The sequence below is a fragment of the Manis pentadactyla genome, chromosome 15, assembly GCF_030020395.1.
Source record: "Manis pentadactyla isolate mManPen7 chromosome 15, mManPen7.hap1, whole genome shotgun sequence".
Taxonomy (NCBI): Eukaryota; Metazoa; Chordata; class Mammalia; order Pholidota; family Manidae; genus Manis; species Manis pentadactyla.
The window spans coordinates 1,306,741-1,412,523 of record NC_080033.1 but is presented as its reverse complement, the minus strand read 5'-3'; the positions used below and the strand labels follow the sequence as shown (position 1 = coordinate 1,412,523).

Genomic DNA, 105,783 nt, shown 5'->3' with positions numbered 1-105,783 from the left:
ATTCAACAAAATTCAACATCCATTCATGATAAAAACTCTCAACAAAATGGGTATAGAGGGCAGTATCTCAACATAATAAAGGCCATATATGACAAACCCACAGCCAGCATCATACTTAACAGCAAGAAGCTAAAAGCTTTTCCTTTAAGATTGGGAACAAGACAAGGATGCCCACTCTCCCAACTTTAAAAAAAAATTTTTTTAATATCCATATCATTATTGTACAATTACATGAGCAACATTACGGTTAAAAGACTCCCCCTATTGTCAAGTACCCACCACACACCCCATTACAGTCACTGTCCATCAGTGTAGTAAGATGCTGTAGAATCACTACTTGTCTTCTCTGTGCTATATAGCCCTCCCCATGCCCCCCACCTACATTATGTGTGCTAATCGGAATACCCCTTTTTCCCTCTTATCCCTCCCTCCCACCCATCCTCCCCAGTCCCTTTCCCTTTGGTAACTGTTAGTACATTCTTGGGTTCTGTGAGTCTGCTGCTGTTTTGTTCCTTCAGTTTTTGCTTTGTTCTTGTACTCCACAGATGACTGAAATCATTTGATTTGTGTCTTTCTCCATCTGGCTTATTTCACTGAGCATAATACCCTCTAGCTCCATCACTCTCCCCACTTTTATTCAACATAGTACTAGAGGTCCTAGCCATAGCAATCAGACAACAGAAATAAATAAAACTCTTCCAGATTGGCAAGGAAGAAATCAAACTGTCCCTGTTTGCAGATGATATGATATTGTACATAAAAAACCCTAAAGAATCCACTCCAAAACTACTAGATCTAATATATGAATTCAGCAAAGTTGCAGGATACAAAATTAATACACAGAAATCTGTTGCATTCCTCTATACTAACGATGAACTGGCAGAAACAGAAATCAGGAAAACAACACCATTCACAATTGCATCAAAAAGAATAAACCTAACCAAGGAAGTGAAAGACCTATACTCTGAAAACTACAAGACACTCATGAGAGAAATTAAAGAAGATACCAATAAATGGAAACACATCCCGTGCTCATGGATAGGAAGAATTAATATTGTCAAAATGGCCATCTGCCTAAAGCAATCTACAAATTCAACGCAATCCCTATCAAAATACCAACAGCATTCTTCAATGAACTAGAGCAAATAGTTCTAAAATTCATATGGAACCACAAAATACCCTGAGTAGCCAAAGCAATCCTGAGAAGGAAGAATAAAGCAGGGGGGATCTCGCTTCCCAACTTCAAGCTCTACTACAAAGCCACAGTAATCAAGACGATTTGGTACTGGCACAAGAACAGACCCATAGACCAGTGGAACAGACTAGAGACTCCAGATATAAACCCAAGTGTATATGGTCAATTAACATATGATAAAGGAGCCATGGATATACAATGGGGAAATGACAGTCTCTTCAACAGATGGTGCTGGCAAAACTGGACAGCTACATGTAAGAGAATGAAACTGGATTATTGTCTAACCCTATACGCAATAGTAAACTCAAAATGGATCAAAGACCTGAATGTAAGTCATGAAACCATAAAACTTTCAGAAGAAAACAGAGGCAAAAAACTCTTAAATATAAACATGAACAACTTTTTCCTGAATGCATCTCCTCAGGCAAGGGAAACATAATAAAAAATGAACAAATGGGACTATATCATGCTAAAAAGCTTCTGTACAGGAATGGACACCATCAGCAGAACAAAAAGGCATCCTACAGTATGGGAGAATTTATCTGTAAATGACATATCTGACAAGGGGTTAACATCCAAAATATATAAAGAACTCACACACCTCAACACCCAAAAAGCAAATAACTGCATTAAAAAATGAGCGGACAAAATGAACAGACACTTCTCCAAAGAAGAAATTCAGATGGCCAAAAGGCACATGAAAAGATGCTCCACATCACTAATTATCAGGGAAATGAGAATTAAAACCATAATGAGGTATCACCTCACACCAGTTAGGATGGCCAACATAGAAAAGACTAGGAACAGCAAATGCTGGCGAGGATGCAGAGAAAGGGGAACCCTCCTACACTGCTGGTGATAATATAAAATAGTTCAACCATTGTGGAAAGCAGTATGGAGGTTCCTCAAAAAACTCAAAATAAAAATACCAGTTGAACCAGGAATTCCACTCCTAGGGATTTACCCTAAGAATGCAGGAGCTCAGTTTCAAAAGGACATATGCACCCCTCTATTTATCGCAGCACTATTTACAATAGCCAAGAAATGGAAGCAACCTAAGTGTCCATCAGTAGATGAGTGGATAAAGAAGAGGTGGTACATATACACAATGGAATATCATTCAGCCATAAGAAGAAAATAAATGCTACCATTTGCAACAACATGGATGGAGCTAGAGGGTATTATGCTCAGTGAAATAAGCCAGGCGGAGAAAGACAAGTATCAAATGATTTTACTCATCTGTGGAGTATAAGAACAAAGCAAAACTGAAGGAACAAAGCAGCAGCAGACTCACAGAACCCAAGAATGGACTAACAGTTACCAAAGGGAAAGGGACTGGGGAGGATGGTGGGAAGGGAGTGATAAGGGGAAAAAGGGGCATTACAATGAGCACACATAATGTAGTGGGGGGGACACAGGAAAGGCGGTATAGCACAGAGAAGACAAGTAGTGACTCTATAGAATCTTACTATGGTGATGGACAGTGACTGTAATGGGGGTATGTGGGGGGGACTTGATAATGGGGGGAATCTAGTAACCCCAATGTTACCCATATTATTTTATATTAATGATAACAAAAAAAATAATGCTCATATTTAAAAAAAATATGGAGTCCCTCCTGCTCTTACTATACTGTGTATATCTTGGCATTTTTCATTATAGGCAGGGAAAAGTAGTCATGATGCTTGTCCCGTGTCCCTGCCCCACGTCAGAGGGAGGGATCTCATCTGCTCTGGTCAGGATGGAGGCTACCTTAAGAGTTTAAAAAGATTATTCTTTAAGAACATTTTCAAACATACAGAAAAATAGAGAGGATAGGATCAAGAATGAACACATTTACACCTCCATCTGGAATTAATCATCATGAACCTTTTACCTGTTGCCTTCACTGATTTGTTTTTAAGTAAACTTTTCATTTTAGAATAATCTTAAAGGTACAGAAAAGGTCCACAGACAGTACAGAGTCCCTGTGTCCCTGGCACCCAGTTTTCCCATTGTAAATATCTTACATAACTATGGCACATTTTTCACAACGGAGAAATGAACAGGGATGCAGTACAGGTGTCATTTATTTTTATTGTTTTCTTTTCTCAAGGTTCTTTATCTTGGTTTGTTCAGAATCCTATACTAAAGTGTGACATCCATACATACCCCCTCCCCAGGCACTACCAGCTCCCCTAATTTAACCACCAACCTGACTCCAAGACCACTGCGAAGTTTTACTCCTTCTAGAACTTTCCATAAACAGAATCGCATGGTACATGTGTGCTCTCTTCCATCTGGATCTTTCCACTCAGCATTATTTGTGAAATTAATGCATATTGTTGTCTGATTGCTGAAGTGTTTTAAAGCAGATCCCAGACAATTCAATGTTTTAACCTCTGTAAGTCTGGGGAGAGCAAATCCCAGGGCAAAATACCTGAAGTTTCATCAAAAAAAAGAAATCAATTTGTGGGTAACCTTGTAATATTTCCAGAATGTCTTGCCTGGCTTTAGTACATCTGCATATCAATAGGCTTCAGAGGTGGAAAGAAGTATGGCTTTAGTGCATTTGCATCATTTCTCAGGGGTGGAGAAAAGTTCATCTCCATATCAATGGGTAATTACCTGGGCAATGGAGGGCTTATCTGTACCTGAGAGGTTTTGCTTCTGCTGGAGCAGGAAAGAGAGATGGCCTGGGACTGCAGTTTTTGAACAATAAACCTTAACTGATTTCGGTTTTTAGAGATATTTTGCCCTGGGATTTCCTCTCCCCAGACTTACACAGTCAAAGGGAGAAAGTGGGTACCTTGATCATTCTCAGTCACCAGCAAAGGTTATTCACTAGAATAACTTAAAAACAAATCAGTGAAGCCAATAGGTAAAAGGTTCATGATTAATTCCAGGTGGAGGTGTCAATGTGTTCATTCTTGTATCCTATCCTTTCTATTTTTCTGTATGTTTGAAAATGTTCTTAACCAACCAGCAACGTGGGCACCTTGAACATTCTCAATCATCAGCAGCTGGCCATAGGCTGCAAAGAGATGCTCTAGGACCCTTGTAAGTTGGGGGAGAGGAAATCCCAGGGCAAAATACCACTAAAAAACGAAATCAGTCACAGGGAGAAATAAAGTTTAAAACCCGTTTATTGCTTAGAAACTGCAGTCCAGGGCCGTCTTTCTCTTCTGCTCCAGAAGAAGCAAGCCAGCAAGCAAGCCAGCCCCCTCCCCTTAACCTCTCAGGTTCAGACATGCCCTCGGTTGCCTAGGTAATTACCCATTGATACGGAGATGAACTTCTCTCCACCCCTGAGGAATGAGGCAAATATCCTAAAGCCATACTTCTCTCCACACTTGAGCACCTGTTGATATGAAGATGTGCTAAAGCCAGGCGAGATATTCTGGAAATATTACAATTTTACCCACAGGCCACTGCTCCAGAAATCTCACCTTACAATTTACTTGTTCCCCCTCTTCTGACCAAACTAATGACATACAATAGCAACAGCAATAAAATCATGATAATCCTCAAACCAGAGGATTCAGCCTATGCAGATTAAGTAAATGTACTTTACAGCACAATCTCTCACTAAGCACAGAATGTGTTTCTACATTTGTTTACTCATTCCTAACAACCGTGCTATATTGCTTACAAAACTTTTACCAAACATTAGACAAAGTCAAGTCTCTCTCTAAGCACTTTTTTTTTGACAACAGCAGCACAATCATGATCATTCTCAAGCCAGAGGATTCAGCTAGGTTCAAAGTCCCACGCTGATTAAGTCCGAAGCTCATCCATTCCAGCCATCACGTGGCAGCTGCAGCCAGGGGGCTCATCCAGGACACAAGGAATGTAGAAGCAAATAACCGTGATTACGGGGGGTCACTTTGCTATTATTCCAGGAATACAAAGGAGGCTAGCTTCCAGGCCTTTTCCCCAACGTGCCAGAAAAGCCAGCATTGGCAGTCCATGTGTCGAAATGTCCAGGGCCATGTCCATTTTATTCTTAATTGCTGCACCCATCCTTGCAACGCATGTCCAATTAAATGGGTGCCTTGATTGCTCTCAATCACTGGCAACCAGCCATAGGCTGCAAAGATGTTCTATGCCCCACTTGGTGGTTTGCTGATCTGCACAACATGCAGGGCACTCCTTCTGGGATCAGCTGACTTCTTCAAAGGTCAATGGCAAGCCCCACCAATGGGCTACAGCCCACATTGTCATTTGCCTCACGTGCAACAAATGCTGATGTAGCCGTTGGGCCACATCAGAGGCAAGCTTTCCTTCTAGCCAGTGCACCTGGGCCAATGTGTCTACCTCACCATTCCCTGGGGATGCCAAAGGCAAATGGCCAGTCACATGATATACGGTAGGTGTCTGTGCCACACCATTCCATGGCCTTTGGGTCCAGACTCTCACCCACTCCATGATGGAATAGGTGGTTATTACCTTGGTCGGAGCTGTTCTGGTGATGGGCTCCATAGCCAGCGAGGCGTGGTACACAGCAGCCAGTTGCTTTTCTATCAAGGTGAACCGGACCTCTGCTCCTTTCCGTAGTTGTGACCAGGCTCCGGCTGGCAGTAGTGGCGGCGGCAGCAGCCTTCAGCTCAGGCCACAGGCCAGGTTCAGTGTGGCCAGGAGTGGTGGTGGCGCCTCCATGACCACAGGAGTGTAGACACATGTCTCTTGGTGCGAATGCCACTTCTCCCCATCATCTCTAGGGGTGGCCTTCCCAAAGGTCTCACCCATTATGACAGATTTCAGGTTGAGATCCTGTTGACTACTGCCAGATGTAAGTCCCGGGAGAGCAAATTCCAGGGCAAAATTCCTCTAAAACTAAAGTCAGTCAAAGAGAAAAATAAAGTTTAAAACCCATTTATTGCTTACAAACTGCAGTCTGGGCCGTTTCTCTCTCCTGTTGCAGCAGAAGCCAACCAGCACTCTGGCTCACCTTTCAGGTTCAGCCCTCTGTTGGCCAGGTAATTACCCATTGATCCTGGAGATGAACTGCTCTCCACCTCTGAGGAATGCCTATTGATATGCAGATGCACCAAAGCCATACTTCTCTCTACCCCTGAGGATGCAGATGCACTAAGGTCAGGTGAGATATTCTGGAAATATTACAATTTTACCCACACCCTTCCACCCCACAAATATCTGTATGTCCCTAAAAAATAAGAACAGCCCCACATAATACCACAATACAGGACAATAATTCCTAAAACATGGAATCCCAGCTTCATATTCAAATGTCCCCCTTTGTCTCCCAGAGCTTGTTTGCTTGAATCAGGATCCCAACAAGAGTAACATTTGGTTGTTAACATCCCTTGATATTGACTGTGATATTGACATATAATAACAAATATGTGTTTGGTCTTCACCCATTTCTTGGCACAGAACTTCTAAGACCCTTGGAATTTCTGGAGTGATGGGGTCATAGGCGCATCTTTAGTTATTCATTACAAGCCCTTTTCAACCTCACCTGGCTTTATGCTGACGAGGTGACTTCTAGCGAGTTAAGGGTTGGTGGCTGGTTGCCTGAGGCACCAACCATGTGATTAGACGATGGAACTTTCAGTCCCACCCACTGATTTACTGAAAGGGGGTGGGGTGTCTGGAAATTAAGTTAATACCAATGGCTAATGATTTAACCAACTGTTGGGGGAGCGCTATGTATTTCCTCTGTCCTTGTCCCCGCCACAGCAAAGAATTGAAGGGCAGACACAGTAGTGAAACAGAGTAAAAATTTTATTTGAAGTTACTTAAACAGAGAAAAAGTGCAGCAGGAAACCTCAGGGAGGAGAGATGCCCTGAAAGGTTGAAAAGAAAGAGTTTAAAGTTAAAAGGTTACGCACTTTGAAAGTGTGGGCAACCTCAGAGAGAGGAACGCCCGAAAGGTTGGGGCTTCCCCCTTTTAAGGATTCTTCAGGATTGTGACTAAGGGCTTGGGGGTGCAGACTTGTTAAATGGTCTTCGAATACTTAGAATTAACTTAACACAAGGAAATTCCTGCTCTGATTTCTCCCTGGGATACCAACGTCTGGGTCTGGGAGAGATAAAAGAAGACTGCCTGCCCAGCCCCCAAGGTGGGCTGTGTTATTGTCTGTTTGCTAAAGAGTAAATTAAGAACCTCACTTCTTAACTTCCTGCCTTTTACTATGTTGTTTACAGCTGGGCTTGCATGCTAAATTAGTTGCCTAGGTTGCAAACTACTTGATTAGGAGAAAAAAAATAGCATATATGTCAAGTTAATAAATAAGCTGAGCCTGCGTGATTAACGCAGTAAAGACATGCTATGCTGAGGTACCCTTCTTTATCTGGGGAATATTCAAACATTCCAGGCCAAGTTGCTCCTGGCTTTTTGAGCTTTAACTGATTAACTCCGGGTCTTTTTTGTGGGCTTTCCTGGTCTTATTGTCTTTCCAATCTGCTCGTATCTATTTTCCTGCCTAACACAATCATGTCCAGACCTTACCCCAAGTACCTCTTCATCTTGTTCATCTGTATCCTTTATAATATAAGCTGATAAACATAAAGTGTTTCCTGGGTTCTGTAAACTGCCATAGTAATTATCAAACCTGAGGAAGAGGTCCTAGGAGCCCCTGATTTAAAGCTGGTTGGTTAGTAGTACAGGCGACAACCTGGAACTTGTGATTAGCATCTAAAGTGGGGACAGTCTTGTGGGACTGAGCGCTTAACCTGTGGGGTCTGCACTGACTCCAGGGAGTGTCAGAACTGAATTGAATATTGGACATCCAGTTGGTGTCCAGAGAGATGGAGAATTACTGTTGCAGGGGGATAAAGCCTCACACATTTGGTGTTAAAATCGTGAGTAGAGAAAGTCCTCCTTTACCTCTTTTACCCACATTTTAATATAAAACATTTCAAATCTACAGAAGAATCAAAAGGATGAGACAGTGAATACCCTAAACCCACCCCTTAGATTCACTGTAGAATATTTAACTTTGTTTGCTTTATGGCCTATCTATCGTCCATTTTTAAAGTTGGGACATAATTGGCAATATAACACTGTGTTTAAAGTCTACAAGGTGCTGACATTTATATGTTGCACTATGATTACCACCACAGTGTTTACTAACACTTAGCTAACACCTCTAACCAGTCACATCATTACCATTTCTTTTTTGTGGTGTGAACAACAAAGATCTAGTCTCTTAGCAACCTTGAAGCTTATAATACAAAATCCTCACCTATAATCATTATGTTGTGCCTTAGATCTCCAGCACTTATTTATCTACTGGTTGCAAGTTTGTATCCACCTTATTTTTACAAGTCATGTTTATTGAGGTATAATTTACATGTAATCATACAATTCCATACAATAAAACTCATCATCTCAAAGTACATGGTTCAACTTTTAAAGTATACAGTTCAATGAGTTTTTTTTCATGTATTTATTTACACTTTATTGAGGTTATCATTAACATGCAATAAATTGTGTCTGAAAGTACGCAGCTGGGTAAGTTTGACATGTGTACCCCTGTGAAGCTGTTAGGCAAGAAAATAGATACGAGTGGGGTGGAAAGAGAATAAGGCCATAAAGCCCACTAGAAGGGACTCAAAAAGTTAACCAGTTAAAACTAGAAACCCAGAAAGGACTCAGAGTTAATGAGTTAATCAGTTAAAGCTCAAAAGGCCAGGAGCAACTTGGCCTGAAATGCTTGAATATTTCTCAGTATCTAGCACAGCCCATGTCTTCATGTACCAATTAGATCATGCCTTTGTAAGATTTACTTTGGCCTGCTTAAAAGGCCCAGCTATTAACTGCATATAAAAGACTGGAAAGATTCCACCTTAAAGCTAAAATTGCATTTTAAAACTCAGCCCATCTTGGAGGCAGGGCAGATGGTCTTGTTTGATATGCTCCCGGACCAAGACGCCAGTATCTCAGGGAGAAATCAGAGCAGTACATTTCTTGTGTTAATTTTAAATATTCAGAGACCACTTAACAAGTCTGCACCCCCAGCCCTTGGTCACATTCCTGAAAAATCCTTAAAAGGGGGAACCCCCAACCTTTCGGTGAGCTCCTCTCTCTGAGGTTGCCCGCACTTTCTAAGTGCGTAACTAATTTTTCCCCAATCTTTCAGTGCATCTCTCTCTCTCTGAAGTAGCCCACACTCCCCTTTCTCTGAGTGTGCACTTTCTCTCTTTAAATGAAACTTAAGCCTTTCAAGACGCCTCTCCTCCCTGAGGTCACCTGCACATTTTCTCTCTTTAAGTAACTTTAAATTAAACTTTTACTCTGCTTCACTACTGTGTCTCTGCCCTTCAATTCTTTGTTGTGGCGGGGACAAGGACAGAGTAAAACACACAATGACCTCCCCACGACAAAGCCATTACGACAGTCAAGATAGTGAAAACACATCCATTGCCCCAGAAGTTTCCTGTGCTCTTTTATAATTCCTCTTCCCTACCTCACTCCACCTCCATCCCCAGGCACCTGTCACCGTAGGTTAGTCTGCCTTTTCCAGACTTTGACAGAAATGGAATCAGATGGAGCATTCTATTTTTTTGTATGGCTTCTTTCAGTCAGCAGCATTATTGTGAGGCTTGTCCACATTATTGCAAGTATTGGTAGTTCACGCCTTCTTATTGCCAAGCAGTATTCCATGGTACCACAGCCCGCTGTGCCATTCTCCTGCTGATGGGCATTTGGGTTGCTTCCAGCTTTGGGTATAGCAAATAAGGCTGCTGGGAACGTTTGTGTCCAAATCTTGATGTGGACACGTGTTTCCATTTCTTTTGGCTAAGAACCCAGCTGGGTCATATAAGTGTATGTTTAACCTGATAAGGACTGACAAACTGCCTTCTGGTGTGGCTGGATCATTTTGTATTGCATCCAGCAAGCACAGTAGAGCTCCAATTGCTCAACATCCCTGCCAGCGCTTGGGTTTTTACATTTTAGACATTCTAGTGGGTATGTGATATTCTTACACCAATTCCAATTCCAGTGTGTGGGTTTTTTCCCCCACACCAAGCACCATGCAATTCTCTGACAGCAGTTGCGTGTCCTTCAGTTCAACTCAATTCCAAAGCTATCTCCCCAAGGATAACATCAGATCCCATAGTTTAAAGGCTCAGTCCTGTAAGACCATCCCACCCCCTTCAGACGCCAATCAAAAGTCTAGATTGTTCCCCTTGCTTCTAAGTGAGAGGAGCTTCCAATGACCCCTTCCTTGGGTTCAATTAATTTGCTAGAGCTGCTCACAGAACTCAGAGAAACATTTCAGTTACTAGATTACCGGTTTATCATAAAAGGTTGTACCTCAGGAACAGCCCGATGAAAGAGATGCATAGGGCCAATGAGTGGGAAAAAGCCCGGAACGTCCACACTCTCTGAGTGTACCAGTCTCCACAAATCTCCACGTCCATCGACTGGGAAGCTCTCTGAACCCCGTCCTGAGTTTTTATGGATGCTTCCTTACATAGACATAAATGATTGGTCACTGTGATGGAGTCAACCTCATCCCCGCCGCCCCTACCCTACCTGAGATCAGGTGTGGGATGGAAGGTCCAACACTCCCATCACACGGTTGGTTCCCCTGGCAACCAGCTCCCATTCTTAGGCATAATATCCAAACCTTATCCCAATAACATAAACTGGACTTGTGGTTGAAAGGGGTTTGAGATAGGTATCAAGACACCTTTATCACTCTTCTCACCTAGGAAATTCCAAAGGTTTTAAGAGCTCTGTGTCAGGAACAAGACCCAAATACGTATTTTGTAGTATAAATCACAGCATCACAATATGCACCTATTATTTTGATGCATTTCAAAGTGAGCTACAGAAACCAGAATGTGGCAACCCAACCTTTCAACAAGCTTATCATTAACTAGGGTTCAGGGTTTTGTTTGCAGTTGTAGTTTTTAAATGGGTGAAATTTACATAATGTAAAACGCACAGATCTTCATGCAATGTGTTCTAAGAAATATTTGACTTGTGTAGACCTTCCCTTTTGCTGGTCCCAGTCTGAGGAGCTAAAGGGCCTGGTATATTGTCCTGTATGGAATGTCCCACCTTTCGGATTCACATTTTTTCCTCAAAGATTCTGTTAACCTTAAAAATAAAACAGTTATTTTACCAGCAAAAACGGGTTTATTCAGGAAGAGCAGAGTTGCAATCCAGAACATGCAAGTTCCGGGAGTACCACGCGCCTGTCCAGAGAAGAAAGCAGACCAAAACCCTTTTATAGAGGAAGGGGCCAGTTAGGAGGCTGTTTCTAAGCAAAAAGTCCATTGGAGGAAACTGGAAGTACCACGTATCGTGGCTTCTCATTGGCTGAGTTGCGACAGTCTGACTGGTTGGGCCGATGCGGGAGGCAGAAGGTGGAAACCTTCTCCCTGCTGGGTGGGAAGGTGGCTAAAACTGTATGGCATCTGCTTCTTGGGATGGAATGTGGGATTTATGAGGAGTGATGGGCATGAGAGCTGCTCCTGCAGGCTCTGTGACACCATGTCAGTGAGGTTTTCCTTGATTAATTTTCACGATTCTCAGTTTCTTCATCTGTAAAATGGGGATGATAATGGTGCCCACCCCATGCTGTCATCATGAGGATTAAAGGAGAAGCCGTGCAGCTGTGTTGGCACTGTGCCAGGCACTGAGTTAATGCTATGCTAAGTGTCTGACAAATACAATAAAACTATGACTGTGCACCTTGGTATGACAGCGGTGTCCCTGGTTGTGTCGTGCACTGGCAAGGCTCTCTGGGTTCCCTGAGCTGGGAGAACGTGCCTCATCACAGGACGCACAGAACGAGGGCAGGCCAGGTCACAGAGGGAAACTGGGATTGGGCCCATTCTGCCTGCTGGAAGGCACGGTCCCACCCCCAAACCTTCGCCCTTGTTGTCCCTTCTGCCCTTCCTTTGCTCACCTCCAAGTGCTTGCTCAGATGTCATCTTCTCTGTTTAAAATTTAAAATTACAATTTGACACAAAGCCTGCCCTGTTTCCTAGTCCTCCATGCTGCCTCAGTTTCCTCCATGGCACTATATTGACATGTTTATTCTGTCTTTTTCTAATTGATGCAAAGATGCTAAATGGGCCACCAGCTTCCCCCTTGCACCCTCTGCTCCATCCACACTGGCCTCCTCCATGTCCCTTCATCACACCAGGCGCACTCCTGCCACAGGGCCTTTGCACTGGCCGTTGTTTCGGCAATGCTCTTCCCCCACATATCCACCCAGCTTGCTTGCTCACTTCCTTCAGGCCTCTGCAAAATCTTCTCCAAGAGGCCCACCCTGACCACCCATCTGAAACAGGCCCTAGTTCATGTTCCAGCCCCTTCACCTGACTTAAGTTTTCTCCTAATACACACCACTCCTTGTCATTTATGTAAGGCTTACCGGTTTGTCATCTTTCTCCTTCACTACCGCACTCGTCTCCTGTTGCTGCTGTAACAAATTACTGCAGATTTAGTGGTTTAAAACACAAATTTCCTGTCTTACAGATCTGGAGGTCAGAACCAGTCCAAAGCGGTTCTTCTTACTAAGCTGAAATCAGGGTGTCTGTGGGGCTGAGTATCCCCTGGAGGCTCCAGAGGAGAATCTGTTTCTTCCATTCCCAGCTTCTGGAAGCCCCCTGAATTCTTTGGCTTGTGCCACCTTCCAAAGCCAGCCAAATGGCACCTTCAGCGGCTATCTGACTAAGGCCCTCCTGGCTTCCTCTTTCACTTAAAAGGACCCTTGTGATTACCGTGAGACCCTCTTCCCTGCAAATAACCAAAGTAGTCTCCCCATCTCAAGATCCATAACTCGATTGCATTTGCAAAGTCCCCTTTGCCATGTGAGGTGCTATTTGTTCTGGGACTAGGACATGGGGTTGTTGCTCAGCCCACCACAATACAGGCCCATTTGTTGTTCACTGCTGTACCCACAGTGCCTGGCACACAACAGGTGCCTGTGGGAGCTGCTGAATGAAGGGAACACCAGGAGCAAGAAGGGCAGGATGAATGTTTGGTGCAGCAGGTTTGCGGGGAGCAAGGGTCAAAGCGGAAGTGCCAATCCCAGGAGGAAGTAGGGACTGTGCCCCTGGCTAAGGGGGAGGAAGAAAGAAGGAGCAGGGATAAGCAGACAGGTCGGGCAGGCAGGAGGCGGAAAGATGAGGCAGCAGTTGGGGCATCCAGTTCTCCAACCTGAGCATGCTTTCCACCCACCTACTCACCGCCCTCGCCCTCGGGCTGGGCCCGGCCTCCCTGGAGCCGCTGCAAGGAAGGGGGAGAATGGTGGTGGTGGTGTAGGGGGGAGGGTTCGGGGATGCCCAACTGGCACTGCTGGTTTGGCTGGTCCTGGCATCTTGGCAGAGAAGAGCCCTGGGGACAGGGGAAGATGTTGCTGGGAGTGCCCGGGAGGACGGAGAGATGAGGCTCCATTGTCCATGGGGTCCAACCGCCCACCCAAGAGTCTCCCCCGAACCAGGAACCTTCCCATCAGCAGGGCCCTCCCGCCTCAGACCCAGGGCCCAGGTTCCCTCCCAAGTCACCACCAGGACTGACCTCAAGGAAATCCTGCTCTCTGTACACCTGTGTCCCTCCGCACCCCTTTTTTTTTGTGACTGGGCAGCTGGTAAGGAGCCAGGTTCTCAGCGCCCCCTCCCCAGCGTGTCTCCCAGTCTCTGCGCGCCTCCAGGGCTGTGAGTCAGGGTCTGCAGCCCGCTATCCGCCAAAGGAGACCGGGAGCGGCCGGCGGGCCCCCAACAGGCTGACAGCCGCGCAGCCCAGGTCCGGGAGCAGGTGGGCGGGGCGCCCGGTGAGTGTGCGGGTGGGGCTGGGCTACGGTATCGGCCGGGACAGGCTCATCCCCGGGGATGGAGTAATCGGGGTGGAGAGGCGGGAAGGAGGTTTCTGCCACGCGGAACATGCCACATGCCGAGATAGACCCGTTGATTAGAGGGGCGCTGGGGGGAGGGAGCCCCGCGGCCTGGAGGTGTCAGCCGCCCTCCGCCCGCCCCACCCGGCGTGATGTCCTCGTTTCCTTCTCAGAGGGACCCTCCAACGCCTTGGGGACGTGGGCCTCCCCCGCCCATGACCCATCCCTTCGCCAGGCCCGGGTGCCTGGGTGTCCCAGTTTCGTCTCTGTCTAGGTTACACGAAGCCCACCCCCTCTTCTCCCAGCCCCTCCCCACCCACACGCGGGAGCCCTGCCCCCGGCCCCGGTATTGTCCCGCCTCCCCCACCCCTTTCAGAGTCCGTGCACCTGACTGCAGGATTAGGAGCCTCGTCCCAGCCTCTGCCCTCCTGGGAACCCAGCCTCTACGCAACCAGAGCTGGGGCGTCCTCAGCTCTCCCAGAACTGCCGGCAATTACTAGCTTTTAATGGAAAGGTCGGCCTCCGGAGGTGACAATGGCCCTGATTCTGTGGAAACATGACCTCGTGACCCAGTGACCTCCCTTTGCCCATGTCAGAGCCCCAAGAGCAAAATGGTGCATCCTGGGGCCTCCTGGGGCCTAGGTGGGGGCCTTGGCAGAGGCCAGGGAGTTGAGAAAGGGGGTCAGGACTCTGCCTGTAGCAGGAGCGCCCCCACCTCCTGCCCCTTGCTGTCTGCCTTCAGCCCGGCTGGAGGGACCCCGCCTGCTCCCCGTTCCTATTCAGCCCCTGAGGTCTAGGACCAGAGAGGCCCCACTAGGGGCCAGTGGCCCACAGGGGGACAGTGACATTTTCATCTTCCTGGGAGCTCACTGGGGCAGAGGGCATGTCCTGAATGGCCCAACCCATTCACACCCTGCTACCCATAAGCCCCCAGGGTAATGCCCACCCCAGAGCCCGAGAATGCCTCTCTGCCCCCAGATGCCCCTCTTTGGACTGGAGGAAATACCTCCCAGCCATCTCTCCAGGCTGTCAGCTTTTGCCTGACCAGGACCTCTACCTAGATGTGCTTCCCACTCAGGTCGTTTCCCCCACTGGGGCATCCTTGCCCCGGGAAGCCACCCCTGACCTCCCAAAGACGCCCTGGGTCTCCAGGCAGGACACCAAGCAGACTGAATTTGTCCCAAGTCAGCAGTCGATTCTTATAATATGCCAGCCATGCGTGTCATTTTGAATTTTCAAGTACCCACATTTTTTTAAAAAGACAAACAGATGAGATTAATTTTAGGAGTGTTTTATTTAATTCAATCTATCCAAAATAGTCATCATTTCAACCTCTGATCAATGTGAGAATTATTCGTGAGAGCTTGTGCCTGATTTACCGCAATTATAATTAAATGCAATTGGAAATGTTCACTTCCTGGGTCACATGGGCCACATTCTAGTACTTAGCACCCACGTGAGGCCTGTGGCCCCCGGTTGGCCAGCCTAGCCACCCTGTTGGCCCACTTGCCTCCTTTATGGATGCAATGCCACGTCCTGCGCCAGAGGAGGCCTCCCCAGATATTAGTTGGAGGGATGGATGGTTGGAAAATGGATGGATGCATGCATGCATAAAGGGATGGATGGAGGGATGGAGGGATGGATGGAGGGATGGAGAGATAGAGGGATGGATGGATGGATGGAGGGAGGGATGGAGGGATGGAGGGATGGAGGGATGGAGGGATGGATGGAGGGATGGAGGGATGGATGGAGGGATGGAGGGATGGATGGAGGGATGGAGGGATGGATGGAAGGATGGAGGGATGGAGGGATGGAGGGATGGATGGAGGGATGGAGGGATGGATGGAGAGATGGAGGGATGGAGGGATGGAGGGATGGAGGGATGAAGGGAGGGTTGGAGGGATGGAGGAATGGATGGAGGGATGGAGGGACATACAATCCTTACTCCTCCTCTTGCTATCCAGCTGGCACTGTGTTTCCCACTTTCATCTTCCTACCCCCACTCCAAGTCTCTCCCCAGTCCTCAAATGCCCAGGACCCCCAGATCCACTTCTGTGGGGTCAGTGGTCTCCATTGCTGTCCCTCCCTTCCTGTCATTGGATAAGATGCTACTCTGGTGTCTTCTAGTTCCTTTTGTCACCTCCTATAAGAGTCTGGGCCTCTTGCCCTCTACAGTCAGGCCTTTTATCTCTTCCTCCCTGTCCCCATTTGCTGAAGAGACTCACCCAGCCCCTCTGTGCACCACTGCCACCCAGTCACTTGCACCTCGTCACCCTGGGATGACTCATTCACTCCTTCCACAGCAGTTATTGGGAATCTTCTGCATCTCAGGAGCTCTTCCTGGCCCTTCCCTTGGGATGCACAGGGACTGACAGATAACAAGCCCATCTTCATGAGAAGACAATCAACAAGACAGAGAAGTAAAACATTTAGGATGTGATGTAAAGTAAAACATTTAAGGTGGTGATCAGCATTATAGAAAAAACTAAAACAGGAAAGGGGGATGGAGGCATTTGCGGGAGAGGCTGGAGGAGGTGAGACTGGGCCAATGTGGATGAAGGGAGGTGTCAAAGTTCCCAGGTGTGTGGGGAGAGCATGCCAGACTGGGGTCAGCAAGTGCAAAGGCCCTGAGGCAGGAGCATTCCTGTGTCTCTGGGCCCCTTTGTTTGGCTGGTCCCTTGCCTACTCAGCCACAGCCTCCAGGCCTCCCTTCTCCCTTCAACAACTCCCACCAAACTCTCAATGGGTCTTCTTATATCTCCTTGTCTCCCAGGGCTACCCTCCAAATTTCCCTCAGGTCTCTCTCAAGGATCTGGGCATTCCATTCCCCCTAGATTCTCCCTCTCCTCTGGAACTTGAGGCTTCTGGCTGGCACAGGGGCCCATCCCCTCCGGTTCCGACAGTGCTGTGGGGGCCTGGTGACTGGGTTTAGGAGAAGTTCCCATGGGAGGAACAGGGCAGGGTTGTCATCTCCTCAGAACCAGGAACAAAAGGTCATTGAAGGAGAACAAAGGCAAGGAGGCCCAGGCCTGAGGGCCGGGCTGGTGTCTCAGCTCAGCCCCCCACAGGGTAGTCCATGTAGCCCTAGATAAAGAGGGCCAGCCCTCTAGGTTTTGTCCCCTTCTCTGTGCAGGGCCCTTTTCATAGATGGGAATATCAAGGCTAATAACAAATAGCCGAGGCAGGATTTGAACTCAGTCGTGGTAGGGCGGGCTGGAAGCGTAGCATCCTAGAGATGAGCCTTTGGGCAGATGCACTGAGGGGCATGATGGGGACAATTGTCTTCTGCCTGCCCTGAGAGTGAGGGTGGGCGATGCTGTGTGACTGTGGGCTACTCACCCCACCTCTCTGATCCACCATTCTGCATGGTACGTGACTCAGATGTTCCCATCCACACAACACATAGCCAAATGTAATTGGTCAATAAATAGTATTTTAAATGGTGATAATTTCATAGTTACTCATCCCACCAAAATTCCTCTGGCACATACTAGAAAAACAGAAATTTCAAGAAAGATTCCACCAAAGTGTTAATGTTGGTTGTCTCTGTGGGTAGACAGAGAGTCACAGGGATCCTTTTGTTATTTCTGGATTTATCTGCTCAGACATTATTTTTAAAATAATGTACACACACACTCCTCTTGCCCTGTATAATCATTTCTGGTGAGGAGATGGAGCATCATGGCCAGACTCCGAGACTCTGAGATGTCAGAAGACCAGCAGTGGGGAGGGACAGAATTTGGGGTTCAGAGAACAGAGAGGCATGGCCAGGGACTCTGAAGTGATGAGGTGGATGGAATGCGGGTGAGGGAGGAGACTGACCTGGAGAGGCCAGAGTGCCAGGCCTGGAGGGCCTCGGGACAGAGAGCAGGAGGGGGCCACTCCAGGAAGGACTGGAGGCAGGGAGGCTGGGGCAAGGCTCTAGGGGCAAAGATCAGGCCTCTATGAGGCCATGGGAATGGGGAGATGGTGGCAGGAGTGCAGCCCTGGGGAGCCGCAAGCTGTGAGAGGGGGCAAGGACAGTGCCTGGGGGTCCCACCCACTGATGGAGGGGGCTACCCCGAGGTGGCGGCCCGCAGGGAGGAGCGCTTCTGGGGGCCCCTGAGGTCCCACACGACACCGGCACATGCTGTGTCTGAGGGCCTGGGAGGGGCCCCAGAAGGGATGTTAAGGGCGCTCAGGAGAGGCATCTCTCCAGGGATCCCAGAAGCTCAAGGAGAAGAAAGTTTGGGGTCCCGAGGGCACCTCCCAGGCCCGCAGATGCGCAGGTCTAGGGGTGCCCCCCAGGCACACATTTTTCAAATAAGGAAACTGAGGCTGGGCACGGACACCCGCTGAGCGAGGGCTGGGATTTTTATGGCCCACTGGCTGTGTGGGAGCAGAGAGCAGGGAGGTGCCCAGCTGTCTGGGCTGGGGGGAGGCCTTCCTGGAGGCGGGAGCCCAGGGGCACAGCAGGACCCTCCTCAGGCAGAGCCGAGCCCAGCCTGGGGGCCACCCTCACCCCGGAGGCCCAGACTCACTGGAGGCTTGTCTGCGCCCCAGGGCAACCAGCATTCAGCTGCTGAGGTCTCTGGAGTCCAGGCTGCTCTGGGAGGGAGGGTGAGAGGGGCTGACGCAGCACAGCCCAGACAACCGCTGGAGCGCGTGCCCAGAGGCTGACCAGAGACCCGCCTGGCACAGTGTGAGACCTGGGGGGGAGGTCATCGGAGCAGCTTGCTGTGTGACCTTGGACAGGCTGCCCGCCCTCTCTGAGCCTCTGATTGCCCGTCTGGAACACAGAGCTGAGCCCCTGTGGGGTGGCATCACCAAGGTTACTGAGGGGAGGAGAAACCAGACTCAGATCAGACCCATCGGGTTCAAAGTTGCTTCCGGCTCTGTGATCCTGGTCTCGTCACTTTCCCTCTCAGCCTCAGTTTGCCCACCTGGAAAGTGGGTTCTCTAAAGCGTCTGACTCATCCCCGGGACAAAGGAGTCACACTTCAGAGGTGTGGAGTGCTGGGTCCCAGCATCTCCTGTGGGGGCTGAGGAGTCGGGGCCATCCTCCCGGCCCTGAGCCCCCCGGGCCTTGGCCCCTGGTTCTGGGGACTCAGCTGCACCAAACCCAGCCCACGTCTGCTCCCCAGCCGCCCCCAAACGGAGCAGGTGTTCCCAGCACTTAGAACAGTGCCTTACAGACATGAGGCGCTCAATAGAATTTTCTTAAATGAGTAAGGGAATGAATGAACCCTCTGAGCTGTGACTGGCTGTTTTGTCACAGGAGTGAGCCAGGCTCTAGGTGAGCACAGCATGCCACCTGCCTGGAACCTTCTGGTGCGCGACTGGCACTAATCCTCTGGACTCTGCCCCCAGCCACTCACATGACGTCCAGGACGTGCCCATCATCCCCCCATCCCCACCCTCGGAGAAGGGTGTCTCCTCCCCGGCCTCTCCCACAGTTGGAGGCGTGGGTAGCAGCTGGGAAAACCGGCTGGGTGCTGCCCCGCCCCTTGGGCGTGGAGGTAGGCACCTGGCGGGCTCCCCGGGTGGCAGACGCTGCCACTGCACATACCTGGTCCCCGTGCCGCCTGCTCCCTGCGCGTCTTCCCCTCCCCATCCTCCCCGCCTGCCATGGACAGGCTGCTCGAGAGCCGGGCCCACTGGGACAAGGACGAGGAAAACATCTCCGAAATCAGGTGAGGCCCAGGACATGAGCCAGGACCCCCCCTGGAGGAGGTGGCCTTGGGGGATGAGCCAGGGGCCTCTGCACGGGGCCTCCGGCCGCCGGCAGCCTCAGACCTGGCCGGGACCTGCTGGCGGGGCTGGCCTGGCTCGTCCACCCGGGGCTGCTGCCGCCTTTTGGAAGAGAATGGGTTGTGCTGAGTTACCGCCGGGGTGCCTGGGGAGTCCCTCTCCCCACTGGAGCTTCGGTTTTTCTGTCTGTCAGAGTGGTCTCCCCGGTACGGGACTGGAGAGGGCAGGGGGCTTGGCACGCAGTACTTGCTCAGAAACACGAGCGCCTCTTGTCACTGTTCCCTCCTGGACACCCAGAAGCCTTCAGATGAGGGTGCTTCCCCTTATGGGGCTCAGAATGTGCCACCTGCTCTGTTTGGGGGCGGCTGGGGAGCAGACGTGGGCTGGGTTCGGTGCAGCTGAGTCCCCAGAACCAGGGGCCAAGGCCCGGGGGGCTCAGGGCCGGGAGGATGGCCCCGACTCCTCAGCCCCCACAGGAGACGCTGGGACCCAGCACTCCACACCTCTGAAGTGTGACTCCTTTGTCCCGGGGATGAGTCAGACGCTTTAGAGAACCCGCTTTCCAGGTGGGCAAACTGAGGCTGAGAGAGAAAGTGACAAGACCAGGATTACACAGCCGGAAGCAACTTTGAACCCGATGGGTCTGATCCGAGTCTGGTTTCTCCTCCCCTCAGTAACCTTGGTGATGCCACCCCACAGGGGCTCAGCTCTGTGTTCCAGACGGGCAATCAGAGGCTCAGAGAGGGCGGGCAGCCTGTCCAAGGTCACACAGCAAGCTGCTCCGATGACCTCCCCCCAGGTCTCACACTGTGCCAGGCGGGTCTCTGGCCAGCCTCTGGGCACGCGCTCCAGCGGCCGTCTGGGCTGTGCTGCATCAGCCCCTCCTCACCCTCCCTCCCAGAGCAGCCTGGACTCCAGAGACCTCAGCAGCTGAATGCTGGTTGCCCTGGGGCGCAGACAAGCCTCCAGTGAGTCTGGGCCTCCGGGGTGAGGGTGGCCCCCAGGCTGGGCTCGGCTCTGCCTGAGGAGGGTCCTGCTGCGCCCCTGGGCTCCCGCCTCCAGGAAGGCCTCCCCCCAGACCAGGCAGCTGGGCACCTCCCTGCTCTCTGCTCCCACACAGCCAGTGGGCCATAAAATCCCAGCCCTCGCTCAGCAGGTGTCCGTGCCCAGCCTCAGTTTCCTCATCTGAAAAATGTGTGCCTGTGGCGCACCCCTAGACCTGCATGTCTGTGGGCCTGGGCAGTGCCCTCAGGACCCCAAACTTTCTTCTCCTTGAGCTTCTGGGATCCTTGGAGGGATGCCTCTCCCGAGGGTCCTTAACATCCCTTCTGGGGCCCCTCCCAGGCCCTCAGACACAGCATGTGCCGGTGTCGTGTGGGACCTCAGGGGCCCCCAGAAGCGCTCCTCCCTGCGGGCCGCCACCTCGGGGTAGCCCCCTCCATCAGTGGGTGGGACCCCCAGGCACTGTCCTTGCCCCCTCTCACAGCTTGCGGCTCCCCAGGGCTGCTCTCCTGCCGCCATCTCCCCATTCCCATGGCCTCACAGAGGCCTGATCTTTGTCCCTGGAGCCTTGCCCCGGCCTCCCTGCCTCCAGTCCTTCCTGGAGTGGCCCCCTCCTGCTCTCCGTCCCGAGGCCCTCCAGGCCTGGCACTCTGGCCTCTCCAGGTCAGTCTCCTCCCTCACCCGCATTCCATCCACCTCATCACTTCAGAGTCCCTGGCCACGCCTCTCTGTTCCCTGCCCCAGTGCCTTTGCACATCTGCAGAAATGCCAAAAGTCTGTTCTAATCTTCAAATCTACCCCTGGTCATCCCAGTTCAAGTACCTTCCATGACTCCCCAGGGCCTGTGGTGATGTTTCCAAAACCTTTTTAAGACACAGATTCCTTTGTCCAAGAGAAATCTTACTCCCAAGCAGAAATACATAATAGAGATCATGAGAGAGCTGTGGTTTAAAATGCGGTGTGAGGCTGGGGTCCCACTGCTGGCCCTGCTTCTTCTGTGGGGGCTCCTTTCGGCTATACACATCTCCACCCCACCTGGCTGCTTCCATACTCCCTCCAGCCTGGATCTCACACCTTTGGACCTTTGCACCTGAGGCCTCCTTTGTGGGCGATGACCTCTCTCCTTCCTCTGTCAGGTTCCTTCCCACACAATTTCTTGGCCACCGTAGGTAGGTCCCTCATCAGGCTTCTAGCTTTAAACCTGTCCCATGGCACCAGTACGGGGACAGATCATACAGGGATGGAGTGGGGAAGCTCTGCGCCGGCCTCAGCTGGGGGGCCCAGGACAGGTCTGAGAGTGAAGTTAAGGAATGAATGGAGGTGAGATTAGGCAAGCTTGGAGCTGGGGATTTCAGGATGAGTCAGGTTCAAAGACAGGTGAGGCAGGCAGGGCAGGGCACTCAGGGAGAGGAGAGAGGAAGGAAATGGGCAGCTGCCATGTGAGGGCATCGGGAGGCAGCCAGGAGCAGAGGGGACCGGCGGGACAGTGCCGGATCCCCATGGGGGGGCCATCTTCACGCAGCAGGGACATGCGTGGCTCTTCCTGTGCGGCGGCAGAAGCAATTCCCAGGATGCTGTCTGGTAGCCTGATTCCATTTTTTAAGTGCGCCCCAGACAAGAAAAGCTGAGCGAAATATTGTTTTGGGAATACGGGCATATGTGGGAAAGCTATCTTTAATAAAAACAAGTGACTGACGAGGGTTTAAGTAGGGGTTAGGGTTGTGGGGAGGGGGCCGATGGGACAAGGAGGAGCCCGGGATACCAGCAAGACACAGAACTTGGACTATTATAGGTCTCAGGGCTCGTTGTAAATTATGCTTTTATAAATGTTTTCCATGTAGCCTGGTATGTAGCCAATGTACTGAAAAAAGATGATAGGGCAAAATAAACATTTTAAGAGGAAAAAGTTAGAATCAGGAGGTAGGCAGGACACAGGCATGCTCAGTTTACAGGCAGTGGGGAGAAAAAGAGGAGACAAGCTCAGACCGTGCGAATCCCCACAGCATGGTTTTACCCACAGTGCTGAGCACCTTCCACGTAGTACCTCATTTAATCCTCACAACAACCGTCTGAGATTAACCCAGGTGAATGATGAACTATTTATTCTCTTCCCATTTATGATGGAGGCAACAGCGACCCAGAGAGGTTGAGTGACTTGCCCAAGCTCACACAGCTGCCCAGTGAGATGTAGCCAGGATTTGAACCGAGGCAGCCTGAGTCTTTCACAGCTTGGATGCGTTGGGCAGGTGTGAAAGGAGTTTGAGAATGAGCAAGATGTGGGAAGGAGGTCCTGCCCAGATGGGAGGCTTCTGGGCACCAGGTGCTCTGCTGCATATTCTGGAATATGCTGCACACTGGGCTGCACCAGGACCAGCCCTTCTGGAGGGGGTCAAGGCCAGGCATTTCGTCCCTGCAGTTGTCACTCCTCTCCTCGCACCGATCTTGGAGCGACGAGGCCCTGTCAGGCCCTTTCTGATCCTGTGCTATTTGTGTCTGAGGTCGCCTGCCCTGGTTTTACAATCCTGGCCCCTCATTCTTCGGGGATGGCGGAGCCGCTCAGAGGATTTTATGGCTACAGCCCTGCCAGTCACAGAGATGCTTTTTCCAAGGGGAGGGGGCCTGCTAACAAAAAGATTTTAAACAAAAACACAAATAATAAGACGTTGGCCTTCATCGCCTGGGTAGAATCTGGGCTGGCAGAGAGGAGTGGCTTCTGGGCCGCCACTAAGAAGTCAGGAGTCAGGACAAAAATTAGGAAGAGATGCTCCCCTCGCCCCCTCCTTCCTGTCCCCCTACCACCCCGCCGGTGCTGGGCTTGGGGAGTGAGGGGCGGGATGTGTCCCAGTGCTGCTTGCCCTCTTGGGACTGGGGATGTGGAAGTGGCATGCGTGCCTCGGGGTCCTGCCTAGGAGCCGGGAAGCGGGAACACCCAGTTTGCTGACGGAAAGCTCTCTGGAGGGAGCGTAGGAGCCGGGGACCATCAGTAGCATCGAATGCCAGGGCAAGGAGGGTCTTGAGAGCCTTAACCTGGGGGGAGGCCTGGATCAGAGGCCCCAGGAGAGCTGAGCCCAGGGACTTTGCCACTGCTAGCAAGAATGCCTGGGTCACGAGGCCCTGAGTTCAAGTCCTGCCCATGTTCCTCTCCAGCTGAGACCTGCTGGGGACACAGGGGAGCTCTCAGAGCTGCTCATCTGTGCAGTGGGCAGTGGGTGAAGCCTGGGCAAGGGCCAGACCCGCGGCTCTCTGCTGAGTCAGGTTCGCGTGATTTTCCTTCTTCCTTCCCTAATTCTCATGACCCCTCCTGAGCCAGGAACTCAGGTGCCAGGAAGGGTGGGGCAAAAGGCAGAGTAATGATTGCAAGCTTCTTGAGTGTTCACCGTGCAGGCACGAGGCCGTACTGAGGCTTTGTGTGGATTAGCTTCCTCAGCCCTCACACCGGCGGCCCTATGAGTAGCCAGTGTTATGATCCCCATTTCACAGATGGGAAAACCGATGCCCAGAGAAGCCTCAGACATCTGGGATTTGCTCTAGAGTCCTTGCTCTTAAGCCCCATGCTAGAGAAAGGGATCAGACACGGGACCCAAACTTCGGGAAGTGGCCATACTCTTCACGGAGGGGGACGTGTCACCTCAGATGGGATTAATGACTCTGTGGTCCGTCTGCCCCCCAGCCCAGTGCCATCCTGTAGACACAGCCTGTGAGCCCCCTAGACAAACATTTTCTAGTAGCCACGTGAAAACCAACAGTTAAAGAAACAGGTGAAATTAACTTTAACTATATATTTTGTATAACCTGATATACCCCAGATATATATAATTGATAGAAAAAAAATGATCAATGAGATCTTTCACATTGTTTCTTTTCATACCAAGCCTCTGAAATGAGTGGGCATTTTCTCGAATCAGACACTAACCTCCCATCAGGGAGACGGGATCCACATTCACATCTCATCACTGTTATAGCTGAAAAAGCTGATCCCCGGGGCCTGACTTGCTCCAAATCTGCATAAAAAGTTTTCCAGTAATTGCATTGAGTCTCAGCGTTTCTGCTGAAATTAACAATTAAAAAAAAATTAAAAGTTGAGTTTCCCTGTTACACCAGCCATGTTTCAAGGGCTCAGCAACCGCAGGTCACCCGCCATAGTGGACGGAGCAGAATGGAATGTCTCCACCTTCATAGAAAGTTCTGTTGGATGGGATGGCTCTCGGTGGTGGTGCCCCAAGGGCGGGCAGCCACAGAGTAGGAGCTTAATAAATGTTTGTTGGAAAGGAGAGAGAGAAAGGAAAGAGACAGAAAAGTTATGAAAAGCCTTCAGGCTAAAGGCACAGCACGTGCAGATATCAACAGTGTGATAGAGCGTGGAGTATGTAGGGAACAAGGAAAACTTGATGGTGGTAATGGACTGACTCTGGTTGTGCTGGCGTGGGGACCTTGGGGCAGTGCGACAGTGTGGGCCTTTGGGGGCACAATGAATCTGCTGGGCTTTGAGGGTGGGAGCCAGGGATGCAGTTAAATTCCAAAGAATTTAAGGAGAGTGATTAATTTCTTTAGCTAGATTTTTCTGTTATTATTATTATAAAAGTATTGCTTCAAGGTGACATAGCTCAACTGTTTTTTACAATAATTTACAAGTTTGTATAAATTTTAAATGTGCAAGAAAGAATGAGGAGGCGAATTTACCCCATCAGAACTTAAACTCTCCATAAAGTTACTATAATCCTAACAATCTGACCTCCACCCTATGACCCAACAGTTCCAATCCTAGTTCTTTGCCCGAGAGGAATGAGAACCTAGGTCTACACAAATATAAGGACGGTCACAGTGACTTTATGCATAAAACAGCCCAACCTGGAAACAGCTGTGAACAGGGCAATGGATAAACACACTGTGATTTATTCATATAGTGGAATTCCACTCAGTCATAAAAAGGAACAAACTCTTATACAAACACAGATAAATGTCAAGAACGTTATGCTGAGCAAAAGAAGCCAGTTGCCAGAGTACATTCTATAAGATGACAGTTCTAGAATGCCCAGCACCAGCTGCCTCAGTTTATGATGGGAAACCTCAGGACAGTGGGGGCGTCTGGGGGCAGGGGCAGGGCCAATTGGGAAGAGGCCCCAGGGCACTTTCTGGGAGGATGGACCCTTCTGTATCTTGATAGGCCTTTGGATTGCACAGGGATATGCATTTATCAAAATTCACTTAAGATTAGTATATTTCTTCAAAGGAAAGTAATTTTAAAAGGATGGAAGGAAGGAGTATCTGAGTGCCCCACTTTGACTTTTACGCATGTGCTTCTGTGAGCAAAGTCAGGTTGTGCCAAACTGGTAGTACTGGGATCCCCCGAGGCCGGCGTGGCAGTGTTGGGGGACACCATTACCGTTCCCTTAACAAACTCATATGAGAATAAACATACATAACTTGTTAAAAAACCCAGGTGATCAATAGAAATAGATAAAGGAGCCAAGAATTTCTTTTCCTAATAAGATTACCTCAAATGAAAAGGAAAATACACATGGGCCGTATTAAGGCAGTCCAGGAGACGTAACAAACATCCCCCTACCTCAGGGGCTTAACACAGTAGAAGTTCACTGTGGGCTCCCAGCTCAGCCCCAGGTGGGCTCTCTTGGTCCCCTGCTTTGGGGCTCAGGCTCTGCCACCTTCCACCTGTAACTCCCAAGTCCCCCAAGACATCTGTGGTCTCACCAGCCAAGGAGAAGGGGGCGAGCACGTGGCAGTCAGTGTTCACAATTCAGAACCCAGGATGTATAGAAAGGCATGAAGTGGAAAGTTCTAGTTCCTACAGCCATCCCAGACCTATCTGCCAGGTAACCACTTGTAACACTTGCCTACCAGGACATTTTCCTGTATGTGTGCATCTTGTCTTTACTTATTTATTTTAAACAGAATTAAGACACTACTTTATATCTGGCTCTGCCCCTTGCCTGTCCACTTTTTGTGAATGAATCTTGCCGAATTCATGCCACGTCCTTACCCCTCCAACCTTTTATTATGAAAATATCAAAACATATAAAAACATGGGAAGAACTGTCCAGTGAACACCCCATACCCGCCACCACTAAAATCGTATTAATCTTGTTGTGTCACGCCTCTGGGCACCCATCGGTCTTTCTCAGCTGTGGTGTATTTCCAGGTACGTCCTAGACATCAGAACATGTCATCTGAAACATTCCAGGCTGCATCCTTAAGCAGACTTTGGTATTTGTTTATGGGCTTTTCTTTTAATATATGATGTGTGCAGACAGTCTGCTGCACAAACTTGAAGTGCGTCGGTTTTGAGACGTACACGTGCAGCCCAAACCCCTTTCAGAAGGTAAACGCCTCCTCCAAATGGCTGGATTCCAGTATTTGCAGAGCCCTGTTTTATTTTTCCAGTTCTGTAGGTTTCGGGTCCTCTTAGAAATAATACTGTCATAAGCATCCTGGTGTATATTTCACTGGGCGCATCCTCAAGGGCACTTATCTCTTCCATACATTTCTGGGGGTCGTGTTCATTTGTGCAATCAGCAGATAGCCACGGAGTGGTTCTGGAGGTGGGATTTGGTAGAGGGAGACCCCATTCTAGCTCCCCTGGCTCCTGGGGACGTTAATAGAAGCTAAAGAAGTTAATAGACAAAGAAAATAGGTACTAAGGATTAAAAAGGCTGTGGAAGAAGCAAACAGGAGGCTGAGATGGGTACTAATGCACGTGGAGGCAGGGCCCTCCCCAAGAGGTTATGCCAATCACTCGCCCTCAGAGAGCAGGCCAGCAGTTGCTCTGCACCCGGGCCAAGGTGTGAGTCATTCACTGAGGTGGGGGTGCCCAGAGGAAATGGGGACGCCTGCCCGGCTGGGCTCCGAGCGGAATTTCAGGAGGTGACGAAGGACACTCCTGTCAGAGAGAACAGCCCAGGCACAGGCAGGCTGGCTGGACGCTGCACAGCGTGTTCTGGGACTGAGTTGCAGTGAGCCCAGCTCAGGCTGGGAAGTCTTGGCCACGCACCCCAGAGAAAGGCGAGCTGTCCACAGGCACTGCTGTGAGTCAGCCAGAGGGCGGCTGAGAAATTCATCCCGCGGCCCCACTGCGTTCTGGAAGGGCGGGGCCGCTGACAGGAGGCGCAGCAACAGCATGGGACCCCAGAATGCCCGCAGGCTCCCCCCTATCTCCTCTGGGGCCCCACCGGCACCTTCCCTGCCCTCCTTCAGGCCTCACCAGATGTCACCTGTTAGGAGGGCCCTCCCCTGACTCTACTGAGCAACCCTCCCCCAGGCCCTCTGTCCCCCATCTGCTTCATTTTGTCCTCCTGCCATCTGACGCGCTACATTTAAAACATTTTGTGTTAATTTTGTTGTTCATTCAAACCTGAACTGCAGTAGGGTTTTTTGTCACTTGCACTCACTGTTGTAGCCGCCAGTGCCTGGCACGTAGTAGGTGCTCGATAAATACTTGCGGGCTGAAAAAATGAACTTGCCCCATCTCAGGCAAAAAGGCCTAAAGCGCCCCAGGATGAGGAGCTCTCTTGGGAAGTCCACCTGGGAGGTCCCCGGGGAAGAAACCCCAGGTCCCCTTGCCACTGCTCATTCTTCTGAGACCAGAGAGGGCTTGAGAGTGACCTCATGTCACACAGCAAATTCAAGGCAGGCCTGTAACGGAGGCAAGATGCTTCTCTGTGCATCCCTTGGTAGCCAAGATGGACACTGGCCAACTGGATATTTTGTTATAATCATGGCTAATGGACAGTAAGCACTTATGGGAATGAGGCTCTTTTTAAAACATCATACAGCAAAACTGATTTGTGTATGCGAGGCAGTATGTAGTTTTGTGAATTTTAACACGTGAATAGATTTGTGTGACCATCTCCACAGTCAGAATACAGACCCGGTGCATCACTCCTGCATGGTCACACCTGCCGATCGCTACCTTCCCGCCCCCACCCCAGTCCTGTGACTATGATCTTGTCTCTGTCCATATAGTTTTGTCCTTTCGAACATGTTAATTTCATATGAGTTTCCTATTGCTGCTGCAAAAAGTGACCACAAACTGAGTGGCCTGAAGCACTTTAAATGTGTGCTTCTACACTTCGGGAGGCAAGAAGTCTGCAATCAGGGTCACAGGGATAAAATCAAAGTGTCTGCCAGGCTGCGTGCCTCCTGGAGGCTGGCGGGGAGAATCAGTTTCCTTCTGTGCCCTTCCCAACTTCTAGAGGCCGCCTGCCTTCCTTGGCTGGAGGCCCCTTCCTCCATCTTCAAAGCCAGCCAAGGAGCATCTTCCAAATCCCTCTCCTCTCCGACCGCTGCTCTCATTATTACATTTTCTCTCTGATTCTGACCCTCCTGCCTCCCTCTTATAAGGACCCGTTTGACTCTCCCACTGGGATCATCTCCCCATCTCGTGTCATGCACGTGCCACAGCTGCAAAATCCCTGTTACCATGTAAGGTGACATACCCCCAGGTTCCAGGACTGGGGTGTGGACACCTCTGGGGGCCCCGATTCAGCCCAGCATAGTCACATACATGGAATGACACCCGGGCCTGCTTTCACTCCGCACCACACCCCTGAGGCTACTCCGGTGGCTGCAGACCAGTGCTTGGATTCTTGTTGCCAAGGGCTCTGCGTGTGGATGTCCACAATTGATCCACTTGCCTGTTGAAGGACATCTGGGTTGTTCTCCATTTGGGGTGCTTATGAATAGCGCTGCTATAAATATCTGAGTACAGATGTTTGTATGGATGTAAGTTTTCATTTCTCTTGGGTGAATACGCAGGAAGGGGAGAGACTCTGTTTTAAAATCTGACTTATATTAAGGTATTTCATGGAGGTATGTTAATATACCACACATGATATAATACGACAATTAATAATATACCCCTAGGAGTGAAATAGTCCTGTGACCAAGGCGAGGGAGGTAGAAACAGGTTCTGGGAGTTACTTCAAGTCAACCCTGTGTTTTGTGACCACCCCCACCCCCCAACCTCCCACAGCCCCTGCTGGGAGTGAACGCGCCTGGGGAGAACTGTATCAAGGGGTGGGAGGCTCTACCCCATGGCCCAGGGTGGTTAGGGGTGCAAACTGTGAGACATACTACCCGGGTTCAAATCCCAGCTGTGTGCCCTCTGCAGCTGAGTGATATTAGCTAAGTGACTTTGCCTGTGCCTCCATTTCCTCACCTGTTACACGGGGATATTAATAACTGCCACCTCCCTGGGAATAAACGAATTGAGGCACATAACATAGTGAGGAGTGCTATGCCAGGGAGCTCTCTTAGCATTGTTTGTATTTCTTTAACAAATATTAATTGAGGGACTCCTCTGTGTATACCAGTGTTTGGGATACATTGGCAATCAAAACAGACCAAAAAAAATATCCCTGGTCGCATACAGCTTACATGCAAGTGGAGAAAAAGGCAATAAGCAATCAACATAATATGTAAACCATAAAAGCAGCTGGGAAGGTGACACATGCAAAGGGAAACAAGGTGCGGGAATGGGGTGGGCTCGATTGTAAGCAGCTGTCAGGGGGAGGCTTCGTTGACAAGTGATGATGCAGGGGCTGAGGGTGTAGTCACAGGTCTGAATGGAAGACAGCAAACAGCCTGTGCAAAGGCCCTGAGGCAGGTCTCAGCCTGAAATGTTGGAGGAGCAGCAGGGATCCATGTGGCTGGAGCTGGGTAAGTTAGGGGAGAGGGTGACAATGAGGCACAGGATCCAGGGCAGATCTTGCAGGGCCCTGTAGGCATGATGAGGACGGTCTTGAGTGAGGAGGGGGGGTTGTAGCAGAGGAGGACGGGAGACGATTCAGGCACTGACTGCATCCCTCCTGATGGTAGGGTGGGATGGAAGCAGGGACAGCAGTAGGGGGACAACTGCAAAGTCCAGGCGAGGGGCGACAGTGGCTTTTATTTCTTACCAAGTTCTCTCAAGGGAGGCTTTCCTCCCCTCATCCTCCAGAGAAGACTGAGGCCCAGAGAGATTAAGCCATGTAATTCAAGGTCACACAGCCAGCTGATGGCAGAGCCTGGGTTCAAATGCAATTCCGTCCAACTTCAGCTTGTCTTCCTTCCCCACTGTGTGGACTGGGCTGCCTCCGAAGGTGGCGACTGAGTTCCACCACTAGGGAATCTGAAGCAGGGATGGGTTTGTTTATTGCACACCTGTTGTGTGCCAGGCACTGGGGAGAAAACACTCAATGAATGAGAAAGATACAGTGTATCCTAGTGGCAGAGAGAGGGGTGGAGGCTCATTGGCAGGTATTTATTGGGGCCTCCTATGCAGACTGCTGTGTAAGCTTGGGGAAATATATTAACCTCTCTTGGCCTCCACTTCTGGCAGGAAGTGGTGCTCTCAGTGTCTCCTGCCTCGCACAGGGTTCTGGGAGAAGTTTGTGATAATGCATGTCCTTGGCATAAATTTCCATAAGCGTGGTTCCTCTGCCTCTCCTCCCTGGCTGGGGTCAGAGGGAAGTCAGACATGGTCGTCCAGGCCTGAGGCATAGGCAGGCCCAGGCCGTGTAGGGCTTTGAATTCCAGGCTGAGGGACTGCAGCCATTTGGGGGCTGGACAGGAGGGAGAGACAGGAGGCCACGAGCTGGGTTGAGAGTGCAGGGGGCTGAGGGGGTGACCTGAGCAGGGCAGTGGGGACAGAGAAGGAGGGCCAAGGCCTGGGGACTGTGGGGTGCGAAGCAAGAGGGCCGGTGACGTGGGCCATTCTCAGGGCGTTGCATCCTGAGTGCTCCCACGCAGCGCGTGCCAGGCCAGGCACCTTCCTGCAGGCTGACAGCCCCTGGCCATCTGCCCAGCCCGCTGGCCGCAGCCGGCCTGCCAGCCCTCCTCCTGCTGCTGGTCTCTCACCGACTCAATGGCCGTCTGCCTTCTCTGCTCCAGCTGAGTGAGTGAGAGCCACAGGCCAGGCCCTGGGTGTGAGGGGGGAACAAAATGGGCTGCTGGCCCAGGGAGAGGAAAAGTCACTCTGGGGCCAGATTCCATTTACAAGGTGGGGAGGGAAGGCATGCGGCACCTGTCTGAGGATTCACGGTGAGAGTCAGCCAAGCGGGAGTCTCCTCGGCCTCCTGGGCGTCCATGCTCAAGACAGGGAAGGGCTGGGGCTGGTATTCCTGGCAGAGGAACAGCAGATGCAAAAGCCTGGAGGTGCATCTGGGAGCTTTGACTAGAGTGTGGGTTCCGTGGGGAAGGAAGGGCTAGGACAGGGCTTCAGGGCTGAGGTTCAAATCCCAGCTCCGCTTGTATTCGCTGGGTGGCCTTGCCAGATTGCATCTGCTCCCTGAGCCACCACATTCTCATCTGGAGAGTTATGACAAGCAGCGGACCCCAGATCTCCCGCGTTCGTGCCTCTGATTATTGAACCTCGATGTTGAGTTACTTGCAGAGCAGCCGGCTGTCTGGGCTCCTAGGGCGCCTTGGTTTAAGGTTTGGACGCTGTTGGTCTGGAAAGAGGCCAGGCCTTGGGAGTCTCTGTAGGCCCTGCAGGGGATTCTAAAGTGCCCTGGGGTTAAGGGCCCCTGAGGCCGGTGAAAGATCAAGGCAAGTGTTCTCTGACGTTGCTTAGCTCTTTGCCTGGTAAGCCCATTGTTCATTCGGTGCACATTCACCGATTCACCCAGGTACTGGTTGAGCACCGACTGTGTCCCAGCACTGCTTCGGTCTCGGCCTCCTAGGGCAGGGCTAGGACCCTGGACTTAGAGATTGTAAGTGCTAGGGGGGCCGGGGGTACATCCTCAGGGACCCCTGAAGGGCACGGGATCTTCCCCTTGTTGGCATCTCCGTTTTCCTCTCCTGTAAACTGGGCAGGAAATTTCTCCCTCAAGGAGCTGGGGGTGGGATGACAGACTGAAATAAAGCTGAATGCTAATGGCAGCTGCAGTTTCCGGAGCGTTTATCAGGAGCCATACACTTAACATATATCATCCTTTTAATCCTCAGGTAGGATTACCGTTATCCTCATGTGACAGATGAGGAAATTGAGGCTCAAAGAGGTGAGATCCACCACCCTAGGTACAGAGAGCACGAAGGCCCAGGCACGTAGCTGTTGATCTGCCTGGTAACTGATGACCTCACAGCTCCCACCCACTGGGCTAAATCTGCCTGGTAACCAGTGACATCACTAATTCCACTGCCAATGCTCGACCTATGGGGTAACTGTAACTGAATAATGTCACTGAATGGTGATGATGTCACCATTACATGGTGCAGAGGCCTCACTGTGAGCCAAACACTGCTAAGCGGCCCCTCCTCTGGGCTCACGAACACCCAGTGTTTCCTCTATTACTGTGTATAATAACAGGACAATTTTAACCCAGACTGACTGAATGCAAACTATGAGCCAGGCTTTATTTTAATCGTTTTATGTCTATTGACACAATATATGCTCCCACTATCCCTATTTTTTAAAAATCTAGGAAGCATTTATGCACAGCTCTAAGCACTTTTTATATGCTCACAACAACCCTATGAGGTAGAGATTATTATTATCCCCATATTATGGATGAAAAAACGGAAGCACAGAGAGGTTGCATGACCTGCCTAAAGCCTCACAGCCGGTGGAATGAAGACCTCAAACCCACGTACTCGGGCTCCAGGGTTCATACCATTAACCACAACACCATGCTACTTCTCCTTTCCCCCCTTTTGCCATTGAGGAAATTGAGGCATGGAGAGATTAAGCCCTGGGCCTCAGCTTGGCTACAAAGTGCCAAAGCTAGACACTGAGCAGGCCGTGTCCAGCTCCAAGCCTGCACCACTCAGGTACCCAGGAGCTGGGCCTGCAAAGAAGCAAGGCCACTCCCACCCCTATAAGGTGACCAGGCCTCCCTCCCTGTCCCCTGGGGAACAGCTCCAAGCCAAAGACAGAGGGGGCCTTCACAAGCAGGCCACAGCCCAGATGCCAACTTCCCCCACTGCCCACCTCCCAGCCAGCCTCAGCAATCTGCCCTTCCTTGGGAAGCCCTCGCTGGCTTGGCTGAGACCCACCTGGCTCCACAGAGCCTGTCCACCACCCCAGGCAGAGTACCCAGTTCTCCAACTTTTGTCCTTTGGCTCCAAGCCTGCCTCCCCATCCCTCAAATCCCTGAAGCTGGTAGAGGCCTTCAGGAAAGACCCTGGAGTCCCCTGGGCAAGTCAGCCCTCAGTGGGCCTCAGTTGCCTCATCTGTCAACTGGGCAGACGAGGAAGAACTAACAGAAAAGACCTCTGCATGCCAGCTGGGTTTCCAACTTCACTGGGCCCAACACCTCACCTCCTTTTTATTAAAAACAGTCATTTTAGTGGAAAGAGTGGGGTTTTTTTCCCTTTAATGTTTTATTCATTCATTCATTGAATTAAAGTAAAATTCACATGAGTGCTGTCCAAAGAGGTTTGGTCTGTAGCTCAACAAGTTTTGCAAAGTGGGCACAGCGTATAACCAGCCCCATGTGCCCCCACCCCCAGGTGCCCATGCCCCCAGGGATGACCACCCTCTGCCTTCTGGCACCATCGCTCATTTCTTCCTGTGCTAGAACTTCCCACTACCAGGAACCTTAGGGCTCTTGTCTTCTGAATCCTTCCCTCACACATGATGTTTCTGACTTGAGTTCTACATGGTCAGGCCCCAACTGTCTTTGCTTAACAGAATATGTAACATCCTCTTCATAGCCTTAAATGAAATTTGCAACAATATAACTAACCTATTTATACACATACTTTTCTCCCCTTCAGTGTATTGTCCACATTGTACTATGAAGAGACACAAATGGAAGGTCACTCAATGCGGTGGCTAAGCCTGGGTGGATCCGAGGTTTGGGGGGCCTGAAGCTGACACCCTTCTGACTGGGTTCTCCTTAAGAAAAAGAATCAATACGTGTGACTGCAACCGTAGGTCGGGGGAATGTTTATTTAGAATGAGAAAAGAAATTACAGTAACTTGTTTGATTTTAGGAAGCGGACGAATATTCCAAACATTCCCAAAAAAACAGCACAGACTAGCTTCTGGCTTCACACACTTGAGGCCTGAGTCTCCCCCCCACCACATACTTTCCGTGCCAGGCCCCATCGCGGTCCGACTTGTGTCAGGGAGCCCTCTGCCTTCATGTCTTTAATTCCAGTAAGTACTCCTGGAAGTGACTCCCGCTCCCAGCCGGCTCCGGGTTAACGTAACTCCAAGCCAAGTAAAACGAATCCCCAATTCAACTTCACCTTAGCCAGGTTCCCCAAATTCCCGTCCCCCTCTCAGGCCACAGACAGGAGTCCCCAGGGGAGGCTGTGATGGAAAGAGCGGCTTAAATGGCTTGCTCTTAAAATATCTCACTTTGGAAAATTTTACTTCTGTACATATGGCTATGGGAGAACGTGGCGAAGCTCGTGGGAAAGTGGCTGGAGTGAGGGGCTTAGCTCCCTGGGGTTTTCGGGGCCATGTAGGAGGGGCGGGGTACTTGACTTCTCTGCTCAGTTTCCTCTTTCTGTGAACTGGGGTGGTGACTTGGCGTCTTCTTCGACTGTTGAGAGTAAATATAGGGAAAGTGCTTGGCCCCATTTTGCAGATGTCACGTGCTCCGTGTCCTGCTAGCTGTGTGGCTTTGGGCAAGTCACTCAACCTCTCTGTGCCATGCTTTCTTCATTCATAAACTGAGGATAGTAATCATGGTTACCTTATAGGATTGTGGTGGGGTTTTAGTAAACCAGCCACACCTTGCCGAGGAGGAATGAGGCTCAGAGAAAGTTCCCTGCCAGGGTTCCACTAGTGAGTGGGTACCCCTCACTGACCTCCTTGCTCGCCCTCCCTGCTGCCCTGAGAATCCTCGGCCACTTCCCACCGTGTGTCCTGGAGGCCTCAGCTAGAAAGCCGGCCCGCTGCAGGCTCTGGGACCTGGGAGGATGCTGGGATGCAGCCTCCCGGGGTGGGGGGACCTCTGTCCCCACCTCCTGCCCGGTTCTCATGGTATCTTCCCCCTGCAGCGAGAATGTGTCGGGCGAGTACTTCAGGTACAAGGGCATCCCCTTCCCAGTCGGCATCTACTCACCCGAGAGCATCAGCATCGCCGAGAACGCTGACGTGGAAGACGACGACATCTTCATCATCACCTACCCCAAGTCAGGTGCCTGCTGGGCTGGGCAAGGTGCCTGGGGAGCCGGGTGGGGACAGAGGATGGGAAGGGCACTGCAAGGAGGATGGGAGGAGGGCAGGGCTGAGGCCCGGGTCTGCTCAGAACGGGGGTGAGCTTGGCCTTTGCCCTGGCGGATCTGCTGCCAGGAGCACCTGTCCTGGCTCCAACGCCCACCCGCCCCACCTTTCCTGACCTCCCTGGCTAAAATAGCCTGTCCACTTTTCCTCATAGCATTTATCACTCCCAACCACTGTGCTGTATTTTTCTTTGTTGATTTGTGCTCCAGTTGCCCCACCAGAACATGAAGCTCAATGAGGGCAGATAGTTTAGCTGGTCTAGGTCACTGTTGTGTTCTTTGAGCCTAAAATAGTGCCTGGCACATAACAAGCATTCAATAAATATTCATGGAAAGAAGGAAGGACAGAGGGATGATCATTTTCTCCATTCCGTCTTTGAAATGTGACTTACTGATTGTCTGCCAGGTGTGGGGACACAGATGCGAACAAGAGAGACGCCTGTCAGTTGGGAGAAACAGGCTTCATTTAAAGGTGCAATCATTGGTGTGTCCCTACGATTAGGATTGGGATGTATCCCCAGGGAAAGGTGTGGACAGCACTGAATGTAGTTAACAAGAGAGAGCCTGACGGAAGAGGGCAGGCTTCCAGGGCAGAAGGTGTTCATGTGGAGACTGGGAAACTGCAGAGGGGTTTGAATGGGGAAGGGTGTCCCAGACAGCAGAACAGCCCGTGCAAAGGCCCTGAGGTAGGGGAGCTCTCTGAGTTTGAGGGTTCAAGAGAAGGTCGGCGAGGCTGGAGTAGAGGGCGCACTGGGAGGCTGGGGCACACAGGCCGATAAGGCCTCTCTCTGGAGCCAAGGTGATTTTATTCAAAGTCCTTCAGGGATGTTTCAGTGAGAGAAGGAATGGACTTAAACTTTTTCTTCTCTAAAATGATGGGTTGACTTTTCTTTTTCATGTTATTTTTGAAATTTTCCAAAACATAGTCACTCTTTTCAGCACAGAGTTCTCTGAAGCATTTTGGGGGCGGGGGGCGGTAACAGTTTTGAGGTATTATACGTCTTAGAGCATACAATTCCCCCATTTAAAAATGTGCAATTCTACAGCTGTGGGATATTCACCGAGCTGTATAACTATCACATGGACAGTTTTCATGGACCCAAAAGAAACTCTGCACCCATTGGCCGCCGCCTCCGCCCCACATCCCCACCCCCCAGTCTTAGGCAACCATTTAACTGCTTTCTGACTACAGATTTGCCTCTTCCGGGCATTTCATATAAATGGGATCCTACCATACACGGTCTTTTGTGTCAGGCTTTTTTCACTGAACATGTTTTCGAGGTTCATCCATCTTGGAGCCCGTGTCAGGGCTTCATTCCTTTTTTATGGCTGAGTAGCATTCCGGGGCACGGGCAGAGCATCTTTTGCTTATTTGCCTATCAGTTGATGATTGTTTCCGCTCCTTGAGTATTATGACTAACACTTCTAGAACATTGGCATACATGCCTTTCTCTCAGAGTTTTGACAGACATATAGAATCCTAGAACCAGCACCAGAGTCACGATATAGAATGCTCCCACCGTCCCCCCAATCCCTTCACACGGGTCATTGTCAGCCCTGCCTCCCTGCCAGCCCCTCACCACCATTCCTCTGTTGGCGGCCCCTACTGGGGCAAACGCTTGGCTTTTTTCCAGAAAGGCGTATGAATGGACCCGCGCCACGTGTAGCTTTTGAGTCTGACTTCTTTCACTCAGCCTGATGCATGTTAGGTTCACTTAAGCTGCATTTTTTACTGCTGAGGAGTACTCCACTCTAGATGGAGCGCAGCTGGCTTAACCGTGCATCTGTTGAAAGGCATTTGGGATGTTCCCAGTTTGGGGTAAGTATGACCACAGCTGCTGCGAAGCTTTGTGTGCATGTCTATGCATGGAAATACGTTTTCGTTTTTCTTGGGTAAGTGCTTAGAAGCGGGAGGGCTGAGCCTGTGGGAAGGACGTGTGCTTAATTTTATAAGAAAACTACCAAACTGTTTTCCAAAGTGGCTTTACCATTCTGTGTTCTCACCAGCTACATAGGTGAGGTCCAGTTGTTGCTTGTCATCACTTGGTATTGTCAGGTGTGGGGTTTTTTTAAGCCACTTTTTTTTTTTAAAGCCATACTGGCATCTCACTGTGGTTTTAACTTGCATAACTTGCATTTTCTTAATGGCCAATGATGTTGAGAATCTCTTCCTGGGCTCGTTAGTTATTGTGTATCTTCTCTGGTGAAGGGTTCAAATCTCCTCCCCCCTTTTTAGTTGAGTTGTTTTGTTTTCTTTTTATTGAGCTTTGAGAGTTGTTTGTATAATCTGATTACAAACCCTCCATCAGATATGCTTTTTGCAGATATTTCTTCCCAGTCTGTAGCTAATTTTTCCATTCCCTTATCAGTGTCTTCAGAGCACAAGTTATTAATTCTCATGACATCCAGTTTATCAATTTGTTCTTTAATGCGTCAGACTTTTGATGTCACAACTAAGAAATCTTTGCCTAACCCACAGTCATTAAGTCTTCTTTTATGTTTTCTTCAAGAAGTTTTACAGTTTTAGATTTTTCCCTTAAAACTCTGACCCATTTCAAAGATAATTTTTATATATGGTATGAAGTTCAATTACTCTAGCTTCTTTTTAGAACTTAAAATGCATTAATTTCTTTCTTAAAAAGTAATGCAGTGATAATTCAAAATTTAAGTGGTACAAAGGTTTGCTCTGAAGGATCTTCCTCTTCCTGTGGTCACCATTAGCCCCTGTGTATCCCTCCAGAATTTGCATGTACAAACAGAAATGTACATCAGTATATTTTTATTTTTTTCCCACCAAAGTTAACACGCTCCACACACCATTCTGCATGACGGTTTTGCTTGCTTTTTCCTTGTATTTTAACATCATCCCATCTTAGAACTGTAGATAAAGAGCTTCCTTGTTTTCTTTTTGACAGTTTCAAGTATTCTATAACATTGGATGTACAAAAGTTCTTGTTTAAAGTTCCTTACTGATCAGTATTTACTAACTTCTAATCTTCTGCCTCTGTGTACAATGTAAACTTTATACACATTGCCACATCTCAGACATCTAATCATTTGTACACATATGCATTTATCTGTAGAATAAACTCTGAGATATGGAATTGTTTGGCCAAAGGTCTGTGCGTATGTGATTTTGAAGGATATGCCCAAATTTCCCTCCCTCAGGGTTGGAGAACTCTGTTTCCCAAACACCAGGCTTTTTGTTTGAAACATTTGGAAATGGATGGTTGTTGATGGGCGCACAACATTGTGAATGTCCTTAATGCCACAGAACTGCACACTTAACGAGGGTTAAATTAATAAATTTCATAGTATGTATATTTTACCACACACCCTCAAAAAAGAACTAGGAACTAGTAACAGGATTAAATAACCAAGTTAAGTATTGGAACCATAGCAGGACAGGAAACGCTGATCCAGGGAGCAGCCACCCCCTCCCCCCAGGCTGAGCAGAGCACGCAGGGAAGTTGGCTTGGGGTTGGGGGTCAGGGAGTGTCACTGGGTGTCCATTGCACAGCTGGTCATTGCCCATCATGAATGATGGATGTCATAAATGATGTCATAAATGACAACAGCTGAGACAGACACAGGAGACCCGGGAAGAGAACCCCAACTTCCTGCAGGGCTCCTCAAGCGCCCTCTATTGACAGAGCTTAACATTGAGCCAACTGACATAGGAGAAATGTTTTGCAGGGTCCTGCTCCAGCATCACAAAACAGGCAAGAAAGGGTGGATTTGGAGCTTAGAGGCCATACCCTGAGAACTGGCCCAGGGTGGTTGTTAGGACCCAAGGCAATGTAATACTAATAATAGGTGATTGTTAACATTATTATTATTATTATTATTATTATTATTATTTCTCATCTGACTTGACTGTAGTCCCCTGGAATCTGGACCTGTGAATGGGATCATTGATGATGTCCCTTCCAGTACATGACATTTGTGGCTTGCCACAGAAATCAAGGGGTGACTCCCAAGAAGGAGCAGTAAAAGGAGCTAAGATTTTAAGTCTGGACACCTGGGGTCAAGTCCAGCTTCCTCTATGCTCTAAGGGAATGCTCCTGCCCTAATACATAAGCCTCAGAATCTCAGAAGCTGAACCCAGTGGAAGTTTATTTCTCATCCCTGTACACTCCAGTCAGAGCAGGATGGGTGGAGGAACATGGGGGGAATCCATGCAGTCTCAGGCAACCCAGGTCCTCCCATCTTACTGCTCTGACACCCCCAGGAGCTCCAGTTTCCACTAGTGTCTCTGCCTCCAGCCAGCAGAGAGGAGGGTGAGGGCGTGGGGTCACATGGGAGGTATTTCCCGGCCATGCCTGGGAATGGCTGCCACCTGCACTTATGTGGCTGGAACTCAGTCACATGGCCTCACGTGGGGCTCTGGGGGAGGCTAGAAAAGTGGAGTCTCATCCTAGTCCTGGTAGGAAAATGAAATGCGGTTGGGTGGTCTGTCTCTGCCACGTGCCACTGCCTGGTTTTGCTGTCTTGGCCAGCGACTTTGTTTCTTTGAGCCTCAGTTGCCTGCTTAGAAAATAAAGATCACCCACCCTGCCTTCTCTGCTGGTTGTGAAGGAGCCGTGCAAAAAGTATGTGGCAAATCATACAATAAATGTAGCCATTATGAATCTGATTCTGTCCCCCTCCTCACCCCTCCCTACCTCTGATTCATTATCCCGGTATCTTCTTGCAGGCACCAACTGGATGATCGAGATCCTCAGCTTGATCCTAAGGGACGGGGACCCCTCCTGGACCCGCTCAGTGCCCATCTGGAGGCGGGCGCCCTGGTGTGAGACCATCTTGAGCGCCTTCAGCCTCTCAGACCTGTCCAGCCCCCGCCTCATGAGTTCCCACCTCCCCATCCAGCTCTTCACCAAGGCTTTCTTCAACTCCAAGGCCAAGGTGCCAGGAGGGTGGGGTGTGCATGAGGGCAGGTGATAACTGATGAATACAGCACAGATTTACTGAGCACCTACTATGTGCCTGGCCCTGATGTGGAACAATAGTAAATAAAATACCCAGAAATGCCTGCCCTGGGGGCTCACATTTTAAAGGGGAACAGGCCGAGAGTAGACAGAATAAATAAGAAAAGTATTGCGTCCAAGGTGATAAATCCAAATCAGGAAGAAGGAGAGGGTGGGGGCTGCAGTTATAACTAGGGTGGTCAAGGGAGGCCCCAGTGAGAAGATGCTGCTTGAGTAAAGACCTGGGAGGTGAAGGAAGGAGCTATGGGGGGGTGGGGGTGGGAAGCAAGAACAGTCCAGGCAGAGGGACAGGCAGGTGCAAAGGCCCTGGGGCAGGTGTGGTGCATCTGAGGACCAGCAAGGAGGCTTGTGTGTCTGGAGCCAAGTGAGCGAGGGGCAGAGATGTGGGGATGAGGTCAGGGAGGTGACAGCCATTCTTGAACTCAGCCAGATGGGAGCCAGGGCAGGGCTCTGAGCAGGGACAGGGCCCGACTTAGGTTCTCTCAGGTGCCCTCTGGCTGCAAAGTGGGGAACAGACTGTCGGGGTGACGGCAGGTAGTCCAGGTGGGAGGTGAGTCCCGGGGGGGCCCAGGGTGGTGGCTGTGGAGGTGCAGAAAAAGGGGTGGGTTTGCAGTTTATTTTGAAGGTGGGACCGGGAGGATTTGCTGACAGACTGGATGTGGGTGTGAGAGAAACCAGTGAGTCAAGGGGGCCTCCTGGATGTTTGGCTTAAGCAACCGGGAGGAAGGTCCACCATCGCCTGAGGAGAGGACGGGAGGGGAGGGCCAGGGGGAGGAGGTGTCTCCGGTGTGGCCCATGGACTTCAGCTGGAGGCTGCCACTGGGCTATGGGATAAACGAACCTGCGTTTGGCAGGAGATCTGGGCTGGACGCTTACATTTGCAATGTGTTGATATATACACAGGGAGAGGACCAGAGGGACTAAAGCAGGAGACTGGTGGGATCACAGCAAGTGAGTGTAGACAGATGGGGACTGCTGGGAGGTCCCATGGCTACCTTCCGGCTCAGTGATCTGGAGGCCTCACAGAACTCACAGAGCTGCTGAGCTCATGGTTACGGTTTATGTCAGCAAAAGGAAAGAGATTAAAGTCAGCAAAGGGAAGAGGCGCGTGGGGCGGCGTCCAGGAAAGACCAAAAGCCAGCTTCTAGGATAACGCTTAATCCTCCCCGACAATAGCGTGTGACGTCACACACAGAGTGTCGCCCACCCGGGAGGCTCACCTGAACCTCAGCGTCAAGGAGTGGGCCACACAGACGTGGCTGACCCGCTGTGTGGCGGACCTTAGTCTTGGGGAAGGAGACAGTTGTCAGGAGAGGACAGCAAAGGAAAGGGGGGTTTTGCTGAATGGGGCTGAAGTGGGGTTGGTGTGGAACATGAATCTGGAAGCAGATTAGAGCCAGGGAATCGGGGCTGGGACCAACTCTATCCTGGGGTGCTGGAGAGCAATGGAAGGCAGAAAGACCTGGAGTAGAAAGACCCTCTGGGATTGTCTAGAGGTTAGGAGGCTGGTGAGGAGGGCGAGGGTCCAGGCAGGAAAGGATGAGGCTGGGGCCTTGGCTATAGGAATAGGAAGCAGGCGTGGCTTCTCTTCTCTGCTGTCAGCACCATTCACCCTGATCTCCCCCATCCTGAACCCCATGCCTTCCTTCTCCACTCTTCATTCCCTGAAGCCAAACTGTCCTTCCACCCTGCCCAGAAGCATTCCCTCCCTCCTCCTCGGATGTGGTTGGAGGGAGCTCTCCACATCCTCTGGAATGAGGTGAACTGATCTGAGTTACTGTTAGCTGGGAAGTCCCTTGAGAAGTCTACCCTGAGTCCTTCCTGCTGCAGGGTCAGAAGAGAAGGGGCTCAAGGACACAGCCTCGGGGGCTGGGGTCCTGTCCATGTCTGACACCTTCTCCCCAACATCCACACACAGGTGATCTACATGAGCCGGGACCCCCGGGACGTGGTAGTCTCTCTCTATCATTACTCCAAGATTGCTGGGCAGTTGAAGGACCCTGGCACACCTGACCAGTTTCTGCAGAACTTCCTCCAGGGCGAAGGTGAGAACTGGGGCAAAGTGAGGTGGGGGAGCCCCCAATGGACCCAGATAGGAAGAGGGACAGAGGGACGTGGGAGCCAAATGTGGGGGGCTTGGGGGAAAGGACTCAGCTCAGAGGGACCAGGCCTGTGGCCAGGTGGGGCTCGTTAGGCCACTCTGAGCCCCAGAGGAGATGACTTTGAGTCGTGCCTCACCCCGCCTGCCCCTCCACCCGCAGTGCAGTTCGGCTCCTGGTTCGACCATATTAAGGGCTGGATTCGGATGCAGGGCAAAGAGAACTTCCTGTTTATCACCTACGAGGAGCTGCAGCAGGTGATTCCCCCTCAACCTCGGCCCAGCGTCCCCCAACTCCTCCCCTCCGCACACTGCTTCCCTCCCAGTAAGGCCTGGCCCGCTGCACAGCACACCAGGTACCGGGGATGTGTGGTTAACTGAACAGAGTCCCTGAGCCTGTGAGCAGGGGACAGATCATGGACAAGTAAATAAAACAGATCGAAACTGGTGAGAAGAGTTAAAAGGAAAAGGTGAGCAGGACAGGAGGATAAAGAACGTGTGTGGGTGCCATGTTAACAGGGTGGTCAGGGGAGGCCTCCAGGAGAAGGCAACCCTTAAGATCTGAAGGAGCAGAGGGAGCCTTGGAGGTGTTAGAAACCTTCCCAGGCAGAGGGAGCAGCCGGTGCAAAGGCCCTGAGGTGAGAGGGTGCATGATGTGTTCTAGGGAGAGCAAAGAGGCCGGCGCGGCCAGAGCCAGCGGAGTGGGGGTGGGTGGGGGAGACAAGGCCAGAGAGGCCACAGGGGCCACAGCAGGGACTCTGGCTTTTCTCTGAGTAGGGGGGAGCCATTCCATGAACCAAACGTGAGCCACACTGAGCAATGGAGGTGATAGGATAAAGGTCGTGAGAAACCATGGCCCATGGGAAGGGAGCTTCAGTGACGGTTATGACCTGAAAGGCAGAGGAAAGCAGTGCAAGGAAGCAGTCTTTGAGTTGGACTGGGATCCCGCCTGGACCCCATCAAACGTCCCTGGGGCAGGCACCTGGGAGAGAGATGCTGTCAGGCTCGGGCAATCAGGGAGGGCGCCCTGGAAGAAAGGGCCATGTGCAATTCCTACAGCTTTGCCCAGCTTTTAAGAAAGATGCTGGGCTTGTAGGTGGAACAGTCCACAGTGAACGTGCCCAACCATTCTAGCTTTTTAACAAAGCTCTGTTCCCAGCGGCTGGGAGCTAGATATGCCTTTTCACCAGAGTTCTCAACATGTTCTCCTCTCGTGTGTGCAGTTCATGTATTCTCCTTACTGTCTGTACTTTTTGCAGTGGAAAGAGCCTGGATTTTTGTGCCCCAGAAAGCAGTTAAAATCCTCTTAAAATTCTCAGAGCCTCAGAAGTCTCATACTTAAAATGGGTAAAAATATGTCAGCTCAGGGAGTTGTGAGGACCACGATGCCTGGCCCTGGCACATTGTAACCATCTGAAAAGGTGCCCCAAGTGTTAGTCTAGTGTGTAAAGTAAGAGTGATTAGGTTGCGAGCAAAGGCCTATCTAAATAGTAATAACCTAATAGCGAATGCTCCTGAGGGCTGACAAATGCCGTACGCCAAAGCAGACATGAACTATCTCATTTAATCATCACGAACTGCGGACAGCTGAGGTGTATATTAGAGTGAACCATCTGGGATTGCCAGTATTTGACCCATTTTGATGTGTAAAAAATGGTAATTTTATATGGCTCACCCTGATACTGTTATTGGTCCCTCTTTATAGAGGAGGAAACCTAGGGAGGGTTGATAACTGAGGCTCAGAGCTCTTCCCTGCACCCCATGGGGTTTCTCTCTCCCCATTGGTAAATCTCTCTTAATGGAAATATCCAGAAAAGATTTTGGCATTACCCCTCCCCCCTCTTTTCCATCAAGCTTTATTCTCCAAACCAAAAACTGGGACATACAGCCTGACAGAGTTTCTGGGCTGCCCCTGGGTGTGAGAAACTGCCAACATGTTAGAATTTCTGGGACACATCAATGGTTCAAGAGGATAAAGGGATGGAGGGTTATGAAATCAGTAATGACCTGGAAAATGGGGGATGTGGCGTTGGGCGATATGACCGCAAGGCTGATCACCGCATATCAGGGAAGGCAGAAAGGTGGAGGGGGGATTGTGGGTTTTGGGGGTCCAGCTTTGAGCTCCTCTCTGGCTGTGTGACCCTGGACAAGTGTATTCCTCTCTCTGGGCCTCTGTTACTGACTGGGTTAAGGACATCTGTCTGCAAGGCTATTGGCAGGATCGGCACAAATACACATGAGGGGCGTGGACCAGAGCTTGGTACACAGTAGGCGCTCAGGCCAGTGCCTTGAGCCACCATTGTCCTGTGGGGCTGATATTTAGGCTGCATCTGGATAGGGAAGCTTGCCAGGTCGGGGAGGGAGGTGCAGGGTATTCCTGGCAGCCCTGTGTCATGGCAGAGAGGGTCGCGGGCAGGCATGAGGGAGACAGGGAGGGAGGGGTGGGCCTGTGACTAGGCAAATGATGGGGCTGTTCCAGGATGGGGACCTGGGCGAGCAGCAGGTTTGGGACACAGACCAGCTGACCCCTGTTTCTAACCTGAATGAGGTTATTCTGCATAAGGTACTGGACTGACCTCTGTCCCCTCTGACCCAGCCCAGCCCTTCCCCCGCACCCACAGAACCCTCCAAAGCCCAAAACTGCAAAAACCCTCACAGGCCATAGCCCAGCCCTCAGCTTGGAGGTGGGGAAACTGAGGCAAAAAGGCGGAGGCACCCAGATAGTCTGGGCGGGTACTCAGACATCCCAGCTCTGGGCCTGGTGCTCCTTCCTCACCCGGAGGCCACTCCCTTCGCCTGACTCCCCGACCCCTGTCCCCTGCCCCCAGGATCTCCATGGCTCCGTGCAGCGCATCTGCCAGTTCCTGGGCCGGCCGCTGGACAGTGAGGCTCTGAGCTCCGTCGTGGTGCACTCGGCCTTCAGTGCCATGAAGGCCAATGCGATGTCCAACTTCACACTGCTGCCCCCCAGCCTGCTGGACCAGCGCCGCGGTGCCTTCCTCCGGAAAGGTGCGGGGGCGTAGGGGCCCCAGGCCCCACTGGGCCATTGCCTGGCTGTGTGGCTGTGGCGAGTGACTAACCTCTTGGGCCTTAGGCTCCGCAGCTGTAACGCGGGAGTATTCCGAACAGAACCACCTTCACAGAACTAGACCCAGGATTGCCTCCACACACAGGGCTTACCACAGGGCCTGGCACATGCCAGGCTCTCCACCCCCACCAGGAGCTCCACGCGGGAACAGGATGCCCACGTGCACTGCCACAGCCAGCTCCAAACCGCCCCACCGGGAAGCTAGCTATTCAGGGTCTTCCTGAATCCTTCTTAGCATTATTGTTCACCGGAGAAATAGTCAGGTCTCAGATTACGGGGTAGGAGTGGGAGTGTGTTCCTTCCCTATGGCTGCTGCAACGAAACACCACAAACCCGGTGGCTTAAACCATCACACATGTATTCTCTTACAGTTCTGGAGGTCCAACGTCCCAAATTAGTCTCACTGGGTTGAAACCTAAGAGTCAGCAGGGCTGTGTTCGTTCTGAAGGCTGCCGGGGAGAATCTGTTCCCTGCCCTTTCGGATTGCAGATCCACCTGCCTTCCTTGGCTCGTGGCCTCTTCCTCCATTTTCAAAGGCAGCAAGGCGGTGCATAATCTTTCATTCTGACTCCCCCGCCTCCTCTTATAAGGACCCTTCCAATTAAATTGGGTCCACCTGGATTATCCAGGATCAGCTCCCCATCTCAAGATCTTTAACTTAATCACAGCTGCAAAGTCCCTTTTGCCATATAAAGTCACATATTCATAGGGTCCAAGGATTGGGGCATGGACATGGTAGGGGGGTCACTATTCACCCACCACAAGGAGCCCCCCAGACCTCACTATGTATCACAGCCCATCATATGACACATAGAATGTGCACTTGCTAGAATTCAAAATACTGTGATCCAAATGACGTCAACCCTAGGATTCCAGGTAAGGGGTGGCACCCCAGGTCATCACCCTGTGATGAGATAAGACATCAGGGGTCGGAGGGATTCCCGCGCTTGCCCAGGGCACAAGGAACTGGCAGGGTTCCTGCCCTGTGCCTGCTGGGTCACTGTGAGGGGAAATGAGTGAATCCAAGCAAATCGTGGCAGACTGGCAGCAACATGCCTGGCCCAACGGGCGCGCAGGGGAAGCATTTATTCCAGCCAGGGAGGTCAGGGACAGGTCGTAGAGGTGATACGGGGGCTGTGAGGGTGTGCAGGGGTGCCAGATGGGGAGGCAGATGGATGTTCCCCACAGAGAGATTTAAAGGATGATGAGTAAAGCGGAGGAAGGTCTACTGGAGAGATGAGCAGGGCAGGGAAAGGGTAAGAACAGTGCCCAGGGCTCTGGCCAGGGGACGGGCGCCATGTGAAAGCCAGCCTTCAAGTTGGTAAAGGGACAAAATGGGGATGGGGCAGGGACAGGCTCCAGGCAAAGGGACCACCACGGGCAAAGGCCCGCGGGTGGGCAAGTGAGCGGGCGTTGGGGACGCGGGACGATGCTCCGATGCTCCCGATGCTCCCGATGCTCCCGATGCCCCTCACCTCGGCCATCAATCCCTCCCCTCCAGGGGTGTGCGGTGACTGGAAGAACCACTTCACGGTGGCGCAGAGCGAAGCCTTCGACCGTGTCTACCGGGAGCAGATGCGGGGGCTGCCGACCTTCCCCTGGGACGTGGCCCCCGAGGACTCCAGCCCCGACTCCGACCCCAGCCCCAGCCCCAGCCCCAGCCCAGGCCAGGCCTCCGAGCCCCCCAACCCGTGACCCTGGCAATAAACACGTCACTCCTGCCCCGACTTCCCGATGCGCTAGGGAGGTGGCGTGCCGCGGGCGGGCGGCAGGGGGCGTGCGAGGGCGGCTGGGCGCCGCTGCGGGCCTCGGAGGCTGGGGTGGAGACCGGGCGCGGCGCCCAGGGCCCCGGGAGGACGCGGTCCTCTTCCCCACCCGGCACAGTGGGGTCGGTGACTCAGAAGCCCCGCCCGGAGGCAAAGGTGCTACAGGGAGGCCCCGCTGGGCAATGCCTCCCCGGGGCGAGGGGGCTGCAGCCCCTACTCTGGGTGCTTGGTAGGAGGGCGCTGGACGCCCGGACACGGCGCTAGGCTGTGGAAATGCAAGTTTCTGAAATGAAGCAGCTTTATTCTGAGCGAAGGTAAAAGGGAGACCCACCAACTCACCCCTTAGCACCCACGAAACAATCCCAGCGCCTGCCCAGTCCCTCTCCATTGCCCAGGAGGTGCATCCCCACCGATTTGCAGTCCCTAGTTATTCAGCTCCACCCCGCAGACTGGTTCTCTCCTCTCCTTGGCCAAGCTCGGTTTACCCACAGCTCCTGAGCACAGTGGGTGCAGAAAGCTTATCCTTTTGTCCCAAGCAATCCCCATCTGCAACCCACGCAATTCTAGCCCCGGGTCCACTCGGCCAGGCCTGCCCTCGGAGAAGTTCTGACCCGGCTGGAACTGGATGTGCACTGTTCCAGGCTCCCAGGTAGTCAAGACTATGTGTCCACTTTCTAGACTGTAGCACTGAGGTCTAGAGTGGGCCCTGAGCTTGCCCCAGTTCTAGTACAAATGAAAAATAATCCCTTCTTCTACTTGCCAGACACTGAGGCCAGAAGCCGTGTCCAAGGCACATCAGGGCAGGGGGCTTTGAGCTGTGATTGTCCAACTCTCCTGGCTGGGCCAGCCCAGTCGGCTTTGGTTCCTGTCAGGGTTGCCCCCTGGGTTCTGCCTGGGCAGCCCCATGTGGCTGCTGGGTGCCTCTAGGTTCTGGGAGTTTAGATGTCGCATCTTCACCAAACCTCCTCCGGGTGGGGGACAGATAGTGGAGGCGGGGGGCAGAGGTGAGGGGCAGGGGGCCGCCCCAGGGCTGGCACCAGGCCAGGGGTCGGGAGTCCACCTCACCGCGGGGCAGTCCTCCAGTGCCCCGCTGCCTCATCAGGGCCCTGGCTGGGGTGTCTTTGTTGCCCCAGGACTTCTTGAGCTGTGGAGGGAAAGAGAGGGAGGTGAGAGGAGGTTTCCGGGGTCCCAGAGCCCAAGGAGGGAGAGGAGAGGAAAGGCAGATGGAGATGGGGGTAGGAGAAGGAAGGGCAGGAGTGGGGTGTGAAGCCCCGAGGCGAGGAGAGAAGGCCTCTGAGCTCCAGGGGCAAGTGAGCAGCAGGCCTGGGACCCCTGGCCCACAGAGGGGGCAAAGCAGCAAGGGGAGAGCAGGAAGCAGCTGGCAGGTGCCTCTGGGAAGCAAATATTTGCCAAGGGAGGTGATGCCGGGTGAGGGTGGCTCAGGAGCAGGTGGAGACGAGGACCTTGGCCCTGCCCTGCCCATGTCCTGTCCTCCTGAGAGGGACTAAAGAGGATGTTCCTGGGACATGTCTCCCTTACCCTCAGGACAGGCCTCTAGCTCCCACTTAGCAGATGGGGAAACTGAGGCTGGGTGGAGGAGCAGCTCACAGAGGAGCCATAGCCAGAGTCCACCTGTTCCTCCCACATGGCTCTCCTCTCACCATCTCAACAGCCCACCGTACAGCTGAGGACACGGAGGCCCTTCTGGGGGCCCCCCAGAGAACTGGGGCAGGCTCTGTTGGAGTCCCAGTGTCTAAGCAGCTGGTGGGAGTAACAGAGACCCCTCTGAGCTCTGCTAATCCTCTCCCAACACCCCCTCAAGTCCTAGAAGCCAACGAGCAGGGCATTTAAAAGCATAGCCTGGAGGCAACCAGGGCTGAGTTCCAGCCTGTCCCTGGTGCCTCAGTTTCCCCACCTGGGAATGGGTGGGTGGTGAGATGTAATAACATCCACCTCATACGATTGTGGCAAAGGTTAACTTTAACCACCTCTGGGAAAGCACTTGGCCTGGGGCCTGGCACATGGCACGGGGCCCACAAAAGATTGTTGTTTTGACCTTGGGCAAGTCACCTGACCATTCTGAGCCTCAGCTTCCCTGTCTGTAAAAATAGGTAAGACTTGGGGTGTGGGTGTCATGAAACAGATGAAAATAAATTCCACTTTGGGAGTTCACTGTAATGACGATGATGATTCTATTTTGTTCTGTCCTCACTGACTCCTCCTTCCAACCAAACTGGGAACGGGGACAACGCTCAGCCCATTTCCTAGATGAGAACACTGAGACAGCAAATCCCCACCTCCCGCTCTGCCCCGGCTCTCACAGGTGGGGTACCCTGCCAGGGTTCACACCCACGGTGGCTCTCGGGGTCTCTGCCCCCAAGGGTTCCAGGGGTATAGATGGACGATGTGATTACAAATCCCAGTGAGTGGCTTTGTGCACAGTAGGCCCTCAGCTGCCTCCAGCCTCCCAGCTATTCTCATTCTAAGGCCAGCCACCAGCTCTCACCTCGTTGTCACGGTCACTGGAGTCTGACAGCTGGGACAGGCGGCTCAGGTCCCACAGGGAGCGGCTGGGCCTGGCTGGTGGGCCACTGGGGGTCCGGGAGCGTTGTACACTCCTCAGGATGTCGCTGAGTGCCGGCCCCGGGGCTGCGGGGGTCTCCTGCCTGTCCCCCTGGAAGACTTGGCAGGCCACCAGGCGTTGGGCCAGAGGGCCATTGGGTGGTGGCGGTGACATGGGGGCCACAGAGCGACGGCAGGCCACGCGGTGCGGGCTGTGGGTCAGTTTCAGCACCCCCAGGGCACTGACCAAGGGGCCCGGAGTGGGTGCGGGCGGGAGCGGCCAGGAAGCTGCGTACAGTGTCCGGAATTCGCGACCAAAGGCATCGGCGATCTCACCGGTCAGCAGGGTCACCAGGCCTCGGTGCAGGCGTGAGTCACTCCATGTGAAGCTGGGGGCATGGAGTTGAGGGGTTGGGATCTCTGCGCAGCCCCAGAGGCCTGGCTCCCACCGCCAGTCTGCAGCCTGGCCCCAGGACAGGCTGCGTGACCTCAGGCAAGTCCTGCGACCTCCCCAGCCTCAACATCCCCTTCTATAGAATGCAAACAACCAAAGTTTCTACCCCAGACGGTTGCAGTGAGGATAAGCGTTCAGATACTTAAAGGAACATCTGCAATCAGACTTGACTTTAAACCTGGGCTCTGCCCTGTCCCACCCAGGGATGCTTCAGTGCCTCAGTTTCCCTTTCTGGAAAGAGACAGGGTTGTTTTCTGACACCCACAGGACTTTTTTAAGACTCCAGTGCTTTCTATAATGACTGCTACTTCTTTATCACTTGCTGGGTGGCAGGCTCTGGGTGTGCCTACTAAGTACCTCGCTTTGCTCGCCTGTAATATGGAGCTAGAATGCAGGAGGGTTAGCATGAGAGAAGATGGGCTGAGCTCCCTGAAAGGTGCCTGGCCCCTGCTTAGCACTACAGGCCAGCGAGCTGAGGCGAGCGGTACCTAATATGCCTGTTACCAGTGTTGTTACTGAAAGCGTCTAGCACAGGTCTTGGCACACAGCAGGTGCTCGGTAAATATCCCCTTTGGAGTTAAATGAACCTGGGCTCCAATCCTGCCTTGGGGGCCCTCAGATCCATCACTTTCTTTTCTGGAGCTTCAGTTTGCCCGCCTGAGAAATAGGCTCACCAGGGACTGTGTACTTGCACCTCAGCAGACATGGCACCTGGCACCCAGTGAGTGGCCAGGGTGGCAAGTGGTGGTCTGAGTGTCCTTACCTTGGCAGGGTGGCAGTGTCCTCATGCCCTGGCAGGTCAGTGAGCCCGCCAGGCCCTCAGATTGTGACACCCCTCCCCCACCTATGACCTCACACCCGGAGCAGCCAGTGAGGAACCCTGAGGGGTCTGTGAGGTCACCCCATTCTGTTCCACAAAGACTCCCCTCGGGCATCAGCCTCTGGCTTGTCTTTGTCCTGGGGAAGCTTCTGAGACCCAAGGACTCAAGCGCTGTGGTCACAACGGAGCTCAAGGCCACTCAAGTGCTGACCCTGCGAGACCAGAGCCAAGGGCGTGCGGAGAGCCACTCAGTGGTTCCAGGAGGCCCAGGAAGCCCACGGTCTGGCTCAGGCACCATCACCGCCAGGCCACCATGGTCCTCGGCTCGCTGCTGCTTCTGGTGATGGCTCTGCCGCTGCGGGTGCCAGGCTCCAAGGACTGCATCTTCTGTGAGCTGACCGACTCCAAGTACTGCCCCGGCATCCGCATGCACTGTGGCGACGACGAGAACTGCTACACGGGACGGGGGGTGGCCCCGGGCCTCGGCCCCATCACCACCAAAGGCTGTATGCAGTCCACTTCCTGCGGCCGTGAGGAGCCTGTCACCTACAAGGGAGTCACCTACACCCTCACCGCCACCTGCTGCCACGGCCACCTGTGCAATGGGGTCCCCAGCCCCACAGGCAGCTGGTCGCTGGCCCCGGCCACATGCCTGGGTGTGCTGCTCCTCCCATATTTGCTGTGACTGTCTCCCAGCTCTGCTGCTCCCCTGCCCCCCGCCTCCCCCCCTCCCCCATTAAACGGCCAGAGGCCCTGGACAACCTCTCGTGGCCCTGGCTCCCTGCGTCCTGGAGTTGTCCGGCAGGAGCCTGCCCTCGGCGAAGCACCTTGGGCCTGGTTTTGAGGTGGGGACCTGTGCTCAGCGGGTTTGACTGCACTACTGTATTTCATCGGTTCTAAGACACATACTTGTTTCACTTTGATCAGGATGTCTCTTTTCATTGGTGGCACTTAGAGTTGACAAAATATGGTAAAATAATAATAATAATAATAATAATAATAAATGACTGATGTTTACGGAGCACTTCCTATGTTCCATGCCAGGCATTGTTATTTCACTGTGTCCCCAAGTGAAGCTGGGGAGGTAGATCCTCTTTAAAACATCCCAGTCTCTATGGTGGCAGTTCTCAAAGTGTGAGCCCCAGGCCAACCGCATGGGTATGAACCAGGAACTTGCTAGAAATACCGGTTCTCAGGCCCCATGCCAGGCCAGCTGCATGGAAGGTGGGGCCCAGAAATCTGGATGTTAAAAGGTCCTCCAAGTGCCTCTGAAGCCAGGGTCGGGCAGACTCCAAAGACGAGAGGAGGCACAGGAGCCAGTGTGGACAGGCCGAGCGCTTGTCTTCTTCACAGGTGCTCAGAGAGGCAGAACAACTCACTCCAGAGCTAGGACTCCAACCCAGGTCCTCCTGGTTTTGAAACTCCCACACAAACTGTAGGTCCCATTTCCCAGAGGCGGGAACACCAGCTCAGAGACATGCAGACTCATGCTGAGGCCACTAAACAGGCTGGCAGCCGGGCCCAGGCTCTGACCCGACGCCGCTCTGCATGGCCATACCTCCTCCCTGGACAGGGTATTGAGACCCATTTCACAGACGAGGAAAGAGAGGCTGGGGAAGAGAATGCCAGCTCCTCCCCGAGCACACTGAGAGGGGGTTGGGCAGGATCCCGGGCGATGGGCGAGGGGGCAGCCGCACCTGTAGGATCCCGAGATGACCCTATTGCCGTCCAGGAGCACAAACTTCTCTCGCACGTTGCCGCTCACCTGCCGTCGCCAGCGGCTCTGGAAGCTGCAGCCCCGCACGACACGGACATCCAGGTTCTGGGGTGGAGGGGCCACACCCTTGCTCAGGCCCACCCCACATACCTCCACTCTGCCAAGGGCTCAGGGGGGGCCTCACATGTCATGAGACCCTCTTAGCTAGCATCAGCCTTGATGAGCCAGGACTCCGTGGAAGGGTCTGCCCCCCCTGCCCCCAGTGCCAGGGAAACGGAGATCCGGAGGTCCCTCAGGCCAGGCCCCTACCTCAGTGGCCCAGGGGTTCATCCCCAGCTGCTGGGCCAGCATCAAGAAGGCAGGCAGCTGCTGGCGGTCCAGAAGCAGGTAGACGGGCACGCAGCGGCGTGTGGCAGCATTCACCAGGTCCAAAAGCAGGTCCGGGTCAGTGAAGATGTCCATGACCACAGCTACCAGCTGTCGGGTGGGGAGAGGGACTGTGGATGGGGCCTGGGACTCAGAGGGTGGGGCCCTGGGGGTGAGGTGCTCTGGGAGCTGGGAGTTTAAGGGCTGGCCTTGGTGGGATGTTCAGGGGGGCTGAGGGGGAAGCCCCCAGACATGCTGCTGCTCAAACAGTGCCCATATGAATGAGATAAAGGCATTCCTTCCTGGGACCCCCGGCCTCTAAATGCTGGAAAGCTGTCGTCATAGCCGCATGCCTGCGATGGTGAATGGTGTCCCCTGAGCTGCGACACTACAGGGTGGGTCAGTGGGCTGGAAGTCTTTACAGATGCAACTGCACACCTGGGCCCTCCTCCCACCAAGGAGCATGGATGCCAGGGGTGGGAGGGTTGACCTGCTAGGCCACCAAGGTGAGCTCTTTGGACTGAAGGGTGCTGAGGGTCTGGATCTTGCAGGGAGGAAAAGGTGGTGATGATGAACCCTGACTTACCAGCCAGACAGCCTTGGTTCAAATCCCCGCTCGGCCACTTACAGGCAAGAGACTTAACATCCCATGCCTCAGTTTCCCCATCTCCTCAATGGGCACAGTAAGTCTCAACCTCACAGGGCCCTCCCGAGGATTACACACAAACCCAAGCACCTAGTGTGGGAGCAGCAGACACAAAAACTGTTAAAGAACAGGCTGGCCAGGAGGCTGCTGAGAGACCTCTAGGCCCTTCCTGGCAGGAGGTGGAGACATCTGCCCTGGGGGTGAGTGGGGTGGAGCAGACTGAGACTTGGGGGTGGGGGTCAGGTCAGAATTAGGACCAAGGAGCACGGATGCCTAAGAACACTCAGGTCCTGGGGAAAGAAGGGAACCCCCATATCTAAGGAAGTGAGGATGAGGTCTGGGGCATGTGGATGCCTGGGTTCCAGGGTGTGGACTAAAAAGTCCTAGGAGGGCACGGGTGAGAATCCCTGGGGCCCAGGGGATGTGCTCCCGCAGGTCTGGGAGCTGAGGACATCCGGGTGTGGGAAATGGACGCCAGGCCCCCAAGGTCCCCACCTTTTGGGCAGCCTGGATTTCCTGGCGCACCAGCTCCTTGAGGGGTGGGTGGCCCTCGTCAGGCGGCTGGGTGTACAGCTGTGCCCGGGTGATACCCTTCCAGGCTGAGTCCTTGGGCCAGCCCAGCCGTAGCATGGGCGCCTCATCCTCCGACCGTCCAGGCCAGTAGGTCAGGCTGCTGGAGTCCGCACCGGCGGCGGTGGCTCCCTCTGCCGCCCTGCAGGGCTCCTGACTGGCTGCTGTCCAGTCCTCAGCAGCCGCTACCAGGCCCCGGAGCTCATCTCCACTCAGGAAAGGCCGCAGCCCCTCGCGCTGCACACAGGCCTTGAATGCCTCTGCGCCTTTGCTCAGCAGAGCCTCAAGCGCCAGACGCTGGCTCTCGGAATATAGGAAGCGGGGGCTGGCCTCGGTCAGGGGCAGCACCCCAGACCCCCACTCTGCTTCTTCCAGCGCCGCCAGCTGAGAGGCCGCCATCAGGCTGCTCAGGTGGTCCGACACGGGTGAAGTGTGGTGTCAGAGTGTTTGGCTGTCTCTGGGGGACTGATCCTCTGGGGGTCTCCTGTTCTCTCTAGGTTGCCATTCAAGACTTTCAGGGCAGACCTGTGAAAGTCTAAACAGCTCCCTGGCTTACCCCTAGCTCACTTCCTGACAATCAGACTGCCCGAATAACCGCCCGCCTGAAGTGTGGGCAGTTCAGCCCAATTGCCCACCTGCCTCCAGCCAGCACCAGGACTGGCTGGCCATCTGACCTTCCCACCAGCTGTCTGTGAGTGCCTGGCCGACCCTACCACTCGCCCTGCCTGTTGGTCAGGTTGACCACCTGACACTGTCTCCAGCTGTGTAACCCATCAGCTTCCCATCTCTGCTCCACTGCACAACCTCTAGCCCACTGCCTACACAATGCCCCGGCTGACCCTTCAGTTCAGGCTTGGTCAGGATGACCACCCACCTGTACCCGTCAAAGGTCTGGCTGACTGCCCAACCATCTCCAGGCAACAGGCTGTCTGTCTGTCTCCAAACCACCCTAACTAGAGAACACAGGCTGCCGGTCTCCCTCTGGCCAGGAGCTCGTCTAACTGACCCTCTCCTGTCGCCTCTTCAACATCTATTGCTTCCAGCTGACAATCTCAATGTTCGACCACCCAGTTATACACCCAGCTGTGTCTGGAGGAATCTTTCTCCCCACAACAGCCAACCAGCGGCTCACCAGCCCTCCCTGGCTGATCAGGTTGGGTGCCTCCCCTTCGGACCTGCCTTCTCAGCTTCAGAATGCGCTGTAGCTCTGTCTTGGCATCACCCGTGCCCAGCCAGGGATCTAGGTCGGCCTCCTGTGGACTGGGGACCCTGTTCCTGGGCCTCACACCCACTGTGGTTACACTCTGTGGTGGGTTTCCTTCCTATGGAACCGGCCTATGATCTTGACAATCCAGTTAGGTTGAGGGTCCAAGTAGCCATCCTTCCTCGAACAGGCTGCCCCACCTGGGCCACAGAGTTGTCTGGACGTGCTCCCCGATCTATGCTGATCCCTGGCCAAGCTGACCCCAGGTTGCGTTTCTGCCTGAGTCCCACTGTCTCCAGCTTGCTGACCATTCACTTATTCCTGGGTAAGAACCACTCTATATCCTGTCTTGTCTCCCTTCCAAGCGTCCTCTTGACCCAACCTCTGGACTGAGGACCCCTGATCCCTGCAAACCGGCAGCCCCTGCTTCCAATCCCAGCACCCAGATGGCTCCCTTCCTCCAGACCACAGCGAGCCCTGCAAAGAGAAGGAAGCGGAATAAAGCCAGGCCTCCCTCTCCCCGTCCTGCCCCATCTGGCACCCCCAGGGGGTTCAGGTCTCCATCCCCTTGCCCTCTTCTTGCCTTTCCAGAGGACGGTGAGAGAGGGGGCTGGAGACCTCCTGATTTTATTTCTGCGGTTCTTCCGTCTCTCACCTCACTCATCAGACTTCAGCTTGGGATCCGGCCAGCCCAGCCCCTTGTATAAACACAGCGGGAGGGCAGTCGCAGGTCCCTGGGACATGGGAAAGTCCGAGCCCCGGGAGCACACACGCCGGTTTGCTGGGCCAGGGGACAGCAGCCCTCCAGACCCAGGTATCGGGGAAAGGATGGGCCTCACTGGTTCCCACGCACCCCACAGCGGCCCCGCCCTCCACTCCCAGGATAAGGGTGATCCGGGAAAGGAGCTCTTTTAAGAGGGGCGGGTGTGGCTAATCCGAGGAAGCAGGTGCGGAGATACCGGACACCTGGCGCTTGGGGAGGCGGGACTTCCGTCTCAGCGGGGGCTGAGGGTCCAAAGCCAGTGAGCTTCAGGGGCCCTGGTGCACGCGCGGCATGGCCACCAGGGGGCGCCGGTCAGCAAACCCGAACCCCACCCCGGCAGGGGGAGGGGCTATCCCAGTGGCTGGTCTCCATGGAGGCGAGCAGAGCATCCAGCTACCCAAACCAAACGCATTCTCTCTCACAGGCGCCCCCCAATAACACACAGAGGGCAGTCAGCATCCAAAAATCTTTTAATAGCAAGAAAGGATCTGGGGTTAGTTTTTGTAGCCCCGGCTGGCCCGACGGCCTCTGGCGCGCTCGAACTTCCGGCCCTTGGAGCGCACATAGGGTCTGAAAGAAAGGAGGGAAAGTGGGCAGGCCACGTTACCAGCCTGCTTGCATGTTGAGCAAGTGCAGGGAAGAGCAACGCTCCCAGAGCACCACGGGGACAACTAAGGTCTGGGGGTGACACCAAATTGTCTGCCAGAAAAGCCTGGCCGCCACAGGAAGCCAAGATGCTAAGAGTGGCTGCTGAAGCACCAACACCCGGCCTGGAAGGGGTGGGGTAACATGCAGGCTCCCGGAGAGATGTGGACTCAGGCCTGAGGCCAAGCCCTGATGAGCCTGCATTTTAACGCTGGCTGCCCTGGGAGCTCAACACCCAGAAGACAGCTTTAAGGCAGGTCTTGGGAGAAGTGAGCAAGACGACGGAGGTCTGACAACCTCAGCATGAAAAAGGAGCAGCCAGCTGTTGAGAAACAACCTACCAACATGAGAAACCAACCCCTCACAGAGCGGGGTGGGTAAGGGGAGTCACAGCTGGACATACTCACTTGGTGTGGCTGTGAGGGGTTCCTGGGGCCTTGCCGAAATGCCTGTACACCTCTCGGCCCTTTCGAGGACCTGGGAAGGGAAGAAGTGCGGGTACATCAGGCAGGGACCCAGCACCCAGACATCCTGCAAGGAACCTCTCTCCAGGGCTGAGGCTGATTAAGGGGGTTAGGGAACTCCTGATCTTCCAGACCCGGCAAAGTAAAGGCTGCCGCCACTACTCAATACAGCTCATACCAGAGTCCACACCACCCTCCTGCAATGGGAGATGCAGTGAACATTACTCACCAGAGAGCAGGACAGTGCCACAGCCCTTGGGGGAGTCCAAGGCCAGCTGGTCGAAGGTGAGGATCTTGCCTCCTGCCTTGAGGATACGGCTCCGAGCACGGCTGCTCACACGTAGTGCGCACACCTGGGGAACAGAGGACAACTGCCTTTATAGCCCCCCTGCACGACCACCCAGGGGCTGCTGGGACTTACTACCTGGCCCAGCAGAGGTCCTAGCTGCTCGCTCAGCCTGATAACCAATTATCACAGGTGGCTTCCCAAGTTGACTACAGCTGTCCTTACCACTTTATTTCTAGAAATTCCATTAAGGCCACAATAATCTCAAGTTATTACTTGTAAGGAAACTGAGGCTTATTAGAGATCTATGACTTTGTCCAGAGGTTACAAAGTGGCAGAAAAATTCAGATCTAAAGCTGCCTCAAGAGCTAGCACTGTCAACAGGTCCCCACAAGCGGCCCGCTCAGAAACACCCACCATCAATAATGCCAACGATAATGCCCCTCCAACCCTAAAAGCCACCTGGATAGGTGTGATGCCAGCCTCACACACAAAGGTGGGGCTAAGGATGCCCAAGCCTGACGGCACCACAGCAAAGCAAGGGTGAACCAAATCTGTAGGACTCCACACTGAGCTCCTCCCCACCTCACCTTCAGCTTGGGCACCTCCTGGATGCGCACATCATCGGTTATTGTCCCTACAACCACAGCTGTTTTGCCTTCCCGGCCAGGGAGCTTCATCTTCCGGATCTTTAAGGGGAAGGAGAGATGTACATTAAGAAGTCCTTTCTGGATTAACATCTAATCCCAGTGCTTGCAGGCATCCCAAAGACCAAGATAGTTGTGCCCTGACTGGGTTGAACCCATCCACGCCACACCCTCAAAGTAACATAGGCCTAATCTCAGGTCTTGCCGAGGAAAACCAAAGAAAATGCAGGCAGACTGTTTAACAAATCTCTCCCACAGAGGGCTTCTGATGCCAAGACTCCTGCATCGCATCTGGAAGCCCCAGGAAGAGCTCACAAGGCCACTACAACCAACCCCCATCACAATGAGAAGTTGAAGCTGGGAGAACAAACCAGTCAAATACCCCCTACTATTTAGCTACAACCAGAGGGTCCAGGCTGTGCACCCACCACTGGGTGCGGTGAACCAGCTGATGGCCAGGCTCCAAACCTGCCCTCCCTCCTGGAGCCCAGCTCCAGATACAATCCAGTTGCTCCCAGGTGGGCTATGCTTCCCCCATCAGCCCCTCACCATCCGGGAAAGGGACAGAGGTGGCCTGTTGGTGCGACTCATGAACAACCTCTTCAGCACAACTTGGTTGAAGGTGGAGTTGGTTCGTCTGGCCAGAAACCTGTATAGCTAGAAGGAACCAGAAAAGGAAGCATGAGAACCCCAGGCAACACACTCCCCCTCCCTCCCAACTTTCCAATGAACAACAAAGAAATGACTGGGTTAGGAGGGTTTTCATGGCTTTTCCCGATCCCACTGAGCTCCAGGAAGATCACTGGCCCCACTCCCTCCTGGCAGGGACCCAGAAAATCCCTTCCTGACCCCCTGGCTGTATGCAGCCCAGAAGATAAAAAGGGTGCCCTCAGAAGCTCTGGGGCAACCAGAGACCTGAGCCTGAACCCCTGGGAGAAGCCCAGGACCGGTGCTAGAATGCAGGCTTGGGAAGCTACAGCTCTGGGGTGGCCCTGGCTCAGGGTCTCAGGCCCCAGCCTTACCTTGACCAACAGCCTTAGGTAGATGTCCTGGCTCTTGGGCTCCTTGCGTCGAACCTTTCGGTCCTTGTTGTGGCGGATGTCAACTCCCTATGGGATACAGGGGAGACGACTGACCCAACTCTGATCTGGCAGATGGCTCACACCATAAACATTCTCAATTATTACTTACCCAAGAGAGGTAGGGCCCCACTCTCTGAAGAGACAACAAATCCCAGATCCCAGGTCCACCCCTGGGAGACCTCTGGGTAAGTTACTTACGGGTCTCAAATAACCTCTCTGTAAAAAGGGGCTAATTATACAAGCAAAGCATTCAGCACATGGCACACAGCACCTTAAAAAGCTTTAACACGATAGCCAAATTAACTTGATTAAAATTTTTAAATCTTTGTAAGTACTTTTCAACATTAAGTTCCCAATACTAGCTCCCACACATGAAGAGTGACCAAAAACATTTAAACAAAGGCAAACACTGAGTATTCAAAATGGCAATAAACCTTTATTATTTACTCTGTACAGAACCAAAATTAGAATAAACTTTGATGCAAAGTCCTCCTTGAATGCAACGAATAAGAGGTCGTTTCCCACTTTAGCGTTAGGAAAAGTGAGAGAAGCCCACGATTTCCACTACACCTCACCCGATTTTCCGGGATTTTCTCAGGCTATACTATGTTAGACTACTTACTAACAATTCCAATTTTATTCAACAATTAAGTGTCTGCAAGAAACGGTAGTGAACGCTTCCTGTTACTTACTTCTTCCCAAATTCAAATCTGTGACAGTTTTTGTGTTCCCAATGAATAGATGAAGACAGTGGGGCCCAGACCGGGTAAGGAATATCATAGGGCGTGCAGGGAGCTGAGATTCAAACAGGGGCCTGAACGGTCGACACCCGGAGAACCCAACGCTACAGACAGAACCGATAAAGGCAGCAAACACTCTATGTTAAGAGTGGCTGTGGGACAGGCGCCTGGGTCCAAATCCCGACTCCACTTCCTGGCACTGTGACTGTTCCTATCACTTCACTTCCTTGTACCTCAATTCGGTCATCTACTCATGGAGAGCTCGAACAGAAAGGTACGGGAGGGGTCGGAGCTGATAGGAATGACACATCCCTGGTCTTCGGGGCCCCAGATAATCCCCCCACTGCGCGAGTAGCCTCATTTGGGTACCCCCAGCTCCTCTGGCACGCCCCCAGCCCAAGACCGCGGCGGATGGAGGCGGATGGTGGCGCCGCTGACGCCTCAAAGCGCTCTCACCATGATGGCGACTCCTGATCAAGCAGCTCCGGAAAGAAAGAACATAGATGGGGTGGGCGGGGAAAGCCTTCAGCGAATGGCGCTTATGTGACGTCTAGGGGCGCGACGCGACGCTCTATCGCGACCCGAGACTCTCTATGGTGAATCGATGACCGGCTAGATGGGCAATTCCGGAATAGGAGGAGGAGCCACCAAAGGGAAACAAGCGCTACGTCAAGGAGGGAAGGGCCAGCACGTCGGGCGCCTCTCTGGCCTTACCCCGTCCCTGTTTTCGATAGTCATCCAGAAGAAAAAGATACGGGAAAAAGAGAGACGTAGCGCGGAGGTAGAAGGACGCTTTGCTCGGTGACGCTCTAGCCTGACACCGTTAGCCTCTCTGTGGCTCCCGGAGGGCCCGACCGGCTCAGTGCTAGAGGTGAGGAGGCGGGGCTGGCGCGGCTAGTCTGGACGTCGGGAAACCTTTGACCCTACGCTTCAGGTATTTCCTTATCGCTCTCACCTCTGCGTATCTCGGGCTGCACTTACCAGGGTAGCCGCAGCTCGGGAAGTCCTACTTAAGGTCTAACCCGAGATCTTCTTGCTGCAGCCCAGTCCGTAGCATCCTGTACTTTCTCCTAGGTTCCGTTTCTCCTCCTTCCCTGACTCCTTCTCAGCCAATGCCACTTGGGGGCTGCTTTTCTCAGCCAGAGAGATTCAAGTGGCCCAGCGGGTTCGGTGTGAGGGATGTACACCTTACTGAAGCGCAGAGGAGGTACACTGAGGCCCTGGACTTGGGTCGTAGGGTGGAAAGAGGGAATGGGTAAAAAGTTCCTTGAAAGAGGGGCAAGAAGAGATTTAGAGAGGAGCAGAGATTCATAGGGGAGGAGGACTGGAGACCCAGATAGAGAGTAGACAGAAACCTTAGGGGGAATGGAGACTTAGGGGATAAGAAAAATACCTGTAAGGAGGGAGAGGAAGAAGATGTAGAAAGATGGTGGGGTGGGGCCTTGCCAGCTGTAACCAAATTCAGATCCTGTCTCTGCTAATTACTAATAGAGTGACCTTGGGCAAGTCGTTTAACCTCTCTGTGCCTTATCTGTAAAAAGGAGATGATAATAGGGCTGGGACAATTTATTTTCCAGCATTATATAAGTTCGTGAAATAACTTATATAATGCTTTGCACGTATATGCTCAGTAAAAATTAGCCCACTCTCACTCTTATTACTGGCCTTATTGGGTGGGACCAGATGAACTGACTGGGCCAGTGACAAAGCCGAAACTCCTTTTTTCTCCTTCCTGAGGGAGGCCTTAACCCGTGCGCCTCCAGCACTTACAGCCTGGCCTCCTGGAGTCTGTCTCTGATGCTCCGACTTACTTACCTCTTCTCCACAGAGCCAAAGGCCAGGCCTGGACTGTGAGGCCTGACTCCTTGTCCATACCACCCTCCCATGGCCTCTGACCCAGGGCCAGCATCTTGCTGATATGGTAACACAGTAGAAAGGCAGCAAATGAATGGACATCTTGAAGCAGAGAATCAGCAGGACCAGGTAAGGATCCATTTTAAGTCAACTCACCAGACCACGGGACACAGTGTCCCCCTCCTCCTCATTATCCTTGATCCCTCATCTCTGTGACTTGGCCTTTGTCTTTGAATTCCAGCCTCTGGTCTGTTCTGTCTGCCTTTCTTTCTGCGGGGACCCCAAGCTCAGGTGCTATGTTTCACTCTCTCTCCACTTTACTGGCTTTCTGTCCCTCCCTCTTTCTGGATCATTCTTTGGTACATATTATCTGGTGCTGTTGCTACTCTGGGTTGAACACAAGGTACATTGTTTAGCAATAAATAAACTTGTTCCTCCATTTATCTCTTTCTAGCCAGTTCTGTCCCTGTCTCCTTCTGCATGTGTCTTTCTATAATTCTGTTTCTAGTTATCCTGGTATTATTCTTGCCTTGCTTTCTTTTAATTTCACCAGGTCTTTACCTGTCTATGTCTGTCAGGATCTTTGCTTCTGTCTCTTGGTCTCAGTTCCTCTCAGCGTCCAACATTCTCTCCCCACCTTATTTGGCCCTAGAGGTCTCTCTTACATACTATCTATCCCCATCTCTCTCCGTGTCTGTCTTGCCACATAACTGGGTTATTCACTGGGTAAATGTCCATGTCATGCTTCCTCCACTCTGGTTTGGGCCCAAAGTAAAAAATGTGTAATGCTCCGAATTAATTAATTCAATTAATTGAATTACTCCTCCCTGGTTTTCATTCCAAAAATGTCTGTCCCCATCTCTCTTTATGTGTCCATCATTTTCTGGGTTTTCAGTGTCTTTACCTTGTGCATTTTCAATTTCACTCTCTTTGTCTCTTTGTTTTTATCTCTGCTTTTCTCTATAACTAACTATCTGAAAAAGAGGCAACACTGTCCCCAAGTCCCTTATTGCCTCTGTGCTTCTCTGGTCTCTTTTACTAATTCCTTTTACATATCTCTGGGTCTTTTACCTGTGTTAGGGTCAGTCTATCTGCAGCCTCCCCCATGACCCTTAAACTAAGTAGATGGGACGGGCCCGCTTGCCCTCAAGAAAGATGGCAACAGAGGCGCTCGCTGTAGGGCCGTGACGCCGCCTCTGCTGCGCGTGTGCCATTACCTACAATGGCGGCTGCCCTCACAAAACAATGCTCCGCCCAGTTATCCGGATCTCCCAAAACTGGCCCCTGCGCAGAGCTCGCGAGTCTGCGCGCCCCGCCTCCCGCGTGCCCGCACTGGTGCGGCTGAGGCAGGCTGTGCAGCCATTGGCTGAGCGGATGGCACACCCTCCCCCCCACTCCGAGTCTGATGGGGGCGCTTGGTGCTGGCTTGAGGGGCCGCTTGGAAGATCGGCGTGTGAGGAGGGTGCGGGAGTCGGGTCTGGGACTCGAGTCTGGGGACCGAGGGACCAAGAGGATCGGAGACGCAGGCCCGGGAATAGGGTACCGGGGGTGTGGGATGGAGGTGGAGAACCAAAACCGGGACTGAGGGAGCTAAGAATGGAAACCCAGGTCTGGGACTGGGTTCAGGAAATGGAGTAGGAATGGAGTCCCGGGACTGGAGGAACCGGAGGCGGAGACCCACGCTGACGGACTGGGGAGAACCTATGGATGGAGTCCCCGACCCAGGTCTGGGGTACCTAGGGAGGAGAGAATGGAAACCAGGCCGGGACCTGGGGACCTACGTACAGAGACTCAGGTCCAGGAGTGGGGGAGATTGAGAGCTCTGTGCCTAAGCCTGATTTGAGGTAAAGGGTGAGGCCTGAGGGCGCTGCCCCGGGCAGGGAATAGAGGTGACTCCTAAGGGTGAGTCCACAGTTGGGGGTGTGTCGGGGGCAGTTCTGGGCCCCGGTGAAGTGAGGGGCAGGACTGGCACGTGGCTGAGTGGGTGGGGCAGTGGAGAACAAAGGTGAGCAGGAAGGAGGAGTCAGAAGCTGGGCAGAGGGCAGGGGGCAGGCCTTTGGGGATGGGACCTCAGGCCCGGCTCTCACCCCTCCCTGGAGAGCGGCTAGACGCCCAGGTCAGTGCTTGGGTCCGGCTCATGGTCACCACTGCCCCTCGCAGGTGCCTGCATATGCTTCCTCTAGCTCTCTGACCCCTTGGTCTGTCCATGTCACCTCTCTCCCTCAGTCTCCCCAGCTATCTAGTGCCCCTACCTCCTGCCTCTCCTATCTGCTCTTTCCCTCCCTTTCTGACCTTCAGAAGGCTCCCTGGCGTCCCTAAAATTTCCTAAGTATCTTTTATCATCTTAGGTTTCATCTCCTTGAAGCTCTCTCCTTTTCTCAGTGTTTCTCTGGCTCTCAGACCTTATCACTCTTTTTCTTTGTATCCAAGTATCTCTCCCTTGTTACTTTCTCCATCTGGAGATGTGAGTGAGTGAGTGAGTGAGAGAGAGAGAGAGTGAGTGAGTGATTTCCCTGTCTTTAATGTCTGTTTCTTCATATCTACACAGTCCTGATGTCCTCTGCCTTATTTTTCCCCCAAAGTTCTTGTCATCCGATGCACTATATATTTTACTTCTTTGTCTTGTTTTTACCTCTGCTGTCTAGAATATAAACTCCCAGAAGGCAGTTTTTGTCTGTATTGTTCCCTACTTTGTCTGCTAGGCCTGGCACTGTGGCACATAGAGGATATGGAATAATTATTTGGGGAATAAATGAATGTTTGCAAGTGAGTGTGGATCCTCCAGGCTTCTGGCCTTATTGTCTCGCTGACCTCTGCCCTGCCTTCAGGGTCTCCCCCCATCACTTATTTGAGCCTACCTGTCTCTGATGCTCCCATCCCACCTGTCTCCGCCCCTTATTGTCTCCCCCTGTCCACAGGCCCTGCCCTCGCTTCCTTCCACTTGATATGGGGTCTTGGACACTGACTTCTGCCCTCCTCCCTTCCCACAGAGGCCAGACCAGGAGCTGACCAGGAGCTGGGGCCACAGGTCTGAGAGCGCCCTGGATAGGGCCAAGGCCATGGCCCTGCCGCTGCCACTGGCTGCCAGCACCCCACTCCTGCATGGCGAGTTTGGCTCCTACCCAGTCCGTGGGCCACGCTTTGCCCTCACGCTTACACCACAGGCTCTGCACATACAGCGGCTGCGCCCAAAACCTGAAGCCCGACCCCGGGGTGGCTTGGTCCCACTGTCTGAGGTCTCAGGCTGTTGCACCCTTCGGAGCCACAGCTCCTCAGACTCAGCGGCCTACTTCTGTATCTACACCTACCCACGGGGCCGGCGTGGGAGCCGGCGTAGAGCCACTCGTACATTCTGTGCCGATGGGGCAGCCACCTATGAAGAGAACCGCACTGAGGCCCAGCGCTGGGCCACTGCCCTCACATGTCTGCTCCGTGGACAGCTGCTACCCACAGATGGGGGTGAGGCACCGGGCTGCTACTCTGTCCTAGAGCCACCTTGGTGTCTCTTCAGATCTCCCTCTGGGCATCTCTGTCTCTGCTTTTCTGTGTGTCTATGTGATGTGTCTCCCTGGGTCTGTATGGAAACAGACAGGGATGGGCTATAGAAAGAACAGTCACAGGCAGAGAAAAGTGATTTGTGTCTTCTGCTCCCTCACTAGGTTTCTGTCTTTGTTCTCCCTTCCTTGGGTCCTGACCACAGATGAGTCAGAGGTTCCTGGCTGGCGAGAGCAGCAGACTGAGACATCAGTCACCACCCAGGGTGATGGGCTCACAGAGGTCTCCAAGGGCATCTCAGAAGCCCAGAGGGGCATCTGATCCAGCCTATGGGGAAGGCGGGGGGTGGTCAGAAAAGGCTTTCAGGCAGAGGCTCCCACCTAGGGACCTCAGTTGGCACAGGAAGGTATGGTTCGAGGATCCCCACTGGTGGGACTTCTTTGTGCACCACGGTCCTGCAGGGATGGTGACAGTGAGGGAGCCCCACACAGTGGAGTGGCCTGATCCTGGGTTTCAGGTGTTTAGGGATGAGGAAACCACAGCCCTCCTTCCACACGTGGTTCCAAAGGGCACTGGGATTAGACACCTGAGCTGTTCTATCTTTGTCTCAGCACCTGTGCCCCAACCCTGGGCAGGTGAGGCCTGGGAGAAAAGTTTTAACTTCCAGTAGGCTCCAGTGCCGACCTCCTCCAGTTCCACTGGGACCCGTTTACAGTTCCTGTTTCTGAGGTGAGAGGGCCTCTGTCTCTAGCCTCTGTAGAATGCTTCCCCTCTTTCTGCAGAAATCACCCCTGAGCTTCTGCCAAGGCCACCCCGACTGCTCCTATTGGTCAATCCCTTTGGGGGGCGGGGCCTGGCCTGGCAGTGGTGTAAGAACCACGTGCTGCCTATGATCTCTGAAGCTGGGCTGTCCTTCAACCTCATCCAGACAGGTAAGGGTGGTGTCAGCGTGGAGGTCGGGGTGCTAGGAGGCTAGACCTTCTGAGTCCTAGGGAGTGGGGGTAGAATAGCCTGCCTCACCTCCTGGTTCCCCACATTAGAGCGACACAACCATGCCCGGGAGCTGGTCCAGGGGCTGAGCCTGAGCGAGTGGGATAGCATCATCACGGTGTCAGGCGATGGGCTGCTCTATGAGGTAGGGCAGGAGCATCCTACTGGGGGGGGACTTTGGGTCTGGGACCAGGCTCCAAGTGTTTGATCTCCTGCCCTCCAGGTGCTGAATGGACTCCTAGAGCGCCCTGACTGGGAGGAGGCTGTGAAGATGCCCGTGGGCATCCTCCCCTGTGGCTCAGGCAACGCGCTTGCTGGAGCTGTGAACCAGCATGGGGGGTAGGTGGGGCATGCCTGAGGATACTCTGAGTAGGAGAGGGATGAGCCCTCCTGGGATAACAGGGACCTGGCATATCTGCCCCCAGATGTATCCCCTCAGCCCGCAGTCCAGTCTATCAATCTGGCTGTAGGATGTTCCCCATACACTCCTCAACAGGTTTGCCTGTCCCTAGCTGTATTCCTAGTGCCCACAGCTGTGCCTCAGAGGTGGCACTCAACAAATGCTTATGGGATGGAAGAACTGTCTGGAGGCAGCCACATGGCTGCACGTGAGCCCAGGACAGGGCCTGCCTGGTCTCCCTGCCGTCTTTTTCCCCACCTGTATTGTCTTTCTCCTCACTGCCTTGTGCTGTGTGTCTCTCACCCAACCCTGTTTACTTTTCCCACTGTGTCTATCCACCTCTGGCCATGAAGGTTTGAGCCAGCCCTCGGTGTCGACCTGCTGCTCAACTGCTCGCTGCTGCTCTGCCGGGGTGGCAGCCGCCCACTGGACCTGCTATCTGTGACGCTGGCTTCAGGCTCCCGCTGTTTCTCCTTCCTGTCAGTGGCCTGGGGCTTTGTGTCAGATGTGGACATCCAGAGTGAGCGTTTCAGGGCCCTGGGCAGTGCCCGATTCACACTGGGCACGGTGCTCGGCCTCGCCACATTGCACACCTACCGTGGACGCCTCTCTTACCTCCCTGCCACCATGGAAGCTTCCTCACCCACCCCTGCCCATGGCCTGCCGCGTGCCAAGTCAGAGCTGACCCTGGCTCCAGCCCCAGCCCCAGCCCCTGCTGTGGCCCACTCACCCCTGCATCGCTCAGTGTCTGACCTGCCCCTGCCGCTGCCCCAGTCTGCCCTGACCTCCCCTGGCTCCCCTGAACTGCCCAACCTGTTGCTCAATGGTGGGGGCCCAGAGCTGGCAGGAGACTGGGGTGGAGCTGGGGATACTCCATTGTCCCCAGACCCACTGCTGCCCTCACCCCCCGGCTCCCCCAAGGCAGCTATACTCTCACCCATCTCCAAGGGAGCCCCAGAAATGCCATCATCCTCTGGGCTCCCATCTTCCAAACCTAATGCCACAGTTGCCGTCTCTACCAGGGGCCCAGCAGACCATCTGCTCCCTCCTCTGGGCACCGCACTACCCCCAGGCTGGGTGACAATGGAGGGGGACTTTGTGCTCATTTTGGCTATCTCACCCAGTCACCTGGGGGCTGACCTCGTGGCAGCTCCCCATGCGCGCTTTGACGACGGCCTGGTGCACCTGTGTTGGGTGCGCGGCGGCATTTCGCGGGCTGCGCTGCTGCGCCTTTTCTTGGCCATGGAGCACGGTAGCCACTTAAGCCTGGACTGTCCACAGTTGGGATATACCGCAGCCCGTGCCTTCCGCCTCGAGCCGCTTACGTCTCGTGGTGTGCTCACCGTGGACGGGGAGCAGGTGGAGTATGGGCCGCTGCAGGCCCAGATGCACCCAGGCCTCGGTACACTACTCACCGGGCCTCCCGGATGGCCTGGACAGGATCCCTGAACCTAACAAAGCCTGGAGCCCCCCCAAGGGGGGGGCCCTACATTCCAAGGGGCGGGGCTTGGCCTCGTCTCCGGGTTGCGCCCGTCCGCGGGGAACCGGAGGTGGTGCTACAGGGTAGCCCGAATTCCAGAGGGTGGGCGTCGGCACGGTCACGTAAATTGGACCCTCGCCGTGGGCAGTCCCTAACTAGGCGGAACGGGGCTTAGTTCAGATGCTTGCTACCAGCTCTTAAAAGGCAGGTCGGCTGAGGGCGGAACCTGCTCTATGCGTCGTCCAATGACAGGACCAAGAATGTACGGGCTGTAGGAGGCTTTAGTTGATTGGCTAGTCAGCGCCCGGATTTTTCCCAATCTACTACGGTTCCTCCACGCAACTGGCCAATCAGCCCTGAAGGGGCAGGTTTCTCCCGGCGGACGCTCGGATTTGCACTACTGTCCCTCCCCCGCGGGACGGAGCGGGGAAGTCCCTTTCCCCAGTCTGTTGTGCGTCTCCCGGCCGCGATCCACAAAGCAATTGAAAAAGTCTATGCAATAAAGGCAGTCGCTTCATTCCTCTTAAGACTGTCGCCCCTCCATCCTGCATCCCGAGGGAGGAATCAGACTGGGCCTTTCCTGCCTCGTATGGATCGGAGCCCAGACCTACCCACAGACTGCGGCCAGTGTGACCCGCTGGCCTTGAACTGGAGCCAGACAGCTGCCTCCTCCCCCACGACAGCTGGCTCTGGGGTTCTCAAGATTTATTCAGGGTCGTGTTAACGGAGGCGGTGGGAGGATAGGGCCCCCGACGTGCCAGGGGCACACACAGAGGACCCTCCCCGCCCCCGCAAGGGAGGGGGGAGGCTCGCTTTTTCTTAAAAATATAAATGTATTTATCTGCATCATCACATCCCTGGGGCACCCAGCTGGCCGGCCCATGGGCCACAGGTAAGGAAGGAAAGAGGACATCAGGGCACAAGTCTGAGCGAGGCGGAGGAGAGCCCTGCCCGGTGGGGGTGAGGGGCGACATCACAGGGCTCCGTGCTGGGCCTGGTAACGGGACAGCACGGCGCGGTAGTGGGACAGCTCCTGGCGCACGGCCACCACCTCCTGCCGCAGCAGGGCGTTCTCCTTCTCCAGGAAGGCCGCCCGCACTGATATCTGATTCTCCTTGAGCCGCCGGGCGTCGCGGGACCGCTTGGCTGCCTCGTTATTCTTGTACCGCCGGCTCCAGTACTTCTCGTCCTGGGGGTGGGGAAAGGAAGACACTGAAGTACAGAAGGGCTGGGAGAAGCAGCTTTGCTTGTTCCCTCAAACACCAGAGGGCATCTGAAAGACCCCCAGGGCTGCTGCTTGCTCAGCAGTGGGGTCTAAAGGATACCAGTCTGGAACAGGTACCCAAGGGTCTACCCTTCAAGGTCTCTGGTTGCTAAGGAGAGCAGACTCCTAGCAACAGCTAAGGCATGAGATAATCTGCCCACCCCCAAGCAACTGGGCTTCAAGTCTCTACTGCACAAAGCAGACCCCAGCCCAGCACACTTGACAACTTAGCAAAGCTCCTGCTTGCTAATGATGCTTGTTCCCCAGCAACAGGGCCGTCAGGGTCTGAGGGCTTCTCCCAGTAAAAAGCACGGCTTTATGCATCACCTTCCCAGATCCTGGTTGCTAAGGAAAGTATAGGATTCCTAGTGATGGGGTTTGGTGTCCCCAAAAAAACCTGAGTGGGGCCCTTTTGACTTGGTTGCCAAGGCAACTGCAACTCTCCTCAGCAAACAAAAGATCTAAGTGGTCCCAATGACCGCAGCCAGTTTCTGAGCCAGGGGCCCTGAATAGAGGCCAGGGAGCAGCTTCATCTCCAACAGGTTCTGGTTGCTAGAAGAGTTGTCCCATCGCAAAGGGGCCTATCCTGAAACACTTGCAAACCACTATGTTTAGGGTTCTCCAGTCCTGGAATTTGGTTATGGAGGAGGACCACTCCTTAGTAACAAGGACTACCCAGAGTTCCAAAAGATGCCCTGCCACCCCCATTTCATTAAAGCCTAGTCCCTCTTGCTAGGGTAAATCCAGTCCCTTTGCTAAGGCCCCATGGCAGGAGAAACCACTGGTCTAGATTTCGCTTAGGCCACTCCTTGCTGCTTCAAGTAGTTGTATATCATGCAAGGTATGGCAAAGTCTTGTGAGAGAAGCCTGGGCACCTCTTGCTAGAGAAGACCCTAGAACTGGCAAAGATGGAATATGCTAGAATGATGCAGTCACTGCCTAAAGCAACCCAAAGCAGAATGTGGCCCCGGCTGCTAATGGGAACCTGAGGCCTCTGACCAATGAACAGTCCAGGCCCAAGAAATAAGGCCTAGAGGAGCTGGCAAAGTCTGCATCCTAGGCAGATGCAATCACTCCAAAGGATACCCCAAATAAAAGATCAAAGGACCAGCCCCAGTTGGCTGGCTGCCCAGAAAAAAAAGGCTGATACCCTGTTGCTAAGGGATGCTGTGCTTAGCAACTGGGCCTGATAGAGACTGAAGCCTGCCCCAGTGAGAGTTTTGAGTCCACTAATTGGAGAAGTTCCAAGCCTATACAAGCAGGCCCAGCAGGGCCAGCTGAGTCTGTGTCCCCCAATAATACCACCTTCATAAATCTCAAATCCAATCCTCTTCCGTTTTGCATCCCATGGCCAAGGAGGGCTGACCCTTGGCTGTAGGTTAAGAGCTAATCCAGTGACAAGCCCAGGCCTGACTGTGAGGAAGGGGCCATCCTGGCTGTGGGGCCTGTGCCCTACATCAGGAAGGGCTCACCTTCTGCTCCTCTGGCACTTGGATCTTCCGCGCCTTCTTCATGATAGGCTGGGGCTTAAGTTCCTCCTCTGAGAAACGATGTCTCCGAGGGTCAAAGGTCTCATGGCCAGGAATGCTTGACAGGGCTAAATCGGCTGGATCAGGTTCAAAGGTCATCAGCACCTCCACGGTGTCTGGGTCCACAGGGCTGGGTGTGTCCCGAGAGGTCAAGCCTTGGAGAAATAGAATGGGTTACCAGAGTGCGCATTTATTTGGGGAGGGGGTTCTCAGAGGCTATCCCCTGCTCCGGTATCATATTCACCACAAGGGAGGCCCTTATGAGGTCTAACATAAAGCCCACTGGGAATGAACCTCCCTAATACAAAATATGAAGGTTTCCTAAGCCACAAAGATGCTTAGAAATCATGGAACCAACTCCACTTCTGCACACAGAGAAACAAGCCCAATCATACCTGACTTGCCCTAAAGTAACACATGAGTCTGTGCTATTTCTTCTAAAACGTCATGGTCTTCAAATTCACATTCACGTATGTCTTTCCCATAGTCTAGCGGGAATCCTTACTGAATCCCTGACCAAAGCCTAGACCCCGGTTGCTCAGGCAAAAGGACTCCAATGCACTGAAAAGACGTCAAAGTAGTCTCTTAGGCTACTAGCTCCGAAGTGTCAGGGAAGAGAAGCTAACCGGCTCAGGTTCCAGGACATTGTTTAAAGAGGAGGGGCGGCCTGTGCCTTTAAGAGCGGGCAAGCCCAGGTCAGCTGAGGACACGGGTTCAGAGCCGAGTCACGTGCAGGCGCCTGCTTTCCCGCCCCGCCCCCACAGCCGGCAGGGGCGCCCTCAAGTTCCCTAGTCCCCGCCCCCTCCGCGTGATCGCGCGTGCGCAAAGCGCGAAGTACAGAGGGAGAGAGGTTAGGACTCACGTGGCGCAGGAATGTGCGCCTGGGAAGGGGAGGGCCTGGGTTCTGCGGAGAGGCTGGGCTAGGGACAGGTGTGTCAGGAACCCCAGATTTGCAGTGCGCCCCGGAGACCTCAAAAGTGCCCAGGAAGCACACCTTCCTGTTTGATTCCTTTGTGTCTTTCAGCTAGAAACTATCAACCTCCAAGAATCCAGGCCCCCCAGCTCTCTAACGTACACAAAAGAACCAATCGACACCCTCAACTTTCTCCCCCTGGTCCTTTTCCCCACTGGGACACACAAGAATCTGGGATCCCAGGCTCCTCCTCTCCCAGGAATATAGGAAATTCGGTCCTCGCCACAAAGACCTAGGATGAAGATCCCTGACTTTCTCCCCTCTGGAGGATTCCGGGACCAGGGGCGTCAGCCCCTCTCCATTGGGGTACCGAGCAACCAGTCCCTCACGTCCTAGGGACACAAGTCTGCTCAGCAGTCGCCTTCTCCCCTGTAGAGAGCCTAGGAGTTGTGGTCCTACCCCAAGTTCCACAGATTCTGCGCCCAGATTCTGGAGTGCAGTTCTCTCCCCAGTAAATAACTCCGGTGTTTTAGGATCCCAGTCCTGGCTCCTCGAGTATCTGGACCCTTTGGCCCCACGTCCCACAGAAAAGTCTACACTACCTCCCCACTGGGCAGGCTTCTTGGAATTCGGGGTTCCACGTCCCTCATCTCCTATGGATCCAGGAGACACAGTTCCCGATCCATTAGGGAACACAGAATCCGGACTTCTCTCCCGACATCTCTCTACTAGCGGACCCCGAATTCGGGCAAGCTGCCCCAGTCCCACCGTCCCAGTCCCGTGTTTCACAGCCCTGCCTACTGGAGTCCAAGCCCTGCCCCCGCCGTAGCACCTGAGCGGTGGCCGCCGGCGGCCCCAAGGGCAGCCCGGGCGGGGGCGTGCCCGGGCGAGGAGCGAGGGGAAGCCGAGCCGCAGGAGCCGGGTCCCGGGGAGGGTGCAGGAGTGCGCACGGGCGAGGGCGCCGGTGACGGGCCGCCGGGGGGTGGCGGGCTGGGCGGGAGCCCGTGCTCTAGCAGGAAGGCGTCCAGGTCCACGTACTCCACGTCGCCGAACGGCAGTGTCCGCTCCCACAGCAGCGGCGCCAACAGACCGGCAGGCGCGGCCCCGGGGCGCCCCCGCGGGGACCCGCCGCCCACCACCGCCCCAGCTGGGGCATCCGCCGGGCCCGCCGTCTCCAGGCCTGGCCCGGGGGCTGTGGCTGCCGGCGGACCTGCCTTGCGCTCCTTTTCCTTCAGGAGACCTGTGGGCCAGGGAAAGACCAGGCAGAGTGGGAGGGAAAGGAAGATAGAGATGGAGAAGAGATTTCGAGTCAGACAGACATGAGGAAAGCGGGGACAGAGACCCACATGGCGGAGATCCAGGGTAAGAGGGACAGACGGGAAAAGGGCAGAGATTGGAGAAGGAGGGCAAGGACCCAGAGAGAAGGGAATGAGACCCAGAGATCCACAGGGAGGGGGACAGACACCGAGAGAAGAATAAAGACTCAGAGGAGAGGACAAGGACCCGGGGTGGGGGGGTGGGCACAGAGATCCGGGAAGGGATGGAGACACGGGAGGTGGACGGAAGTTCAGGCAGAGGTAGGTGGAGGATTGGACAGGTGAGAGGAAAAAATGATAGCTCTGTAATTCCTCTGTAACCTACCCATCATTTCCTGCGCATTGTACCCCCTTTCCCCGCCCCCACACTCTGTAAGGGGCAGGAAGGGGCTCCGTTCCTGGGGCACATTCCTCATCCCTAGACTCCATGTGACCCCAGTCGGCCCCGCCCAAGCCCGTGTCACTACCGTGTGAGCATCCGACACACCCCCTCTCTCCGCCCTGGACCCCAGGGGTCCAGACGCCTGGAACCAATCGGAAGAGGGGCCTGGGGGCTAGACTCTTGGGTCCTCAGAGAGGAGGAGACTTGAGGCCTGGATTCCCGGGTCCTCCAGGTGGATGGGCTTGAGAACTGGTACTTTTGGATCCTGGGTGCTGAGGGATCAGGGGGCCTAAACACCTTAGTACTTGGGTAAAGGTTGGGAGGAGGGACTACTGGCACGAAGGAGGTAGCTGTGGACCCCCTCACCTCCCCGCACTTGAGTCCCTAAGGGAGTGGGGTGTTGAGTTGGGCGAGATGGGGGTAGAACTCACAGCTGGCTGGCTCTTTGGGCTTGCTGGTCCCCTGCAGAAGGCTTCGCAGCCCAAGCAGCGCTCCCCCGCCAGGGGGTGCCCCAGCCGGGCCGCCCAGCAGCAGGGGGGCCGGGGTCCTGTCGCTCACGGGCCGCGCCATTGCCGGGCACCTGCCCGAAGGCTCACGGGCTCATGGAGAGGCGAAAAGCTGGCCCGCCAGTCAGCGGCACACTCCTGTGGTTCGGGCGAGTGTCTACCCAGGGCTGGGCGAGCGTAGCTTGCAAGCCTCCAATATCCAGAACACTGCAAATCCTAGGAGCGATGGGGATTTGCAGTCCTTGGTGCAGAAACGTGCAACTCAAGAGGGTCCCAGGAGATCATGCAGTCTGGGTGAGGGGGTGATCAAATCAGGCGGCCGGCTCTTTGCAACCGAGAGTTCAAGGGGACACAAGGCGTTCCTTCTACAAGGTGGGCGAGCCTGGCTCTTGCAAAATCTGCAGCCCTCTCAACCAAAGGCGCTTTGCAATCTGCACCAAGAGGTGTGTGCGGAGGGGCGGGGGAAGGGGCAGGAGGAGGCGGCCGCCTTGAGGCGTGGCCAAAGCAAACTTCTTTCCCAAAAAAAAAAAAAAACACAAACCAAAACACCCGACGCCCGAACGCGCACCCCTCCTGTCAGCCCCCACCCGCGCCTGCCCTGCCCCGCCCGCCTCTTGGGCCAGGCACCCCAACCGCGTGCCTCCCTCCGGCTTAAAGCGCGGGCCAATCGCGTCTCGAACCCTCAAGACACACAAGCCAATAGGACCCCTGGATCCGCTAAGGCCCGGGAGGGCGTGTGAGGTGCTCAGCGAGCGAAGTTGCCTTGCCTTTTGGTGGGAGGCGGGATCCTGACCTACATTTGCCCAATAGGAGTCAGCGCCGGGGGCGGGACCGTGACCCAGTTCAGGCCAATGAGGCTGACGAGAGGGTGAAGCACATGGCTGTGCGCGTGCTGCCTGACCGGGAGGGGGTGGGGGACAGAGGAGCCGCTTAAAGGAGCCGCATACCCAAAACGAGGGCTTGCGAAACAGGACACCAAAAAAAACCCGGTAGTGGGATATGGAAAGGGGAGATTGGTTTCTAGAAGAAAGCTGCTATTCTTTATTAGTAATCAAATGTTTCCCCGCCGCACCTAAAATCACACCACTGAGAAACAGGAAGTATTCTGTCCCTTTAATAGCTTTGTTTTGGGGGTGACTCCCTTTGTGAGGAGGCTTGAGAAGGGCGGGCGCAATCCTCGATGGGGTTTCAGCGACCATGGGGGGCACCATCCACTGTAAGACAAACGACACCGGTCGAGGAGGGTGGGCTTAGTTTAAGGAACGATTGGTCGGACCCTGCAGTAGGCGTGCAGGGGCGGGGCTGGACCGCGCAGAGCTCTACCACAGGGAGGCTGCGAAGGGGGAACCGGAATGTACCAGGTTGAGAAGCCGGGGGAAATGATCAGATACTGGACTGTACTGGGCTGAACCATTGAGAGGCAGCGGTTGGGTGGAATAAGGACGTCCAGTTTCAGCATTAGGCTCAACTACGTGAAGTTATTCATGGGGAGATCTGGACTGTACCATGTTGTGAAGCCAGAGAGGTGGCCCGTGATATCATTGGGCTGAACCACAAGGAGGCAGTAGAAAGGGCAGGGGATTGTACCATGTTGATTCTTAGTAAGGGTGCGTGTGTGTGTCAGATTATGGAAAAGAGGATAGGGTTGTACCACTTGGAAACAGGGAAAGGATCCAGGCTGTACCCATTCTGGAAAGCCATAGTGATAGATTAAGACCAGTCAGGACTTAATAGTACCACAAGGAAGCCAGGGGTCTTGGGTTATATACCAACTTGCAAATTACAAGCAGTGAAAAGGAAAGATCACGGACCAGCAATGGTCTATGGCGGGGAGGTGGACTGTACCACGTTGACACGTAAGGATAAGGTAGAAAGAGTGAATGAGAGGTCAGGAGGCTGGACCATACAGAAGCAGCAAAGTGGGGGTAGGGAACAACACACAGGAAGGTAAGAACAAGATGTGGAGGGGGTGCAGACTGGACCATACCATGCAGGCGGTAGTTGGGGCCTCGGCATCGCCTCTCGGGGTGCCGGGGGTCCCTGTTGCCCCTCAGGGCCCTGTGGGCCAAGGGCTGCAGGGGCCGGCCATTACCGCTGAGGCTCTGGAAGATCTGGGATGGAGGATTCTGGCTCAGGAGTCTCAGGGAGTGCATCTGCCATGGGAGGGGGAAAACAGTGAATAATGCATTACAAGGAAGACCCAACCCTGGGGCACCCCACCTCCAAGAGTTGTCTGACCGTCTAAGCCTCCTGAGTTCCCAGTCTGTGGGAGGAAGGTGAGGCAACCCAGGCCAGGGAGTGGGTTGGGGGAGGGCAGAGGGTCACCTGGAGGGAGGTGATATTGAGGGCCCGGTCAATGAGGATCCAGGTGACAGTCTCCGAGCAGGGCGGGGTGCTGAGAGAGCCCTGATAGGTGATAAACCCAAAGGACTCAGGGAATAGGAGCTCCAGGCTCAGGTCTTGAAGAAAGTAGGCATCATCTGTGGAAATATCAGGCCAGAGTGAAGAGGGCTGCACCCCTTGATCTCACATGTGTACCTCCCCCAATGCAGTGGGGACTTACTCTTGTAGGAGATGCGGGTGATGGTGTCCCGGTTAAGGAGACGACTGAGGAATGTGTTTGAGCTGCCAGCCACCTGTGTAGGGGTACAGGGAGAGGAGGTAGGAGCCCAGAAGTCCAAGCCCCCAAACCCTTCCTCCCACAGGACCCAGGAGTCTGGGCCTCCCAGACTCCCTCTCCTCAGACCCCAGATTCCAGGCCTCAGCCCCTCCCTCCCTCAGAATCTTGCCTGGGCTCACATTGACAAAGAGGCTGAGAATGGCTAAGCCATTGGGGCCCCGGGAGGCGGCACTGAGGTTCCCGTAGAGTTCTTGGTTGAAGTGGATGAGCTGCACCTGGGAAGGGAGCACAGAAAGTGGGAGTCCCCAAGCAGAAGAGGGAGAAACAAGGGCAGCCCTGGGCATTTGGGGTCTCAAGTCAGGTTGAGGCCTAGTGCCCAGGGTGGAGGGGGGGCAGGTTCTGCGGAGGAGGATGGAGTGAGGCATTAAGAGAAGGGTGAGGCAGGAGAAACAGGGTCAATGCAGCAGGGTAAAGGTCAAGGATCAGAAGCCAGTGGGCACCACCTCCGCAGAGAAGCCCTGGTGGTTGATCTGGTGTTCAGAGCCAGCTCCGTCACGCGCTCCAAAGAGCAGCCGCAGTTCGCTGAGTCGGTGGCTATAAAGGAGGGGCCCTCCAGACACATTGACCACAGGCCGTGGTGCAGGCAGGAAGGAGACATGGCGGCCGGTGTTGTACAGGGTTCCCCGGAGCTGCGGGAGAGGTAGAAGCTGTCACAGGGACACAGAGAGACCTCCCTCCCGCTTTCAGTTCCTACTGGCTACAGTGCCTAGCTCCCAACAATCATTTAATCATTCCGTGTAGTTTGAACACCAGCAACTTTCAAGGCTCTGTGCTGGCTCATGATAGGTGCTCTACATTCTTGAATTTATTTAACTGACAAATATTTATTGAGCTGCTACTATGTGCCATGGATGCCAGGAAGAGAGCAGCGAGCAAGTAGACATAAATCCTGGCCCTCATGGAGCTTATGTTCCAGTGGAGGAGAGACAGACAATAAACAGTGAACCACATAAGTAACTGATTAATTAATTACTTCCTATGCTCAGGCTGGGACCAACTGGGAGCTCTGAGAAGATCTAATGGGAAACTCAGGATAGACTGGGAAAGGAGGGGGTGTCAGGAAAGACATCGATGAGGAAGTGGCATTTGAATGGAGCCCTGAAGAATAAGTAGGGGTTACTTGCAAAGAACAGAGAGAAGGGCATTCCAGAAAGAGGAAACAGCAAGTGCAAAGGCCCTGAGGTGGCCTGTTTCAGTGATGGTGAAAAGGCTAGTGGGACTGGAGCCCAAGTGAGTGAAGGAGAGAGTGGAGATGGGAGCCAGATGGTGTGGGGCCTTGTAGGATAAAATGGGGCATTTTGTATTTTAATTTAAATAATCAAATATATATAACACACTTGGCACAGTGCCAGGCACCTGGTAAGTGCTGTATAAATGTTTGCTATTATTATTTATCCTAATAGAAGGATTTTGAGCAGGAGAGTGGTATAATGTGGTTTGTGTTTTTAAACACTCTCTAGCTGTGGGTCAAAGAATGGATTGCAGGACACAGAGATGCAGACCAGCAAGGATGCTATGGCACCAGTCCAGGTTAAGATGGTGGTGGGGTCAAGAAGTGAAAAGATTTCAATGGTGTGTAGCAGGGAGATGAGAAAGGACCCAGATTGGAAATGGGAGTGAGGGAGAGAATAGGATGCAGTATAGCTTTAAGGCTTTTGGCTGGGGCAGCTGAGTGAAGGGTGGTGCCAGCTCTCAAGGGAAATGGTATTGCAAGGTGGGCAAGAGCATTGGATACTGGGACCACACTGCCTGGATGTGAATCTCAGTGTGGGCACCCTCTAGCTGTGTGACCTCAGGCAAGTAACTTAACCTCTCTGTGCCTCCGTTTCTGCATCTATACAATAGGGATAATAACAGCACCTATTTCATGGGGTTGTTGTGAGGATTAGAGGGTTTACCAAGTGTTTAAAACACTGCCTGGATTGGGAAACGTCTGTCTTGCCATTGCTTCTACAAAGATGGAAAGACTAGGGCATGTTTGGGGAAGGAAGAACAGATGACCTATTTCAGAGTATAAGGAGCCTCCTTTCTGACCAGTGTGTACCCCTCCTTCCCCAAGGCTGGCCTCCCACCTCAGCACCCTACCCCTAATCCCAACTCATGCCCACACCCAGGGTTTTAGTAATCCCTCCCACGAGGCCCCTTACCTTCTCTCCCCCAGTACTGAGTCTTAGTGGGGGCAGAAAGGGGTCGTAAAGGACCCTCTTCAGCTCCACATCCACCGGGCTCTGCCGCTTCCCCACGGCACACAGACTCCACGCTGCGTTCACCAGTCCCCAGAAGGGAGGCCCTGGGGGCGGGGGCAGGAAAGGGAGTCAGAAATAGGGACTTGATCCCAGTGCTGGGGTCTGGTGAGAAGGCTGTGGTCTGGACTCCAGGACTCCAGGCAAGGAGGGGCTGGAGACCTGGACTCCCGGATCTGAGGAAGGAGGGGGCTGGGACCCAGAACCCTGGGTTCTAGGAGAATATTGGAGGAGTTTCCTAGGACTCCCTAAGACCCCCAGGCCTTTCCTTAATCAAACCTATCTTAAATTATGTCCCTGGGGAAAGAACTACAACTCCCAATAGGCCCCAGGGCTGCCAGCCTACCCATCCATCACCTGTCTGCTCCAAAGCCTATGGGAGTTGTAGTTCTCTCAGGCTCCTTGTCCACAGCTGGATAATGAATGTGCTGGGAAGAGGAGTTTCCTGAGCAGGCTGGACATGGGATGCGACCACAGAACCTCTGTTTCCCAGCTGCAGCCAAGACCTACCTGCTTTTTTCCCTGCAAACCCACACGTGCCCTGCCTCCCCTACACTCTTTCCTTCCACTCACTCCCACTCACTACTTGAAATGCGCATACATAATGTCCCTTGGTGAGCTGCTGGGGTTCAGAGGCTGAGCCCCACTCCTGAGGGAGGGAGGAAGGGGCTGGGACTCCTGGGTCCTGGAGGGAGGAGAGGGCTCCTGGGTTTGAGGAAAGAGGCACTGGGCAGCCTGGACTCCTGGGTGCCCGCCCTGGCTGCACCTGGCACGAAGTTTCCCTGGAGATTATCCTTGTAGCTCCACCAGTCCTCCGGGTCAGGTGCGGGTCCAATGTGAGCTGGGGAGAGAGTAGCCTGAACCCCTGTCCTTGGCACCCCCACCCCACCTCCCTCAGGGGCTCCTGCCCCCATCCCCAGGCCTTACCTGCCGCCCCCAGTGCGGCCCACAGAACCAGCGCTCCGGGGGCGCTCAGACAAGCCGCACACCCCATCCCTGGGAGGACTCTGGGCGACCCTTCCCAATGCCCCGGCCCCTCTCACCCAGCTCCTCCCTCCCCTCTTTGTAGGACCCTGTCCCGCTAGGACTTACAGCCTTCCTCCCCTCCCCACGGGGAGTCCCAGTTCCCCGAGCGCCTGGGCAACCAGGGACTGAGCCCCCGAGCCCCAGCCTCCTCCTCTCTTCTCTCCCGGCTCCCTGCCTCTCCTTCCTCGCGTCTTAACCCAGCCCTCCAGTCTCCCCCTGCCTCCTGATCTCCCTACTCCTCTCCCGGCCTCCTGCCTCTCCCTCGGGTTACCTCTTGGCTTCTGACCCACACCCCCCTCCTCGCTGGCTTCTCCTCAAGCTCTCCCGAGCCACCTAACTCCACGTCTCCATCCTGCTTCTCTCACCTCCTCCTCCTCCTCCCTCTGTCCCTCTGTCTGACTCCAGCTTCTCTCTCCCTCCCCGCCTCCTCCTCTCCTGCCTCTTCTCTCTGTTTCTCGGTCTCTTCTCTCGTCTCCACTCCCTCCTCCCCCTCCCTCTCATCTCCCTCGGTGTTATTTAATTTTTTTGTCGTTACTGGGGGTGGGGGCAGGTGATCTCACAGCAGTGAGCACTCCTCGGGCTGGTGTAGGGGGTGGGGTGCCCAGAGGGCAGGATGAGGGGTTGTAGGGGGCTGGTCCCCAGCTCCCTGCTGCGCCTGGGCCTTGGGGGCGGGGTGGCCCGGGCACCCGGGGCCCGGAGCTGGCTGTTCCCCTCCTCCGCAGAAGGGAGAAAGGGGGGCGCTTAAGGTGGAGCTGGGCGAGTCCTCGAAAGTGTCTGTGTGCAGGGCCGCTGGCCCTGGAGGATCTCGGGTTTCCCAGCTCGTGGGCACCCCAGTTGAAGCCTGTATTAGTGCCTGCAGCCCCCGCTCAGGGCTACACTCGGGCCTCGGCCTGGGGCGGCCTTAACAGGGCTGGGGGCTCCCCTGGGAGACTTGGGTGCAGTGAGGGATTCTGACCACGAGGGGGAGGCAGAGACCAGGAGGAGAGAGGACGGAGGTTAGAGAGTTGGAGGTGAGGTCGCGGAATTGCAGAGGCTTGGAAAGGAGATGAGAGCCTGAGAGAGAAACGGAGCGTGGTGGCAGGAGCGAGACAGCAGAGGAGAGTGGGGGCGGGCAGCGGGGCAGGAGGGAGAGAGACAGAGACACACACACACAGATGCAGATAGACACAGAAAGTGATACACACGGAGAAGAGAGGGATGCAGAGAGACGGAGACAGACAGAAAAAGAGTCATCCAGAATGAGGGGGAGACAGATGGAGGCAGAGAAAGACACACAAAGAGACAGACGTAGAGACATGTACTTAGAGACAGAAGCAGAGAGACCCAGAGACAGACAGAGACCCACCCAGCAGATCAGATATGGAAGAATAAGATGCCAGGAAGGAAGGGGGTGGGGAAGCGACAGAGACAGAAAAGAGACCCAAAGAAGAGAGACAGAGCAAACAGTAGAGAGAGACAGAGAGACACAGAAACACGCACCTAGAGCAAGGGACGGAGAGAGGAGGCAGAGGAAGGGGCTGACACACATGCACATCCGTAAATAGGGACACTCGCAAAGAGAAAGGTGTTTCAACAGAGAGAGCAGGTGGCAGAGACAGACAGACCAAGGAGAGGGAGAGAGAGACCTGGAAACAGACCAACTAACTAACAGGGAGAGACAAAAGGGGTGTCAGGAAGACAGGGGAATTCAAAGATAGGACACTGGAAATGGATATTCAAGGACCGAGAGCTGGGGGAGACAGAGAAAACACAAGAGAGCCGGCTATGTATTAATTATCCATTGCCGCATAACCAACTCCCCTAAAGCTTCAAGCAGCAGGCATTTACTGTCTTGCAGTTTCTGACAGTTAGGAATTTTGGAGCCGTTTAGCTGGGCAGTCCTGACTCAGGGTCTCCCGTGAGGGTGCTGTTGGCCAGGACTGAGGTTTGCCCGGAGCTGCAAGATTACTCCCAAGCTCACCTACCCGCTGGCTGGCAGGAGGCCTCAGCGCCTCACCAGTGCCGCTCGCCTGTGCTCGCATGGCTGCTGCCTTCCCCCAGAGTGAGTGATCGGAGAGGGAGAGAGGGCAGTTTCTTACATGAACCGTCAGCCTTGAAAATAAAACAACCAGGTATTTTACCAGCAAAAGGGGTTTATTCAGTAATGGCAGAGGAGTTGCAATCTGGGATAGGCAAGACCAAGGAACAGAGAGAGAAGTGACTCCCCTAAATGTGAGCTGAATGGCACCTCCCCTCAACATAAAACACAATAAAAAGATACATCTGGATATGTCCACACAACTGAATGGGTCCTTATTTGGCAAAAGGCTCTCTGCAGATGTAATTAGGTGAATGATCTTGAGATGAGGCCACCCTGCATTACCTGGGGCCTAAACCCAGTGACAAATGAACCCATAAGAGAAGGGCAGGGGGAGGTCTGAGACAGAGGAGACAGAGCTGTGAAGACAGAGGCAGAGATGGGAGTGATGTGACCACAAGCCAAGGAGGCCGGGAGCCGGAAAAGGCAGGTTGCATCCTCCCCGGGAGCCAACACCTTGATTTTGGACTTCTGGCGTCCGGAACTGTGAGAGAATGAATTTCTGATGTTTTAACGCATGCAGTTGGTGGTGATTGTTTTTGGCAACTGACCCTGGAGGTGGTTCCGTAAGAAAGGCAGGGATCTTCAGAAGCAGAGACTGTGAAGGAGCCAGAGACACATGGAGGGAGGGGCAGAGGGACTGATACTGATCTACCTACGGTTCTGGGCTCCTCCCTCCAGAAAGCCTCCCTCAGTCCCCCAGCCTGAGTCAGTGCCTGCCTGGCGCATTGCCAGTGCTCTGTGCTACATCCATTTCAGCACTGATTTCATTAGGAGAGGGGCTGTGTCTCTGCGTGTGTCCTCCCTCGAGGGCCCAGGCCTGGCCCATCTGTGGGTCCCCAGCATTGCTCTGCACAGAGCACCTGGGGGTCCTCAGGAGAGCCATCAAGCACAACTGAATGAAACCATGCTTCGGACCCCTGCTAGAGGTTCTGGTCCCTCCTGTCTGCCTGAGTGACACTGGGATTTCCTGCAAGGCCCAGAAAGGGCCTCACCTCCTCAAGGAAGTCTTCTGTAACCTGTGCTGCCTCCACTATTACACATGACACCGGGTGTGACTGTAGCTAGTTCTCTCCTGCTCTCTTAGACTGGGAGGCCCTCCAGGAAAAGTCCTGCATCTAACTTAGGTCCCCGTCACAGCATTTCCCAGAGAGACCTCAGGAGAATATGTTGAATGGATAAAGAAGTGAGTGAATGACTTTAAAACACAGAGATTGTGACATTTCTAAATGAGTGAGAGAGAAAAAAAATGTTTGTATGGTGGTTAAGAGGAAGGCTTCCCAGTATATGTGACATTTCCTGACTATCTGTTCCTATAATCTGGGTCTCAGCTCAGAACTCCTCCCCTCCCGTCAGTACTGTCCCCTCCCATCAGTTTTGTCCCCTCCCATCAGTACTGTCCCCTCCTGTCAGTACTGTCCCCTCCCAGCTTCTCGGCTCCCTCCAGTCTACCCTCCACAGACCCCAAGTGTCTTCTACACCAATTCACCCGGCCTCTCCTTCAGTCACCACCATCCCACAGCTCCCCAGGGCCCCTGGCACAGTCCCTGCCCCTTAGCCTCTCTTGCCATGACTGAATCCTTCTTCTGTCCTTCACAGCCTATCTGAAACTCTACTTTCTCTGAGAGAAGTTGCCTGACCTCCAGGCTGGGTTCATGGCCTTCTCTGGGCTCTCCCAGTGAGCTGAGCCCCCTCAATGATTGTCCATATCACTACTTTTCCCACACAGAGGGCTAACCCTGCCCTCTCCTGCTCATAGACCTCCCATGGCTCCCCAGTGCCCCCAGGAAAAAACTCCAGTCCTTAGCCTGGCCTTAGAGGCCCCATACACCCTGCTACCACAAATACGCAGACTCATCTCTCTCCTCTTCCTACACCAGGCCCTCGGGTCTCCAGACCTTTGCATAAACTGTTGTCTCGAACTGGAGTTTTCTTTCCCCCTTCTGTTCTGGGCAAATTCTTACTCAGACTCTTATGTACTTGAGGAGTCTGCTCTTCCAGGAAGCTGTCGGCAAAGCTGAGGTGAACAGGGACCTCCTCTGAGCTCTGGAGGCCACCTGTGCCGCTTCCATTATAGCGCCCAGACTGGGCTCGGCGCCCGGAGGCGGAGGGAACGGTTGGCCGGAGGTGGGTCCCAGATGTGGATTTTACGCTTATTCGTCTCGGATGCTGGGAACAAAGTTTGGGTCATAAGGAACATATGGGGCTCGCCCCGCTCCTCACTTTCATCTCTTACCTCCCTGGCCCCTGAGTGGGAGGCAGTGGGGCCAGGGCTCTCCAGGCCTACGTGGTTCCCACAGCCCCTCTTGGCCTCCACACCCCGCTGCTGGCTCTCAACTCCCACTCCTTTGGGGAGCCCACAAAATCCTCCTGATCTGTGTTCTCAACTTCTGAGCTCTCCTCTCCTGGGGGAGATGTGGCTACTGGGCCTTTAAATGATAACAGCAAACTCAAATGGCTCTTACTCTGTGCCAGGCACTGTTCTAAGCCCGTCACATCCACATATTAACACATTTAACCCTCATAACGTGCCCTGCAAGTCACTTCCTATTTTCATCATCATTCCCATTTTACAAATGAGAAAACCGAGGGACAGGGAACCCAGGCAGTCTGGCTCCAGAGGCCATGCTCCTCATGAATACAGCCTCTAGAGCAGGGCTGTCCAATAGAACTTTCTGCGAAAGTGGAAATATTCTACATCTGCTCTGCCTAGTATGCTAGTCTCCAGCTGCTTGAAAGGTGGCTAATGCAAATGAGGAGCTGAATTGTAAACTTTGTTTCATCTTAATTAATTTAAATGCAAATAGTCCGGTGTGGCTAATGGCTACTGTATTGGATGGCTCAGATCTAAGAACTAACTTTGAATGCTGGCTGCTTGCTGTGTGGCAATTGCTAAGACTCCTCACCTCTCTGAGTTTTGTCACTGAAGAGGTAGTTAAGGATTCTGGCCAAACCCCAACACACCTGGGTTTGAATCTCTGCCCTTGCCTCAAGGTAAGCCCCCTGGGAGCTGCAATTTCTTCATCTGTGTAACAGGGATCATAATAGGTCCTGCCTATTTATTAAGTACCTATTATGTTCTAGCAGCTGCAGCTATAGCATCTAGCAAAAAAGTCGCAAATGCAACGTCAGGGCAGCAGGAGTTGGGGTGGAATGTCACGGCCAGACATCAGCTATCTGTACTTTTCAATCTGAGCCTCCTTTCCTGGAAATGCCAAAAGGCTGCTCTATCTAGCTCCTCATGATGTCATAATACTCTGAGTTCTGATTGGCTGAGGGCCTAGCATAAAACTGGGTTAGTAATTTTCCCAAGTATGGTTTATTTTTTCTCTCCTTTAAATCAAAACACTCTATTTAGCTAGATCCAAGACAGCCCAGCATTAACGCCTATAATTTTCACACTCTCTTGAAGCTAGGTGTGGTCATATTACAAATTATGGCCAATAAAATAAGAACAGAATGATTGTGTAGCAGCTTTTGGAAAACATCCCTATAAGTCTTTTTTCTTTGCCTTCTTCCATCCTGCGGCATGGATACAGGTATGGCTGGAGAGCTAGCTGCCATCTTGGACCACAAGGACAATGACCATTCTAAGGATGGTGGAGAAGAAAGCTTGATGGCCTCTCTCCAGACCTCTTTTATGAAAGAGAATAAATTTCTGTCTTGTTTAGGCCGCTGTTATTTGGGATGTACTTAGACTCCTAATAATACAGATGCTTGAGGCACCACTTCAGGTTCAGCAGGGCTTCACGTTAGGCCATTCATTGACCAATTTTTCAACAACTATTTATTGAGCGTCTATCACGTGTCATTCCCCTTTCTAGATGCAGGGGATACAGCTCTGATCAAATTAAAATCCCTACTCCTATGGAGTTCACGTTCCAGTGGAAGAGACAGAAATAGTAAACAGAAGGACAAGTATTTGGTATATGAGGTGGCCATAAGTTCTAAAAAGAAAAATAAATCTGGGCAAAGAAATGAGAAGGTATTTTTTTTTGAATTGCGGAATCTACTCAAACCCAAGTGTTTAATTTTAATGCACCACTATATTTATCCAAGCCAGAATGTATTGCCTCTGTCATCTTTCTATGTAACTTAGCTTAAAATGCTCTTTAAGATTCTCAAATTAAAAGCAAGATTTAGTGTCCTAAAGTACATGAAGTTCTCCCTGATTTTCTCTTTCTTTTTAAAAATTGTTTCCTTTATATAGAGAAACTAAGGTGAAAAGAAATTATGCACACCGTTTCATGGAACAATCTACCTTATAATGTATGCCTTTCTAATGATATTGTGTCTGCTTATTACTTGGGGGAAAAGAATATTATTACACAAGGGTGAGACCATTCAGTGTTCTCGCTCTCTCTATCCCCACCACAGTGAGCAAGGACGCCATGGGTTGCAGTTGGTGCAGTAACAAGATGGCAGATGCCTCTTAGCCTGCGTCCTTGACTGTGGAAAACCGCCACTTGCTTGCTTCCATGGGACATGTACATGAGCAAGAAATCAACTTTCATTGTGTCACACCAACAGAGCTAGCCTAATGGAAGGACCCAACGCAGAGATCACCCAAATTTGAAATTGCATTTTTGATCGGGGGTGCTGGGGGCAGAGGCCAGAGTGGTAAGGAAGGGCCTGGTCCATGACAACCTCCCATTCCATACTTACTGCTTCCTGCCTTTTTAGCCCCACCCCTCTTTCCTATAGATACACAGTTGTTGGGTGGGAATGGAATTCCGCTTAGCATCAAGTGATATCGTACCACTGTGGCTCCCAATCGGCTCTTCGCTCAGGAAAGGATTTCGGCTGCACTTCAAGACCAGATGAACCTCAGTCAGATCCCCCTTCGGATATTCACTCAAAGTCCCTCTATTTCTTTCCCAGAGACCATCCTAAGCCTCATCAGAAATAGAAAGTTCCTAAATGTGGGACTTTGTGGAAATCTGGCACTTATGTCTTCCTGTGGTTTATGTCCCGCCTGTTTTAGTCACTCATCCCACTGGCTTTCGGCCAATCGTCAGGCAACAGAAATCTGACTAGCGCCAGTGACGTCATTCCAGCTTTTCCCCTGGATTGGCCACTTTGTCAGGGAGCTGAGCCTTACTTTCGCTCTGAGGATTTACTGGAGGCCTTCATTTGCCGCTCAGAGACCCTCTTGAGCACTCATCAGGGGTCCGCAGCCGAAATACCCAAGATTTAAGACTTTATTGAGGGGACTTAGCCGCATGGGTCACAGGCCAAAGGTCCTGGCCAGCGGCCCAGAGTCCTGCCTGCAGGTCGCCGCCTTTGGCTAAAGGTGCCTCGGGCCTGCGTGGTGCTGGCGCGTGCCAGTGACGTCAGGGACGCCACGGCGCCGGCTACGTTGCCAAGGGACGCCCCGTCGAGGTAGAAGTCTCAGCTCCCGGTGGCTTCCAGGTCCCTTTCTTGGCCGTCGAGGCTGCCCAGTGCTCGGGCTCTAGTGCTCGGGCTCGGCGCTGGGGGTCGGAGGCCGGAGGCTGCGGCAGCCCCCAGCGCGCGCTTCCTGCTGCAGCCGCCGCAGCGGCCGGGCCCAGTGCGGCCTCCAGGGCAGCGCGAGGCCGTGGCGGTCGAGGACCAGGCGCGCGGGGTCGGGGCCCCCGGCCGCGTTGCCCAGCAGCAGGTAGTCAGTGCTAGGCCGCAGGCGCAAGCAACCACAGGCCAGGTCGGCGCGGGGCACCCAGGCGTCCTGGCCGCCGCGGGGCACCGGCCGCGCCCGCTGCTTGTACACAGCCAGCACGCGCACTGCCAGCCGCTGCCACGCGGAGCCCGCCGCCTCGGAGGCCAGCACCTGCGCGCGGAGAACTGAGGGGAGGGGAGATGTCAGGCCTGGGTGGTGGGGAGCCAGTGGGGTCAGACCTGGTGGGAGAGGGCCCTGGGGTCGGGGGGGCCTCGAACGGGCTTGGGGGATCCCTTCAGGAAGGTGAGAGTCCATGAACCTTCAAGAGCAAGAGATGTGGGTGTCCAGCTCTGTGTTGAGATGGTTTGGCCTGCCGGCGGAGACATGGTCAGGGCAAGGAGGGTGGGGTTTATGGAGTATGAGGTGGGGTTCAGTGATTATGACTGGGAATGGCAGGGTCTACAGGGTCTCCTCTGAAGGAGGTGGGGGAGGCCAAGCAGGGAGAGGGAGCCAGGAGCCTGGAATATTCCAGGTGGAATGCTTTAGGGGTCATATCAGGAACAGAGGATGAAGGAATTATTTAAATGGGGCACTAGGGGACTATAAAGTGGGTGGGGCTGGGAACAGGGCAAAAGAGGCAGGTCCAGGGTTTCTAATGTCACAGGGTCAGAAGGTGTCAGGAGCAGAGCACTTGGAAAAGAGGGGTATTGCTAGGCGAGAGGCTGTGGGATGAATCTGGCGGCCAGAAGGAGGTCAGAACCTGGAACCTGAGGCTTGGGATCATAGTAGACGTGATTCAGAAACATGTACTTTCTGAGAAGTGTTGAGGGCAGGACTCTGGTTAGCAAGCTGGGTCTGTGGGGCAGAAGATCCCTGTGGGATGTGGGGGGAGGAAGACTCCATCTTCCAGGTAGTTGGACACGAGTGGCCTGATGATTATCTTCAGGGAAGACAGCCTGGGGTCCTAAACCACTGAGGGAAGTAACAGGTGCTGGTCTGAACCCCAGAGTGTGCGAAGAGCTGGGTTTCCTGGGGTCATGGGGCTGGGGTTGGTGTGAACTGGAATGGACTGCTGGGGGAGGAGTGTCTGTGGGAACGGGGCTAAGGTTCAGATATCTGAGACCCTGAAGGGAGGCAGAACAGGGCCAGGGTCCATTCGGTTCAACCAGTTCCCCTTCTCCCTCCATTCCCAGGAGGCCACCTCCCTCCCCACCAGATGTCAGGCTGAAGGAGATAGTGAAACCCTTCAAGGCCAAGAACATGGGGAACTAGGGGACACAGGAAGGTAGGGAACACCTTGCTCCACTCTCCATCCCTCCCCCATATGTGTCTTCTGTCCTCTTTGACCCTAGATCAGGAAGGGCCCTTTAGAGTCCAGGATGCCTCCCCATTTAAGATGAGAAAACTGAAGGCCAGAGGAGGAGGTGGCGTATCATCAGGCACCTGTGCCGCACTCACCGTAGTCCTGCTGGCAGTACCTCCGAAGGCTCATGTGGACTCTGGTGTCCGAGATATTGCAGTAGTTTTGACACTGAGGGTCTGGGGAGGGGCAGGCCGTCTGCAGTGGGCTCCTGAGGCCTGGACCACAGCATTCAGCCCTTGCCCTCCCCGCATTCCATGCTGGTGGACAGCTGGGGTGCCTGAACCCTTGGGACCGGGCTCAGTGGGCCACCCTTGCATCCTTACCTGGGGGCCCAGTCAGCCCATTCCCAATCCCTCTCGCTGCCCGGGAATCTCCACACCACCCTTTCTTACCTGAGCTGTAAACACCAGGGGTGGTAGCCAGGGTGGTCGCGGCCTCTGGAATTCCTGTGAGAGACCAAAGGAGCAGTTGAACCTCCACCTCCTCCTCCCTGACAAGGAATCCAGGCATTCAGACTGCAAGCATTTATTCCCTTAAGGCCCAAGAGTACAAGCACCCTTTGCCCTCTTCCCCCAGGACCTGGAGTCCTGGTCCCTAGCCCGTTCTTCAGCAGTCCCAGGAATTGGGGTTGTCCCCATCCCCCTCCTTCTGGAGACCCAGGAATCCAGGCTCCCAGCCTCTTTCTTCCCAAGACTAAGGAAACTGGAATTTGAGTCCCCATCTTCCTGGAGCCTTTAGCTCCATCCCCAGGAACACAGCCCTCATCACCCTTGTCCACTGGTGATCTGAGATGTCTCCTTCCGGCCCCCACTTAGGACTGTGGCCCTGCCCTTCAGGACTCACGCTGGCAGGGCATCCTGGGGGAGCGGCTCTGCTGGTAGCCAGGACCACAGCGGTTGCATGTCAGGCCAGTCACCCCTAACTTGCAGAGGCACTGCCCGCTGGTCTGGTTGCAGGTGCCACCTGTTGCCCCAATAGGGTGGCACTGGCAGGCTGTATGAGGAGAGGAGCTGAGGATGTGGGGTTTTGGGCCCCAGATGCTCCCTCCCAATACCCCATCCCCTCCTCCGTAAGCCCAGGAGTCTGGCCCTGGCGCCTTTCCTCCTCTGCCAGGCTCCAGGCTGCACTCACCCCTGCAGGCCTTGCGGCTGGTGACGGGCTGGCTGGGATCCCTCCAGAACCCCGGCTGGCAGTAGTGGCAGTGCCGCCCAGCTGTGTGGTGGCGGCACCTCTCGCAAACACCCCCACTCCGGCCACCCGACAGCCTGAACAGCTCAGAGTTGAACCTGCAGCGGCGGGCGTGCTGGTTGCAGGAGCAGGCTAGAGCAGGGTGGGGGGGCGCGTCAGGCCTGGCCTTCCTCCCCACTGCCCTCTGGGATGGAAATCAAGTGCGGGTACAGTGTAAAAGAGGCTCCCTGGGGCCCCTGGGTGACCCTGGGTCCCGGAACTTCTTCACTCTCATCTGTAAGTGGGTGCAGCAGGCTGGAGCTGGGTAAGCCCGAGGACTGATGAGCCTCCAGAGTGTCTGCGTGGAATGGGGCCTTAAAGAAGGGTGGGCTTGGGCGTCAGTCCCCTGTGTGTTCGTGTCCCACTGAGCTCTTTGGGCAAGTGACTGCTCCTCTCCATAGCTCAGTTTCCTTTGCTGTAGAATGATAGTTGCAATGTCTGCTTTGCGTGTTTTAAATAAAACCAAGCAGATATAAAGTTGTTAACTCAGGGCCTGACAGAGTGTGCATGTGCCCATGTCGAGCTTCCACATGCCAGGTGCCATGTGCTATGCCAAGTGCTTGGCGTGTTCATTCCCATGGTAGCTCTGAGGCTGGTGCTCTCATCATCCCCGTTTTACACATGCTAAAACAGGCACAGAGAGGTGAAGTCAGCTGCCCAAGGTAACACAGCTGAGGGGGTGGTCAGAGGCAGGACTGGAACCCAGGCCTGGCTCCAGAGTCTGGGCTCTTAGCAACCACATGCCAGTGTCTCCCATGTAGCTCACAGCGGGCACATTTTCCTAGGGAGTATCTATCAGTGGGGCAGTAGCTCTTGTACCTCACTGCTTCTCAGAATTACCAGGAAATGTTTGGAAAGAATAACACAGATTCCAGGGCCTGCCCCCAGGGTCTCAGGTAGGCCCAGGGATCTGTGCTTCTAGCAACCAACCCAGAGTGAGAAGCAGTCGCAGGAGGTTCAGGGGCCATTCTCTGGAGAGATTTAAGGAGTTTTTGACTCCAAGACATTTGAGAGGCTGGCCTGGGAGGTCCTGAGAGCACAGACCAGTAGTGGGAAGGGCACGGAGCTGAGACAGCTCTGTGTTCTTGGGAAAATGACTCCCACTCTCTGAGCCTGGGTTTCCTCCCCTGCGGTGGGGGTCTCAGTCCCTCTCCCCGGGGTTTTTGTGAGCACTAGAGCTCGTGATGCTCTTCAGATTAGCAGTGGGTGGAGTCAGATTTTGGATTATTTCTGACCTAAGGGCGATCACTTCACCTCACTTCCCTCTGGAAACCTCAGATGGTGGGGTGGGGTAAGGCCCACAGCTCTGCCACAGGGGTTAGTGTCACCCTGTCTGCCCAGACCCTTCTCCCTCATAGCACCGTCGGTCTCTTACCCAGGTTCAGAGGACAGTGCCTGGCACAACCTGGGACCATGCGTGATCCTCAGGGGGACAGCCGCCCCAGCTCCCAGGCCCTGCCCAGGCCGGATGAGTACCACCCCACCCCCAGGCACCAGGAGTCTCCGCTCTTCCCTTCAGGGGCATCAGATCTGGCTGCTGAGAATGGACCAACTGACCATAGGCCTTGAGGGGGTGGGGGCAGAGGGTCAAGGAAGACCCCAGAAGAGATGAGAACAGAACTAGAGGGGGAAGGGTGCAAACAATGCAGGAGGTGGAAAGAGGAGGTCCTGGCCATGCACAGAACTCCTAGCAAGGGATGCAGGCTGGAGATGGAAGGAGGGCCATCTCTGATGGGTGGCTGGAGGGAAGGGGAAAGGCCCAGGCTTTGGACACGCCAGCCTGGAAGCACCGTGGAGGGGCAGGGGTTCTGCATGGGGCCTGGGGAGCACTGCTCCCGCTGGACGGCCCTGTGGGTGAGCCAGCTTCGAGGAAGGCCTGTCTCCCTGGGTCCCATGCCAGGGCTGCCCCTTGCTGGCAGTAAGACTCAGGGCAGGGACACATCCTGGAACCTCACGTTCCTCACGTGGAGAACCGTAACATCGGCAACACCCAGGAAGCTCTCCCTTTGTGCCAAGTACCCCATTAGCCTCTATTCAAAAGAGTTTATGTATTTAACTCATGAGCTGTCACCACAGCCTATAAAGGAAATGCTGTTACTAATCTCCACTTTACAGGTGAGAAAATGCAGGCACAGAGAGACTGGTCACTTGCCTGGGGTCAGACAGCCGATAAGCAGAGGAGCTGAGATTTGAGCCCAGGCAGTCCCCACTGTGACACCCTAGTGTGACAGCAGCCCCTGACAGGAGCTTGGAGGGGACCAGCCAAGACCCCAGAGCTCGGTGACCGGAGCTCAGATCCTGGCCCTGCCGCTTACTGGCTGTGTGTCCCCGCTCAATGGACTTCCCAACGCCAGCCTCATCTCCTCATCTGGAACATGGGCCTCGTGATGATACCTGCCTGGCCCACAGCGGGCGATTGATAAACGTGGGTTTAGTCTGCCATGCTGTCCATCTGATGAAGCAGGAGAGGTGCACCTGCCTTGTTTCCCTACAACCATTCGAGAAATATTATCTGAGCACCTGCCACAAGCCAGGTCCTGGGCTAGGTGCTCAGGAAATGTTACGTCATCATCGTCATCATCGTGGCAGAATGTCGGGCAGACTGGAGCCCCTGCTGAACGGGTCAGCCGCTGGAAGTCTGGGCATGGCGGAGATGCGGAGGCAAGAGGAGAATGGGTGGGAGGCTATTGGGGGAGGCAAAGGGTGGGTGGCGAACAGTGGGGGAGACGCAGGAAGCAGGCGCTGTGGAGACGAGAGAGCATCCCGCCCCTCAGGGACTCAGGGACAGGACCAGCTGCTGGGGAGCCGTGGGCCGTGGGCCTGGCGGCAGGGAGGGCGGGGCCCCGGACTCACGCAGGCAAGGGTGGGGGTGCCTGGGCGTGGCGGGCCGCCAAGGCCGGTCTCGGTGGGACGGGCGGCAGCTCTCGCACCCCAGGCCGGTGGTGTGGTGGCGGCAGCGGCAGCGGGGGGGCCGGGCCCGGGCAGCGCAGCGGGCTGCATGGCCGTGGCACTGGCAGCGGCCTCTCACTGCAGCTGCTGCCAGCCCTGCCCAGCCCGCGAACTCCACGCGGAGGTGACTGGCCACCACGGTGGCCCTGGGGGACGGTGGGGCTCGGAAGGTCACCCTCTTGGGCCCCCCCAAGGCCCTGGGCCAGGTGGGTCCGCGCCACAGTGATCTCCAGGGACCGCTGGCGGCCCAGGCGGCAGACAGGACCAGGGCCGGGGGTCCCGGGGTGCAGAAGCCCAGGTTGACGGATGTCAGGAGGAAGGAGCCGCCCAGGGCCAGGGTCAGACTGCCATTGCAGGTGGCCCGGGGGCCGAGTTCTGTCCCCGGGGAAAGGGCACAGGCCTGGGGGCAGGAGTCTGCCGTGCCAGCCAGCTGGGTCACGGGTGGGAGGCAGAAGCGGGGGCGGCCCCCCGGGTGGTAGCATGGGTCTGCTGTGGCCTGGCTCAGGAGGAGCAAGAGGGCAAAGGTCACAGGCATGGTCCCAACAGAGGCGAGTACCTGGGGAGGAGAGCAGTGGTGGAGCTGAGGGCCCCAGGCCGCCTGCTCAGGTCAGCCTCCAGCCAGCCCCCCAGGCTCCCGGGGGAGCCCCAGCATGCCTCCTGCCGCTCTGCCCAAGCCCCTTCCCTGGCTGCTTCTAAGCGAGGAAAATAGTTCCATCTGGGGAGAATTACTGTTTACATAACCCAAAGGGGAAAGAACGCAAGCAAAATCGAGAATTTTGCCTGAACTAATCCGTAGCTTAACACCCCAGAGCTATCCGTCAGTGTCGAGGGGCAGGGGCCCCGGGGAGAGGGCTCGGGGGCAGATGGGGAAGCCCGGAGAGGGCGTGGGGTCAGGGGAGCAGGGCTGGGCAGGGGAGGCGGGTTTAGAGGCACGGGAGGCTGAGACAAAGAAATAGAGAAAGGGATAGAGGCACAGACAGCAAGGACAGACAGACAGACAGGAGGAGACTGGAGCTGGGGGAGGGCCAGGTGTGGAGAAGGAGCTGGGGTGGGAAGAGACCGGACACAGGGAGGGGGGCCCGGAGGCCCAGACTGACAGCAGTTGGCCGGGCACCCAGAGTCCAGAGGGAGTGGGGGACGGGGTCCCTGAGAGCCTGGGGGTTGGGACAGGCAGGCAGGCGGGTGGGCTCAGACACACCCAGGGAGAGAGAGCAAACTGCCTGTCAGGCCTGGCCAGTGGGGCGGGGTGGGCCGGGCCGCAGCGGGGGATCAGAAGCAGGAGGCCAGGCCCTGGGCCCACGGGGATCAGAGCAGAGGCCCTTTCCCATGTGGGGCCCTAACCTTGTTCTCCACACCCAGGGCACGGAAGGGGATTATCGCCAAACACCAGGCTGCCCTGCCACCCACCCCCAGGCTCTGCCCACCCTTAACCCTTTCCCACCCAGGCACAGAGCCCAGAAAACTGAGGTAGGAACATGATGGGGATGCCTGGGGGCTGGAAGCCTGGGTCCTTCTGGGTCAGGAAAGTGGTGCAGAAGCCCTGTGGAGCTGGGAAGGCAGGTGCCTGGGCCCTGTGCTCAGATTTCCTAGGGCTTTCTGGTAATCGCAGCCCCCTGCCTGCCCTCCAAGGCCTCAGGGTCTAGAGATCGGAGCCCCCAAATTCTCCACCCATCCTAAGGTCCCCGGAATAGATGGGGGAACAGATGTTGGGGGTAGCAGGTACTAAGGGTGGAGAGAGGCAGGACAGGGCAGGCCAGATGCCGGGGCCACTCTAGGTACCAGAAGTCCAGACCCCTGGGGAGGCAGAAGCTAGAAAGGACTTGGTGCTGAAATGCACACCCCATCCCCCAATTTCCCCCTCCAGGCCCCGCAGCCCCCAGTGAGGAACTCACTCAGGATTAGGGCCTTGAAGCCTTTCTGGGCCCCATTGACCCCTGGCTCTGAATCTGGACCTGGGCTTGCACCCAGGCTGGGAGTCTGTGAGGCACCTGGGGGTGCATGTGGGTCACAGTGTCTTCCAGCCTGATTTCACAGCCTCCCGTGTCCCCACAGCAATCGGCACGTGCAAAGACTGCCTCCCCTGCCCCAGAAGATGGGCAGCACCCTCCACCCTTCCCCGGAGTCTGGCGCCATTTTGTGTTCTTGCGGCGGCATTTGCCCTATCTCTGGGCACCAGCCCTGCTAAGGACCGAGCCCCTATCCTCCATCTCTCCTTTCTTGCTGGGTGGTTAACGGGGTACCAGCTTCTAAACCTTAGCACCTTGGGCAGTCAGGCTGTGCATCCCTCAGTGTTCCTAGGGGACTCAGAAACCAGCCCTAGCCCATCTGGGACCCCAGATATCCAGTCCCCCATCCCATACCCCTTCTGGGAACTTTAGCCCACACCCCCAGCCCCGTTTTAAGGAACAGAGTCTAGCTATGCCACCAGCAGACCTATAGTCAGGCCTGGGCAGTGTGGGGGTCCATCTGGGACCCAATCCCCTTTTCTCCGACTGTTTGCACACACCCCACCCTTCGCCCCTGATGGCCAAACCTGTGCTCAAGAAGACAGCGTCCTCTGCAGGTAGTTCCTCCTGTGCTCTGCCCTCCTGCAGGAGCCTGGCGCTGGCGTGGGCTCTCAGGAGTGAATGCCAGACTGGCTGTTCTCAGGCCCCAGGCTAGTGGGGGTTCTGGGCGGGAGCTCAGAGCAGAGCCCGCAGAATCCAACACCACCACCACTCCCCCAACCCCCGCCGCCCCAAGCCCCTCACCAATTGCAGCCACACTCTGCCCGCAGGGACCCCCGCCAGCCACGCTACCCCGACATTAGCACCGTCGTCCCAGGGGGTTCCGAAGCTGCAGGGCCCCAAGCAGGCTGACCCAGGAGACTCAAGGCAGGTAGGATGGAGCAGCAGCCAGATGGGCTTCCTGGGTCCCTGCTTCACCCACACTCAGACCCCTGTCACCGACTCCCAAGACCCCTGCCACTGACTCCCAGGGCGGCAGGCGCGGCTCAACCCTGCCACGTGGTGGCTGCGATCAGGGAAGAGGCTGACCTGCCAGGCGGCGGTCAGGGCTGCTCACTGTCACGGAGGTGGGATGTTGGCCACTGGCTGTGTGACCCCAAGCCAGCCCCTACTCCCTAACGGAACCTTCTGTCTGCTGTGCTTTCACTGAACATTAAGGTCAGTTGCTTTCAAGTCCTAAAAATCGGTGCTCTTGGAAGGATCAGACCAGCTACAGGAAAGCCAAAGTCTTGGGCTGCTTTCTAGGCTGGTGGGAAGGAGGTGGAGGAGCTGGGAAGGCCTGGGATCTCAGGGTTCTGGCAGCCGGAGGGAGAAAGTGGGGACCCCAAGGGGGCAGAGCTCAAAGCCAGCGTCCCCCATGGCCATTTTCCTGCATGGCCTCATTGCTTCAGTTGTGAAACTTCCATGCAACTGTTAAGGACAACTCTGTTACAGACCAGGATGATTTTGGCTAGAAAAATCACATTCCCCTCACTTCCCCGTGAGAAAAGCCCAAGGGCCTCGGGAGGATGGGGCGTGGTATGCGCTGCTGTGGCCCTGCGCGCCCGTACTGTGGAGCAGTGAGGGCCACACCCCGCCAGGCATTTGGGGGCCCTCCGCCGGGGACCTGCCCTGGGTCACGGGAGGGCACAGCAAGGCTATCGTGACTCTGGTGCCGGGTGAGGGGGAGTTAGCTGCGAGAGAAGGCACCCCCCACATCAGAGGCGGGCAGGCAGTGTGAGAGACGGGGTAACCCGGGGCGACCTTCCCTCCACGGGTCCATGCAGCGGGTACTCACTGAGCTCCGGCCGGGTGCAGCCACTGTGCCGGAGACAAAGCCGCCCGCCCTGGTCAGGCTCACCACCGGAGAGGAGGGGTCACTACAGGAACCCCTAAGTAACCGTTCTGGAGAACAGCGGAAGGCGACAGGTGCTCTGGAGCAAAAGCAAGTTGGGAGTGGATGCAGGGGGGCGGGGGTCCACAGCGGACATTTGGGCTGAGGTCTGAAGGAGGCCCCACGGGCATCGGGCGGCAGTGGCCGCGGGAGAGGCAATGGCCAGTGCAAAGGCTGGTTTTGCTGTCGGAGTAAATCCAGGAAGAAGGTTCAGGTCTCACTTTACTCCCCCGCCCCCACCCCCCACCTGGGGACACGAAGTTTCTTAAGCTAATGTCGCTGGAGGGCAGCTTGCTTCCTCACTTTTGTTCTTAACAGCCTGAGCTACCTGAGGTGATTAGCACCCCTGAGGTGCTTTGAGGAGGAGGAGGCTGGGAGCAGCTGGAGCCCAGCAGAACCATCCCTAGGCTGGGCAGAGGGCTTTTTTTGGTGGTGGTGGGCTTTTCTGGAGTACTGAACGCCTTGGCCTTCACAGTGCTCCAGAGAGGAGGCAGGGCCTCCCAGGGGCCCAGCTCAGGGGGCTCAGCTACGTGGGACCCACAGCTCTGGGCTCCCAGAGATTTTTTTATCCCTCCTACCTTGGTGACCCAGAAATAACAGAGGCCCCATGAGGCAAGGCAGGTCACACCCCACGTGTAACTGAACACAGGGTGTGCATTGGGGTGCTTCCCTCAGGACATTCTTGGAAAATCCAGGACAGTAATTGAGAGCCCAGATGCCTGCACCACGCTGCCTGGGTGCAAATTCAGCCTCCACCTCTTTCCTAGCTGTGTGACCTAAGCAAATTTCTTAACCTATCTGTGCCTTAGTTTCTTTATCTGTTATATTGGCATAGAAATGTACCTTCCTCAAGGGAGATCATGAGGACTAAATGAGGGAAAGCAAGCCTATAGTCTCATATCTGAAACTCTTCGGACCAGATGTGTTTCAGAATCTGTGTTGGCACCATCCTGGGGGGGATAGACAGTGTATACGACGTAGCTCCCCCAGAGGCATCTGGACAGCTTTCCATAATCAAATGTTAGGTTTCTGCAGCAAAACACACCAGGCATCATGCAAAGATAAGTAAAGGCTACAGTCACATGTCAGTTTAGGCCAGATTTTGTCGCCAGTTGAGTTCAATCCAGGTTGGGGTTTGCCCCCAATCTTTAGGAAAATGGCCAATAAGGAATTGTGGATCAGGACAGTGAGCGCTGAGACCAGTGCCGGGCACACGGCAGGAACCACAGAAGCATCAGCCTTGATCATTATTTCCCAGTGGCTCTTTAGTTGTTTAGGCTGATGAAAAGCCAGGAGAGGGAGCTCTTGTGGCTCAAGGCAGAGTTTGACAGCAGGAACTGTTCCCTGATTTGCAGAGCCCAATGAAACCTGAAAACATGGGGCACCCTGTTCCAGTTTATGGAGAAATTAGGCGGCGAGAGCAGAGTGTTAAACCAAGTGGGCCGGGTGCAGCTGCACGGGTCACACCATGGAGGTGGCGCTAGGTGGTGGGGACCTTTTTCCTGAGCTGGTTCCTCCTTCCCAGCCTCCGGTCCTGCTCAGCTCAGCTCGCCTGCCATGGCTCTGCAGCCTGGCGAGCTGTCCGGCCAAAGCTTGAGTCCTCCTCCATCAACGACTGCAGGTAGGCCCAGAGCTGGGCAGGTGGCGTGATGGAAGGATTGGGACCAAACTGTCACCAGCCCAGTGAGAAGAGGGGCTCAGGGGACAGATTTAATTCACTTTTTGGAAACTAAAGCAGCAAGTGGGACACTGCGGGTGCACCTCAGTGGAGGAAGTGTGGTGTCATAGTTTTACCGTACTGTGCTGTGGTAAAAACCAGCTGACCTCACTGGGGACCCACCTTGCATGTGAATGTTTGAGGAGGACCCAGCCAGGAGTGTTCACATTTCCCAAAGGGGTCCGACTGATACAGTGAGGAGCGCGGAGTGGAGGAGGGGCACTGAGGCAAGGCCCACAGGGGGGCTGGCAGAGTGGGGGAGATGGAAGCCGGACACCGGAAGAGCGGGGTCACGCAATCCAGTGCTTCTGCCAGGCCCTGGGGCCTCCTGGGCATAGCCACTGGGATGGCCACAGGGAAAGCACAGGGGACAGGAGAAATCGGGTCCAGGAAGACCTGGAGCGGAAAGACAGTTGCTGGGAGCCCGTGTGAGAGCTGGAGGAGAGACTGACTCGAAAAAGTCAGACCCTGAAAGGGGGGTCATCCCGTAACAAGGACGGGGAGACTGAGGGTCATGGAGTCCAATCAGTGCCCAGTGGAGTCAGGGCAGGAGTCGGCAGCGCTCTGGCTGTGCTTCCACAGTGTAGGCTTCCCAAGCCCCGTGACCACACAGGCACACTGAGAGGAGTGTCGGCGAGGACGCGGAGAAATCAGAACCCTCACGCTGCTGGTGGGAATGGGAAATGAGGCACAGGCTGGGCAAACACGTGTGCAGTTCCTAGAACTATTAAGCAGAGTTTTCAAATGACCCAGCAATTCCACTCCTAGGTAAACACCCCAGGGAAATGAAAACTTGGGCCACACAGAGATCAGTACATGCATGTTCACAGCAGCATTGTTCATAATGGCCAAAAAGCGGAAACAACCCAAGTCTATTAACTGATGAACTGATAAATAAAACAAGGTCTACCCACACACCGGAATAATCATTAATGGAGATAGTTGCACAACTCTGTCAATATACTAAAGACCATTAAACTGTAACCATTAAATGGTATTTGAATATTATCTCAATATACTGGTTTCCAGTTTGATGTGGCAATGCAGAGAGAACATTACAGCTGCAGGAAGTGGGAACTGCTGGTCCCCGCAGTCCTGTTCCAGAAAGAGCGCCGCCCCGCTTCACTTCTGCTGTGTTTCATTGGCTAAGGTAGTCACAGGCCCACCCAGATTCCAGGGAAAGGGGGTCACAGACTCTGTGGGGGCCTGAATCAACCCCACGCACTGACAGTAACAGGAAGAGCTCAGTGCCAGCACAGCAGGGGCTCTTCCAAGTTCTTCCTGTGCTGCAGTGGACCCATTGTGCAGAGAAGAAGACTGAGGCTAGGGAGTAAACACACTCGAATCTGGGCTGTCTGGCCTCCAAATCCATGTTCTTAACCCCTGCCCCACACTGAAAGCTCCCCGGAGCAAGGGGAGTAGTCAGTGCTCTGAAATATTTACCTTAGAGCATGTGCAGAGCACTTCCTGTGTGCTAGGCACTGCCCTCGAAATGTCACAAATGTCACCTTGTTTAATCCTCATGCAAACCTCTGGGGTGGTTCTGTGAGGCTGGACCGTGTGAAACGGCTGTTGGTGTGGGTGAAATACGGCCCAGTACCGGCACCTCCAAGTGGAGGAACCTATCATCTCTGTTTAGTGGGTGGGCAAGGGAACTGGGATTCAGAGGTGCAGTGATTTGACTAAACCCCACAGCGCCACTAAGGGGCGGAGCTAAGGTGGAGCCAGGCTGAAGGGACCAGGCTCTGTGCCCGGGAGACGGTAGCAAGGAGGCCGCTAGAAACACTTGGATGGGTTGAGTGAATGAGTGATTTGAGGTGGGGGAGCGAGTAGGTGGGTCTCACACACCCGCCACCGGCCCCCTGTGCTTCCTGACGGGGTCCTCTCTCCCCCTGCAGCCATCACGGGATTCTGGGCCACTTGCACTTCCTTCTCTGCCATCGACTTCCTCTTTGTCATCTTCGTGGTGTCCACCACCTTCCACTGCCACCGGCGCCTGGCTCTGGTGCCCACTCCCTGGGCCTATCCAGGCCGCGTGGTCCTGGTCCCCTGACACCTGCCCCAGAGGGGCATGTTCACCGTCAACTCCACAGGAGCAAGGGAAGTAGTCAGTGCTCTGAAATATTTACCTTAGAGCATAGGAACCAGATGGGCGAGTACGCCATGCTGTACGCCCTGGCCAAGGCCAGTGGGTGGCCAGCCTTCATCCTGGCTCGGATGCACAGCGCTCTCGCCCCCGTCCTGCACGGCCCCACGGCCAGCAGGATCCCGCGGCGGAACTACCACCTGAACGACGGGATGGAGGAGCAGTACCGTCACAGCCCCCGGGGGAGTTCGTGTGCGTCACCGGCTACCCCAGCTCCAGGACCTTCTACCGCCACCTCCAAGACGAGCTCCTCCAGGAGTTCACCCCGCGCGACCACGTGTGGGAGGAGGCGCAGAAGTTCCTGTGGGCCCTGCAGGCCAAGTGGGCCTGGCAGGCGACCTGTGTGGGAGTCCACATGCGTTGAGGGGACTACATCCGAGTCATGCCGCGGGTGTGGAAGGGCGTGCTGGCTGGCCAGGGCTATGTGCAGCAGGCCCTGGGCTGGTTCTGGGCCCACTACTGGTGCGGTCTTCATGGTCACCAGCGACGACATGTCCTGGTGCCGGCAGAACATCGACTGCTCCTTTGGAGACGTGGTGTTCACTGGCAATGGCCTTCAGGGCTCACCCACCAAGGACTTTGCGCTGCTCACGCAGTGTAACCACACAGTCCTCACCATGGGCACCTTCGGGATCTGGGCCGCCTACCTCACGGGTGGGGACACCCTCTACCTGGCTAACTTCACCCTGCCCGACTCACCCTTTGACATGCTCTTTAAGCCTCAAGTGGCCTCCCTGCCCAAGTGGGTGGGCACCACCGCCGAACGGGGGCAGGCCGGAGACAACAGCCCCTACCCCCGGGCCCTCCCTCACCCCCGGGCCCCTCCGACCTCAGCAGTGCCTGCTGGGTGCAGTACGACACCCAAGTTTGCATCCAGGCTGCTCTGCATCCTGGCTGGGTAATCTTGGACAAGTGGATTAGCCCCTCTGTGCCTTAGTGTGCCACCCAGAAAACGAACATAACACAGAACTTAGCAGCAGCTCCTCCCTCAAGAAAACCTAACGAGTTTATTTAGTGCCTTGAAACGCATAAGTATTGGCCACTGACCTGTATGTGGGCAGTGTGCCCTGAACTTTCAGCTGCTTTAAGATGGAAATGGATTCTTACCCTCCTTGTCTGCAGCTCCAGGAGGAGGAGTCCTAATATTTTGCACTTGCTCTGGAAGGGTTTGGTAATGAAGCCATCCTGCCCTCGAGTGAAGGGGAGCAAGGTGTTTTGCACAGCTAATAATTCAGGTTTGGGTATAACGGGGCCTTATGACAAAAGTATGTGAGGGAAAACAGGATTTGAGAAAGTGAGTCTCAGGGAGATGTCCCTGGTCGGAATGGGGGGGCCCCCTGAACTGGGGGACAGGGGAGGGCCTCACGGTGATGGCAGGACTCGGGCAGGACTCAGCACAGCACTTGGCCTGCAGCAGCGAGGTTCACCTGTCACAGAGGCATCAGGCTGACCCCGAGGGGCCAGAGACAGGAACCACAGCCCAGTCAGCTGTGCAGAGGGGGTGACCTCCCACCTCGGCACTGCCGGTGCCCCCAGGTCCTAATGGTACTCTGAGAGACCCCACTAGGGACAGCCTTGGAGTAAGTGACATAGCATTGGTTTTGTGTGTTTGAAAGTGTGGAGATACCAGTATTTTTATTGGTATTATACTCCTTTTTGGATATTAAAGGGGAAAAAAATGCACTCATTTCTGTTCATTTAAAATTTCTACCAGAGAGAGAGATGTGCTGGCATAGAAAGCATTCGGATCACATATGTTTCCTGTTTCAAACCCTGTCCCAGTGTCATTTATTTGAATCCCCGTGTCTTAGCACAGCCTCCTTTCAGGTATTACTGGGAATAATCACTGTGAGGGGCATGTGTCCCTGTGGTTTGTGGATGACCACTTTCCCTGACGTCTTCCTCTTCATACATGTGTGTGTCCAAATTACCTCTTCTAACGAGAACACCAGCCGTAGTGTGATTAGGAAGCGCCCAATGACTGACTCATTTCAATTTAATTACATCTGTAAAGATCCTGTCTCCAAATACAGTCACCTTCCAAGGTCCTGGGAATAAGGACTTCAACGTACAAATTTTGGCGGGGGACGGAATTCAGCCCCGAACAGCAGGCTCCCACGGGCTCCCAGCCCGAGGTGACCCCTGGCAACATCAGAGTCTGGAAGCAGATGGCGGCCACAGCTCACCTTTCAGTGGGGGCCCACCTGCCCAGGCCCACCTACTGCCCCTCCGAACCTCTGCTCCAACTTTCCCAGCCCCACTCTGTGCCCCCCGGGGGCCTGTCTGAGGGCATCCACTGTGGGCCGAATGTTTGTGTCCCTCCAAAATTCCTATTTTGAAGCCCTAACCCCAGTGCAATGGCTTAAGGAAGCGGGGCCTCTGGGAGGTGATGAATGAGCACCCATGCGAGGAAAAGAAGATTTCCCTCTCCACCATCTGTCTGCAAACCAGGAACCGAATCAACAGATATACCCTGGACTTCTCAACCTTTGGAACCGGGAGGAATAAATTTCTGGTGGCTTTTAAGCCACGCAGGCTGTGGTGTTTTTGTCATAACGGCCCAAACTAAGTACCTGTGGGCTCCCTCCCCCTATGGTTTCCTGTTGGCCTGGGTCCTCGGGATCACAGTCCAGAAATGGGGGGACGAAGGAGTGTGAACTTGGGGTATGTTTTCTCCCAGATGCACCCCTGCCGACCTAGGGATGGTGACAGCACCCCACTATCACCAGCCGCCCTCCCCACACCTTGTGAACCACACTATTGAGTCCTGCCTTGTCGCCCCCGTAGAGTGTGCCATCTCCCGCCAGAACCCGAGCACCACTGGGGGATTCATACAAAAGACTTTCTATTTCTATAAAAGATCCTACTAAAGAAATTCCCACAGCACCGCGCTCTGACATTGAAACTCACTTGCTTAATTTCTTGCCAGCTTAGTGGAATGGGGGTTTTGCTCAGGGAAAATCAGGTTGATTCACAGAAAATAATGATCAGAAGCCATTTCTCACTGACTTGACACGGGGAACACAGGTGAAACCTGCAGGCAGCATTCTCACAGGTGACAGGCTGAGCCCCAGGTTCTCGCACTTTTTTTCTTTGCACATCATCAGGCTGACGTAGGCACAGGGGGAGATTCGGAAGACCAGTCCTCACAGCCACCCCCCCCCCATGTTCTCTGCAAGGAGATCTCCACCTGGGAGGGGCCCTGCTGGCAGGCAGAGAGGCCTGGCTGGCTTCCGAGCACTGGGTGGAGTGGCGTGATATGCTGTGTTTAATGAATCTAAACGCTAAGGGGACCGAACTCTGTTCCCTGTGTTTGAAAGGCTTTGCTTGGAAGAGGAAGTTTTATTTTATAAGAGCCAAAGCAGAAGTTGGCCAGCTGTCAGCGATAAATTGCACTAATTTGATCAGCAAATATTTACTCGATTCCTTAATGGCTCTGCATGTCCGAAGCAGAAGATGGTGCGCCCTGTAAAGACTTCCTCCTGCCCCTCACAAGACGGTACAAAAGGAAGCCCAGACTTCCAGGACCTACTCACGGCCTCTGAAGCCAGACGTCTCCAAGCCAGGAGTGGAACGCATAGCATGTGTATGTTACCAGTCAAATTGTGTCTCTGAAAGAGAAATGTCGAAATCCTAACCCCCAGGACCTCAGAATGCGTAGTTATTTGGAAATACGGCCTTTACGGATGCAATTAGTAAGGATGACATCATACCGGAGTAGGGTGGGTAGGGTGGGTGGCCCTCCAGTGACTCACAGTGGGGAGGGGACAAACGCCATGTGACGACATCATCAGAGATCAGTTTCCAGCCTCCGGAACAGCGAGGATAATTTCCTATTGTTTTAAGCCACCCAGTTTGCTATATGTTGCTGGGAAACTCAGACGGAGTTTAATGCCTACTTAGTGAAT

The 105,783-nt window shown here is 54.1% G+C and overlaps 9 protein-coding genes and 3 long non-coding RNA genes across 24 annotated transcripts; 5 read left to right on the top strand and 7 right to left on the bottom strand.

Moving 5' to 3' along the window:
• Window positions 1–10,469: 10,469 nt before the first annotated feature.
• On the bottom strand, window positions 10,470–13,923 carry LOC118912470 (uncharacterized). 3 transcript variants are annotated; one of them, XR_008994074.1, is made up of 3 exons: window positions 13,686–13,923; window positions 13,355–13,502; window positions 10,470–12,585 (listed from the first exon to the last, which is right to left on the bottom strand). It is a non-coding gene; the product is annotated as an uncharacterized LOC118912470 (long non-coding RNA). The 3 variants fall into 3 exon arrangements; XR_008994075.1 differs by having other exon boundaries at window positions 10,470–11,699; XR_005024804.2 differs by having other exon boundaries at window positions 10,470–11,539.
• A 5,581-nt stretch (window positions 13,924–19,504) lies between these two features.
• Window positions 19,505–47,796, top strand: SULT2B1 (sulfotransferase family 2B member 1). The gene is made up of 7 exons (XM_036885486.2): window positions 19,505–19,670; window positions 35,677–35,816; window positions 40,598–40,806; window positions 42,808–42,934; window positions 43,151–43,245; window positions 45,816–45,996; window positions 47,577–47,796. The coding sequence occupies exons 1-7, from the start codon at window positions 19,606–19,608 to the stop codon at window positions 47,768–47,770; spliced, it is 1,011 nt and encodes a 336-aa protein (XP_036741381.1). The 5' UTR covers window positions 19,505–19,605; the 3' UTR covers window positions 47,771–47,796.
• Window positions 47,797–48,121: 325 nt separating this feature from the next.
• Window positions 48,122–56,653, bottom strand: FAM83E (family with sequence similarity 83 member E). The gene is made up of 5 exons (XM_036885484.2): window positions 54,902–56,653; window positions 53,704–53,871; window positions 53,375–53,499; window positions 50,348–50,792; window positions 48,122–48,985 (listed from the first exon to the last, which is right to left on the bottom strand). The coding sequence occupies exons 1-5, from the start codon at window positions 55,373–55,375 to the stop codon at window positions 48,710–48,712; spliced, it is 1,488 nt and encodes a 495-aa protein (XP_036741379.2). The 5' UTR covers window positions 55,376–56,653; the 3' UTR covers window positions 48,122–48,709.
• SPACA4 (sperm acrosome associated 4) lies at window positions 51,991–52,844 on the top strand. The gene has a single exon (XM_036885488.2). The coding sequence runs from the start codon at window positions 51,991–51,993 to the stop codon at window positions 52,360–52,362; it is 372 nt and encodes a 123-aa protein (XP_036741383.1). The 3' UTR covers window positions 52,363–52,844.
• Window positions 56,654–57,395: 742 nt separating the features above from the next.
• Window positions 57,396–61,385, bottom strand: RPL18 (ribosomal protein L18). Its single transcript, XM_036885357.2, has 7 exons — window positions 61,264–61,385; window positions 60,008–60,094; window positions 59,535–59,642; window positions 58,929–59,027; window positions 58,282–58,405; window positions 57,996–58,065; window positions 57,396–57,513 (listed from the first exon to the last, which is right to left on the bottom strand). Exons 1-7 carry the CDS (start codon window positions 61,264–61,266, stop codon window positions 57,438–57,440), a joined length of 567 nt encoding a protein of 188 aa, XP_036741252.1. The 5' UTR covers window positions 61,267–61,385; the 3' UTR covers window positions 57,396–57,437.
• Window positions 60,484–61,256, bottom strand: LOC130681171 (uncharacterized). The gene is made up of 2 exons (XR_008994221.1): window positions 61,041–61,256; window positions 60,484–60,911 (listed from the first exon to the last, which is right to left on the bottom strand). It is a non-coding gene; the product is annotated as an uncharacterized LOC130681171 (long non-coding RNA).
• Window positions 61,386–61,424: 39 nt separating the features above from the next.
• Window positions 61,425–69,553, top strand: SPHK2 (sphingosine kinase 2). Of its 8 annotated transcripts, none has more exons than XM_036885347.2 (8): window positions 61,425–61,678; window positions 61,882–62,014; window positions 62,636–62,790; window positions 65,652–66,120; window positions 66,939–67,088; window positions 67,197–67,291; window positions 67,370–67,485; window positions 67,900–69,553. In XM_036885347.2, exons 3-8 carry the CDS (start codon window positions 62,752–62,754, stop codon window positions 68,993–68,995), a joined length of 1,965 nt encoding a protein of 654 aa, XP_036741242.2. In that variant the 5' UTR covers window positions 61,425–61,678; window positions 61,882–62,014; window positions 62,636–62,751; the 3' UTR covers window positions 68,996–69,553. The 8 variants fall into 8 exon arrangements, with proteins under 8 accessions (XP_036741242.2, XP_057349564.1, XP_036741243.2 ...); XM_036885348.2 differs by having other exon boundaries at window positions 61,464–61,741; XM_057493581.1 differs by lacking the exon at window positions 61,882–62,014 and having other exon boundaries at window positions 61,463–61,678.
• A 163-nt stretch (window positions 69,554–69,716) lies between these two features.
• DBP (D-box binding PAR bZIP transcription factor) lies at window positions 69,717–75,651 on the bottom strand. 2 transcript variants are annotated; one of them, XM_036885355.2, is made up of 4 exons: window positions 74,862–75,651; window positions 73,565–73,972; window positions 71,763–71,974; window positions 69,717–70,215 (listed from the first exon to the last, which is right to left on the bottom strand). In XM_036885355.2, the coding sequence occupies exons 1-4, from the start codon at window positions 74,998–75,000 to the stop codon at window positions 70,000–70,002; spliced, it is 975 nt and encodes a 324-aa protein (XP_036741250.1). In that variant the 5' UTR covers window positions 75,001–75,651; the 3' UTR covers window positions 69,717–69,999. The 2 variants fall into 2 exon arrangements, with proteins under 2 accessions (XP_036741250.1, XP_036741251.1); XM_036885356.2 differs by lacking the exon at window positions 74,862–75,651 and adding an exon at window positions 74,374–74,495.
• Window positions 75,652–76,035: 384 nt separating this feature from the next.
• CA11 (carbonic anhydrase 11) lies at window positions 76,036–81,401 on the bottom strand. 3 transcript variants are annotated; one of them, XM_036885352.2, is made up of 9 exons: window positions 80,787–81,028; window positions 80,626–80,700; window positions 79,764–79,906; window positions 78,060–78,245; window positions 77,736–77,831; window positions 77,500–77,572; window positions 77,262–77,416; window positions 76,924–77,089; window positions 76,036–76,150 (listed from the first exon to the last, which is right to left on the bottom strand). In XM_036885352.2, the coding sequence occupies exons 1-9, from the start codon at window positions 80,851–80,853 to the stop codon at window positions 76,125–76,127; spliced, it is 987 nt and encodes a 328-aa protein (XP_036741247.2). In that variant the 5' UTR covers window positions 80,854–81,028; the 3' UTR covers window positions 76,036–76,124. The 3 variants fall into 3 exon arrangements, with proteins under 3 accessions (XP_036741247.2, XP_057349565.1, XP_036741248.2); XM_057493582.1 differs by lacking the exons at window positions 80,626–80,700; window positions 80,787–81,028 and adding an exon at window positions 81,251–81,401; XM_036885353.2 differs by lacking the exons at window positions 80,626–80,700; window positions 80,787–81,028 and adding an exon at window positions 80,443–80,598.
• A 2,486-nt stretch (window positions 81,402–83,887) lies between these two features.
• LOC118912501 (uncharacterized) lies at window positions 83,888–87,424 on the top strand. The gene is made up of 3 exons (XR_005024811.2): window positions 83,888–84,014; window positions 84,931–85,089; window positions 86,502–87,424. It is a non-coding gene; the product is annotated as an uncharacterized LOC118912501 (long non-coding RNA).
• A 74-nt stretch (window positions 87,425–87,498) lies between these two features.
• On the bottom strand, window positions 87,499–94,678 carry NTN5 (netrin 5). Its single transcript, XM_036885635.2, has 6 exons — window positions 94,038–94,678; window positions 91,089–91,277; window positions 90,801–90,950; window positions 90,350–90,403; window positions 90,053–90,133; window positions 87,499–88,779 (listed from the first exon to the last, which is right to left on the bottom strand). The coding sequence occupies exons 1-6, from the start codon at window positions 94,666–94,668 to the stop codon at window positions 88,415–88,417; spliced, it is 1,470 nt and encodes a 489-aa protein (XP_036741530.2). The 5' UTR covers window positions 94,669–94,678; the 3' UTR covers window positions 87,499–88,414.
• A 1,978-nt stretch (window positions 94,679–96,656) lies between these two features.
• On the top strand, window positions 96,657–102,777 carry LOC118912591 (galactoside 2-alpha-L-fucosyltransferase SEC1-like). The gene is given in 6 exon segments (XM_057493294.1): window positions 96,657–96,742; window positions 96,910–97,010; window positions 101,628–101,831; window positions 101,870–102,051; window positions 102,054–102,334; window positions 102,336–102,777. Coding segments are annotated over 6 exon segments (1,296 nt in total).
• The last annotated feature ends 3,006 nt before the right edge of the window (window positions 102,778–105,783 follow it).

Coding starts and splice junctions, on each gene's coding strand:
- SULT2B1 (XM_036885486.2), top strand. CDS start 19,606: ATGGACAGGCTGCTCGAGAGCCGGGCCCACTGGGACAAGGACGAGGAA. Junction 35,817..40,597: donor CATCACCTACCCCAAGTCAG/GTGCCTGCTGGG, acceptor ATCTTCTTGCAG/GCACCAACTGGATGATCGAG. Junction 45,997..47,576: donor CGGTGCCTTCCTCCGGAAAG/GTGCGGGGGCGT, acceptor CCTCCCCTCCAG/GGGTGTGCGGTGACTGGAAG.
- SPACA4 (XM_036885488.2), top strand. CDS start 51,991: ATGGTCCTCGGCTCGCTGCTGCTTCTGGTGATGGCTCTGCCGCTGCGG.
- FAM83E (XM_036885484.2), bottom strand. CDS start 55,375: ATGGCGGCCTCTCAGCTGGCGGCGCTGGAAGAAGCAGAGTGGGGGTCT. Junction 53,500..53,703: donor TGAACCCCTGGGCCACTGAG/GTAGGGGCCTGG, acceptor CCTCCACCCCAG/AACCTGGATGTCCGTGTCGT. Junction 48,986..50,347: donor CCAGTGACCGTGACAACGAG/GTGAGAGCTGGT, acceptor TTCCCTCCACAG/CTCAAGAAGTCCTGGGGCAA.
- RPL18 (XM_036885357.2), bottom strand. Junction 58,406..58,928: donor AGGAGGTGCCCAAGCTGAAG/GTGAGGTGGGGA, acceptor TCTGTTCCCCAG/GTGTGCGCACTACGTGTGAG. Junction 57,514..57,995: donor ACCCCTCACAGCCACACCAA/GTGAGTATGTCC, acceptor CCTTTCTTTCAG/ACCCTATGTGCGCTCCAAGG.
- SPHK2 (XM_036885346.2), top strand. CDS start 64,724: ATGGGACCTCAGGCCCGGCTCTCACCCCTCCCTGGAGAGCGGCTAGAC. Junction 64,778..65,651: donor GAGAGCGGCTAGACGCCCAG/GTCAGTGCTTGG, acceptor CCCTTCCCACAG/AGGCCAGACCAGGAGCTGAC. Junction 67,089..67,196: donor CTTCAACCTCATCCAGACAG/GTAAGGGTGGTG, acceptor TCCCCACATTAG/AGCGACACAACCATGCCCGG.
- DBP (XM_036885355.2), bottom strand. CDS start 75,000: ATGGCGCGGCCCGTGAGCGACAGGACCCCGGCCCCCCTGCTGCTGGGC. Junction 71,975..73,564: donor CGCCGGCGGCCACCGCTCAG/GTGCTACGGCGG, acceptor TATTTCTCCAAG/GCTTGACCTCTCGGGACACA. Junction 70,216..71,762: donor AAGTGCCAGAGGAGCAGAAG/GTGAGCCCTTCC, acceptor CCCCACCCCCAG/GACGAGAAGTACTGGAGCCG.
- CA11 (XM_036885352.2), bottom strand. CDS start 80,853: ATGGGGTGTGCGGCTTGTCTGAGCGCCCCCGGAGCGCTGGTTCTGTGG. Junction 78,246..79,763: donor TCAGTACTGGGGGAGAGAAG/GTAAGGGGCCTC, acceptor CCTCTCCCGCAG/CTCCGGGGAACCCTGTACAA. Junction 77,090..77,261: donor TCAATATCACCTCCCTCCAG/GTGACCCTCTGC, acceptor CTCCCATGGCAG/ATGCACTCCCTGAGACTCCT.
- NTN5 (XM_036885635.2), bottom strand. CDS start 94,668: ATGCCTGTGACCTTTGCCCTCTTGCTCCTCCTGAGCCAGGCCACAGCA. Junction 90,951..91,088: donor CAGCCGCAAGGCCTGCAGGG/GTGAGTGCAGCC, acceptor CTCCTCATACAG/CCTGCCAGTGCCACCCTATT. Junction 90,134..90,349: donor CCCTGGTGTTTACAGCTCAG/GTAAGAAAGGGT, acceptor GCCCCTCCCCAG/ACCCTCAGTGTCAAAACTAC.